General features: G+C 37.2%; 1 protein-coding gene and 1 long non-coding RNA gene across 2 annotated transcripts in view; both read right to left on the minus strand.

Moving 5' to 3' along the window:
- Positions 1 to 29,974: 29,974 nt before the first annotated feature.
- Positions 29,975 to 116,964, minus strand: LOC139358595 (uncharacterized). The gene is made up of 4 exons (XR_011613780.1): positions 116,801 to 116,964; positions 41,781 to 41,920; positions 40,557 to 40,654; positions 29,975 to 30,495 (listed from the first exon to the last, which is right to left on the minus strand). It is a non-coding gene; the product is annotated as an uncharacterized lncRNA (long non-coding RNA).
- A 12,004-nt stretch (positions 116,965 to 128,968) lies between these two features.
- LOC139358910 (nephrin-like) overlaps positions 128,969 to 144,179 on the minus strand; it is a 24,982-nt gene continuing 9,771 nt past the window's right edge. The window contains 10 exon segments of the mRNA XM_071080944.1: positions 128,969 to 129,366; positions 133,561 to 133,673; positions 133,756 to 133,849; positions 133,999 to 134,071; positions 134,179 to 134,203; positions 134,318 to 134,440; positions 138,342 to 138,398; positions 141,833 to 142,014; positions 142,102 to 142,213; positions 143,917 to 144,068. Of these exon segments, the coding sequence (XP_070937045.1) occupies positions 129,235 to 129,366; positions 133,561 to 133,673; positions 133,756 to 133,849; positions 133,999 to 134,071; positions 134,179 to 134,203; positions 134,318 to 134,440; positions 138,342 to 138,398; positions 141,833 to 142,014; positions 142,102 to 142,213; positions 143,917 to 144,068 (1,063 nt within the window). The 3' untranslated portion in view covers positions 128,969 to 129,234.

Raw genomic sequence — 144,179 nt, forward strand, 5'->3', positions numbered from 1 at the left:
AGATCATTTTCAAACCACAGAAGTGTTCTACTTTTTCTTAGGTTGCTGTATCTCTTGTTATAAAAGACATCTTTGCATGAAACATTTTTCTTCAGGTAAGTTAAACATTACGTATGGAAAACTTATATTTCTGATCAGTAAATTATGTTTTACAGCTGTGTCAGGAAGTTCTAAATTATGTCTATAAAATATACATACAATTTTTAATGCAGAGAAGTGTACTGAAGTTTCACTGTTACTTGTTATCGTTTTGCATCTGCATTATTTCCTAATTTGATGTTAGTTATTTTACTTCCATGAAGACTTCTTTTACTGAACTCAAGTAGTTCAAAATTGTTACAATATACAGTCATAACTCCCAATAATTAGGCATTAACACTTTTTTTCTGATTTTACAGAGTGAACTAAAGCTTAGATGTAAACAAATTCTTATAAATAATACACTCATATCACACAGTTATGAATTCTCAAGAGTATATTGTTTTATTATTAGTTATTACCAAAATGGCTGACTAGAGGTTTTGTTGTGTTTTTCTTTGTGTGTGTGATTTTTTGAGTTTGGATCTAATAACTGAAGAGTAAGAAATTTTAGCTTCTACCTTTGTAGTTTGCCTCAAATTGGATTCTTCATCTTGGCTGATACAGGGTTTTATCAACTGCCCCTGTGTGCCTCAAGGTAAAGATAATTGAAACTCAAATTTACCCTATTGCAAATATTCTTAATGAAAAAGCCAGATATAGAACTTTTATTTTCACTTAGTTTTGGTATTTAAATATTTCTAACTATATCAGTATTTAATTAATTCCATTCAAAACATTTTTTTCAAAATGTTTAATTGTGCATTTTTGATATTTTCCTCTTGCTTTCCCAGTAAGATCGTCAATAAAGCTCCTTAGTCTGCTTGCTGAAAAGAAACCTCACGTTTAAAAACTATACCTACATTTTAAAAATATTATTTTTAGACATACAGGCTCTAGCACAATCTTTACTCCATATTAGAGACATTTTAAATGTACTTATTAAATGCTTATTTTGCGTTATAATGAAAGGAAGCACTTTGTTTCTTACTACTCTTGAATGTTCAACCACGAACAAATATGTTTTTCTTACACTTTTCCACCAAAATTGTAGAAATGTTTTCAGATTGATGTTATTTTGATGCTCACCATGATCCACGCCTCCCAGATTTCATGCTTGGGGCAGTCCTGTCACACTTTCACAGTGAGCTCGTTCATATGACTGGCTTTGGTCAATGGGACATCAGAGAGTGTCACAGGAGAAACCCAATGAGAGTTCTTACTTGAAGTATTGTCCTCTGAAAGTGTTTTTTCTTTGAAATTCAACTGCCATATTATAAGAAAAATAAAGCTATCACATCAAGAGATATCATCTGTAGGAAACAGAGACTTGTGGTCAATTGCCACAGCTGAGCTTCCAACTAACAATTAGCATTACTTGCCATTTAAGTGAGTGAGCCTTTATGAAAGTGTAATTTCCAGCCCAAATCAAGCTATGCTAGGTGAGGCTAAGTAGTACACATAAACTAGTCTCGCTAAGCTCAGTCCAACCCATAAAACCCTAAGCCATTACGTTTTAGGATGAGTTCGTTATATTGCAATAAATAGCTAATAATGTTATTGTTAAATGTAGAATATAGCCTGTGAAAATGAATTCATGTGTATTATTAAAGACAATACCTTAAGCAACTATGAATAGTTTTGAATTAAATGAACTGGATATTTCTATTAAAGGTCATGGGGTCGTCTGAAGTTTGTTTTCTTAAACCATTCACATAACTTTTTAAGTTTGATTTCCATCATCTGTAAAATGAAAAATAATACTACTAAAAATTAACTTGTATGGAAATTGTGGCTATAAAGTGGAACAATATATGTGAAAACAAACCTATGTCAATCCTAGACAGATAGATAAAAGTTCATAAATAATTGCTATTAGTATTATTAGTCTGTTATTACATCCAAAAAATGTAACTTTTTAGTGTTAAATATATTCCCTTCTCTGTACAGGTTTTCTTAGTTCCATACCATAGAAATTCTTTAATGCAGGCAACCCTCGGAGATACTGCAGGTTCAGTTTCAGACCAACACAGTAAAACAAATATTGCAACAAAGCAACTTGTTGCAGAGAGTTAGTCCATGAGTAGGGGAGGAGAGGGCTCTCTCCCCCACCCACCAGGACTGTAAGGTGATCATTGGATTACGGTTTGACAGTTATCACGTTGCCTCTCTAAAAATGATAATTTGGCAGTCAGTGCCAGGGAGTGACAAGCTCTTGATGGTCCACAGCTGTCGCATTAAAGCATTAATTGAATGCAGATGCCAGGAAGAGGTAACTCCCGGGGCATGAACATTAAACGACAAAATGGAAGAGTATGACTTTTCAGGAATAGCCACTGGAAAAAAGGGAAGAAAGCCTCAGATGGACATGCATACAACTTCCTATAACTTCCTCAGCACACTGCGCATGCTCACTTCCGAAGTGTAAGGCGGGCACTGCATTTGTGACAGCCCGCCCTAAGGGAAGATTCATGGGAAAGTGGCACAAGACGCCAGAAGTGGGCTGGTCTATGACGTTCTAGGATCAAGGTAAAATGCTGCATTTGACCGTCTAAGTGTCCACTTGGGTCTCTTCCAAGTGTACTAGCCTTTCTTTACTGCTCTAAAGCTTTTTAACATACTTCCACTCCTGCTCTGAAACTTGCCTCGGCCTCTTTTTTCTGCCTTATACCCCTCAGTCAAACTTTCTTCTGAGGAGACAAGAATTGAGGTCGCTGCAGATCCGTACAGATTCACCACCGGTAACTCGGATCCCTTTTACCATTCACAAAGTTACACAAACCTTTTTGTTTCCCAGTGAATATACTAGTTATATTAACACTATACTGTAGCTTATTAGTTACTAAATATACAGTAGCATTGTGTCTAAAACAACTAAGTGTGTAATATTGTGTCTAAAAACAATATACATAATTTGATTAAAAATACTTTATTGCTAAAAATTGCTAACATTTATCTTAGCCTTCAGTGAGTTCAGAATCTTTTGGCTGGTGCAGGTTCTTGCCTCAGTGTTGATGGCTGTTGACTGATTTGGGTGGCGGTTGCTGAAGGTTGGGATTGGCTGTGATAATTTCTTAAAATAAGACAACAGTAAAGTTTGCCACAGCAATTGACTCTTTCTTTCATGAAATATTTCTCTGCAGCATGCCCTGTTTGATAGTATTTTACTCACAGTGGAACTTCTTTCAAAATTGGAATCAATCCTTTCAAACCCTGCTACTGCTTCCTCAACTATGTCTTCTGTTGTCATTTCAATAATGTTCACCGCATCTTCAGCAAGTCTAGATTGTCTTGCTGTATCAGGAAGATACTTTCTTTGCTCATCCAAAAGAAGCAACTCCTCATCCATTCAAGTTTTATTATGAGAATGCAGCAATTCTGCCACATCTTCAGGCTTCACTTCTAATTCAAATTATCTTGCTATTTCCACCACATCTGCAGTTACTTCCTCCATTGAAGTCTTAAACCCCTCAAGGTGATCAATGATAGTTGGGATCAACTTATTTCAAACTACCATTCATGTTGATATTTTGACCTCCTCCCTTAAATCACAAATGTTCTTAATGGATCTACAATGGTGATCTCTTTCCGGAAGATGCTCAATGTGCTTTGCCCCAGATCTCTTAGAGGAATTCCTATGTGTGGCAGCTATAGCCTTATAAAATGTATTTGTTAAATAATAAGACTTGGAATTACTTTTTGATCCATTAGGAATGAATGTTGTGTTAGCAGGCATATAAACAATGCTAATATCCCTGGATATTGGAGTGTTTGGGTGTCAAGTGCATTGTCAGCAAACAGTAATATTTTAAAAAGGGCTTTTTTTGTTGTTGTTGTTCTACTAAGCAGTAGATCTTTACATTGGGCTTAAAATATTCAGTAAACCATGTTGTAAACAGATGTGCTGTGATCCAGGCCTTACTCTTCCATTTACAGAGTACAGGCAGAATAGATTTAGCATAATTCTTAAAGGCCTAGGATTTCCTGACAGGTAAATGAGCAGTGGCTTCTGCTTCAAGTCACTAGCTGCATTAGCTTCTAGCAAGAGAGTCAGCTTGTTCTTTGAAACTTTGAAGGCAGGCATTGACATCACCGTGCTGGCTCTGAAAGTCCTGAATGGAAACTCCTTCCATTAGAAGGCTATATAATCTAGATTGAAAATCTGTTGTTTAGTGTAGCTACCTTTATCAAGGATGTTAGCTAAATCATCTGGATAACTTCCTGCAGCTTCTACATCAGGACTTGCTGCTTCATCTTGGACTTTTATCTTATGGAGACTGCTGCTTTCCATGTACTTCATGAACCAATCTCTGCTACGTTCAAATGTTTTTTCTGTACCTTCCTCATCTCTCTAAGCCTTCACAGAATTGAAGAGGGTTGGGACCTTGCTGTGGGTTAGGTTTTGGCTTAAGGGAATGTTATGGTGGATTTGATCTTCCAACCAGTACGTTCAAATTTTCTCAGGATCGCAATGAGACTTTTTTGCTTATCTTCATTTCCTTCAAAATATTTCTCTTAAATTTCCAACTGGGCTCACTATTCATTGCCAGAGATCTAGTTTTTGGCTTATCTTGGCTTTCTTTTTTTTTTTTTTCCTTGAGACAGAATCTTATTCTCTCACCCAGGCTGGAGCGTCACCCTCAGTTCACAACAATCTTCACCTCCAAGTTTCAAGTGATTCTCGTGCTTCAGCCTCCCGAGTAGCTGGGATTATGGATGAGAGCCACCACATCTGGCTAATTTTTCTATTTTTAGTAGAGATGGGATTTCACTGTGTTGGCCAGGCTGGTGTCAAACTCCTGACTTCAAGCAGTCGGCCCATCTTGGCCTCCCAAAGTGCTGGAATTACAGGTGTAAGCCACTGTGCCCGGCCTCCATCTTGGCTTTTGACAGGCCTTCTTCACAAAGCTTTGGATTTAAAGTGAGAGACATGTGACTCTTTCACCTGAACACTTAGAGGCTATTGTAGGGTCATTCAATGGCTTAATATCAATAGTGTCGTGTCTCAGGGAATAGGAAGGCCTGAGGGGAGAGAGACAGAGGAGAGGCTGGTGTGTGGCAAACTGGGGACACAAACAACATTTATAGATTAAATTTCCTGTTGTACATGGGTGTGGTGTGTGATGCCCCAAACAATTACCTTAGCAACATTAAAGATCACTCATCACAAAACACCATAATAGATAATAATAATGAAAAAGTTTAAAATAGTTTGAGAGTTATCAAAATGTGACAGAAAGACGCAAACCGAGCACGTTGTTGGAAAAATGGAGCCAGCAGAGTTGCCACAAACCTTTAATTTGTAAAAAACAAAAAAGCAACAACAAAAAACCCTCAGTATCCTTGAAGGACAATAAAGTGAAATCCAATAAGGTAAGGCATTCCTGTACTACTCAATAATCATAAGTAGTTCTTAATATTATGAAATAGAGCAGATATAATCTTCTTTAGGGATAGACATTATAAATTAAAATGTTTTCTTTTTATTATAAATCCATCTTTTTCATATTTTCTCTAACCTTGCATCAAATTTTCTGCACATTATCTGTGTAAAAATTAATAAATAGTTTGATACTTTATTGAAAGATAAATTTTGTATTTACTTGTCTTTCAGTTGCCAAAAGATTTCTTATCACTGGGCACTGTAATTTTCCTATTTTTTCCTTTTCATCTAATCACATCAACCACACCAGAATTCCCTATCAAATAGAATATTTAGTGCTTACAACTATGTACTCTAACATCCTTCACATGCAATTATACCAAAAATTGGGAACATTGCTGAAAAAAATTATTCTTTCATCCCATATTTTTCCTGAGAATAATGTATTTTCTTTGGTTTTAAACTTGATATCCAGCTGTGTCTAACTTTAATAACTCTGTTGTAGAAGAGATTACTGGGAGCCATTTGAGTTATTTCTATGAGGTGGCAAAAGATGAATTAACAGTGTCAAAACACCCAATTTGTGGTAGTACATTGTTGAAGAACAAACACATCTCCTAATTGGAAATTGACAGCTTTGGCACTAATTTGAACTAATCATTGCTAGCATTCACACTAGCCTCCATTTCTGCAAGCTCTATTAAGTCATTAAAATGCCACCACAATCTTCTCCACAGGTGTGGAATACCAGATCCTTGCCTGTGGTAGACTTAATTAGACTAACAGCTGGATAGTTAAACTTAAAAAAGAGAAATCTAAGAGATGATAATGTTTTTCGAAGTGCCCCAAATGAAAAAAAAATAGTACGGGAGTGGCTTGTTTTTATTTTATCCAGATTTTGTTAGATAGGAATTATATAATTTATAGATGCTTGCTAAATATGTAACAAAATTATGATTAAAATGTTAACATAATTAAATAGTACATATATTATGATTGAGCTAAATAATTTTAAACTTGGAGTTTGTGGTTTTGCTGATACCTCCTGGATAGTAAGAACATGCATTTGCTGTTGCTCATGTTGTTCCTCCATTAAACAGTCTATCTTTCTCTCTTAATTACAGAATTCGATATAACCATTCCCAGAAGCTTACTGGACTTTGAATGCAAGAAGAGAGTAAGAACAACAACATAAATTTTGTTGTGACAGAGGAACTATTACTAGCTGATAACAATTTGTGTGGGTCACCATAGCATTTTTCTCCCAGAAAAATATTTGTCTTAACGTTTTCTTGAACAGCAAGATATTATAGAGATTTAAAAATCCTATATGATACAAGAAATCTGGTTCCTCACAAACTTTCACCTTTCTTAATTTGAGTCCAGAGTCGGCCTTTAGCATAGATTATTCTTGAATCCTAATCTTAAGTCTGACCTATTAAAACTACTTTGTAAAATATATGCAGTAAGCAACATTTCTATACAGAAACATATGATTTTTTAAACTGTTTTCATCTCATTTAGATAAATTTTCAATGTATCTCAACATGTATTTGGTTATATATATTCAAAACATTAGATATATAAAATTAAATTTCAGTTTGTATCTGTTTATCTCTTTATATTACTGTGTATCTATGTCTATCTATCTGTTATAGGCTGAGCTTTATCCTGCAAAATGTTCATACTGAAGTCATAATCCCCAGTACCTCAGAATGTGTCTGTGTTTGGAGATATGGTCTTTAAAGATGTAATTAATTAAAAATTTGGTCATTTATGAAACATGTCCCTATGAAAAGAAGACATTTGGACACAGATTCACAGAAGAAATTCAGCCTCAAGTCTGTCTTCGGACTCAAATGGAAGCATTTGCTCATCCCTGGGTCTCTAGCCTATAGTTGTATCCTGGAAACTTACAGATTCTGGACTTGCTGGCCTCCATCCATAATTAAGTGAGCCAGTTCCTTAAATAAGTCTCTGTCTTTACACACACACACACACACACATACACACACACACACACACACATCCTGTTGGTTCTGTTTCTGGGGAAAATCCTGACTGAATATACTATCTGTCTATTTGTCTGTCTTTCTGTCTATCTGTCTAATGACTGAGAGGGAAAGAGATTCTGTTAAGAGAACTACTAAATTGAGCACTTCAAAGTATACAAGGTATTTCAAGTATGAAAATAAAATTCTGTAAGGAAGGTAAAATAAAAAGAAAGTTTCTATGAAGAAAATGGAAATATATGAAATGCTCAAAACTTAAAGAATAGCTTCTATGGACAGATAGGTGGAGAAATTGATAATGATAGTGATGATATAACTGCTGTGGTAATTTCAATAGAAAAATTAAAAGAGAAATATACCTATTTTTAAAATCCTTGGCAGAAGCAGTGGCTCACACCTGTAATCCCTGCACTCTGGGTGGCCGAGGTGGGAGGATCACTTTGGGCCAGAAGTTTGAGGCCAGACTGGGTAACAGAAACCCTGCCTCTACAAAAAATAAGTTATCTGGGTATGGTGGCATATGCCGTGTGTAGTCCCAGCTATTTGGGAAGCTCATGTGGGAGGACTGCTTAATCCGAAGAGGTTGAATTTCAGTGAGTCAAGGGCATGCACCACTGCAATCCAGCCCAGGTGACAGAGTGACACCCTACAAAACAAAAACAAACAAACTACAATAACAGAAATCCCTCAGAATTATAAAATGCTGACAAATACCTCATTTGAACTGTTTAATCCCATGTAGAAAACACACTAAAATGTTTGAAGAGGTATATAAGCCCCACACGAAATGAAAATTACATTAGGGATACTGAAACTGAAATGTATATAGGGCTCTGTTTACTTAGTTAATAAATCTAGTGGTTTAAAAACTAATGTTAAAAATGTATCATTAAAATTGTAACAGGTAGGTGTCTGTTGTAACAAAGACAGCCTCCAATGTATATACAAATAATTAATCTTTTATATATTTATATTATGATTATCTATGTATATGTTCCTTTATATTAAATCCAGTGTTACTGAAAAATCATACTTTTAGGGCAAAGAGTAATATTTATCAGTGTGAGGAAAGTGCTAGCTGAAAGAAGAATTTTGTGTTCAAATAATGCTGTTTAATTATTTTAAACAAATTTTGCAAGTGTATCAGATTCTGAAGTGACTTTATAAGTAGTCACAGATGAACCAGAGAGAAAAAAAGTAGTCAATTATCTCCAGCCTCGAAGAGCTTACCTATATGTCATAAATTAAAACAAAGTGTAATACAATGCATGCTAAGTGATAATAGGTAACACACAGAACCCTAAGTCACAGAGGATATCCAAAAACCTTTCCAGAGAATGCAGACCTTGAACTTAAAGAGGAAAAAACAAATGAATAAATAATAGTCAACCAGATACACGACATTGGCTCAGAGAGAGTCTGGAGGCAAATATAGAATGTTGAACTGATATGACTTGAGTGACTATCAGAGAATTATATTTAGAGATATACTGGAGTGTTATTACATTAGCTAATATCAGTACATTGAAGGATAATTTTCCTGACAGTGATGTGAAGATTTCCAAGAATTTTATAAAATTATCAGATAAAGTTTTAGAAAGGTTTTTACTGGCACCAATTTGGAGTATGTATTAAGTGAAATTAAAACTATAATAATAATATGACTTTTAAGCAATTGTTATTTAGGGAGTCAAATAAATTGGCCCAGCAGGCATTCTCATTACATTCTCTTAAATAAATATTGAAAACAGAATTGTTTTCTGTATTGTTAGAACAAGTAAAATATTTGAACAATTAGATGATGTGTATACAGTCTTTTAAAAAGTTCTAAATATTCCCCTCTTTCATTTGCTGGACTTAGGGATTATGGGGATTGTATTGCAAACGTACTTTCAGTTGTAGCTCTAAAACTTTAAGATGATTTTCTTAAAATTTCTGCCTATTCTATCAATGCAACACTCAGTTCTGCAAATCAAAATAGCTTCCAGTTAATGTTGGAGTGTAACCTTTTCACAGGTTTAGCACAACACAGTAGGTGGTTAAAAGCACCAATTAGAGATATGTAATTATAAATGTATAATTACACCTGTAAACGTATCTTTGTGTTTTCTGTAATATTGAAAATGATTTAATGCACTGTTATCTGAAACAATTATATGAAGTTATTCTTTAAGAATGCCCCCTAAAGTTTCTGAAAACTTTGACATTAGCACTAGGTAACATTTTTATACAAGTATACATTTTACTTGTTTTTTAAAAAATGGTTTAATTTTCTTTTTTAAAAAAATCTTGTGTGATATTACTTCAGAAAATTTGGGAAATATGTTACAGAAAAACAAAATTCATAATCTGTTGTCAATCTTTCCAAATAATACTATTAAACACATATTTTGTTCAATCATATAATCATAAATATGTGTGTATGTATACATAATTAAAGCCCCAAATAAATCTGTATCTATATGCAACCGTATATTAATTGATAAAATAAATAAGATTATAAATTTACAAATGCTGACTAATTTTACAATTTGTTTTACCACTATTTGAACCCACGTATTTAATATTTAACATGCTTATGTCTTTAAAAATCTATACTTAAATTGACATATTTTAAACTTGTTACATATTGGTAAGTGTATTATAAATGCTCATTTATTCTTGTACAGGGAAAACATGGATGGTATAAAGAAAACTATTTAAAATTCAGATACAGTCACGCGTCTTAATTTTTTTCTTCTTATGTATGGCATTAGTCACTTTCATGTCAGGACTTGACATAGGATAACAAACAGAAGGCAATGCTGTAGAGCAAGCATTGACATCCAACAGTATGAATATGGAAGATAAATGGTCTCAAAATTGATGTCACAGCATGCATAAACTCGGTCTGTTTCTTTCTTGTTCTGTACCCTACTTTATAAAGAATGATGATTTTTTTTGTACCTGGGGAGGAGTTCCTGAAACAAATTACATGAATAAAAGTCAGGTTCTGTTAATAAATGTAAAGGGGGTACAAATGCCAGGTAAGTGTTAGTAGTATCTACCATATGTGCAAGGACAAAATAGGAATTCTTTAGTATTACTATTTTCTTGCTACTTTCTTGTAATTTATCTGGCATTCTTTAGTTAATATTACATTACAGAACGCACCATGCCTTGTCCTCTAGGAAGTCTTTGACCTTGGCATACATTGAGGAATGTGTGGAATGTATGGAAACATGCAGTCAGCACATCACAGTTAAGCATTGTTTACTCCTTAAACATTGGATGCATTTCTGTTTGTACAGGTTGCTTAAATTATATTGCAGTCAGCCTCTTCAGTTATGGTTCCCTTTCCGCCATATTTTCAAAAATTCCATAACATTTTTTCTCCAAAATAAATTGCCATGATAATGACTAGAGCTGTATTTGGCCACAAGTTGCTGCTAAGTTACCTTTTGTACTCAGGTCATTGATGAGACTTAAGAGTTTAGGTGTGCAGTAGATCATTTAACTAATTCATTATCTTCTTCATTCTATAAAACTCTTAAAAAACATATTTTTTCATCATAAGAAAGATGAAATAGTAAAAGAATGGGATACATCTATCAGTCAAAATAACTCATAAATCCAAAGCACATGTTCTAATAACTGGAGGTAAACAGTACTCTTTTTGGATTCACATTTGTACAAAATATTGTCCTCAAGGAAAATCAGGGCAGAGTAAAGATCCATTTCCCCAGAGATTAGATAAGGGAAATTAAATGTATTATACATGTAGAAGTAAAGAGAATTTCCTTTCCCTCCTTTCTGAAATTGTGATAATTTGTTCTATAAAATTAGTCTTATAAAGACCTCATTTTTTCTTCCTCCAAAGGACTAGTTCGCTTACCAAGAATCAAACACTGGCCACAACATTAAAGGAATGGAATCTTAACCACTAGACTACGTACGGCACTTCCTTTTATGAGCCCTTCAGGGGATTCAAATCAGGCATTTTGAGCATACAAAATATTTTAATTTTTTATTTGATTTATACAAATCCATTGGGAAAAAAGGAACACACATTTATTACATGCACTCATGTCCATAGTAGTCATACAAAACAGAAAAACTCAAAGAAAGGGCCAGATGGCCGAACTTTTTTTTATCATCCGGAGTTTACAGAATAAGTACGGACTTGGAGAATGGCAAGAGAAGTTACAGGATGGAGAGGTGGAGGAAAGGCATGGAGCAAAAGTGGTCTTGTTATGCACAGAAACGGTCACAGGTAGCAGCTCTCAGAAAGGAAATATGGCAGTCTGTGGTAACAGTTTCTTTGTCAGACCTTTTGTCTTCTTTTTCTATGAGATAATCTGTCCTAGATCAAAGAGGGAATTCAGAGAAAGCCTGTGTGTATCTGTTGTTAATTTCTTCTGCAGATGCAAATCTTTTCTATGAGGGACAGCTTTTCAGCTATTCCTGTGTTTTTAGCTTCTTTGAATGGCCATCTTGAAATATGCCAAGGAAGTACATTTTGAGCATATTTTTGGTTCCCTTCATACACAGCCTCAAATGAAAAACATTGCATATAAACTCTGTCCCTAATTGAAGTTATTAGAAAGGAGGAAATTTACCTCTTTCTACCTACTCATCTATAACATTTTAGCCATTTAGTAGAAAAACTAAACTAAATTGTTTTTTCCCAACCTACCACGCTTTTTCCTTTTTTAACCAGTTTAAGGCCTTATTAAGAATAATTGTTTTTCATACACATTACAAATGTCTTGGTGCATGTCATATGTTTATAATGAGGAACAATTTATTTATTTGCAATTATGGGTATGTGTGAAATATTTTTTAAGGAGATATTAATGAATCATTACTCGTATACTTTATTAACGATTTATCACAACTAGTAACTACTAGTGTATAATTACTCCACATACCAATGCCTAATTTATCATCATATATGCCTATAATGACTTATGGTATACAAAAGAATGACATTTGCTATTATGCCTGCAATTTTTTACTCCTATGTTACTACTATTGGTATTTCTTGCCTTAAGACTTATTATATATTTATAGTGATTAATACACAGCATCCCACGTATAATAAAACTTCAACATCTCTGTCTGTGTGGAAGTATCATTAATGTCTAGTAAGGATTCTGATTATCTTGAAACTCTCTTGGCTTTTACATAAAATATAAGCCTGTACTCCATGAGGGTTGAGCTGTGGGATGTTTTCAAAAGTATCTCTAATCTAGACTCATCTTGCATTCTCTCCAACAAAAATCCATGCAGCCTATCCTTTATAAAATTCTGATTGAAGTCATATCTATCTTAGAAAGTTTAATATCTTAAAATATGCTAAGAGTTGGGAAATTTATGATCAAAGTAGCTATGAAAATGCAAAATATGACTGTCATTGTTCTCGAAAGGTAAATAGCAATCATTCATGGGCTTTGTGCAGTTTCCTCCAGTCACTGTGATCTGATCTGTTCCCGTGAAGCTGGTTTGCCATTGATTAAATGCTCTTATCTCGATTGCCAAGTTAATCTTGTGTGGCATCCAAGCTTTTATTTTATCTTCTTTACACAGTGCCCTTCAGGCTCTACAAATGTGAGTAAACTTTAAAGAAATCACAAACCAGCAGTCATCCTTTTCTTCTCAACAAGTTGTTGTTCATAAAACCCTCTGTAAGTTGCTAAGTTCTCTCTAGACACTCACTTCCCTTTTTTTAAGAACTGAAAATATGTTAAGGACTAGAAGATTTTGATGTCTCCCTGAGAATTACTGTTACAAGGAGATGCTTAGTCAAGGTGTTTGTGTGATAGGCTAAGGTCCTCACATAGAAGGAAGGAGTTGGGGAGAGGAAGAAGCATGGAGGAATTTAGCTGTGGGCGATGAATTTTGATAATTTGTTTTATGTATTAACACATTTGGCAGGATTGTTCTCATTATAACATTAGCGCATATGAATACTAATACCTGTTCCATTATTTAGCTATTGTTCACTTATCAGAAATATACAACAAATTAAAAATAAAATAGTTCCTCACAAGATGGCCTTGTACCTTGGCAGAATCTAGTACTATACTACATGAATCTTGTAGAAATTCTAGTTTACTGTGATAAGCAGAGAGAATATAGCCTCAGCTTTAGATACTAGCATCAGTGAGAAGGAGTTCAGTGAGCTTGACTTCTTGAGTCTACCAAGTTATTAGGTATAGGAGATAAGCTTTGGTGTGTCAATGGGAATCTCTATTTTTGTTTAGGTCCTACCAATTTGTGGGAAACCTCAAATAGGGATCAGTGAGTCACATCCAGCATAATGTCCTAATAATATTTTCAACAGTGTTTATAAAGACATATCATCCAATTCTAACTTCAAAATACTAGAGTAAAAAAAACCCTTTTCGACCGGGCGCGGTGGCTCACGCCTGTCATCCCAGCACTCTGGAAGGCCAAGGTGGGTGAATCACGAGGTCAGGAGATCCAGATCATTCTGGCTAACAAGGTGAAATCCTGTCTCTACTAAAAATACAAAAAAATTAGCCAGGCGTGGTGGCGGGCGCCTGTAGTCCCAGCTACTCTGGAGGCTGAGGCAGGAGAATGGCATGAACTCGGGAGGCGGAGCTTGCAGTGAGCCCAGATCGCGCCAGTGCACTCCAGCCTGGCGACAGAGCGAGACTCCATCTCAAACAAACAAACAAACAAACAACAAAAAAAGTCCTTTTCGTGACCAGTGAGCCTACACTAGGCAGCATATATTCACATTTTCATTGTAGCTAGATACTAATAAACAATAAGAACAATTAATCTTCTGCATTAAAAAGGTAGAATTGAGCAAGGCAAACTTGATAAACGTTTAAATTAAGAGGGATACATTAGCTTAAGATTTACCAGATAAGTACCTCTATATTAGAGAGTGACATATATCATACATATACGGACACTTTATTCACACATAGAATAACAGAAAATAATAATTTAAAAATGTGGTTACCTACTTCAGAGAGCACATGTCTCTGGGTTTAGATAAATTAATTTGAATTAATTATCAAAGACAGTAATGGTAAAGACCACATTCTCTTAACTGCAATACAATGAAATAAAGAACACCATTATAGGCCGGGCGCGGGGGCTCAAGCCTGTAATCCCAGCACTTTGGGAGGCCGAGACGGGCGGATCACGAGGTGAGGAGATCGAGACCATCCTGGCTAACATGGTGAAACCCTGTCTCTACTAAAAAATACAAAAAAACTAGCTGGGCGAGGTGGCGGGCACCTGTAGTCCCAGCTACACAGGAGGCTGAGGGAGGAGAATGGCATGAACCCGGGAGGCGGAGCTTGCAGTGAGCCGAGATCGCGCCACTGCACTCCAGCCTGGGCGACAGAAGGAGATTCCATCTCAAAAAAAAAAAAAAAAAAAGAAAGAAACTGATTAAATGGACAGATTTTAAAAGTAAATAAAAACATCTATCTAATTACTCAATAAATTCGGAAGCAATTCAAGTTACAATTGTAAAATATTCCAAATATGGTGTTAATTACATTAATATATAGTATATGAGAGGTAGGCATAGCTATACAAGAGATTCTTTTCCATACATGGTATTACCATATGCACCACCATGACAGAAAACAATGGGATTAGTTTTATTTTTTAACCTTTAAAATGATAATTTATGAAAAATACAAACCAAAATCTTTGTGTTTTTCTTATCTAAAAATGTATTTAAGAAGTAATGAATTGAATATGATCTTATTTTTACATGAAAGTTCAGTTAATAATACTCTTAGTTTAATATTAGTTTCGGTCTTTACATACTGAAACTGAAACTATCTTCGAAAGAGCCAATAAATTTTCATTTTCAAAAGATAGTAGAGATGTACTCAAGTGCAGCTGCACATTGAATTAGACTGTTGCAGTATTTCAATTTGCCTTATAATTTATTGTGTATGACAATCTAATGTTATAGAATAGAGATCACAAAGGAGGTAGAACAGTATATAAGAAATTCCAAAAAAAATTATAGCAGTAAGAAATTGGTTTGAGTAAAGCATCTCTGAGCTTGAGGATATGTTTATATATCTATATCTATGTATATACGTATATAGATATAGACATATGTGGGAGAGAGTATTTTAATGACTTATAATAAATAAATTATAATAAATGAATACCTTAAATCTTTCCATGTAACAATATTAGTAAGCAAAGGAAATTATTTACATTGTCAAAGAGAGGAGAACAAGGAAGAATTAAGGCAGTGAAGTTTGAATTATACTACCAAAAGTTATTCCCCCGGCTATACTATTTTGTATATTCAAAAAGTATAAATGAACGATATTAAAATTCTTATGAAAAATTTGTGCATTGGTGACAGAGTGAATGGCTTTTATGACTTGTGACACCAAGGTATGAGAGAAACAGTGTATCTACCTACTAGTCTGGAAGAGTAGTACTGTGGTGTGCAATGCGCTAAGATGTTGTATGAAATTATGTTTACATTATACCCAGAGTCTTTCTGTAATAAAAACATTTACACAGGATGATTGCTTTACAGCATATCATGAGATTGGTACATTTTAAATTTGTCCATAAAAACTAACATTTTACTAATCATATTTTGATCATAAAATATGCTAAATAAACTACTTTGATCTGTCATTTAAGTATTCACTGAAGTTGAAAATGTTACATGACTAGGAATACAATAGAAAAAAGCTGGATAGAACTATTATCTATTTATTATCTCTCATAATCATACATATTCTGATTTGCCTAATAATATTTTAGTAAAAACTTGTATGATTCATGGCTTATCTTTATGTAGGTGTTCTGTCCTTTCTGAAGTTTTGGTGGCATAACAAACATTTGTGTTTTTTTGTGTGTTGTTTTCCATATATCCTGACACAGTATGCCATTTTCTGTTCTTAAAATTATGAGGGCTGAAAATGACTTCAGCTTCATGTGATTATTTCAGCTAATCTCCTTTGTTCTCTATATTTAATGTATCCAGACAAACAAGTACATAGAGAGTTTCTCTCAATCCGTAGATGTGACACTAAGAACATCCATGTCACTAATACTGAAAGACCAGAAGGAATCACAGATCACTCACACTTGGTTTCTGCTTGTGATTCAGCCTGCAAAGCCAGCTCTGGAAATTCTAGTCCACAACAGTAAACAAATCTCGCCTATTTTTTTGGAGTTCAGGAATAATAATTGTCCATGTCACTTCATTTGAGAGTAACATATGCCCATTTGAGAGTAATATATGCTGTTATATAAAACCTAGTATTATAGATAGAAGCTACCTAACAAAGACATATGTGTGATTACCTTTACCTGCAAAATGGGAAATGAGAGCAATTGTTATGTATTTTAGGCAAATAAATGAACTTTCTGTTGCTACTGTTTATATTTTAAGTTTGTGTTTTAGCAGAAAAAAATACCAGCAATTTTTAACTGAAAATATTCTGGACTTTGAGTTGCTTTTTTGGTAATAAGGTAATTCGAAGTTACTGGTTCTTGTGATGAATCATGTAAATATACTATTGTAGATGAAATTTTGTCCACCTCAAGGACCTTATATTGAAGTCCTAACCCTCTCCTGTAATTGTATTTAGAGATAGGGTCTTTAAAGTGGTAATCCACATTAAGTGATGTCATAAGGGTGGGCCCTAACCCAATAGGACTGATGTACTTATAAGAAGAGGCAGAGACATCAGGGATGTAGATGCATGCACAGAAAATGCCATGTGAGAACACGGCAAGAAGGCAGCCGTCTGCAAGCCAGTGCACCAGGTCTCAGGAGAAACCAGACTTGTCAATACTTTGATCTTGAGCTTCTGGCCTCGAGAACTGTGAGAAAGTAGATTTCTGTTGAATAGGTCATTCAGTCTGTGAAGCTTTGTTATGGTAATCTTAGCGGACTAATACCGGTAATAAAAGCTAATCAGACTCTGGACAGGTTGCGGTCAGAGGAAAATTGTGTCTGATCACCAGAACATATCTTCAAATGCTAACTGTGGAGTATAACATAAGCCAGTTGACTAAACTCAAGATCCATGTACAATGTCAGCCATCCGATCCTCCTCCATCATCAACCTTATTAGGATGAAAACAGTTTCCTGAATCATCCAATTTTAGGCTTTTTGACTGTATGCAATTAATAGGCTGTGGCTTAAAAGCAGGGAGGACGTTGATCCTTTGGAACCCTGTTCTGAGCGTTTGAGTGCAGTCAGAGGCCACTCTGACATGACAAAATCCCTCCACCAGAAGCTGCATTGTGTCTGTCATGTGTCATGGGAGAACAGAATATTTTTGGCTTACCAAAGGTAAAGGTAACAAGGAATTGTGGCACTCCCGGACATTCCTGTATTAATCCATTACCTTCTGCATAACAGTGGAAAAAAAATTGCATTTGGTAAAAGAGTGGTTGTGGTGTTTGTTTGTTTCCCTCCCTGGTGTGTGTCTACTGCCTGCTTCTGGAACTATCCCAAGTTCCTCAATGCCAAGGACAACTATCTTACATTCTGTTAGTGGAAACCACTTGGGTAAATCAACTATAATATTCTTGCTATTTGATGTGAAAATAAAATAGATTGTTTCACCTAGATTTTCGTCTCCTGTAGATCAAAGGCCTTATCTGATATTTCATTTTAATTCCTACAAATATAAAGCACGTATCCTTTCATTGAGAATACTTTAATTATTAGATTTTATCACCCAGGAATATTTCTGCTTCTGTCTGTCTAAGAAGGAAGTTAGGAAGAAGGACACTTGCAGAAAGATAGTTTGTTATTAGCAAAAGATTTCTGTATTTTTTTTTAATTGTACTTTAAGTTCTGGAATACATGTGCAGAATGTGCAGGTTTGTTACATAGGTATACATGTGCCATGGTGGTTAGCTGCACCTATCAACCATCATCTAGGTTTTAAGCACAGAATGCCCCGGGTATTTGTCCTAATGCTCTCCCTCTGCTTGCCCCCCACTCCCTGACAGGCCCTGGTGTGTGATACTCCCTCCCTGTGTCCATGTGTTCTCATTGTTCAAATAAGATTTAAAATATAACCTTGTCCTTGAATATACTCCGTATATGTAAGTTATTTTTGACTGGTTAGTGGATGATACTACAACCTGGTTAAATAATATGCTTGCTATATCAAGAGAACATTCAATTATAAGATACTCCATATCTCCTTATGCTACACTGAGAAAATAGTAAAGATAATTTGGGAACACAATGATACACCTTAATGTTTCTGACAGAGAGAAAACAAACTTCTAAAGTACTTTTAGTTAGTTTAAACATCAGTAGAAAGTCTATAACAAAGACATATTTAGCTTCTAGATGTTATTGACACACATCTTAAAAGTATGTCCTCATAGTTTTTAATTTTTTAAAAAGAAACAGCCTCCCATATAGCCTAAATTATATTTAGTATTCACAAAAGCAAACATTTTTTAAAAGTAAGATTTCAAACAAAAATTTTAAAAGCACATTCTTAACACCCTTCCTTGAAAAGCTAAACAAAAAATATTGGTAAGATGAGTAGTTTTTAAAAAGCAAATAATTTTACACATCTGTTTAGTAAATACAGCAACAAAAATATTTGTAAAGAAGAATGGTGAATAAAAGCCTTGTTTCTGTGTCAGGAATACTAGTTACCAATCTATCTTCTGAAGTAAAAGTGACTTTTAAAAATTGAGGTATAGACTATTTGTGTTAATTCAGTAATTAAATCAATTTATTATTACAGGGAAATGTAGGTAAAGTGATCATTGACATTAATGCTTTTCGTAGATTTTATTGCTTTTTACAATATCAACATTTTCATGATACACAATTAATTAGATGCTTTTAATGGAGTAAGAATAATTATAGAATTTTTGAAGATGTAAGATGCAAAATATAACTCCAGATGCTAGAGTTGCTATTTTTCTGCATTCATCTATATATATACACACTTAAAATAACTGATAATAGGCAAATTTTTCTCCATTGCCTTTTGTCTATATGAAATGTAGATTTTAGGGTAAATATTTGATTTCGGAATCCCAGGTAGATTCCCATTTACCACTGTTTTATACTGTATCTAAGAAATTAAAATTATTTTTAATTCTTGCTGTTTTTTAAAAGACTAATTTTCAAAAGTATCTTTACCCTGTGAAGCAGTATTTTCAAAGAAAATTCAGGTTTTCTTAAAGGAAACCCCTGGAAATCCTGGCCTGATCGTATTAATCTTATCTCCATTATCTGAAACCAACTTCAGATCATCGTTTTTTATCTCTGAGGATGAGAATCCCTCTCTTTTTAGAGGTTAATCCCATTATCTGTGTTCAAACCTCTATTTCATGTTTTTTCTCTAACCTTCTTTCTGCATCTTTCACTTTTTCTTTTTACAAATTTTCCTCAAACTAAAGGCAAGTTCAAAACTCTTCCAGTTTAAGATAAATAGAATATGATGTAAATGTCCATTACTACAAAATTCACTGAATGTCATTCTTTATTTACTGATTCTACTTCCTTACTTTCAAATATCCTTTCAATATGTTTCAATTACTTATATTCATATTATTATCTATTTCAAAAAATTTGTATGTCCTGCAATACCTCTCTTATACTATCATCAATACATTTACATAAAACAGAAATATGTTATATTACTTTCTTCACCTTGAGGGTTTATAACCAATTATTTATTTATCAAGGTATGTTCATTATATTTTATCATTACCATTTGTCTTAATCTGTTCAGGTTGCTTGAATAAAAATGTCATAAACTGGGTACCTTACGAGAAACAAAATTATTTCTCACAGTTCTGGAGACTAGGGCGTTCTAGTTCAAGTCATCAACAAATTTTCTCTTTGGTGAGTGTTCTCTTCCTCACAGACAGAACCTCCTGTGGCATCCACAGAACCTTCTGTGGCAGAGGGAAGAATGAGCTCTCAGAGCTTCTTTTATAGAATAACTAATCTCATTTACGGGAGCTCTGCCCTCATGATCTAATCACCTCCCCAAAGCCCCACTCCTTAATACTACCACATTTAGGATTGGGTTTTAAAATATAAACTTTGGGAGGACACAATTTTCCAGACTACAGCAACATCCTCTCTTTTCTGCCTGTCTCTCTTTTCATGGATATTAATTTTAATCTTTACCAACTTTCACTTGCCTATGTAAATAGTTCTCCATCTTGTTTCCCTCCTCGAAATTTGTCTCAATTCAGACTTGTATAAGGGAACTTAATACAATCTGTATTTTACTTTGTTCTTTCTGCTTAAAACAAATTAATGCAGCTTTTTGAAAATATTAAGTTGTTACAGCAATGTTTTGGCATGTCTTGCTTGATATAACCCTAATACCCATTTTTATGCCACAGACTATTGTGAGAGATAGGGTAAAACAGTGAACTTAACAAAGACCATGTTCTTATGGAGATTATATTCCAGAGGAGCAAAATTAATATTCGATACATAAGAGTTAAGTTGGGTTAAAAGATGGTGCATTTGGAAGTATTTTTTGTAGGGCTGCCAGGGATGATCTCTATGTTGAATAGAAATTTGAATGAAATAGGCAATAAACCCCATTTTAGCTGAAAGAACAATGAGTTAGAACTATGTTTTCTATGAGGCCAGACAGAGTTTTGACAGAAGGTTTTGAGACCAGGGTTTTGACGGAAGTCTACCATAATCCAATTTTTGTTTTCAGTGCTGTCTCTTTGCCTGTTATAGAGGTCAATGATGGGAAAAAAAACAAAAACAAAAAAAAGAGGCTATTTAAGAGTTGAGTTAAAGTGAATGAGAATGGTAGAAATTGGATTAGGGATATGGTGTGGAGAGAGGTACCAGAACATAGCTTAAAGCCATAAGGGGTCTAGTAAGATCAGAATTGTTTATTGTCTATGTGTCTACTGTGAATAGTGAAAAACTTGGAAATATTTAACAAATGAGTAAAAACTTGTTTTGTTTTTGGTTGGGAAATGTGATGGAGGCAAGAATTGAAGAGGTACTCATTGTAGTTTATTGCAGCACAAACAAAAGATAATGGTAGATTTGACTAGTGTGGGGCAAGCTGACGGTATGAAGTTTGAAAGACTTTTTAAGTTTAAGAATTTATCAATGAATTATATATGTTGTGTTAGTGAGAGACAAACTAAGGTTAAACAAAGGACCCTCAGAAATAGAGACCAGTAAAGAAAACAGAAAATGTAGTATGTATGTGTGATCCCAAAAATCAAGACAGAAAAAAATATCAAGGAGAAATAATATATTACATCTAATATTCACAATAAGTTGAAAAGAAGTTCGAGATAAACCATTGTATTTGAGTTTGTGAATAGTATTGATGAACTTGTTATAGGCAAATGGAAATGGAACTTGTTATAGGCAAAAAGAAATATACAGGGCATTTCTTGACGTACCTCCAAATTTCTTTCTTTTCTTTGACACAGTAAGTAGTCATTTTGACAATAATTTCTTTAAATGTTAATTACCATAGAATAAAAATTATAAATTATACTGTAACATAACTCATGTAAAATTTTTTTAAGTTTCATTGTGTATTAGCTGTCTTATATTTCTCTCAATATCTTATATTTCTCTTCTTCAAATGTTTTGTAACCTTTAATACAGCTAGATGGAAGATGATTTTTCTTGGATGTGATTGAATATGACTTTGGAAGTTTTTCTCCCTGTGAGTTTCAAAGTAGTGTTAAAGTAAATAAGAAGGAGGCCATTACATACAGAGATTTTCTCTGCTTGTCTCTGTAGCAGAAACTCTCGTATTAGCAAAACCAGGACTTAACTTAAAAAACATTTCTTGTAACTAAGAAAATAAAAAGGGGGCCTCAGTCAGTCACCACTAATCAACCAGCCAATACACTATAAAACTAGAAACCTCCCATCAGAACATGCCCAAGTAAGGTAAATGCCTCATCACATTGTGCAGAAATAAAGCAAAGATCTCGCTGTGTCTAATCACGTAATTTCTCTGCTTCTGCATTTGCTGCTCATGCTACTGGGTGTAGCTTTCTGAACCTCTTCTGGTTCTGAATACCACCTGATTCATAAACTGTTATTTGCTCAAATGACCTCTGTTTAATTGCCTAAAGTTTTTCTTTTAACAATAATATAATTTTAGTTATTTTTCTATGAAATTAATCTAATTTTGAGTTATTTTTCCTTCACAAGTTTTCAATTTGCTCTAAAGCCCATGTTCTAAATGGAATTAAATAGCTAAAGTAATTTTGGGTCTTGGCTCTTTTAGTTAACTTTGTGAATAGTAGTATACCAAGTAATTCTGTAGTGACTAAAGTTATGATGCCATATAATTGATCTTATTTAGCTTTGTAATATTATTTAAATGTTTATAACTAGTTTTGACTTAAAATTATATAATGTTATTCATTCAGTTGTTCTTATTTACTGTATCTATCTCATGTACCCTCTCATTTACATAACATGAAATACATTTTCCTAATTATTTACCTATATAAAACTATTTATTATTAGTTTCTAATTAGATGTATTAAGTATCATGATTTATTATTGCATTCTTCCAATAATACCTACAATCTATAAGCAATTCATACATAGAATTTCAAAATATAAATCAGTTTTTACCAACATTAATAAATATAAATAGGATATTCACAATAAACATTCAATGGAACTGAATATTTAGACCTTATTAAATTGAATTGAATGAATTTTCTCTAATTATGTTCATTAGAAATGATGGTGTTCCACACAATCAAATGATCATTGATCATGGCACAAATTCAAGGATACTAGAAATAACATTAAAATTGTAACAGGAAGTTATTCAGTTTTCAAAATCCTCACCTGAAAGAAAAAGCTAAATTGTTGACTTTTGATGAATATCTAGGGCAAAGCTAAATTTACTGCTCTCTGTGTGTGTGTGTGTGTGATATTAAAACTTAACAAAGCAGTACAGCAGATCCTAGATTAATGACTTTTTGTTAATGTTGTTTTGTTATAATGTTTATGAGGAAAATAAAATCTACTTCCAGCCAGGGCCAGTGACTGTGTGGAGTTTGCCTATTCTCCTTATGTTTGCATTAATTTTCTCCAAGGGCTCCCTTTTCCTTCCACATCCCAAAGATGTGCATATTTGGTTAAATGGCATTTCTGCAACATCCAAATTTGAATGAGTGTGGGTGAGACCTGTGATAGGATGGCATCCTGTTCAGGACTGATTCCCATCTTGTGCCTTTAGTTGCCAGGAGAGGCTTTGGACACCCATGACCCTGAGCTAGAATAATTGGGTAAACAATTAGCGCTTTTTTTTTTTTTTACAAAAAATGTGTCTTAAATGTATGTGTAGCTTGTATTTATTTTAATGTTTAATATTAGATGTATTTTGATATTTACTTAGATATGTAGTGATTTTTTGTTTGTTTGTTTTGAGACGGAGTCTTGCTCTGTCGCCCCGGCTGGAGTGCAGTGGCTGGATCTCGGCTCACTGCAAGCTCCCCTTCCCAGGTTCACGCCATTCTCCTGCCTCAGCCTCCCAAGTAGCTGGGACTACAGGCACCCACCACCTCGCCCGGCTAATTTTTTGTATTTTTTGGTAGAGACGGGGTTTCACCGTGTTAGCCAGGATGATCTCGATCTCCTGACCTCGTGATCCGCCCGTCTCGGCCTCCCAAAGTGCTGGGATTACAGGCTTGAGCCACTGCGCCCGGCCAATATGTAGTGATCTTAATATTTTATGACCAAAAATTTGCCATAAATACTTAACTCTTATTTATATTAATTAGCCTATTGGAAAATTTGTTTCATTACATGTCATTTCACTTAAAGTTACAGTTTTAAGAGCCTATTCATGATGTTAAGTGAGGACTTATTGTACTTTATTATATATGATACATTCTCTTATATTCTCATTTTGACCAACTGTTTTTATAAAAATATATATTATAAACTTATTAAATTGATTTTTCCCATTTAATATCTTTCAACCTGAAGCTCAAAATCTCTAAAAATTTAAGTGTAAATTATTTTTTAATAGATACCACCGAGATATCAGCTGTTTTATTTAATTTATTTATTTTTTTGAGACAGTCTCACTCTGTCACCTAGGCTGGAGTGCAGTGGCGTGATCTTGGCTCAGTGCAACTTCCACCTCCCGGGTTCAAGAGATTCTCCTGCCTTAGCATCCTGAGTAGCTGAGACTACAGGCACGCCACCACGCCCAGCTAATTTTTGTATTTTTAGTAGAGATGTGGTTTCACCATGTAGGCCAGGCTGGTCTTGAACTCCTGAACTCCCACCTCGGCCTCCCAAACTACTGGGATTGCAGGTGTGACCCAGTAGCCCAGCTGATACCGGCTTTTAATAGCAGAAAAAAATAAACATTTTGAGTGCCTCAGAAAATAAAGAAGATACTTTTAAGAAGAGATTTAAACATTGTATCATGGGAGAGTGATATTTGGGTAGCTGTGAATGACACTGAGAATTCTGAATCTTGAAATTTCTGAGAACATCTTTGGCTGAAAAAGCAGGCCCCACTCCATCACATCTGAGTGAACCAGTCCTCTATATATTGTATACAATATTTTCAGAAACTACATTAGCAAAATCTGAAACTAGATATCCTCCAGGACCTCCTCTCCACTTCCCATGTCATTGCTTACAGGCCCAAAATAAGTTGAACTCCATTATGTCTTGAGCCAGAAGTGTTTACATCTTGGTTCATACAGGTATAGTTTGTACACTGAAGGCCAACCCCTCATTAATTCATATAGTAGAATTCAGAAAGGGTTCTGTAGTAATTAATTTGAAGAACATTGAACAAAGTAAGAACTCTGAACTTCGGGTGGTAGAGAGAATCTTGGTTCAAGTCTGTCTGACAATAAGTCTAGTGGAACGGTGGACCACTCCTGTTGTTTTTTTTTTTTTTCTTTTCACACATGTCTAAAATACAGTGGAATAGTTATGCCTCATGACAGGTAGAATCTGTGCATAGGTACTATAATGTGTAGATTATTACGGTAGGCAGAACTGGGAGTAAATATGGTACTACTTATCTGGGAGAATTACCAATATTTGTGCCATCAACAGTTTGAAAGAATTTTGTGTTGATGCCTATAACATCCCTATTTAATGTTCCTGTTTGACAGATGCCAATTATTTGAGAAAAATGACTTACCACAAAATTAACCAGGTGGTATCGATAATTGCTGGTGTTGCTTCACATCCTTGTTGAAACAATTCAACACAGGTTCAAATACATTGCATGTAACATGGGATATTTTCAGAAATAATTTTCATTCTTATGGCAGAAATAGCATAACCTTTGTTTTCTTGCCCTAGGGATAGGCCAATTGTGATGCTCTTGGTAATGATACAGTACAAATAATGCCAAATGATCTATTTTAATAGCCCAAAGAAAGTCATGATATTTCATTATATTGATAAAATAACAATAATTATTCCATGGTAGGCCTGGAGTAGTAAGCATTGTAGATGACTAAGTAATTCAGATACATGCCAAAAGATAGTAGGTGTACCTCATGAAAATTGAGACCTGGAACACTGGTAAGCTTTCTAGGAATCTAGTAATCTGGGTATCCATTTTTAAGTAAGAGAGAAATTGTTCACCTTAAACTACCCATCTTGAAGAAAGAAGTAAAAAGTTGGTGGACCCCTTCGAATCTTGGGGTCAACTGACATACCACCAGCCATGAATGATCTAGATTTTGTAGGACTTGAAGTTTGTATAATTTTAGAACCCCACTTAAAAATACACAAACTTAAGAATACAAGATTAGCCACAAATTTCAATGCAATCATGTGCCGCATATATGATGGCAGTCCCATGAGATTATAATTGAGCTGAAAAATTCCTATTGCCTAGTGACGTCATAACGTTGTAGTGCAATGCAGTACTCATGTTTCTTGTGTAAACAAACCTACTGCACTGCCAGTTGCATATAAGTATAGCATATACAATTATTTACATTACATACTTTATAATGATAAAACAGCAATGTTACTAGTTTATACATTTTACCACTCTTTTATTATTTTAGAGTGTATTCGTTCTACTAAAAAAAAAAGGTAACTGTAAAACAACCTCAGACAAGTCCTTCAGGAGTTATTCCAGGAGAAGGCATTGTTATCAAGGATGAAAACTCTTTGGGTGTTACTGCCTCTGAAAACCCTCCAGTGGGACAAGACATGGAGATGGAAGATAGTTCTATTGATGATCACAAACATATAGGTAGGCCTAGGCTAATGTATGTGTTTATGTCTCAGTTTTTAACAAGAAGTTTAAAAAATAAATAAAAAATTAAAAATATTTTGGAATAAGAATAAATGGAAGAAAATGTTTGTATAGCTGTACAATGTGTGTTTTAAACTAAGTGTTGTCACAAAAAGTCAAGAAGTTAAAAAAGTTAAAAGTTTACAAAGTAAAAACTTACAGTAAGCTAAGGTTAATTTTTTATTGAAGAAATAAAATTTTGAAATAAGAATTTAAAATGAATTTAGTGATGCCTAATTTTCCAGTGTTATAAAGTCTACAGCAGCACACAGTAATGTCCTAGCCCTTTACATTCAGTCACCACTCACCCACTGACTCATTCAGATCAATTTCCAGTCCTATAAACTCCATTGATGGTAAGTACCCTCTAAAGAGGCACCATGTTAAATATTTTAAATTGTACTTTTAATGTTTGTAACTTTTCTGTGTTTATACAAACACTCATCATTGTGTGACAATTGCCTACAGCATTCAGTACAGTAACATATTGTACAGGTGAATAGCCTAGGTGCAATGAACTATATCATACAGCTGAGGTGTGTAGCAGGCTCCAGCGTCTAGTTCTGGGTAAGTACACTCTGTGATGTTCCAATAATGACAAAATTACCTAAGAATGCTTTTCTCAGAACATATCCCTGTCATTAAATGATGCATTACTGTATTTGTTTTAATTACTGGGTATGACATTATAATTTTTTTTATTTTCTGTGTTTTTGCTGTATATTTCAAACTGATAGATCCTGGATTATGTTTCATATAAAATTATATTAAATACAATTTTCTAGACAGATAATTTGAATATAATTTAATATTCCTTTTGACACATTTGCTGAACAGAAAAAAATTACAAAACCTAGTTTCCAGTTCTGAACATCTTTAAATCTTTTTATTATATTATTCCTAGAATTTTTGTGACTTAAGTAAGAAACACATATTAGCAGAGAAATTTGTGGTTACATGCATTTTAGGGGTAGGAGTGAGGTGGTGAAATAGGAAAACATGATTATTAAATTGTTCACAGTGGACACAGATTAACTTTTGGTTTTATAGCTAAATGGGGTTATGCGTGCACTCGTATTTGTTTATATGCAATATAATTGGTTACATTTTAGCTTTAATTTATATTTAATTTTATAGCTCAATTTTGACATTTCCAGAATTTAACATATCAGAGTCCAGGACTACCACTAGAGTGTGTGGTATACAAAGATAATACATTTCTGTGTAGCCCTTGTCTATACAAACTATTTGATTAAAAAAATGCTTACAAAGTATGTGGGTCTATGTGGGATATGGTGATTTATCAATGAAGATTTAGAAAAATCGGAAGAGAAGATTTAGTTATATATTTCAGAAGATTATTTGTAGTATCAGAGCACGCTGTTTTTCTGTTTAGATCTAGACACTATCTCATCAAGTTTTTCAATGTTAAGTGTGCTGTTACTGGAAAAATTTCTCTCTCTCATCCCAGTGGAATATGTAGCAATTCTATGTGACTCATAACTGTATGGCTCCACAGATTTCTTTCTATTGAAACTATTTAGTACTAATTGTCTCTGAATTTTCTTAATGCTGTGTATTTTATGTTGGTTGCATCTTTGTTCAGGACGCTACATCATCTCCCAACCCACCACTAAATACTGGCTTCCAATTACTCTCTGAAAGATGAGTTAGTGATGATGACAGATGCTAGTCTTACCAAGAGTGTGAAAGAGAATGAAATATTTGAACCATATTCACTTTCTGGTCCTGTTATATTTAGCATTTGAAATTTTATAACAGAAATGTAGAGCTACATGTATTCCAAATGCATTTACTGGGAGAACTCTTAGGCCACAATCATTACACTTCTAGAATGTGATCTCTTTCAACATTGACCACGTAATTGCCTTCCACATGTTTCTGTCTGCATGCAGACCAAACTAGGAGTGCATGGACTAGGTGAAAAGAACATTCTAATTTGTTCTAGAATGCTTGCCACATGTCCAGGAAAGCTTAAGACCTACTTGGGAGATCATGTTATTACCTTCTCAATCAGAGGAAGGATTGGCTGTATAACATGCAGGATCCAGTGAAAAACAAAAATTAAGGACTATTGTTAAAAAATTGCACAAAACTGTAAGATAGCAATAGCAGAGAATTAAATAAAGAATGAGACCCTCTCAAAGAAGTGCTCTGAGATATTGCACAGGTTGCACATTCATAAAGACAGCCCTGATTGGAGAAAAGACACAAATCAGAGTGGTTCTTCGATATTGTCAAATCTCAGATGTGATTGATGTGACCAACCACAGAAGACCTGCTGATACTAGAGGGGATGGACGTCAGTAGTAGATAGGGAGTGTGTACAAGGTAAATAAAGTATTTCCCTGCTCCTGCCGCTTTCAGGAGCTACAGACCAGAGGCAGCACCTCAGTGGGAACATGGACCAGGAAAACCCAGTGAAAGGACCCACACACATGACTTGAGACCACAAGTCAGAGGTGGTCTTTAGGTAGGCCAGAATCCTGATCTTTTCCTGTGTCTGACATGAGTAAAAGTCATCTAAATTCATCATTTTGGCACTATATATGCAGCTAATTTTCTGCAGCTTCATGAAAGACATTCTATTCTGACTGTGGAATGCAAACAATCATTTTACCAGGTTTCCCTTCTGGAACTGGGTCTGGAGTTGGGACTTTGACTGGGACAACCCCAAAAACATAATTCTGGGACTGTGTTGGGAAATTTGTTGGATCCTATATATGGAGACACAGGGTCAGAGAGCTCTATTATGGATCCAGGTCTGGGCTTGCACTGCCCCGCATAGATATCCTTGCTGGAATCAGCTAATCTCAAATGCTAGAGAGGAACTTCAATATTTTCAGAAAGACACTGAAACTCAGGGGCCCATGAGGCATGGGACTTGTGCTGGAGTTCCTGATTACTCAAGAAGGTTTGAAAAGAGAAAGTGACCTGGGCCTCTCTTGGACCGAGTTAATCCTTATAGAATAATTTTTACCCCTTTATAAATGAAATATCTGAGTAATATACCATCCAAAACTTATTTGCCCAAAATAATTTTTGGATAATTATAAGTGATACTAAAGTACAATCTAAATGTGTTTTAATCCCACACATGACTGCTACAATCATGTAGCAGTTAATAAAACAAAATTTGATAATCAAATTATAGAAAAACAGCTCATTTAAAATGTCAGTTTTAAAGTAATTATTAATCTTTAATACAAAGTAGCAATTATATGCATTTTAAGTAGTTCAGATAAAGATGTGTTTAGGAGAAAGTATTACCAGCCTTTCACAAATGTTTTCAGAAATGTGAAGCTGGAAATATAAACTGTTATAATGTGAACAATTATATAACTCCTAAAAAGTATTTTAAACTCTTTATATGTATTCATCCTCTCAGAGCTGTTATGTGGTAGAGATGCTATTATGCTGAATAAGTACTTAACCATTTCTAGGGAAATATAAACCAAAGCAAAACATTAAATCTTCTGGTGCCTTGTAAGTAAGATGATAAGCACAGAAATCTGTAGCATACTTAATATCATTTTCTCCACCCTGTACTTTATCTTCAATATTCATTTTTTATTAGGTCTGGTTGATTTTTACTTCCTTGGTGTTTGGCAAATAGTTTTTTTGTTCCGTGAATCTTGCATATGACTTAGTTTAGAATTCAATGCTATTTATTCCATCTTGCTCTTTACCTGCTCTCATCCTTTGGTACACATTTTCCTCGGTTTTCTAAAAACACAAACAGATCATGTTACTTCTCTTCAAATTCTTCAACAAATCCTAATATCCTTCAAATTCAAAGTCATTCATCAAAGGGAAATATGGCATATATTGGTGATATGGCACACACTGAATTTTCTTGTCTCATTCTATTAATGTATCATTCATCTATCCATTCATATGTATGGACTGCGGGTTTTCTGTCATACACTATTATATGCCTAGGGGTATAGCATTAGTCAGCACCATGGTTCTTGTTCCGATGTGACTGTTGGTCTAGTAGGAAACAAAAATACAATGAAAATAAAATCAGATAGAAAAGATAATTTTGAAAAGTGATACCAATCTTAAAAAAATAATGAAATGAAGCAGTTTGAATGTAACAAAGTCTGAAAAGGAGGGACAGCATAAAAAAGCTTTCTGGAAAGAGAGACATCTGAGCTGAGATGTGAACTGAAATAGCCAACCATGCAAAGACAAAGATCCTCTCAGGCAAAGGGAAAATAAGGTTCAAAGTCTCTGAAGCATGGGTGAACTAGGTTTGTTCAAGAAGCAGAAACAATATGTCAGAGGCATAATCAAAAGAAAGCTGGTAGGAAAAGAGATTGAAATGGAAGGCAAGGCCTGGGTTTTACAGAACATTATTTCTATTTTCACAAATTATTCTTTATATAGTTCTGCATTGACAGCTCCCTTGAATATATTCACACAACCCCAGCTCTTTCTCTTTGTTGTGTTAGAAGAATCAGGGTGGTTTCGTTTCCTCTCATAATCCATAACCCTTACTTGTACTGAATGTTCCAGTTAGGCACTTCTTCTGTTTATCATGATCATAATGCTTAATATGATGTTTCAAAACATAAATTTCCATTTTCACCCCTTTCTTGAACTCTTTTTAATAACTAAGATGGTGTTTTTAATACATTTGCATTATTTCAATTATGTAGCCCATTTTAAGTGCTCTGAGGATCTTTAATAATTTTTAAATAAGAAAACCAATTAATATACAAAACAAAGAAAAAAGATAATGTGAGCCCACAATAAACCACTTTGTTTAATATAACTGTTTTGACTAAGCAACTCAATATCTTGACATTTAACCCCTTTGAACCAATTTCTCCCATTTGGAACAGGACTATTTACCCAATGCCTGTCCCCCCATTGTATCTTGGAAGTAACTAAGTTTTTTTTTTTTTTTTCTGTTTTGCAGGCTCATAGGCAGAAGGGAGTTGCCTTTTCTCAGATGAGACTTTGGACTGTGGACTTTTGAGTTAATCCATACTTTTACAACCTGGTTGTCAATACATACCACTAGATGCATCTTTTTTTCCCCTTTCAGTAGCAATTTTAGAGCAAAACACAATGCTCTGACAAGATAAACATTTATATATACAAATAAAGAAACTGGCATATAATAATGTTTTGAAAAATGTTTGCCATACTGATATGGTTTGGCTTCATGTCCCCATCTCATGTTGAATTGTAATTCCCAGTGTTTTGTGGTGGCTGTTGGGAGGTTATTGGATCACAAGGGAAGGTATCCCCTTGCTGTTCTCCCAAATGTGTTCTCACAAGTTCTGATGGTTTAAAAGTGTGTGGCACTTCCCCCTTCCCTCTCACTGTCTCCTGCTGCCATGTGAAGACATGCTTGCTTCCCCTTCAACTTCCACCATGATTGTAAGTTCTCTGAGACCTCCCAGGAATGACTCCTGTACAGTCTACAGAACTGTAAGTCAATTAAACCTTTTATTTTCATAAATTTCCCAGCCTCAGGTAATTCTTTACAGCAGCGAGAAAACAAACTATTACAGAAAATTGGTACCAGAGAAGGAGAGCTTTGCTATAAATATACCTGAAAATGTGGGATTAGCTTTGAAACTGGTTAACAGGCAGAGGTTGGAACAGTTTGGAGGGCCCTGGAGACGATAGAAAGATAAGGGAAAGTTTGGAACTGCCTAATGACTTGTTGAATGGTTGTGACCAAAATGCTGATAGTAACATGGACAGTGAAGTCCAGGCTGAGATGGTCTCAGATGGAGATGAGGAACTTACTGGGAACTGGAGTAAAGGTCATTTTGCCTATGCTTAACAAAAAGATTGGTAGTCTTGTGCCCATGCTTTGGAGATCTGTAAAACTTTGAACTTGAGAGAGATGATTTAGAGTATCTGGCAGAAAAAAAAAAAATTCTATGAAGCAAAGTGTTCAAGATATGGCCTAACTGCTTCTAAAAGCCTATGCTCATTTGCATAAACAAAGAGAAGATCTGAAACTAGAACTTAAATTTAAAACTGACGACGGGCGTAAAAGCGTGGAAAATTTGCAGCCCAACCACGCAGTACAAAAGAAAAACCCATTTTCTGGGGGAAGAATCCAAGGCTGCAGAAATTTGCATAAGTAAAAAATAATTGAATGTTAATAGCCAAGACAATGGAGAAAATGACTTCAGGACACTTCTGATAGCTTCATGGCAGCCCCTTCTATCACAGCCTTAGAGGCCTAGGAGGAAAATAATGATTTTATGAGCCAGACCCAGGGCTCTGATGCTCTATGAAGCCTCAGGCCATGGCATCCAGCATCCTAGCCACTCGACCTCCATTTGTCACTAAAAAGGGCCAAGGTACAGCTTGGGCCATTGCTTCAGGTGGGGCAAGCCTCAAGCTTTTGTGGCTTCTACATGGTGTTGGGCCCGCAGGTGCACAGAAGGCAAGAATTGAGGTTTGGGATCCTCTGCCTAGATTTCAGAGGATGTATGAAAACACCTGGATGTCCAGGCAGAAGTCTGCTGCAGGTGTAGATCCCTCATGGAAAAACTCTCCTGGGGCAGTGTGGAGGGAAAAATGTGGGATTGGAGCCCTCACAAAGAGTCCTCACTGGGTCACTGTCTAGTGGAGTTGTGAGAAGAGGTCCGCCATCCTCCAGATTCCAGAATGGTAAATCCACTGACAGCTTGCACTCTGAGCCTGGAAAAGTCATAGGCACTCAACACCAGCCCATGAATGCAGCTGCAGGTGCTGTGCCCTCCACAGGAATGGAGTTGGTCAAGGTCTTAGGAGCCTACCTCTTGCATTCCCATGTCCTGGATGTAAGACCTGGAGTCAAAGGAGTTTTGAAGCTTTAAGATTTAATGACTCCCCTGCTGGGTTTTGAGCTTGCATGGGGCCTGTAGCCCCTTTGTTTGGATCAATTTCTCCCACTTGGAACAGGACCATTTACCCAATGCCTGCACACCCACTGTATCTTGGAGATAACTAACTTTTATTATTATTATTTTTATTTTACAGGCTAATAGGCAGGAGGGACTTGCCTTTTCTCACATGAGACTTTGGACTGTGGAATTTTGAATTAATGCTGGAATGAGTTAAGACTTTGGGGACTCTTGGGAAGGCATGATAGTGTTTTGAAATGTGAGAAGAACATGAAATTTGTTAGTGTCTAGGAGTGGAATGAAGTGGCTTGGTTTTTGTCCCCACCCAAATCTCATGTTGAATTGTAATTCCTAATGTTGGGGGAGAGACCTAGTGGGAGGTGATTGAATCATCGAGGTGGATTTTCCCCTTGCTGTTCTCATAATAGTGAGTGAGTTCTCATGAGAGCTGATGGTTTAAAAGTGTGTAGCACCTCCCGCTTTACTCTCTCTCTCTCTCTCTCTCTCTTTCCTCCTGCAGTATAAAGATGTGCTTGCATCCCCTTTGCTTTCCACCATGATTGTAAGTTTCCTGAGGCCTCTCAGCCATGCTTCCTGTACAGTCTGTGGAATTGTGATTCCATTAAACCTCTTTTCTCTATAAATTATCCACTCTCAGGTAGTCCTTTATAGCCATGTGAAGACGGACTAATGCACATGCCCTGTACACTTTCTATTTTCCATGCATTTATGAATTTATGATAGATTTCATAGAGATTTATCTTTCTATAAATGTAAGAATGAGTGACTGAATCCATTCTTTTTTAAAGGACTTTTGAAATGAGTGAGATAATGTTTACTTTCTTTTTTGTAGTTTTCTCTAGCTAGTATTTATTATATTTTTTATAGATTCAGGGGGGTATATGTGCAAGTTTGTTACAGGGGTGTGTTGCATAATGGTGAAGTTGACCTTCTAGTGTGTCCATCATCTAAATATTGAACACTGTGCCCTGTAGGAATTTCTCAATCCTCACTCCCTTACAGTGCAAACCCATTCTTAAACATAGATTCAAATGATTATGATAAACATTAGCCACAGAAGTAAAATATTTTATATGACTGACACATTTTTGCTCCATTTCTTAAGGTAATAGCTTCAAATAATTGCGAAAGTCAAGAGAAGAAATATGTGGTAGAAGTCTTAAAATTAAGGCTCAGTACTGTATGTTGCCTTGACATCTAGGAAAACCCAGGGAGTCTTCACATTGTTATACTACAAGTTCTCCTTCCCAACTGCTCCCACGGATAAAGTCTCCTCCTTTTCATGCAGAGTAGATACAATTCCTGCTTACCCCTTAGAAGCAGGTTTCATTTCCTTGCCATTCAGTGAAATTACTCAAAAAAGTCAATCACACCCTCCTTTGGGGACCAGGGTTTACCCCACACTTTTGCTACTACAAATCCTGCCTCCCACAGTTCCTGCTTCTTCAATCTGTTCCCAAATACAATCCCTGTGTGGCCTTGAATAGCATGCTACGTTGTCCTCCCCTGGTCTGTGAGTATATGTGTCTGATAAACTGCTGCTGATTTCATCTGCCCAGGGTCAGGTGTCATGGGTTCAGCCATCCCCATAACTCGAGGGTGGAAAGCTCTTTCTCATTGTAAAGCAGCCTGGAAGGGCATTTTTAATGGGGCTTCTTAGAAGTCAGCTACGTTCAATTCTTGAAATGTATTAGTATTTCAACTAATGAACTACTTCTAATGAACAACTAATGAAATACAAATAATGAAATAGTATTTCAACTAATGAAAAATTGTTTCTGCTCAAAATTGTATTCATGGATATTAATCAGATTATAACTTTTATATTATTAAGAATCTAATGATCAGTTTTTATTAATAATTACAAATTATAATCTGTAATGAACATAACCAATAATCAGTTTCTGTTCCTGAAATTTTAATAGTTTTCATTCAGTAATGAACTCAGTAAACCACCTGCATTGTTCTAGCAACTTTTCAGACAACTTCATTGTAAGATACATCAAAGTTTTATTGCGAATTGCCAAAGGAAAGAGGGAAGAAATACCTTAAAAAGTCATTTTATTTTTCACTCTTCATAGAGGCATTTATGTACAAAAAACAACATGCAAACAAACAGCAACAACATGTGATAGATTAAAGAAATAGCTATTTAAAGATTGTAAGAATGGCATTTCCATTGAATGGTTATTTCTATTTTTTTAAATGAATTCTTAATCTCTTTAAAGTCAGAAAAATCCCTAGAGCATTTTAATAGCAATATTATTGCTCTCCTGAGAATGTTATAAAGTATATCAGAAAAACATATTATCCCAGACAAAATTTGGGATGAGGGATTTTTAATACTTCTAGGCTGCATTTTATACAAAAACATACTTTACAATTAGATTTTTTTTTCTGAATTTTCTCTTTATATGCTATTTACTTAGTTCAAATTTATTTGCAAAGTTCTCACATTTACAGCTGCCCCAGATATAAACTATTGAATATTTTCATTCTCACATAGCCAGCCAGCAGCAGTGATTCCAGCAAAACTTTTTTTCCTTCCACAGATAATCTACATTTTTTTCAGCTTTCAAGGTTTATATCCTGACTACTTCATATAAATATTTACAAAGAAAAGAATTATGAGCAGGAAATTTGTGAAGAAATGAAGTCAAAGTCTTATACCATTTTAAAAGCAAAACATTTGCAACACTGTTTGATTCTACTACATCTGCAAACATTTATCACTGTTTTGACATAAACAGCTTTGAAATCTTGAGAATATCTGTGCCTTTCCAAATTGAATAAGATTAATAGAAAGTACTTATGTAATTTCGAAGGTTGCATGTTACAAAACTCAAGAATCTTGTGCTTAAGATTTATTCAGTTAACATTTTTAGATTCATTAGTTAAATGTTTTCTTACTAAAGTATTACATGAGCCAGATAGTGTATAAGGTAAAATGCAAGGAAGTGATTTTAGAAAATATATCATTAGAAAATAGTTTAAAACTAGCATCTGAGATTATGTTTCTCAATGAGAATGTTACTGGTACTGGGGGAGGGAGTCTTGCATTGTCCTGTAAAGGCCCATGCCAGGAGATATGGCACTGCTGGTTTTTGGTCACTAAATTACAGTGCCAACTCCCACTCATGGGACCACTCTGTTTTCTAATTACAATTGCACATGGTTTGTACAAATTCTAGTAAAGACATTGCTTGAATTTCTGTATAATATTATTATATTCTGGACCATATCATCTAGCTTAGAAATCTTTTAATAGTGTTAAGTACCAAAGCGGTTTCTATTTTTTTGCCCTTCATTTATACAGAAAGTGATGGCATTTTCAACAGTTTCTCTTTAGTGTTTCTCCGTATTCCTGCTGCTATGGTTTATCTTCTAATGACCACATTCCACAAGGTACCACTTTCTTATGACTTAAAAAACATTTGGTTACTTGAACTTCAATTTTACCCATAGCCACAGCATCTCTGTAATGGGTTTGACACTAATTTCTTCTTTACAATTCCCCTCCCCATTCTCTACCTTCAGAATGTTATACCACATTAAGTAAAAGGCTATGTGTGGCTCGAAGTTTCTCTGGTTCTCTGGTGCTACTCAAGAATATACAAAGTATATTAGTTATTCTAACACAGGTAAGATGGCATAAAGAGTTATTTGAACTGGTAATGGAGATTGCAGAGAACAAAATAAATGAGATGGACATCAAGATATTAGAGAGTTACAGTTACTCTGTTATGTTGGGAGGAGCAACTGATGAAGTTAGGATTATTAGGTTGTGTAAATTAGATGAAAGACCCAGAAGAGCTGAGATGCAGAGAGAAGGCACTGACACACTGATGCTGACGAGAGTGGCCAGTAGAGCATTGCAGTGTTCTCTTAAAATTTCCATGAAATCACCAAGTAGGCGCTGAAATATGTTACTGGAGTATTTTGTTGGACATGATATGGTACACATATGGAACCAGTGTTCGTTATATCTTGCTGAGATTCAATGGGTAGAAGACTTGCATCTAGGAATCACTGTGTGATAGCAGAATTGCTTTTTATTACCATCGCTTTCAATTACCAATTGCAAAATTCGTGCTCCTCAGTCTTTTTAGTCTATGAGGGTTTATAGCTAATTACACCAATAGGGTGAGGGAAGGAATTCCTTCCATGAACTAATGCTGTGGATGCTATCATGTGACTTTAGACTTTAAATGCTGATACTAGATCATCAGGCAAAGAAAGACATTATTCTACTAGTGGGCAAATTTTCTAGAATGTTATGAAGTACTAGGAATCCTTCGGCATGATGAGAAGAGGAAAGAGTAAGTATGAAATTTGAATAATTCAATGAGCTGCTTCTGGGTACTTCCAAACTTGGTGACAGTAGTCACCTGACAGCTGCTGTGACTATAACCTGACAAGACAAGGTAACTAGATGACCAAAAGTTTTGAGAATCTATGTCTATACCACTCTACTGGACAAGAAAACCAACTAGCTGACATTCTAAGCTTGGTTAAGAGAGAAGATGAGTAGTAACTAAAGCCTTGGGAGTAACTGCTGCAGGAGGAGCTATAGCTTATTCCACTAGACTTCTGATATCACATCATTTTTAGACATTATGATCAGCTCTTACTTCAAAGCATCCATAACAGAGTAGACTAGTATAGGGCATAGGCAGATCTCCATAGAGCAAGGGGTAGCCAGAAGTCAAAATAGGAGTGCTGCCCATTTCTTCTTGCTCAGTTGAATCTGGATGAGCTGCAATAGTCACTTTTCATGCACATTTTCACCGAAACCACTCTACCTCAAGGTCTTATGTGACTGCTTGTGATGATGGTCCTTCTATAGTGCTATGCAAACCAGTTAGACCCACTGGTGGCCAGAATTCAAAGCTTAGCGTAGAGCTATCTGCCAAATAATTTTGGATGCTTCTAGGGAAGTTCAATGGGACTGTTTATAATACTGTGGAAAGATATCTAACTGAAATACACTGATGAAGAAATTGCTGAAGTGATGTCCACATGATCAAGCAAGAAAACACAAAGAAGCAAGTGGTATATTACTCCTCCTTCCAGACACCAACTTCCCCCTGTGGAGATTCCTAGAGGAAGAGCTAAACTGATATCAAGTTGGCAAAAGAGAAATGTCTTGGCCAAGTCCTTGCAACAGCAGCACAAAATAAGTAGAGAAGGTTGGGCTTTGAAAGAAAATATCTCAAAATTACTATATTGTTTGAATACAATCTTGATTTCTTATGACTCCAATTTTATTTTTTGCATTAAAGAATTTGGTAACATATTAAATGGTTAGCTGATGAGAATGTCTCTGAGAAACCTTTGTATCTTTCAGGTGTATGGAATACCATAAAATAAAGAAGAGAGAGACGTTGTAAAATGGTGTCATAAGGCTGGGCGGGGTGGCTCATGCCTGTAATCCCAGCACTTTGGGAGGCGAAGGTGGGTGGATCAGGATATCAGAAGTTCAAGACCAGCCTGGCCAACATGGTAAGACCCTGTCTCTACTAAAACTTCAAAAAAAATCAGCCAGATGTGGTGGTGAGTGCCTGTAGTCCCAGCTACTCACGACACTGGGGCAGGAGAATTGCTTGAACCTGGGAGGTGGAGGTTGCAGTGACCAGAGATCGTGTTACTGCACTGCAGCCTAGACTAAAGAGCAAGACTCCATCTTGGAAAAAAGATAACGTCACTTAGAAATATCTGCCTTGCCTGAAAGTACACTTTGCTGGTTCTAATAGGCATCGCAGAGCTTGCCATGAAATTGACACCTAGTAAAACTTCTCATTTTGAATTCATGGATACTAAGCTGTAAGGAAATTGAAAGTGTGTTTTGCTTGCTTGTTTGTATAGCAGTAGTATCTTTTTTTTCTTTTTTCAATTTTTGTCTTTCCATTTATTTAGGTGTTTTAAAATTTCTCTAAACAGTTTAAGTTTCAGGGAGGCACATTCTATACAACCGTGATTATATTAATTCCTAAGTGCGTGGCGTTTTTAAGATTTTATAAGCATTGAAAAAAATTTTTTTTAATGTAATTGGCCGGGCACGGTGGCTCATGCCTATAATCCCAGCACTTTGGGAGGCCAAAGCAGGTGGATTACCTGAGGTCAGGAGTTCGAGAGCCGTCTGGCCAACATGGTGAAATCCCGTCTCTACTAAAAATACAAAAATTTAGCTAGGCGTGGTGGCATGTGCCTGTAATACCAGCTACTCGGGAGGCAGGAGGCTGAGGCAGGGCAGTTGTTTGAACCAGGGAGATGGAGGTTGCAGTGAGCTGAGATCGCACCACTGCACTCCAGCCTGGGCGACAGAGTGAGACCCCGTCTCAAAAAAAAAATATATATATATATATATAAAATTGACACTTAATAATTGTGCTTATTTATGGGGTACAATGTGATGTTGCCATATGTATATAAATTGTGTAATGATCAAAATAGGGTAATTAGCATATTTATCATCTTAAACACATTTATCATTTATTTGTGATGAGAACATTCAAAAACCTCTCTTTTAACTATTTAAAAATATACACTACACTATTGGTAACTAGTCATCTCATTATGCAATAAACCAGCAGAACTCATTTCTCCTAACTGTGGCTTTGAATCCATTGATCAATGTCTCATTGCCAGTCCATCCTCTCTACATCTCCATCTTCTAGTAACCACTATTCTATGCTCTACTTCCACGAGATGCAGTTTTTACATTCCCCATATTAGTGAGGTCATGTAATTTTTTTATGTTAAGTGAGAAAGTGATAAGTTTTGTCCAATCAATTTATTTCAGAAGGAATTCTCTCTAGACTCTGTAGAGAATCATCACTAAGAAATATAGAGTTTTTAAAATAAAATGTTATAAAATGTGGTGTTACTAGTAGTTTAAATTACCATTTACTGAAGTCAATGCTGCAGGAGACATCTTGTGGTCAAAGCAGGAATGAAGTGAACTTCTTTGAACAGAGTAAAGAAATCTCAGAAGATGATAACTTTATATATAGAAGAAAATGGAGGAAGTTAAATATATGGTACAGAAGACACAAAATTAAAAAAAAAACAATATAACTATTATGTATAAAAATCTCTGTATGGACAGGCAGGGCATGGTGGCTCATGCCTGTAATCCCAGCACTTTGGCAGGCTAAGGCAGGAGGATCATATGATGTCAGGAGTTTGAGACCAGCCTGACTAATGTGGTGAAACCCCGTTTCTACTAAAAATATAAAAATTAGACTGGCGTGGTGGCACACGCCTGTAATCCCAGCTACTCAGGAGTCTAAGGCAGAAGAATTGCTTGAACCCAGGAAGCAGAGGTTGCAGTGCACTGGGATCACACCATTGCACTCCTGCCTGGGCGACAGAGTGAGAGTCCATCTTAAATAAATAAATAAATAAATAAATAAATAAATAAATAAATATAAAATCTTCATCTGAATGGACTTACACAATTTAAGAGTAAGCAAAAAACCCAAAAGTATAAAAAACAAAGCCTTTTTATTATAAATATTCAACTTATAGTTTAACATAAAATTCTTCAGATCTGTTGGTTTTTATATTGTCTGAGTTCTCACTTTCACAAATTAATTGAAATTGGTTATTTTGCCTCATACACTCCTTCCAATTGTACTTTAAATATTAATAAAGTCAGAAAAGTTAAAAAAAGTAGATAGGTTACAAAATTGTTAATTATTGTGTTATATTTGTCTCTATACATCTGTATCTATCAGCATATCATTTATTTATTCATTTATTTAATGTCATGGCTGAACCATTTTATACTTTCTGCACGTTGCACATATTGTGAAACTACATTCAAAGTAATATTTCCTACCTATGAGAATACTTTCTACAAAAAATAGTGCTGTTATCACACATTAAGAAACAAAAATGAGCTTTCATTTATACATTGTTTTGTGCATTTTCTATTGGTCAGCATATTTTCGAGTCATTCATGTTGCTGCATGTGATAGAGATTTTTTATTGTGTTTCTGTTTTGTTATAATTTTGGCTTTGCTTAGCAATGACAAATATACTTATAGATATATTATATACTTGTATCAATATGCCACTGTTAGTTTTTGATCATCTCTCAGAAATCGCCTTAATTGTACTGACCTTGGATCCCATCTTTATTAGAATGTCCTAGTTAAAGGATGGAAAGCAGCAATTCTCCATGAGCTCCGTCACATGTGATGATGAAAACGTGTAGGTGCTAAGGCTTCCGTTTGCTTTCTGAAAGTTTTTTCAGAAGTCACCTGACAAAAGGCAGATTCAAAGGAAAATGTTTACGAATTTATTAACGTGCATAGGAGTTACAGAAAAAAATGGGGGCCTTGGAGCAAGACAATACAGGTTAGGGCAGCAAAACAGGTTATGGGATGGGAAAAAAGAGGATGCCTGTTTAGCAAATATGGTCCTGTAAAGCAGATGAAATCTCTCACAGGTAGTAACCCTCAGGGAGAAAATATGGTAAACGTTTCTTTTAGGTCTTTAAAGCTATCAGACCTTCAGTTAATCTTTCCTAGATCTGAACAAGGGAGGGCCTTCAGAGAAAGCCTGGTTGCATCATGCATATTTTCTCCACAGATTAAAGTCTCCCCCACAAAAGACAGTTTTGCAGGGCTGCTACTGTTTGCAGGCCCTCAGAACAGCCATCTCAACACAGCTCAAATATTTGGCTTCCTCCAGATGCCATCTGAAAATTACAGTAACTCCATTTGTAATTAACTCAGTTGATCCCAGGGGGGTCCCTAGGTAGCCAAGGGAACTGAGGAGTGACCTTCTCCAGCAACATAATATCTGTCAAAGAAAGTGGAGGCTACGTTCTATTGCAGGTGAGATATGAAAGAAGGATCACATCTTTGAGCAAAGAGAGCTTCAATAGCAAGGGAGTTCAATAGATGTGCTAAGCTTTTGGGTTGCTGCTTCCACGACCTAAGGCAGAGTAGGTAGCTGGGTATGAAAGGTCAAGGATCTTGGGTTTGTAAGAGCCTCTGTTTTCAAGAGAGTATAGTATGTGACCAGGAATTGCTTCTTTAATGACCTATACTGTGAGGCCAGGTAGAAAAATTTACTGTGTAAGAAAGTCATACACCAAATATTGTGATAAACTTATGGAACAAAGCCTCTGGGAACCATGAGAGAAGGTTTATAAAGATGCTACAGTGAAGGAGTCTTTGGGGACACGAATGGGAGTGGCTGTTTTATTGTGATTTTTACAGATGTTTAGCAACCTTTGTTGGAGGGGGTTGTATGCAAGGTAGGCTGATTTGCAAGTAACGATGAATGACAACATAAATAATCTTAAGCAAAATTTGTAAATGATAAATATTTCACCTCCAGAGCACAAAACATGCCTAAAAGATATTTGGTTGGTTTCAACATTGTGGGTGATAAAAAGGTCAATAGTGGTTTTTTTGATAGTGTCAGGAAAGGAGTGGAGTGTCCGTCAGTTTACCAAATAATTCTCAGAACTCTAAACAGGATAGTGGGTTTTGTACTATGTGCAGAGCAATTCCTCATTTTATTTTATTTTTTTAACTCCTTTTTGAGTATCTTTGTGTACTGAATGAGCATGTCAAATGAATCTCCTCTGGAGGAGGATGCTGTCAGTAAGATTACACCTGTGCTCCTGGAGAAAGTTGGGCATGTTTAAGATCCTGGCAGTGAAGACTGTACAACATTGAAGCTACTGAAGTATCCCATGGGTACACAAGTAAAAGCATACTTTGCTTCTTCATCTGAGAGGATTTGGTTCACAGCATTAAGTGGCGTTAAGCTTGTGGTAATCAACTGTAAAGGCTATTCACTCTTTCTAAGTTTAAGAAGAGCCTAGCTTAGGCTATACATGTGGAAGTAATGAAAATAATCACCCTTTCTCTGAATAGGCCTTTTTTGCTTGATTTAAATCCTTGATTGACTTTACATTGCACCATGTTAACTATGTTAACTGTAGTGGAAGAACAATGGAGTTTCACTTTTTCAAGCCAATTTGCAAGTGCCAAAGACTTGATTTAATTTAAATTTATTACTCATTTGATCAAAGTGTCTTTAGCCATAGTCAAAAACATTTTAGGACAATGGGTACCATAACCATGAAGGATTTAGGCAAGGCAATATAAGAGTTAAGGTGAGGAATATCTATTTGTTCTCTATTTTATGTTCCATAACCCCCTAAGATTAGAGGGATACCTTATTTAAAATTAGTGGAATCCCAAGACACAAATGTAAATTGAGCCCCAATGTTAATTAAGGCCATGATGGCTTTTCAGTTGTGCATTTCGGCAGCTGCTAGTTAAGTTAGAACCTATGTCTTAGAAGCACAAAAGCCAATCTCTGCCTTCAAATAGGCTGGAATCAATATCACCAGGGTTAAACACCTCCCTAATAAAAATGGCTGAATTAAACTCTTAGTTCATGTATGCTTTCCTTATCATCCTGAAACTCAAGATCTTTTTCTGATAGAGACATAGGTAGCAGCAGAAACAACACCATTTATTTTGCAGAATTCTAGTGATCCTTCTGCTTTTAAGAAAGTGGAACTCAGAAATCTAAATATTGACTCTTCTTCCTCCCCTCTACACAACCAACTGTCTGATGGGACCATATATCACACACAGTGTAAGTCTTTCACCTGACCTCTCTGTAAAATGGAGCCAGCACCAGGTTGAGACATAGAAGCAGTGATCATAGGGTAAGGGTCATTCGCCTGAGTCTAATGTCAAACAAGGCTTATGCTGGAACTGAGATGAAAAATTTCATCGAAGATACCTAAATAGGACCAGGCTAAGACATATGACCCGGGGGCACTGTAAGAAGAGATTCAATTCTATCCTTCAGTTCCTAAATAGAAGTTATCAAAATTTATGACTTCGGAGTTTTAAATCTATAACAGAGGTTGGGTAGAATTCAGCAAATACAGCACAGAGTAGCACAGTTCAAAGTTCAAGCTTGACGTCAACAAACAGCTCCAACTGCAGGCTGGCCAGCAGGCAGCCAAGCCAGCTGGCAAGCCAAACAAGGGAAGAAGGCTCACTAGTGGTGGTAATCATCACTAGCTACCCAGATCATTGTGCCAATTGTTGCCATCACTACTAATGTATAGGATATACCACAACTCAAAAATTTGGTTTAGATGTAGAAGTGGATGATGACACACACACACATTAAGAGTATGAAAAAGTAGGCCGAGCGCGGTGGCTCAAGCCTGTAATCCCAGCACTTTGGGAGGCCAAGACGGGTGGATCACGAGGTCAGGAGATCGAGACCATCCTGGCTAATACGGTGAAACCCCGTCTCTACTAAAAAATCCAAAAAAAAAAAAAAACTCGCCGGGCGAGGTGGCCGGCGCCTGTAGTCCCAGCTACTCAGGAGGCTGAGGCAGGAGAATGGCGTGAACCTGGGAGGCGGAGCTTGCAGTGAGCTGAGATCCGGCCACTGCACTCCAGCCTGGGCCACAGAGCGAGACTCCGTCTCAAGAAAAAAAAAAAAAAAAGGTGTATTACTCACAAACCGAGGCTTTCTGGAGAGAGCATGGTGGCCCACAAGTAGTTCCAGAAATGGCTTGAGAAAGCAGGGAAAGAGGACTGGTTTGGAGTTTTCTCTCATGGACAGAAGATAGGGCCAGTGTGGGGATTCCCATATGGGCAGGCACTTACACTGTTTGAACCCCCACCAGTGCCAAAGAAAGAAACATCCAGGCTTTCTTAGCTTTCCCAGATGTGGGGTGGAAGGGAAAGAGAGCAGGATGAAGACTGAAATATGTTAGCAGTAAAACATCAAAAAATGTATTCAGATCACTTATGACAAATGTATCTGGGAGGTAGATGCTGCTGAAGGTCTAGGGAGCATCCGTAGTTACCAAAGTTTTTCATTTATTAGCTTTTCTAAAGAAATTTAATTTATTCTGAAGCGTAACATTACACTAAAACAAAGGAACCAATTTGGTGCATATAAAGTAAATGAGTGTACTACTATAATATTCCCAAGATATACAAACTCCATACTTTTCTCAAAATTAAATCTGCCTTATGCATATACAGATACGTACCATATAGGATTATTTATATTAAAATTTAATTCATTATTTATCCCCTTTGAAATCTTAGATTAACAAAAAATTATCTAATTAACATTTTCCAAGCACTTTTCAGGAATGCTAGTTATTTAATATTACAAAAATAAGAAACATAAAATTCTCAGTATGCTGCTCTCCTAATACTATGTCATGGAGAGTAAATATAATATTTGCCTACTAAGCGAATTCCTTCATTTCTGTGATGAATATGATAAAGTGCACCCGTGTAATTTGCATATATAATAGGAAATGTCATCTTATAGTGGTATCTTAGTGAAATAACTATATAATCAATTACATATTACATATGCAAAAACTACACATTATATATATCAAAAATTATATCTATACATGATGCAGATATAGAAAGAAAAACTCTTTTTTTTTTTTTGAGATGGAGTCTCGCTCTGTCACCCTGGCTCGACTGCAGTGGCCGGATCTCAGCTCACTGCAAGCTCCGCCTCCCGGGTTTACGCCATTCTCCTGCCTCAGCCTCCTGAGTAGCTGGGACTACAGGCGCCTGCCACCTCCCCTGGCTAGTTTTGTTGTATTTTTTCAGTAGAGACGGGGTTTCACAGTGTTAGTCAGGATGGTCGCGATCTCCTGACCTTGTGATCCGCCCGTCTCGACCTCCCAAAGTGCTGGGATTACAGGCTTGAGCCACCGCGCCTGGCCTAAGAAAAACTCTTATGCTGAACATTTTCTAGAGAATTCAATATGCTCACATAGGTATAAAACTCACTAGCTCATTTGAACCAGCAATAATAATCATTTTAAATTGTAATACATGTTAAATTGTAATACATGTGTTCTTGTTTTAAAGTATTCAATATTAAAGTAAACTATTCATTCAGTTCCTCTAAGTATACAATGACATATTGCTTAACTTAATATTAGACTTTTTATTAGTTCAATAAAATAGTTCAATATCTTAATGTGCTCAATTAGAAACACAGTTGCATTCATTCACAAAGGTACATTAAGTTTTACTGTGAATTCAAACCCCACTTGCACTTCCAAACCACAAAACATAAAAGTAAAATCCGCAGACATATAGTGCATATTTAATGCCATTAAGTAATTCCTTAGTATTCAAATCTGCTGATGAAATACGCCAGAAAAATCATGAAACCTGAATTGTGTCAGTTAAACGGACTTTGTATTTTCTGGGCCCAGGATGTTTTCATGTTTAATAACAGATCAACCTCTACTTTTCTAATCGCAATTCTCATTGTAATTCAAAGTAGTTATTTGCACGTGTTTTTTTAGTCATAGAAAAATGTACTGTCCAATATGGTAGCTGATAGTTACCTGTGGTTATTTAAATTTAAAGTTCAATTTATTAAAATATTTAAAATATTTGAAATTTAGTGCTCAGTCACACCAGCCACACTTCAAGGACTCATCATAACTGGCTGGCAACCACTCTACTGAACAGAACAGAAATGAGAACATTTCCATCATTGCAGAAAGTGTTAGTGGACACCAGTATTATACGAGATACAATATGGAAAAAGAGAGCCACGTTTAGAGATTAATGTAGAATTCATTTTAGTTGCAGAGGAGGAGAAAAACGGTTGCTACATAGTCAAATACATATTTATAAATTAAATAGTTATTTAATCATGTCTACCCTAAAACTGTTAAAAAACATGTTACATACTCTGAAGTTTATTACAAAAATTCAGAAAATATAGACATCTACAGTGAAATAATCTTCAAAGTTCCAGTAATGAAAAAAGTAAGTATTAATTTGTTGAAGTATTTATTTCCAGAACTTTGCTTTTCCTAGATAGTTAACACACAATTAAAATTGTCTCTCATTTAATACAAAATATGTATTCATATATTTTGTTTACATTTAACCATATATAAATTCCAGGTTACCCTAGATTTTCTGAAATAAAAAAATTACTGTTATCTGTCTTATGTATTTATGGTCACAGTGTATATATATATATAGACTCAAAACAGAGTTTTCATTCATAATTTTAATATAATTTTCTATCAAAATTAGATTTCTATAAACTCCCAATTAAACTATTATCATGTCTCTGATTACAAAATAACATAATATTCGAACACACTAATATTTACATTGAAAACCATCATTAATAACCTGATTTTACAGTGTCCTTAAAGGGATGGTTATTGACAGCAGTGGACTTTTCTTTAAATTTGTTCAGTTTATGAGAGATAAGTTCCTGGTCTTAATAAGTGATTCTCTATTCCTTTTTCAAAAATGCACTAAAAGTTAAAAGCAGAAATTTTAACATTATGTCCCCAAAGCAAGAGGAATTACTACTTTTATATTAAAAGATGAAATGTTACAATGATATAACTATACCTGTTAGAGACAAATCCTAGATGTGGCTACATGGGATTTTGAATATTTCACTTTGCACAATATGGGGAAGTCTGACATGAGACACTGACATTGCAAAGAAGAAAGCACAAAAACTATGTCCTGAAACACATATGTTGTTGATGCTGATACACCAATATATAGGTATGTAGTTCTACAACCCAAATTAGTATTTACTGTAAGTTTGTTGTTATATTTTCAATGCAACTAGAGACATCTTAGTTTAGTTTTACCCAGAAGCAATCCTGAAACAAACACTATTCACAGGTGTATTTTTGGTAAGTGATCCAGGAAGTATAAGTGAGAGAGCAGAATAAAGTAACAGAGAGAAGAGAGAATAGCCAATAAAGGGTAATTTTGTGAGTGATTTAATGAGGTGGGTAACTGAAGCTCAGTCTTCCCAGGAATGTCAGAGAAACTGTGTACCTCAGCAATGTACTAAGGAAAGATGAGAAGATTGAAACATCCAGCCTGTTTTTTGTCTCTCACTAGTTGAATATTGACTTTGGCAACATTAAATTCCAAGCATTCTAGGACTAAAACTAGGGGACCTGGCTAGCTCTCTTGGTGCTGTAGGAAGTGCTGAATCTGATAAGCAGGAGCAGAGAGACACATGTATTGGAGGTAGAAAGCTCCAGTATTCATGAAATATGTGGCTTCAACTGCACTCAGAGGGGCTGAGACAGTGCTGCTTGTCCACCCATTTTACCATTCAAATGTGTTCATGTTACATTGATTGACCCTCTCTGTTTCGGAGGCCCCAATGTGATCTCTATCCATAACCTTTAAAAGTGATGTGAAAATGAAGGTTAGGTCCACAAGCTAGAATCCCTGTGTAGGAACTACTTCCAAGGCTGTAGTTATAATTTATTTCCTTTCTTAATAAACCATAACTCTCAACCTTTGACTAGCCCTTTAGCTGGTTGATTTTTGTCACCATATTTGGAAGCACCCAAGTGTACCCCAGTGAATCCTACGGTGTCTCAGACTCTGAATGAGCTGCTTACGATGTCCTTTGTAGTGCTGTTGCTACTGGAGATTTTCAGGATGCTTTTGGAGTAAATTCCGAATGACAAGACTTTTCATTATTACCTCAACATTCACAGACTCACATGTAGGCAAATGGTTGGATATACCTAGGTCAATGGCCAGGATCTACTTGTTAGAGTGTGTGTCGAAGTTATAACTAACTTCTCCTACTATATATAAATTTCAAGACACGTTGCCCTCCTTCAAGAGAGACAGAGTATTATTCAGTTGCTGGGAAAACAATTGGTAAAATGTCCTTTATAACATATGACATTGTAATTGGCATGAAAGTCACTTATTCATTCTAACTTAATAGACATTTGTGTTGTGTCCTTTTTATTTGTCTGGATATTTATGAATAGGGCTACTATGAACATTCGTTCCCAAATCTTTTAGCATAAATAAGCATTCAGACAAGTGCAGAAAGAAATGTCTGCACTTGTCTGAACGCTTATTTATGCTAAAAGATTTGGGAACAGAAAGAAATGTCGCCGGGTGCGGTGGCTCAAGCCTGTAATCCCAGCACTTTGGGAGGCCGAGACGGGCGGATCACGAGGTCAGGCGACCGAGACCATCCTGGCTAACACGGTGAAACCCTGTCTCTACTAAAAATACAAAAAATACAAAAAATTAGCGGGGCCAGGTGGCGGGCGCCTGTAGTCCCAGCTACTCGGGAGGCTGAAGCAGGAGAATGGCGTAAACCCGGGAGGCAGAGCTTGCAGTGAGCCGAGATGGCACCACTGCACTCCAGCCTGGGCGACAGAGACTCCGTCTCAAAAAAAAAAAAAAAAAGAAATGTCAATTAATGAATTGTGCTGCCAAATTACTTATTGACTCAGTCTGCGCCCAAGGAAAAAAGAGAAGCCGCACAGCGATTTGAACAGGAAAATTACATAGTTTCTAACATAGAATATTAAAGTCATGTGGGAATTGCTGCTTAAGAAGTAATGCGAATTGTGAAGAATATAGGAACAGCAGATATGAGAAGCAACCACTATTCCAAGGAAAAACTATGTCTTTGGGGATAAGATCCAGGATATGCCTGTGGTTCTTGGATGGCAAAGAAGTTGCTATGGTACCATGTTAATGGAGCTGGCTGGAAGTCCGCCTCAAGTATGCCAGGGAAGGCTGTTCATGAGTAGCTTCTCTGGAGGTTCTTGGCTATGTAATTGCCTAAATTTGGATGCCAAGGGGAGCTGGTGGCCCCTGGGAATTGATGGCCACAATGTGTTGCAGGAGCCAAGTCCCCTGGATAAGCTACGAGAAGAGCAGGAACCCGGTGCAGGGGGAAGCCATGTATGCCTCAGGAACTTGCCAAGTGAGTACATCAGAAACAGGAAGCAGAGTTCTTTTTCTTTTTTCAATAGGCTTTAATATCTCACTAGTACCCTCCACTGACACAGTTTCATTGTCAGTTGTCAAAATTTTTGTTTTTAAAAAGCCACTTTCCTTTTTAACAGAGTGGGTAAAAAGAACAAATTTGGAGCTTAGAAGCAACAAATAGAAAGAAAACCAGCACATTTCTCCGTATAAAGAATGAAATTAGATGCTTTCATCTAATTTTGAACTATTTTACTTTAACATAGAATGGATATAGGTCTTTCTAAAGACCAAAGCTTTTTAATGCATTATAAATGTCATTACTAATTTCATGCATCTAAAGTGAAAGGGAGAAAAAACTTACAAGAAATGAAATATCTTTTTCACATAGGACGATGGCGGCATTTAATTTTAAGAATGTATTAATGAATTGCATCTAAAGATACACTCCCACTGATTTTAAAAATGAACATGTGAAAGCCATTTGTTATATAACTTCAAGAACTACATCACATTAATTGTTACATTCTTAGTCTTTGACAGAGTTTTGTATTTGAATAGACTGATCTATTTTGACACCTTTCAAATATTTTAAGGCATTTACTAAATATAATGTGTCAAAGAGTACTTGTCACAATTATTCTTAAATTACACAAGGAATGCTGAGCCTCCTCCAATCAGATTAGACTCCCAAGGGCTACTAAAATAACTGTTGGAAAATTCAAAATATTTCTCTAAGCAAAATCACTAACACATCATCTCTATAAGGGGAGAAGAAACTGACAAACATTTATATAGGTAGGGTGCTTTTTAATTTTTATTTTTTTGGTTTATATAAAAGATAAAAGTTCATATATAGGAATGTTGAAGTTTATGATAATTTTTAAGCTGGTCTAGGTTTTTAAATCATTTGATGTTCTAAAATTAGAAATATATCAAACCCAACATTATATTTATTAAACATATGCCAAATTTAGTTAACCTCAGAAGTTTTATTACAGACACATCCATTTTTCATTAAAACCTACATCTTTTTGAAATTAACTTTAGCATTCATCATAATTTATTGCATGCCACAAAAGGGTACATAATTGTTTTTCAAAAAAAGAAAATTTAACATAATAAGTATATTGCCTTATATCTTTGTAGAGCATTCACCCTGAATTACAGACTCACCCACACTGGGGGAGAACTTATACGTAATCTAAAACAACTTTCTTGATAGCTTTGAAAGATGAATGAATCCAACTTCTGACTTCAACAATTACCTTAGCCTAAAATTGCTCTAAATAATACACAATATATATCATGTTTTCTAATATGTTAAAATAATACTGTCATATTATTACAGTTACCATAAAACTAACTGTCTTTGTGGGATATATTATATAGTGAACAGGGAAACTGTTGTGAATTTAATTTTGATACTGTGTAAAATGAAACATCTCTGCATATACTGGACATACAATCATCCCAACTCTCAACTCCCTTGATAGGAATCCTCTGTTTGTGTTCACATTGGCTTATACTTTAATTGTTGTTTTTGAAATATTGTGTGTTGCATTTTAGATTTAAGGCAATTTGGGGGTAAAAATAAAATTTTTAGATTGTTTTTATGATTATGGAATACAAAAAGTGTCCGTTTTATAAGTTTAAAATTTTCTACTCCCCTACTATAAAAAAGGAAAACTATTACATTATTTTATGATGCAAACATGATATTTTTTAAAAAATTAATTTGTAAGTGAGTCAGATGCTAACTTGTTCAAAATCCCGGCAGGAAAGTGATAACAAACACCAATTGGTAACTGAATAGCATTTATGGAAAAGATGGTTACTAAAGTGTGGGTAGGGGTAAGGAAAACATCAAAGGATGCTGAAGTATTCAGCATCTCACAATACTGGGAAACTTTTAACGCTCCTTAGCACTGAAAAATTACAGGGAAGGAGCATCCAGAATAAACATCCCTAAGTATCTTTTTACTTTATTCTTATCGGCTGTTGACGCTAGCCATTGACCAACATCAGCTAGAAGCAGAGAGCAAGGGAACTCAAATGGAACATTGGGACAACATCAGGTACAGGACACACAGAAAGATAAAGAAAGGTGATTAGATTTGGGGGACAAAACAGAATATTCCAAACACATGCTATGACGGGGCAACTTGCTCCGAAAAAAGAAAAAAAAAAAAGCTAGATCTACTTTTGATGATGTATATTTATAGCCTGGAATTATTTCTCAACCTAAAATATTAAGATTATGTATATATTTTAAAATATTTTTAGTTTAGAATGTAAGATTAACTCTTGTGCATATGAACTTAGCTTGTTTTTGTAGCTTGTTTTGTAGCTTTGTAGCTTTGTTTTTAACAACCCATCACGGGTTAAGTAGTTGCAATAGTAAAGTTTAATCTGGAAAAGTTTGCATGTGAAAGTAGGTAATTGATAAAAGAAAGTTGAATAAATGGACTATTTCCAAAGTTGTGCATAAGGAAAGGGAGAAGTGATAAACAGCAACAAAGTACCTTGCCTTTGCAATACCGGGGAGCAGAGGGAGATCAAGGGAGTGGTCACATAACCTGAAGAGGCTATCTCAAAAACAATATCACCTCCCGTAGAGAGACGTCGGTAACTCATAGCAAAAGGTAGGGAAAAGTCCTAGTATTAATGTCCTGGCTTCACTCTCTTCCCATTTCTGGTCTCCTCTTGGTTCTTGTGGTGAACTGAATTTAGTAAGAATAAGAAAGCAGAAAGCTTAATGACACCTTGCATAAAGATCAGTGCCTCAGGTCACAGACTGGATGAAAAAGGATAAGGAGATCAAAGAAAATACCCAGCACACCAAGAAATAGGTATTGCAATTCCTAGTTTCTATTTTAGAATTCCTATTATTAGAGAGATATTGAAATCTGATTTTTTAAATGTCATAATTTTCCAGAGGAAAAAAAATCTTCTGGGGAGACTAATAATACTCTCACATTAGACGGTGACAAAACTATATGCTCTCAAAAATAGAAGTGAGAGAAATCTGATAGGGAGTAATGCAGAAACACTGGAAGTTGGAGACAAAGAATAAATCTAAAATTAAAGAAGCTATCCAAATTCATTTTGATAAATACCCATTATTATGACAGGTAATTTCAACTCCTGTCTCTTGTAAAAATTTGATGGACACTCAAAGTTACCTGAGTTAGTTTCAAGTATGTTTGAGAATAAAATTCCAGACCTTGGCAAAGTTAAATGACCTCGAACTTCTGGCCTAAGAAAATTTCTTTTTAAATCTATGTGGAATTTTTTACTATAAATATTGAATTCTTCGTTTTTTTCTGAATAAATGTTTTAAAAAGGTTTACTCAATGCTTTCCTTTGAAGCATTTTGTTAATCAATTAGGGACTTAATATTCATCTTATTTTAAGAGGAATACTAGTAGACTCTTCAGGCTTAATTACTACTGAAATGTAAAGAGAACAAAGCAGGAAATCACGTTATATTTAATATGAATTGAAGATAAAAATCACAAAACAATACTTTTACTACATTGTGTTTATACCAAAATACTAGTCTCATACAGATATTACCAGTACTTAGAAACTATGATTAAAAGTTTGAAATTAGAATGAGGCAGTGGATACTTCATATTATATTACATTATACATTACATGACACAATACATTACAATGTATTCTCGCTATTTTTCTATTGAGTTAACATCTGGATTTATATATTTATTACCTATTTTGTGCAGAATTCATGACATATATATTTGTATATCCCATTCAAAAACAAAACCACCATTTGACATTATGATTCTGGGAATAGTTAATTATTTCATTAGCACATTCTAAAATTCAAAATCATTTGACAGCTGATAAAAAAATCAACAAAAATATAAGAGAACAATATTTTGTTTTAAAAGTTTTCGAAAGTGTACATACATATTTTAACTATGTGTGTATAAAGAAAAAAATCGATTGCAAAAAATCCTAAGACATATTTTCTGACGGGAGTGATACGAAAACACTGGAAGTTGGAGACAAAGAATAAATCTAAAATTAAAGAAGCTATCCAAAATCCAGTTATCTGCATTAAATTAAAAATAATACTTCTAGTTTAGTATGGGGAACTTTTCATGATTGAAGCATTTGGATACAAAATGTTTATATTGCACTACTGTTGGAATTAAGGATTTCTATTTTAATATGTCAATTATTTTCTCACATAAAAATGCAGGTGGTTTTAAGCCATTTACCTGGCTTTAGCTCCATTCATGCGATTTGCAAAGAAACTGGTACCTAGTAATGAGACATAGCAGCATCATAATGAAAATACCAACACACTACATTGTGGGAAAATAATTAATAATAGATAGTTTAATATAATGTTCAAAAATAGTTACATTGAAATTGTACATCTTTTAATACTTATCACATTAAATCTCTGAATTAGCATTTCCTTGATAAATCTTCTCAAGATTTAGCTCCTTAAATGTAGCCTGTTCACTTCCCAGATATAAAAATGACCAAACACATAAATAAATACACACACAAACACATTCAGGAAAATTAACATTATGCTACACACACACACATTAAGTACACATGTATTTATTTATTACTTAATAAAAATAAGTACATAAATAAATAAGAACAACAATGTAAATAAAATCAAGCAACATTAGTGCCATTTAGTTTTAGTTTCACATACTACTTTCCAAACCAACCATAGACTCTATGGTAATTTTATTCCACATTTCATTTTTGAATAATGCTTAAATTACATGAATTTTTATGAATCTCTAGGAAGAAAGACTATTTTAAAGAAATCTCAATCCTTGGAAATTAGCATAAGTGATTTAATTCATTTCTGTGTCTTTAAACCTGGAACAAATACTAGCAATTATATTAATGTTTCTGCAGTGAAACACAGAATGTCACACTAAGTGACACAAATTAAGATTCTAAAGCGTCTCATGTTAATTCAGGTCAGGTCTTGCCACCAAATGAATTCAGATTAGGTCTCATTTTGCTGCCAAGTGAGTGTGAAAGATTCTTGGGTTTAAGTTTAGTTGTTTCAGGTTTGCTTGGAATTGTAGATAAAGGATTTGGTGTTCAGATTTGTTTGGATTTTGGAATTGAGATAAAGAATTATAAAATCATCAATAATTTATTTAAAAGCTATTAAATGTATCCTCACTAAATGGGTGAGGAGACTATCCCAGGGAGGTTAAGTAAGTTTCCCAAATTAACACAGCAAAACAATTAAGTCAGGGACTTAAACAAGGCAGTAATGTTCAGAGGCCAAGCTTTCAATCACTTGGCTATGCTTTCTTTATAAGATTATTGTGAGGACTGGAAACAGCAGCTCACGCCTGTAATCCCAGCACTTTGGGAGGCCAAGACATGCAGATCACTTGAGGTCAGGAGTTCGAAACCAGCCTGGCCAACATGGTGAAAGCCTTGTCTCTCTTAAAAATTTAAACAATTAGCTGGGCATGGTTGTGCAGGCCTGCAATCTCAGCTACTGGGGAGTCTGAAGCAGTAGAATCACTTGAACCTGGGAGACAGAGGTTGCAGTGAACTGAGATTGAGTCACTGCACTGCACTCCAGCCTGGGTGACAGAGTGAGACTCGTCTCAAGAAAAAAAAAAAAAAATTATTGTGAGGATTTTGTTGAATAAACCATTCAAATTTCTTATAGTTACTGCTATATAGAAAGTTGACCTTCTTCTTTCTTTTCTCCTTCCTGTGCTCCTTCTCTCTTCCCTCACAGCTGTCCCAATCATCACCTCTGTATTCAATAAATTAATTCTACTGAAACATGACTGGGATCCTATCACTTTTTGTGGCCAAACTTAAACACTTTTACAGTCTCATTCTGCAAATTAGGTTTAATGTGCTTTCTGTGACTTTGGAATCACTAAGCTCTATTTATTGACGTTTCAGTCGTTGGATCACTGTCCTAGTGTTCCATCAACTTCTAGATATACACATAATCAATAGCTTCAGTTTAGAAAACAATGCTGGACAAGTGAATAAAATAATCCAAGTGATGAAAAATTTAGGCTTTTTAGATAAGGAGCATAAAAATAGGAAACAGAGAAATTCTGAGAATAGTGTCCATATTTCCTCAAAATTGTTTGGGTCTCCTCTGATCTCCTGACTAAAATGTCTAAAAAATCTCAGAGAATTGAGAGAAACGTGTGAATACTTTGATTCTATGGAACACTAGTTTTAGTTATAACTAGAATCAAAACATGAAGTTTAGAAAAGTTAAAGATGTTAAATCACCCATATTTTATCTAAAAGCTATTAAATTCTATCATGTCCTTAGTTTTTATTTTCAATAATACATTTTTAATTGTAGTTGCAAATTTCAATTGTAGTTGCATAGGTTCATTTTAAAGTGAAATTCTTGATTTAAAGTAATTTTTTTCTCTAGACAATGCCTCTTGTTGATTTGAATTTTTGAGAAAACATATTTCAACTCTAAGCTGTAAAATGATTTAATTACCAAATGACTAACTTATGTCTGTTTTCCTATTATGTAATATTTCATTTATTTCAGTCAGAGACTTACATGCTATGCAGATCCAGAGTGAGATTCACTATCTCCCCAATTTTAGATTATACACAATATGAAAATCCTGATCAATAATTTCTACACTGAAAGTACTATATTATCACTCTTTAATGTCAGCTGAACGCTTTTTGTTATTGCGAGTGCTACATTAAACCATTTCTGATGTTAGCGTTATTGTAAATCATTTAGTTAGAAATAAAAATCAGAAAAAAATAATAACGAATAATAAATGAGAAAGATTTAATAAAGAGATAACTTGATTTGGACATGATCTTTTATTTAAAAGACTCAGAAGGTACATGTTGTATGTTTCCATTTATTTGATATTCTTGCAAAACAAAACTATGGTTTCCGAAAAAGGATCAATGGTTGCCAGTATTTGGATATAGGGAAAGGACCTGACTAACAAGGAGCCACAGGGAATTTTGGAGAACAAGTCTACATTTCGGTTGTGCTGTTGATTGCGTGACTGTATGCATTTGTCAATTTTGCTGGATTATATGCCAAAAAGAGTGAACTGCATGTGAATTAAAACTTAATTAAAAAATATAAAAGTGCTATAGTTTGCTTTAAAAATACAGTTCATCTGTAGCAGTTTTAAGAGTTTTGAAATTATAATTTTTCAACTTTTAAAAATAAAATTCATAACATTGTTCAAATTGGAAAGAATAGAACATTACCCCCCATCCCGATATCCTAAGCATTAAGACTTAGCAGCTATTATCATTTTGGTATGTGTGTTAGCTATCTAGCTACACACATTGCATTTTGTTATTATGGTATTTATTTTATTCTAATTAGAGTTTCCATTAATTTTTTCATCGTCATCATTGGATAGTCAGCCTTTATCAAGTCTCCCACAGTTTGTATTATTTCTTAAACTGGAAGTTTGGTCTAAATGCTGAATTATATCTAGATTAAACATTTTGTCAAGAATCTTTTGGAGGTGATGCGCTGTGGTTCACGTCACATCACCTCAGCAGGTTATATAGTGTCCCCTTAGCCAATGTTTAAATATACAAAATGTTGAATGCTTTGTTAGTTTGGTTTCTCCCAGATCCCTTCATTACGAAGATATGATTTTCTCTTGTGATTGATAAATAATGTCTGCTAATACTTTGTCATCTTTCAAATATCATGTTAGCTGAGAACATTTTATTCAGTGGTTTTAGCATATTATTGGTGATTATCACTTGAATAAATTACTTTTTTGTACTTGCGAATTTATTTTCTATATTTTATTATATTTTACATTTTATTAGCTGATAATACTTTATTTCCTCAACTGTAATTGAATTTGAATTCTTTAAAAAATAGAAAGTCCTCCTGTTTAATTATTTCATTTACAACTGTCAATTTTCAAAGTGAGGAAATGGGTTTATTTCAATTTAAATCTCTCTTTCTGTCTCTCTCTCTCTCGCACACACACGCACACACACATATCTCTATGGGCACACAGATTCAATTTAACTAACACTTTAGAGTTAATAGTAGGCATTTATTGTATTGCTAGAAGAGTTGTCACAAATTGTCAAAATTGCCACGAATGTGGTCAGTGGAAATCTTGTCAAGTTATCTTCTGTATTCTTTTTTTACACATGCTTCCAATAAACTCTGCCATGTGGCAGGCTACTTTATATTTTCCCTTTTCCAGTAGTAAAACCAGCCATTTACCAAGGTTCTCAGTTTCTTTCAGCAGAAATAGCATTTAGAAGTAAGCCTATGAGTTCTTGGAGTGTGACCCAACTGGAGTCTCATTGTATCAAGTTGCAGAGTTACACTGCATCTTTCAGTCACCAGGGCAAAAAAATACATTTTAAAAATAATGCATCAATTTATACTTCAAATTCAAATGTAATCTTCAGAAGTTATGTGTAGTTTATTTGATTTTATATTTGCATCTTTTTTCCCTTTTACCTTAAAAGTGTGATTTCTTAATAACACTAGAATTATTTGTTTTAACCTTTAATCATACCAAATATTTTTCTTCAGGCAGTTATACTACTAATTGTGGGCAGCTGTAGTACTAATTTAAACAGAGTTAAATTTATTCATTGTAAATTGCTTACAATTTTAAGACTGTTCATTCTTTCTATTTAAGTTTATTTTGAATGTGTAAACATTTACATATGCAGAACCAAGACTGCATAAAATTGCTGTACTCAGAAAAGTACCACAACTTTTCCGACTCTCTCAACAATGTTCTCTCCTTATGTGAAACCAACTTTTATAGTTTGTGGATACTTTTTTTCAACATTCTTTTGGTAATAATAAACAAATCTGTATTTTTCGGTGTACATATTATATAATCATATACACTCTTATGCATTTTGCTTTTTTCGCTTGACAATATATTCTAGAGATCGTTCCCTATAATTCTAGAGACATCCGCTTCATTTTTAATGACCACTTGCTCCTGGGTTGAGTGCAGGAACTGTAATTTATTTAATAAATTTTATCTCTAGAGACATTTTTGTTTATTTTTTTTTTGCTTATAGCAACAATGACACAATGAGTGTAAAGTTTTATATTTGTGCAGAAGTGTGTTGAAGGTGCAGTTCCAGTGATGTGAATACTTTGTGAAAGACTAAATGCATCAATCGTTTGTTTGGCAAATCCTCTGTAGGATTGTATGTTTTTCCACTTCCATGAGCAATAAATAAGAATGTTTGTTATTTTCAGATTTAGTAACAGAGTGTGGTGTCAGATATTTATGTTATTTTCAATATTATAGATAAGAAATAGGGAGTCAGTGAATTTTGAATTTGTAATTCTGGGAGGAAGACTTCCCATGTGATTTTAAGTGGTTTATATAGGAGGACTCACTCCCATTCGGTCTGCATTATGCGGAACCATCTCTTCCAGTATTTCCTCCATTTTTATTTTGAATTTTACATTATATATTTAAATACATTACAAACATTATAATGTATATACACACAGTATAATATATATGCAATATATAATAAATATATTAAAATATATAAATATTTTATAATGCATTATAATATGTACATGATAAACATTCTATTCCAGAAAGATTAGCCTTTTGAAATAAAAGTAGCAATGGTTTCATTAAGTTTTTACTTTTTTATTTGCTTGATATTTTCTACCATACACAACTATTACTGCTGTTTTTACATTGGTAACTTCCAGTTTTTCATTATAAAATCTATAAATACACACTTCTGGTCTGTTAGTATGAGAAGTCCAAAATAATCAGGTAGCAGATAGAACTTCAGGAAGAACCTTATGTTCTTCCTCTGTTCCAAGTACTCTCATGACCACCATGCTACCAGAAATAGTTTATCCAATCTTTCCAGACCAAAAAATTGTGAGAATGGCATGATGTCTCTTCTACTTCTATCCTCTTCTTCCTGAACCTATCTTTTCTAGCCGAGATATAGTGCCCCAGAAGGCTGTGAGTTCACACACTGAAACTAGGAAATCCTTCTAATAAGGCCAGAAATCAATCCCTGCCTGCTGTGCTAGTTATGCCTTTAAGTAGCCATCTCAATGTTTCATTAGATCAGCAGCTTCCTAATGATGTGATGTATGTTAAAACTAGTGGTTCCTGCAGTCACGTGCCCATTGATATGATCCTTCACTATGCAGTGGGTTCTTTGGGCCAAGACAATATAATGGGAGATACTGTATTTGATAAATTAGATACCCTGTGAGTCTTCAGATAGTAGTTCTGGCTGAGACGGTGTGGTCAGAGAAGGTCAGGCCATATAAGGATATGTATTAATCGCATTGAAGGCAAGCTGGTGCCTCCTTCAAGGAGAAAGATGACTGATGCAATCAACTTGCCCTTAAGTAACTGATTGGCATTCATGTAGAAAAAGTTATATTCACAACTGTTTCCTGTTGTTGATGGGTCAAACATTTAGCAGGTTACATAGCTGGAGAAGCTTTGGGGAAAACAATGGCATCGTTACGGCTTTCTTTCTAGTGTGAGCTAAACAGTATATTCAATATTAAGGAAAATGATGAAATACATGTATGGTATATTAATGGAGACATTCCACAGTAAAATATACTTTGAAATACTCACAGATTTTTCAAACATGTTGGAATTAGAAACTTGTAAAAGCTGCTGCAGTATATAATAGCTTTTCATTTGGATGTCTTAGCTGTGCCTTTTTGGTAGTTTATACATTAAATGTATCTTGTCCGCATTTTTTATGGCCTCTGATTTTTTTTTTTATTATGTAGGATTAGATGTCCACCAAGATTATTGTAAGTGAACCAGGACCTGATTTCAAATTCTGAATATGCACCCAATATTTGTCCACATATACTGCTCCCCAAAGTCAGCAAAACACTGCTTATTGAGCAGGCTTACCATAATAGAAAAGTATGAGAATGCAGGACATTATTTTTATAAAGGCTATAAGTAAAAGCAGATTTCGGCTGTCTAGATATCTTATTCTAGAAAATACAGGTTTAAGATTTTTCAGACAGGCCAGGTGCAGTGGCTCACACCTGTAATCCCACCAGTTGGGGAGGCTGAGGAGGGTGGATCACTTGAGGTCAGGAGTTCTAGACCAGCCTCACCAATATGGTGAAACTCCATCTCTACTTTAAAAATACAAAATTAGCCAGGTGTGGTGGCATGTGCCTGTAGAGCCAGCTATTTAGAAGGCTGAGAGGGGAGAATTGTTTGAACTTGGGAGGCAGAGGTTGCAGTGAGCCAAGATCACGTGACTGCACTCCAGCCTGGGCAACACAGTGAGACTCTGTTTCAAAAAAAATATTTTTCAGATAATGATTCTTGCTCATATTTATCTCCTTCATTTCCCAATGAGATAATTTCCTTCACAGTGACGAGAGATGTCCATTTTTTTATGGAAAAATGGCTTGCTTTCTTCAACCGATCAGGACAAAGACATCACTTATTGGCCATGCTGGCCACAGCCTTCTTGGGCTGATATAATGGGGAGTTCACTGTTGGACTATTGTCGAGTATGTTCTGGGCCTCTTGAACACTGGTTCCTTCCAGGGAACCTTTAAGTCTAATGCCTGGAAGGCTTTGGTGATCCCATTGGCAATGATAGTACAGTGGATGACACCACCAAAAATACTGACAAGGATGACTTCAACCTTAGGATCAGCTGTGAGCAATGTGAATGCTCGATATACTTGAGCTTCCTTTACAACACTTCCAAGATTCCAAGAAGTTGACTGGCTTCCCACTATTATGGAAAATGGTATCACAAGTAGCCATGGTTAATCCAGCACCATTCACAAAGCAGGTAATGTTCCCATCCATTCCTATGTATTTTAGATCATGTCTGGCATCTTCATATTCAGTGAGCTCTGTATTTGTGCATTTTCACGCTACTGTATATTACCTGAGACAGGGTAATTTATAAAAGACAGAAAGGAAAGAGGTTTATAGTTCTGCATAGCTGGGGAGGCCTCAGGAAACTGACAATCATGTCAGTAGGTGAAGGGGAAGCAAGGCATTTCTTATATAGTGGCGAGAGAGAAAGAAGGAGGAAGTGCCACACTTTTAAGTCATCAAATCTCGTGAGAACTCACTCACTATCACAAAACAGCATGGGGCAGCCCCCGCCCCCACGATTCAATCACCTCCCACCAAGTCCGTTCCTTGTCACGTGGGGATCACAATTTAAGATAAGATTTGGGTGAAGTCACAGAACCAAACCATATCAGGCTCATTCTCCAATTTGTCATCCCTAGCAGGTATGTCCTGTTGTCAGAATCCTGCATTGTCATGAAAGTTTACGTTGGCATTAAAGCAGACAACTTGTCTTTCTCAAATTTCACCAGAGGGATTCACTATCACCTGAGTAGCATCAATTTTTAGGAAGAGATTATACAGTTTCTTAATTTGATCTGCAACCTGATTTTTCAAAGACCCCAGGAAGCCTAGATTTTCTGCCATCTGCTCAACTCTGAACTCGGCTGTCCTTTATCCCTTGAAAAATTTGCTCCTTAAAAATAAATTCTGAATTTGAAGCATCCACCTCTTCAATGTCAATGGCCCCTGGGGCCTGCCCACCAGCATGGGGCCATGGCAGGACCTGTCCATCAGAATCACCAGGTAAGTTTTTCTGGAAGTGTCCAAGGTTTCAGTAACCATCAGCTTATTAACTTTCACATCTTCTTTTGGAGTTTGGTTTATTGCCCCAAACATACCCAATCATGTTTAGCCAGCTTTCCCACAACTTTAGGTTCTTTTGTTAAGTGAATACCTCCTTTCAAACCACAATTGAAGACACCCTTTCCTTTTCTTCCGGCTAAGATCTGGGCTTTTAATTAAAACAATTTATTTTGCTTTTAGTCTCTTGGCAACCTCAAGTGCTTCATTCACAGTGTCTGCTACAAGGAATATTTGAACTCTCACTCTGTTGTCAGACATCAGTTTCTCACTCTGGTGTTCCTGGAGGGTCTGCCATCTTCTGGAAGTTAATTGAAGTGCCTGGACCTGGCTACCAAGGTCCAGAGTGGAGCGCTAGGTCTCTCAGAAGTTTCCTGGCTTGCGCACTACCAGGAGAATGTCATTTTAAACAGAAAACCCAAAGTGGCATATTGGGACTTGGATTATTATTTTTAGTTCTCATAGATGAGTGCTCTCTAGATATTAGCTTTTATTATCTGGATTATTCTTTATATACTAATTATTCCTTAATTAGAACTATGAGTGCTATACAGAGAGTGAAATTGATAAATTCACTGTCTAAAATATATCTATCTATAAAATATATAGTTAAATATATATTTATTTAAAGGACTTGACTGAAATAGTGAGTGTTATAGCTACTATTAGAATGTATATTCATTTATTTCATATAGTAATAACACAAGTATACTATCACCATCCTCTCCACAAAAAACTGAAAAATTACGACCCAAGGTCAAAGCTAATAGTGAGTTTTGCTGCTGGAAACAAAGTATTGTATGTTAAAAAATACTTTCTCTTAAAGAATGTAGTGAGCTTCCAAGTATTCCGTTCCCAGTAAAATCCAAGAATATATTTTGCAAATAACAGGAGTCAAATATGAGGATTGGTTCATATCTCAGTGTGGAATTCCTCTTTGAAAAACGTGGTACCGCTTTTTTGTCTGAATGTTATTGTTGTTATATTGAGTATGTAAGCAAAAGCACCAATTAAAATCTAGTCCCCTTATCAAAAAATCAGCTTTCACGACACTTGCTCTCTTAATGGTCAATACATTACATAATATTTTTCTGATAAACAGAATACGTTGTGACTATATATGCTTTGATATTGTTTATTCAGTCTTTATTTATAAAAAGTTGGTGTATTATCAGTTGCCACCAGTCTGTGAAACATCAATTCCTATTACCATCCTCAAGCTGGACATATATTTTCCATGTCCAAAAATAGAAGACATTTGTAATGACATTGCAAGATCTACTAGGTAATGGTATTGACACATCGTTATCAATTTAGCATTAATGTGTCTAAATGGAGCACCTATTCTTCAATAATACATATTGAGGTTAAAAGATTATCTAAGAGATAGTAATTTAACCCCTAGGAATTACTCTAGCGGTAATTATTTCAGGTTCAATGGGACCCTGGTGGAAAAGCCACTTTTGTCCAGGAATTATTTTTTAGTTCCTCTGCTTGTATATCTCATCAAAAATAAAATATTTAAAATTTAATTTAGTTAAACAAGTATTTACAGGAATTAATCTAAGAGATTTTCCATGTGGCTAAGGGAGAAATGAATGCTTTAAGTTGAATGGCTCACTGTAGTAATAAAGACATTATTACATTATTTTACTATGAATAAAAACACAGTTATAATTGGGTTCAAGATATCATATAGAGAAGATTATCTCTAATAAATCAGAAACTAATTGTATGTCTTTTAATCTAGGATATAATTGTTAATTACAAGGAAGCGAAAATTAGCTATGCCCTGTAATTATTAGATTTTTAGATAAATAATAATATGGTTTTACAATTTGCAATGGATATTGGAAGACCATAGTCTAGACCGGTATATAGACAAGAAATATAAGCTTAAAATTATATATATATACACATATATATATATATCAAGATTAGCTGTTATACTTGGACATTAAACTCAGAATTCTCATTTGCATCTTCTTACGTCTCAGGCCTAATTGTGGCTTTACCCTGTTAGATACTAATTTATACATGAGGAAAAAAAAAATGGGCTTAGAGCTGTTTAGTAACTTGACAAGTTTCCTCAGTAGTATGGCAGAGGACTGATGCTCTTGAGAGAGGTTTGCCTTTGTAGCCCTGATTCCAAGTTGGTGGACTTGATGTTACATTTTACTCTTGCTTACTCAGAGCTTCCAAACTGCTTCTCTCCTGAACATATCAATCCTTTGGGAGTCTAAAACTTCTTCTTAAATTTTAGCTTTCTTAGTTTTTCACTCCTTTTTTTTTTTTTTAAGAATGCATATACCTTTGCCTGTTTCCACACTTTGCACATATCAGATTTTTCCAGTTCTATGTCCTATTTCATCCCAGCTGACAATTAAAAATTTATAAATTCAGTCTCTAAAATTACCATCTTAATTTTAACTCTTCAGATTAATTCTCGACCACTCTCTACCCTGTTATTTACCCCAGGAAGCTGATATATGTGTATTACACATCAATGGTCTGCCTTGACTTTTTCTAAGAAGTGCTGCCACAAAGGAATCCAACATTGGCAGGAAAGAGGAGGGTGAGATGAGGATGTTTAACCCTTGACTGCCTCCTCGCCAAGTTACTGGGATTGGTTGTGTTCCAGCCGATAGTCACAGATCCTCTTAAGGAAGACTTTCTATTGACTCTACTTTCCATTCTGAAACTATTTTTCGCTCTATTCAACCCCTGTCATCTTTAGGGGCTAAGATACACAAAACCTGTTACCACTGTGTTATCTTTCATTATTTTCCTGTATCTACTTCTAATTGTGTAAATGATAGTTCTTTTTTTAATCCTTAAATTATCCTAAAATGTGTGTGCCATCTGTTTTGCTGGGACCATGACTTAAGTACACAGTCAGCAATTTGTCCAAAGAAACAAAAAAATAATTATAAATTGTGGCATTGTTCTCAATTTAAAACACCAATAAGTATTTAAAGACTATACTATGTGAAATGAACAAATGGATAATTGTGTCTTGTCTGAAAAATAATGTATTAATGGCAGAAGAATGTTGAATAGGAAATTGGCTCCCAGGCACATAGAACTCACTTGTAAAAAAAGTGGGTAGAAGATATATACTTATCCAAGTAATACATATTAATATTAATTAGAAATATTCAAATTCATACAGTTTCCCTGGCCTGTGTCCTAGCTTTTCTCATAATTAGTTCTTAAGCTATGATCTCAAGAATGTGGAGCATATAAGAGTGAGAGAAGGTTATCAAAAATCAATTTATGTTCATAATTAGTAAAACATTGAAATGATAAATGAAAGATCTCGACAGGCACAATGAAACCCTTACTCTTCTGGAGCCATTTTATGAAGACTTTTTAAAACTATTCTTAACCAACATTCGATGACTAACAATATTTTACTAGTAACTATAAACATAAAAGAATAGCAAATTAGCCTTTTGCCAAAAAGTAAACTCATAAATCTAAGTGTGATTTATTGTTTCATTTGTGTTAATTGCATTTACAAGGGCTAAATGTAAATGGGCTACTTTGGGACACTAAACAAACCTGATTTAATCCTCATGTTCTACCTGCAGCACAATTGTAAGCCCATCTGACGGACATGTTGATTTCCTCTCCATAAGGGCGATATAATTAATGTGACCTTTTGATAAGGTGGCAGATATAGTGCTTGTTTCTTTTAATTCAGTCATAATTAATATTCCCCAAACCAAACCATCATACATTTATAAATAAATGTGTAACACTTTGAAAAGAAACTATATCTCTGATTTATTTTAGCTCCAAAATCTGTAATCGTTTGAATTAAGCATGTGTGCCTGCTGTCTACAGAATAGTCTACTCAACATCTTAGTTTTAAATTTGTTTCCTACTCTATTACCCTCCAAACTTTAAATATGATTATCAGGATTACCTAAACTATATCTTCATCCCTAAGAATGATATTTTATATATGTTGATTTTACTTAGTTTTAATGTGAGTAATCCAGCATTATTTGGTTTATTTTCATTTGAGCTATTTGCATCTCTCTTTCTCCTATATTTATCTATCTAATCTGTCTTTCATCTAATTATATTTTCACCCCATAAATCTTTAGAAAGGTGAGTTTCACCTTTGTTAAATTTAAATATTTATAATATATCACATTGATGTGGAACTAAAGTATATCGACTGAACACAGAGAGTGGATAGTGTAGTACATAATGAGACAAATGGGTTTTAGTCACAGACTGCTTTGTGTCTGAGTCTTGGCTCTATTTTTCATTGGCTACACAAGAATAAACAAGTTAGTTTTACCACATGTAAGGATAAAAGTTGGAAAATGGAGAACCTTAGTAATATACTGCATTTAAAATAGGTGTCAGAGTGCCTAGGACATGGAAGGATAGCAGTCGAAAGCAACATAACATAGTGATTAAGAAAACACTGCAGCCAGACTGTTTTTTTGTCTCAGCTCTGCCACTTTCTAATTCCTTGACATTGGGCAAGTTACTTAGTCTCTCATCCATAAAAAAAACGATAAGATTAGTACCTAATTCAGAGTTAATATTCATATAGACTAGATCCACGCCTTGTATATATTGGTAATTAATCAAAACATGTTAGCATTGCTGTTATGACATAATTAACTGATTAACAATTTTATAGTTAATAGATTTACTTGATAATACTAGCATGGTAGTCATTTCATGGGCTTGCATTGGATGGTTTAAAGATATATCCGGGCCGGGCGCGGTGGCTCAAGCCTGTAATCCCAGCACTTTGGGAGGCCGAGACGGGCGGATCAGGAGGTCAGGAGAGCGAGACCATCCTGGCTAAAACGGTGAAACCCCGTCTCTACTAAAAAATACAAAAAACTAGCCGGGCGAGGTGGCGGGCGCCTGTAGTCCCGGCTACTCAGGAGGCTGAGGCAGGAAAATGGCGTGAACCCGGGAGGCGGAGCTTGCAGTGAGCTGAGATCCGGCCACTGCACTTCACCCTGGGCGACAGAACGAGACTCCGTCTCAAAATAAATAAATTAAATAAATAAATAAATAAATAAAGATATATCGGGCCTTGAGAATCACTCTAACTGCTGCGTGGCAACACAATCATTGGCACCCATGAAAATACTTTACTGCATTCCATATAAGTTATCCTGTTTTATTTTCTCCTTCATGCTAAACAAATAAATGAATGCATAGTAGAAATAAAGTAGTATAATATATAAACACAAACACACATACACATACTGTGTATTGAAACTATTGCACAAATCCATACACTGAAAAATTTAAGTAGATATTGCATTTCCAACCCCTTTTAATATAGATTTCTGCATTTTCTTTTCTCTATTTGTCATGTAAATTGGTGTATTATAACACACATCAGAAAGCATAACCTAAACGGATTTATGAGGCAAGATAAAACAGGCAGTAACAATAGAATCTGTATTCTCGTTCTTCATTAGTTTTATTCTTTCAATTATTAAGGAATTGTTAACTAGGTCCTTCAGAGCACACTTTGCCAAGTGATGAACAAGTGTTCAGAGGTGTTCAAAAGAGCATTATTGTTACAATTATTATAGCTTAGTAAAAACTGGCATTTTTTCTGCAAATAAATCTTTGAAACCAGTATTTTTTAGTTAGTAGAAATTAAGTTAAACATAGATAAAAATAGAAATCTATGTAAAATTATAGCTTCTCTGAAAGAAATCATTAATAATGAGAGATTTACTTCCGGAATTCTTGAGTAAATTTAGGTTGACTGGCCTTTTTTTTTTTTTTTTCGAGACGGAGTCTCGCTTTGTCACCCAGACTGGAGTGCAGTGGCCGGATCTCGGCTCACTGCAAGCTCTGCCTCCCGGGTTTACGCCGTTCTCCTGCCTCAGTCTCACAAGTAGCTCAACTACAGGCATCCGCCACTTCGCCCAGCTAGTTCTTTTGTATTTTTTAGTAGAGAGGGGGTTTCACCATGTTAGCCAGGATGGTCTCAATCTCCTGATCTCGTGATCCACCCGCCTCGGCCTCCCAAAGTGCTGGGATTACAGGCTTGAGCCACCGCGCCTGGCCTAGGTTGACTGGCTTTCTAACATAGTTGTGGCTTCACTAAAATAAATCTGCACATGGTATCTATAATATGTTAAAATTACTTTTTATTATGAAGAAAGCAGTACTCATACTTCCAAACCAAATTATGAGAAAAAAATAAATAGATAAGCTATCCTTCCAAATAATGTATGCTATAACACATACTAAAGTAAAACACTGTTTCTAAAGCAATACTTATTTGGGATATATACTATGGACAAACTCTATACTGAACAAATCTAAAATGTGTGAGTGAAGACATACACTGAAGTAAAAGTGAAAAGAGTGTCATAAAACTAGACAGAGTACTTAAACAATTAAAGTTTACATCAGAGGAGAACAAAAGTTAAAATGGGGAGAACAAAATGTTCATTTATGGACTCATGAATCTACTGTAAAATAAGGGTGAAAAGTGGAAACACTGAAATTCAAATTTGTAAGTCTTCTTCCTCTCAATTTTTCTTTCTGCATTTAGCAGAAAAACACAGCAGAAGAGTGAAATAGAGGACTCTCTGTAGAACAGAAGGCTTTGACCAAACTGTTGAAATGGGTGGAGGTCGCTGGAAATACCATACCATCTACAGACAGTAAAATAACTGTGTCTATAGACACAATTACTTAAGTTGCCTTTGGTTTCTAAGTTCATTTTCTTTAGGGACATAGGCAAATTTACAAACACATTGTTTTGAAGGATATAAACGTGTCAGGACTAGCAATTGAGGAGCTCTTTGCTGGGTACAATTAATATTCAAAGTTCTCTGTGTCCAGGCAGCCTCAGCATCACATGAGAGTTTGTTGGAAAAGTAGAATCACAGTTCTCCACCCTAGATGTACAAATAATGCATTTTAACAAGATTCCTGGGCGATTTGTATGCAAATCACTGTTTAAAAAGGGCTGATCTAGTACATATAGGTTGTTTGACAGATGAAGATGTTCTAAATGCTTTTTATAGTTGCATTTGCAGTGACAGAAGGAAAAAGTTACCGAATGCGGAATAAGTGCAAATAAAAACTATCTTAGCATTTTATCCTCAAAATTCCTGCCATTTTACCTGGAAAAAGTAAGATTCTTATTACAAAGTGAATCACAAATATTATGTTGTTTCTCTGGAACTTGAAACTCAATATGAAATCATTTGAGGTTCCATTCAAAATTCTAAAACGTATGAAACGTAGGATATTTTGCATTATCTAAGCAGTTTCATTAAAATTTGCATAGGCCTAAGTAAAGAAGAGGTTATGGTGTTATGATACATCTAATATAAAATTTTTCTATAAAAGATATTTTAGTAGCTCCTGAGAAAGCAATCTGATCAAGATAGGACACTGAATTAATTACTTCTTTAGAGTGAATACTAAGAAATCTCCTGTTCTTTCTTCTCTATATTAAGGTATTGTGCATTTGCCATTGATGAAGAAATAGTGAAGTAGCTCAGAGCTCATGTATGTACCATATTTTGTATCTTTATATAGTGAGTATCTAAGAATTCATGTGCATGTAATTTAGAAAGAAATCATATAAAAATAAGGGACAGTCTTGAAAGTGTCAGAATTTTACTCTTATTAAAATATTTTGCATCAAATTATCTGTTAGGAAGGCACCATTTTCTTCCCAAAAAAAAATACATCTTGAAATAAAAGTCTAGAAATTTAATAAAACCACATAAAACCAAGAGATCAATATCAAAATATTTGATGTTTATGGAATATATTTCTTTTTGTGAGGGGGTAAATTGTATTAACATTGCATTTTGATATAAATTAACAGAATAAACATACATAAAGAAAATAAAGCATTAAAAGAATGGCCGGGCGCGGTGGCTCAAGACTGTAATCCCACCACTTTGGGAGGCTGAGACGGGCGGATCACGAGGTCAGGAGATCGAGACCATCCTGGCTAACACGGTGAAACCCCGTCTCTACTAAAAAATACAAAAAACTAGCTGGGCGAGGTGGCGGGCGCCTGTAGTCCCAGCTACTCGGGAGGCTGAGGCAGGAGAATGGTCTAAACCCGGGAGGCGGAGCTTGCAGTGAGCTGAGATCCAGCCACTGCACCCCAGCCTGGGTGACAGAGCAAGACTCTGTCTCAAAAAAAAAAAAAAAAAAAGAAATATGGCGAAAAGCAATAGTGGCTATTTGGGAAACAGATTACTACTATTATTTTATTTATACTTCTCTACTTTTGATAGTCTTTTCAATAAATAAAATACATATAGTAATTGTTAATGAGAAAAATACTTTTAAAATAATGATAGCTGCATTGGTTCTTGATGAAAGCTTATCATATTAAAGCTATATTAACATTGGAAACCTCAATAAATAAGATAAAAATATAAGTATATGCTAATTTTGTGATGTATTATGTCTTTCCTTCTCCTATTAAAATAAATAACATTGACAAACACAATTAAAGAACATATTCTATAAAATGATTCAAACATCCATAAGGGACACATTTTACATGAGTTGTTTAATCTTTTGATGAAAATAGATGTATTCTTTAAGGTGAAACATTTAGATAATGTTCCAGTAAGGATGTTTGTACAAGATTATTTTATCTTTTTTGTGTGGTTTTTTTTCTAATTGTATTAGAATTCAAATTTTAGTGGAAATTTGAATACATTGCTATTTAACTGATAATTGATATTATTATATTAAATACCAATCATATTATAAAATACTTATATTTATAGGAGCATATTTGATTAAACAAAAGATATCGTACATCTAGTTCTAGATCCTTGAGGAATCGCCATACTGTTTTCCATAATGGTTGAACTAGTTTATAATCCCACCAACAGTGTAAAAGTGTTCCTATTTCTCCACATCCTCTCCAGCACCTGTTGTTTCCTGACTTTTTAATGATCGCCATTCTAACTGGTGTGAGATGGTATCTCATTGTGGTTTTGATTTGCATTTCTCTGATGGCCAGTGATGATGAGCATTTTTTCATGTGTCTGTTGGCTGTATGAATGTCTTCTTTTGAGAAATGTCTGTTCATATCCTTTGCCCACTTTTTGATGGGGTTGTTTGTTTTTTTCTTGTAAATTTGTTTGAGTTTGTTCTTTATAGTTTTAAAAACCAATGAAATAATTGGATTTGGGAAAATTAATAGGATAATTCAACTTATACTAAATTATATCAAAATGCTCTCTCCCATTTTTAAGTGGTTTAAAACCTCTCAAACCTAAAATTTGGGGACTATTTATTTCTATAATTGATATAGTGATGTTATCTTCTACCATGCCTATGAAGAAATGCGAGCTTATTTACCTAAAAATTAATATAATTCTTCACAAAATGTCTGTGCTATTACACCACTTGTACTTTTATTTTTCTCAAATCTCACCATTGACAATGTTAAGCATTAATTACAACTGAATTTAGCTATCACAAATGGCAATTGCATCCATTGGGAATCACGATTTCTTCTGATACATTTTTATTTATGAATTTTATTTCCTGAATGTAACTGATTATATTGTTTATTTAAATAAAACCCACAGTATTAATTTAATATCCTAACAATTACTCTACATTATTTTTAAATGCATAAAATGTAGTTTCATAACACTCATCACTAAAGTGTATTTTAAGATAAAAAATGGGAAACGGACCACAATAAAGAGCTTTAATAATTTTATTTGAGCAATATTATATTTTTGGTTGCTATGTTAAAATGTCATTTTAAAATGACCACAGAGCAGCGTTAAAGTAATATGTCAGAATGTTGATTTTAAATGGTCTTATAAGTTTGCAAAGTGAAGGATTTTATGTAGAACTAACCTAACCAGGAAGCAAAAGTTTAACTGAAATTTATACATAGGTATAATCAGATATAGTCATTTCTAAATGACATATAAATTTGGACATCTACAATATGTATTCTACACATTTTATTGACATATACAATATGTAATCTACAAAGGAACGATTAGCAATATGTATACTGATCAACTGCAACAAAAAGCCATAAAAGCGCTAACATAGAGGATATTTCTTTTTCCACCTAAATAGGAATTATTAATTAATGAAAGATTTCATGTATTGTTTCATAAGTTATATTCTTTTATTTAAATAATTTAAAATTGTACTTACAACAGGGCATTTATGCTTATTGTAGTAATAACTTACACAAATGATTATACACAATAATATCTTCAACCATTATTCAAAAATGGTAATTGTGACATTGTTAATTTTTTCCACAATTTTGCTTTCATTCATTGCAGGCAAGAATTTTCTTAGTCAATGATTAGTGATAAATGGTAAAAATCAACTTTATTACAAGCAAATGTTTATTTTATAACATAGATATTTAAATTAGTAAATCACACGAGTTCTTTAATGAAAAGTGTTAACTTTATTGAGAAAAATTTCAGTGCAGAATGCTTACTACTGTGAATAAGTTTTGCATATGTGTCTATCTACCTGTCTTTTATTGCATCATTAGTTTTAATTGCTTTAATCGTATCAAGTTAAACCCATTTGCATATTATCATTGTGTAGAGATATACATTTTAGCACGCAAGTACTTTGAATCACAGACATCTATAATACACAGTCTGTGGGTGATTCTGAAATAGATTTACATATTTATATAGGGAGCCATATTGGGATCACTGGGATAGTTTCCTGAAATAGAAGAACTAATTTCTGTGAGGATATTAAGAAGACAGCTGTCGTGTAATGCTTCCCAAGTAGTTTAAGGTACATAAACAATATTCTGTAATGAACACTCAGATTAGCATATCAGATGAAAGAGTGGAAATTCATCCTGAATAACTTTTAAAGGAAAAACATTTTGAAAAAAATTAAAGAAACAAAGTTTTTTCCTCCTTGTTCCATACTATTATGTTGTTTCAATCTAAAGCTTGAGGGTAATCTGCCAGTACAAGTACCTTCTTAAATGTTGTTGAATCCAATTAAAGTTTTCCAGTGAATTTAGAATAAATGTGAGACCACATTATGATAGTAGATGAATAAGAGAATAAGTAAGAAAAGAATGGCACTAATCTTTTAGTAAAAGTGACCCTCCAGGCAAAAAATAAATAAGTGAAAAAAATCTAAAGGTTTAGGTAGCTGACTATGAGTTTGCTTCATTTACCCTTCTTTTTAAATACATTAAAATTCCAGATATAATTAGTAAGGTGTGTATAATAGCATATATATGTTTTGATGCAAGCCGTAAGAAGAACTTTGGGATCATTGGCCATTGAGAAGTGTGATGGAAATTCACTATCACTGATAAAGGATATCCAGGAGCAAACATCAGATACTAAGGCAATTAGGCAGCAAGACTGGAAGCAGAACAACAGCCGACAGCTAGGCAGTTTGTACACCATACATACAATTTCAGCAAAGGGAGGAAGAGAAGGCTGGAATTCAGTTCTCCCTCCTTTTAACGATCATTATACCCAAACTACAATTGTTTCGATGTAAAAGAGTGATGATTCATTAATTTATTTTCTCAAAAAGCATACATGAATGTATGCAAAGGAGTCTGCAGAGGCGAAGCACAGAAGAAGCATTTTTATTCCAGTTTCACAATAAGCTAAATCACTGCCTAGAAGTTCTTCCTAGAAGCAGAAATGCCTGTGAGTACTTAAATCCTCCAACTTAAAATATGGCAGAATTATTCTAACAGAAATTAAACATGTACTAAGAGAAACCAAGGAGAATCTGTGTCATTGTGCATGGTCCCATGCTTTGCATGTGTTGACCTCTCTAACTCTAACTACAGCGGTTCCATCAAAACCAAACATATCACACTAGAACTTTGAATTACAAAAAGACATAGAAAAACTCACTTCAAAAATATTGCTCCACAATTGAAATACTATAATGTGAGGCAAACAAGAGAGAGCCAAATAAAAGTTAAATACTTAGTTCTTCTTTATAAGTAATCACTCAGAATATACCTAAATAACCAAGTGCATTTACATATTTCTTTTTTACTACAATAAAAATGGAATCGAATGATAAAAAACTGTTTTATTGTTTTTAAATTACTGATTTGGCATCGTATAAATCTACCTTATTAGTACTTTAAAGTTCACTATCAAAAAAAATAAGTTCACTATCTTATAATGAAACTCTGTGTATAAAAATGACAGCTGATAATCATTAAAATTACAGCCACCAAGGCCCAAATGTTGTAAGGAACACTTTTCGCTGCTGGAAGTTTCCATTCCCAGGACTCTCCAAGCAGAGTAGATGCCAGATGCTCCCATGGCAATAAAACTGAATGCCCTTTGTGGTCACAAATTTTTGATGCGATATTCAGTGAAAGAAAGTTACTTTTTCTTTCTTTTTCTACAATAAATAGAACCAGAAACAGTCATAGAAATAGGCGCTGACTTAACTATTTGCATTATTCAAATATTAAATTCCTAAAATCGCAGACAGTTTAAAGATGATTAGAGAGTATTTGAAAGCAAACTTTCACATTATAATACAATTTATTTTGGTATATATATAGTGGCAGGATTTTTTTTTTTTTTTTTTTTTTTTATATAGAGTATTGCTCTGTTACCCAGGTTGGAGTGCAGTGGCACGATCTCAGCTCACTGCAACCTCTGCCTCCTGAGTTCAAGCTATTCTCCTGCCTCGGCTTCCTGAGTAGCTGGGACTACAGGCATGGGCCACCGCACCCGGCTAATTTTTGTATTTTTAGCAGAGACGGGGTTTCACGGTATTAGCCAGGCTGGTCTTGAACTCCTGACCTCGTGACCCACCCGCCTCGGCCTCTCAAAGTGCTGAGATTACAGGTGCCACCACACCCGGACAGGCAAATTATTTTTTTGAATTTACTTAGATACAGGTAATAAGAATTTAGAAGAAGAAACCTGAGGGAGCATATAGGTCAAATACGAGACCTAGATGAGAACACTGTGAAACGGATCAAGTCAATCCAGGAAGTGACAAGATTAGCCATTAATGTTGCTTTCATTGATAAAAATAATTATCCAATATTCATTGGCATTTGCCAGGGACTGGGGTGAGGGGAATTTGGTGAGATGCTATTTAAAGGGTGTAACATTCTAGTTATGCAAGATAAATAAATCCTAGAAATCTACTGTACAACATGGAGCCTATAGATAGTAATACTACATTGTGCTCTTAAAAATTTAAGAGGGTTGATCTCATTTTAGGTGTCGTTACCACAATAAAAAATGTAATTATAGTGTTTGAATATATATACATTTTATCTCACTTCATTTTAAAGCTATTTTCACACCAAGCATAATGTCCTTCCTTCAAGAATATAAAACATTAAATGTCAATTTAATTTATATAATATTCATATGTATAAAAGTATATTATGAATATATAAAACTATTTTAAAGGCCAGCTAAACTTCAGAACATATCATTGGTCAGATGCAATATTCTTAATATATTACATATCACATTCTTCGACTAGCTCATTCTGGTTTTGCTAAAGAGCATAACTTTATTTATATCTGTGCCTATAGAATACTCAGCTTTTCTTTATAAGTAAAGAAAAACTGTCTTTAAATTATTTCCATGCTAGTGACAGTGCCTACAGATTTTCATTAATATATATCCATCTAGATGAGAGAGTAGCTTATAAGAAAGTAATCAGTTTGTGCGTAATTTAAAGGCTTAAGTTGAACCAGTGAAAATATATAATCTAATAATCTTTCTCAAATACAAAATGATCCTTAAAAGAAGAACAAGTTGTGCATAACATTTTAGACTAGACTGGGAAAGAAATGACAGTCGTAGAGCACCGTTTTCCAAAGGCGTTCCCTGAAATGCATACAACCAGTTGTTAACAGAAGAGCAGAATAAAATGCCTCAATGTCAGTAGTTATGTTTTATTCCCACATAAAAATCACAAGGATCATAGTGCATATTAGAATTTTAGTACTTCTGATGAGCCCTACCATAAAAAGGCTGTTTGACTTTGCTAAATTCAGATATTTTAATGGGCTTGCTTAATTACTAATATCCTTAAGAACTGTGTTCTGTGGAGTAAAGTATAAACCTGAAACATGTTCATTTTTAAAAACATCTTTATTGAGATATAATTCATATGCCATACAACCATCCATTATTTAATCAATAATTTTTAGTATATTCAGAATTGTACAACCATCGCCATGGTTTTAGAACATTTTTATCACCCTAAAAGCCAACCTGTATCCATGAACATTTTCCGTTCTCCTTTTCCCCAGCTCTACACAACCACTCTCTACTTTTATTCTCTAAGGATTTGCCTATTTAAGACAATATATATGGAATAATGTTTGCCTATTCAAGAACATACAAATGGAATCATCCAATATGTGGTTATTTATATGTAGCTTCTTTCATTTAGCATAAAGTTTTCAAAGTTTATCCATGATTCTAGCACGTATCAATTATTCATTTCTTCTTCAGGTAGAATACTTTTCCATTGTACGGGAGTACTATATTTTATTTATGCATTCATCAGTTGATAGCATTTAGGCTGCTTTGACTTTTTGTTACGAATAATACTGCGATGAACATTCATGTATATGCTTCACATTTTATCATTTCCCTTAGCTGCATACCTAAGGGAACTGGTATGCAATTCCAGTGGAGTGCTATATTATATGGCAACTTTATGGTCACCTTTTTGAAGTACTGCCAGACTGTTTTCTGAATGGCTGCGTCATTTTATATTTCTAACAATATATGAGGGTTTTGATTTCTCTACATCCTAATGCATATTATCTATCCTTTAAATTATTTCCATGCTAGTGACTGTGCAGTGGATTTTTATGGTTCTTTTGATTTGAAGTTCCATAATGATATTATTTGATAATGATGTTACTTCCATTATTTGAAGTATAATGATATTGAGAGTTTTTTATATGTTTATCGGCCAATTGTATAACCTTTTTTGAAGAAATCTCTTTACATCCTGCCCCACTTTTTAATTGAGTAATTATTAACTTTCCAATATTTTTATTGTGGTAAAATGTACATAACATAAAATTTACCCTCTCAACTATCTTCAAATGTCCAGTCCACTGTCATTAAATATATTCGTACTATTAGGTAACCATAACTGATCACTTTCCATCTCCAAACTCTTTTTTTAGAAAATTGAAACTCTATATTCCTAAAGGTTATACCATTCTGCCTTAAATGTACATTAGCTTATCTTCAATAACACACAAAAAATCCGCTCCTTCAACAACTCCATTCCTACCCCTCTTGGTTGTGGATAACATAAAAGGACTTCTTTATACATTGTATTCCGCAAAACATAAACTAGTAATCCTCTTAAATGCATTCTCTTTTAAATTATATAGAAACAAAATCTAGAGTAACAAATCAGAGTTAAAAATTACAATAGCTTTTAAGGACAAACTTGTTGGCTCACACCTGTAACCCCAGAACTTTGGGAGGCAAAAGTAGGAGAACCACTTGAGCCCAGAAGTTCAAGACCAACCTGGGTAACATTTTTATAGACTCCATGTCCATAAAATGAAAATAAAACAACACTAACTTTTAGACTAATACCTGTTTTTTTAAAATGTATTAGTTTCTTAAATTATGTAGAAAACAAAAATGTACAGTTACAAGCCCTTGTTATAATATTACTAACATTTAAAATTGCCCATATATTTACTTTTACTGAGATTTACATTTCTTCGTATGGATTTGAGTTACTGTCTAGTTTCTTCTCATTTTACCCTGCAGAATTTCCCAAAGCATGTTTTTCAGGTCAGCTATAGTGGAACAAACTCCTTCTTTAATTAACTAAAAATGTTGTAATTTCTCTTTTGTAAGACTTTTTTTTTTTTTTTTTTGAGATGGAGTCTTGCTCTGTTGCCCAGGCTGGAGTGCTCACTGCAAGCTCCGCCTCCCAGGTTCACACCATTCTCCTACCTCAGCCTCCCGAGTAGCTGGGACTACAGGAGCCTGCCACCATGCCAGGTTAATTTTTTGTATTTTTGGTAGAGACGGGGTTTCACCGTGTTAGCCAGGATGATCTCGATCTCCTGACCTCGTGATCTGCCCACCTCAACCTCCCAAAGTGCTGGGATTACAGGAGTGAGCCATCGTGCCTGGTCAAGACTTTTTTTGGGGCATCAAATTTGGTTGACAGTTTTTTTTTCCCTTGTATTTTGAATATGTTGGCCCACTGCCTTCTATCCTCCAAAGTTTTTGATGAGAAATCTACTGATAATCTTATTGAAGATCTCTTGTATGTAACAAGTTGTTTTTCTCTTACTGCCTTCAAGATTCTCTCATTGTCTTTGTCTTTCAAATGTATTATAATGTGTCAAGGTGTGGAATGGTCTCTTTGAGTTAATCTTATTTGAAGTTTGTGGAGCATCTTGGATGTTTATATTTATCTTTCATAAAATTTGGAAAATTTCAGTCAGTATTTCTTCAGATAATCTGTCTGCCTCTTTCTCTCTTCTCATTCTGGGACTACCTGCATGTGTACTTATTCCTCTTGATGATGTCCCACATGTTCCTTAGGCTTTGTTTACTTCTTCAGTATTCTCTTTTCTTGTTATTCTTCTATCTCAATAATTTTTATTGTAAAATCTTTGATTTTGCTGATTCTTTCCTATGCCTGCTTGAATCTGTCTTTGGATCCCTCTTTTCAATTAAAAAAAAAAAGTTTAGTTATTGTAACATTCAGCTTCAGAAATTTTTTCAATTATTTTCAGCTTTTTCAAATCTCTTTATTGATAGTTTCATTTTGCCCATGCATCATTTTGTCTTTTTCTACATCTTTCTTTAGTTCTATGAATATCTTTTAACAGTTATTTTAAAGTTTTTGTATGATAAATTAGCCTGCAGGACATTTTCAGAAATGGTTTATGTTGATTGATTGTTTTTCTTTCAATGGTCATAATTTTCTGTCTTGTATTTTCTTAATTATTTTATTTTGGATTTTTATCTATTTATTTATTTAGACACTGGGTTATGAGACTGGCTAATTTTTGTGTTTTTGGTAAAGATAGGGTTTTGCCATGTTTGCCCAGGCTGGTTTCGAACTCCCGGGCTCAAGTGATCTTCCCACCTCAGCCTCCCAAAGTGCTAGAATTACAGGCATGAGCCAGCACGCCTGGCTCTCTCTTGTAAGTCTTGTAATTTTTTTTTGTTGAAAACTGACATTTGAATCTAATAATGTGGTAACTCTTAAATTTATCTTTCTCTTTCCCCAGAGATTGTTGCTTTTTCTTATTATCTTCATTGTTTTTATTTCTTGATTGTTGTAGGATCTGTATGTCAAATATCAGCCTGTGGTGTAAATTTATGCTTCTCAGTTTTTTCTGGGTTCATACCTTTCCCTGAGCATATGTAGTCACATTTTAATCTCCCTCATATATTCCATTCCTTTTAAATGTCCTAGTGTTTAATGTCTGTCTCTGCACCCCCCACAAAAGAGAGAGAGAGACAGAGAGAGAAATGAAGGAAAGAAAAATGATGCTGGTTCTTTAAATCCTCAAGAAGTCACTTCAGCCTGGAGGGGGAGAAACTGTAACAGTGATAAAAGGGGCAATAACAACGGCTGCCTATCTTCCTGTACCTCTGTGAGATATATACAGCAGCAGTCAAAGATCAGCACACAGGACCTCAAGATTTGGAGGAGGGAGACAGAATCTTTTTGGTCATCCTGGCTCCTGTAAGTTGTGGGCAGGTTTCTCCAGGAACAAGTGCACAGCTGCCTGTCACAGGGCTGGGGAACTAATACTGTGCGAAGAGCTTAAATTGACCAAAATTGCGTTCTTTTGAAGTTGCAAGCCTTTGACAGAGTCCAGAATTCCAAAATAGTTACATCAGACAGAATGATTTTGTCCACGCTATTGTGTAGGTGGGAAGACCAATTCCTCATGCTTCCTACTCTGCTATTTTCCCAGATTTCCCCTGAGGCATTTTAGTAACATAAAATTTCAGAACACATGAAGATGATGAATACTGCAAAGGTATAGAGGTTATCTTTGGTAGCAGAAGCCTATGAGGATACTGTATTAATTCACAAATGTAATATTATTCAAATGATTCATATAAAATATTCAGTGGAAAAAACTTTATGTAATATTTGAAGACCAATTTAGTTACTAAACCATTAAGATATGAAATAGCATCATAACATCTAGAAAAACGGAGAAAATAAGAAAATTACAAATAATAAGAGTTTGGTAAAGAAAGAGTTATAGTCTAAATATATGATAGCAACTTATATATCAAAGAATAACTAAATATCAAAAAGAATATTAAATTAATGATAGAAACAATAGAAATACCCTTTACAATGAAATTCTAAAACCTAAGTGTCATAAAACTATAGAACTGTAATGTGAAAAGTGAGCTTTGACTAACCAAAAGCTACACAATAACACCAGTGTGGGGAAAAGGATTTAAACCATCTCCAAATTTTGCTGTTGTCAAACAATGGAATGCAAAACTTAAAGATGATTTTAAAGTTGGTAATGCAATTATAAATTTTGTATACAAGATAAAAAATAATACTTTTGAAAGAGACAAAAGAGGGAAATATATATTTAACCAGATATGAAAATATATTTGCTGTGCAGAAGCTCTTTAGTTTAATGAGATCCCATTTGTCAATTTTGGCTTTTGCTGCCGTTGCTTTTGGTGTTTTAGACATGAAGTCTTTGCCCATGCCTATGTCCTGAATGGTACTACCTAGGTTTTCCTCTAGGATTTTTATGGTATTAGGTCTAACATTTAAGTCTCTAATCCATCTTGAATTAATTTTCGTATAAGGAGTAAGGAAAGGATCCAGTTTCAGCTTTCTACTTATGGCTAGCCAATTTTCCCAGCACCATTTATTAAATAGGGAATCCTTTCCCCATTTCTTGTTTCTCTCAGGTTTGTCAAAGATCAGATGGCTGTAGATGTGTGGTATTATTTCTGAGGACTCTGTTCTGTTCCATTGGTCTATATCTCTGTTTTGGTACCAGTACCATGCTCTTTTGGTTACTGTAGCCTTGTAGTATAGTTTGAAGTCGGGTAGTGTGATGCCTCCAGCTTTGTTCTTTTGACTTAGGATTGTCTTGGAGATGCGGGCTCTTTTTTGGTTCCATATGAACTTTAAAGCAGTTTTTTCCAATTCTGTGAAGAAAGTCATTGGTAGCTTGATGGGGATGGCATTGAATCTATAAATTACCTTGGGCAGTATGGCCATTTTCACGATATTGATTCTTCCTATCCATGAGCATGGTATGTTCTTCCATTTGTTTGTGTCCTCTTTTATTTCACTGAGCAGTGGTTTGTAGTTCTCCTTGAAGAGGTCCTTTACATCCCTTGTAAGTTGGATTCCTAGGTATTTGATTCTCTTTGAAGCAATTGTGAATGGAAGTTCATTCCTGATTTGGCTCTCTGTTTGTCTGTTACTGGTGTATAAGAATGCTTGTGATTTTTGCACATTAATTTTGTATCCTGAGACTTTGCTGAAGTTGCTTATCAGCTTAAGGAGATTTTGGGCTGAGACAATGGGGTTTTCTAAATATACAATCATGTCATCTGCAAAGAGGGACAATTTGACTTCTTCTTTTCCTAACTGAATACCCTTGATTTCTTTCTCTTGCCTAATTGCCCTAGCCAGAACTTCCAACACTATGTTGAATAGGAGCGGTGAGAGAGGGCATCCCTGTCTTCAGAGTGAACAGGCAACCTACAGAATGGGAGAAAATTTTTGCAATCTACTCATCTGACAAAGGGCTAATATCCAGAACCTACAAAGAACTCAAACAAATTTACAAGAAAAAAACAAACAACCCCATCAAAAAGTGGGCAAAGGATATGAACAGACATTTCTCAAAAGAAGACATTCATACAGCCAACAGACACATGAAAAAATGCTCATCATCACTGGCCATCAGAGAAATGCAAATCAAAACCACAATGAGATACCATCTCACACCAGTTAGAATGGCGATCATTAAAAAGTCAGGAAACAACAGGTGCTGGAGAGGATGTGGAGAAATAGGAACACTTTTACACTGTTGGTGGGATTGTAAACTAGTTCAACCATTATGGAAAACAGTATGGCGATTCCTCAAGGATCTAGAACTAGATGTACCATATGACCCAGCCATCCCATTACTGGGTATATACCCAAAGGATTATAAATTATGCTGCTATAAAGACACATGCACACGTATGTTTATTGCGGCACTATTCACAATAGCAAAGACTTGGAATCAACCCAAATGTCCATCAGTGACAGACTGGATTAAGAAAATGTGGCACATATACACCATGGAATGCTATGCAGCCATAAAAAAGGATGAGTTTGTGTCCTTTGTAGGGACATGGATGCAGCTGGAAACCATCATTCTTAGCAAACTATCGCAAGAACAGAAAACCAAACACCGCATGTTCTCACTCATAGGTGGGAACTGAACAATGAGATCACTTGGACTCGGGAAGGGGAACATCACACACCGGGGCCTATCATGGGGAGGGGGGAGAGGGGAGGGATTGCATTGGGAGTTATACCTGATGTAAATGACGAGTTGATGGGTGCTGACGAGTTGATGGGTGCAGCACACCAACATGGCACAAGTATACATATGTAACAAACCTGCACGTTATGCACATGTACCCTAGAACTTAAAGTATAATAATAATAAATAAATTAAAAATATATATATATATTTAAGACAAAAATAATTTATACTTAAAAATATATGATGTATTTATCTAAACATAGCAGTATAAAATCTTATGATACTATATATATTATTTAAAACAGTAAAATGAAAATCACTGATGTGAAAAATGGAAAAATATAAGAAACAAATAGTAAAAAATCTATTAAAACTCATATCTATTAGGATAATCGTAACAGCCTATGGTGAAGTGAATTCAGATCTAGTATTAAGTAAAATATAAAAGCAAACAAAACAACAAATATCAACCTAGAAATTTTGTAAAATATTTGATTATATTAAATTGCTTAATGGAGTTTTACTTTCAATCACACCATCTGTAGAAATGAGAAAATTAAATATTTAGAAAATGATTTACAACAATTTTCTATTCATCAAAAGATGAAGGGATAAAGTATGGTATACTCATAAAATGGAATACCATTCAGCCACCGAAAGAACTGAAGGGTTGATACACGCTACAACTTGGATCAGTCTTTAAGACATTATGCTAAACAAAAAACGCTACTTACAAAAGTTCAAAAATTATATGAGTCCATTGATAGGAAAGTCCAGAATAGGGTAACCTATGTAGAAATAAAACATATTAGTGAGTGCTTAAGCCTGGGAACAAGAGATTTTATGGGGTAATAATAGAGAGGTGGAGGGTTTATTCTGAGATAATGAAAATATTCTAATAATAACTATCATGATAACTGTACATATCTGTGAGTATATAAAAGACAATTTAATTGTAGTTATTTCCAGAAAATTCAGTTTATTTATCTTTTCATACATAATTCTTCTTTTAAATACCTTTAAAATTGACCAATAATAGTTGTGTGTATTTCCTGTGTACAAATGTTTGGAATATATTTACATTGGGGAATGGTTACTCTGAAGTTACATATGTGGGGTGTGTGTGTGTGTGTGTGTGTGTGTGTGTTTGTGTGTATGTGTAGTGAGAGAACTTAAAATCTACTCTCAGAAATGTTTGAGAATACAATACATTGTTATTAACTATAGCACCATCTTGTACAATAGCTCTTTTAAATTTATTACTCCCACCTAACTGAAATTTTGTATATTTTGACTAACCTCTCCTCAAACTTTTCACCGCATATCCCCAACTCAAGCTCCTGGAAATCACCATTCTACTCACTGCTTCTCCGAGTTCAACATTTTCACATTATGCATATAAGTGAGACTATGTGATATCTGTCTTTCTATGCCTGGCTTATTTCACTTAACATGATGTCCTCCCATCCACTGATGGACACTTAGTTTGCATTCATATCTTGGCTATTGTGAATAACGCTGCAATAAACATTAGAGTGTCGCAATTACTTCTACATACTGCCCCATTTCCTTTGTATGTGTACCCAGTAGTGAGATATTTGGGTCATATGGTAGTCCTATTTTTAATTTTTTGAGAAAATTCCCTGGCAGTACTAATTTGCAATTCTACCAACAGTGTGCAAAGGTTCCCTTTTATCCATATGCTCACTGGCGCTTTTTATCTTTTGTCTTTTTGATAATAGCTATTCTAACCAGTGTGAGATAAAATCTCATTTTGGTTTCAATTTCTACTTCTCTGATGATTAGCGATATTGAGCATTTTTTCATATAATAGTTCACTGTGTGTATGTATACATATGTGTGTAATATATGTAATATTTGAAGACTAATATATGTAAATATTTCAATGTTTAGTTATTGAATCATGTTAACTTCTTCAAATAAACCTCTGTGTGAAAGAAAAGTCTGACTTTTTGATCTTATCAAGACACTAAATAAATGTCTCGCCCCAACCTGGGCTTTCTTGCCAAAGCACACTTTCCTGATGATGAACCTCCTAATTTTATCATCTTTTGCATTCTGCACAAGCTGACAATTTTCAAAATTATGAAGTTCAGTTTCCCTTTTGTTTGTTATCTCAATGTATCTCCTTCCTTAGTATTAACTATAAGCAGCAAAAAGAAGCAAAGCCACTCCTTCAAAACTTTGTGTGGAAATGTCCTCAGTTGTATATCCAACTTTATCCTTTCTCTTCTATAAAGATAATGGCTATAAGGTCATATGAATTGTTGAAGTATTTAAGAAAATATTAGATCGTGTTGCTTTCAGAGGACTGGGGAGATCGCCCTGAAAGGAGGCTACATTTAGTTTCTTAACAGAGTTTCCAAAAGACAAATTTCACTATTTATATTCAACATGTGGAACGTTATCCCTATGAAAGAAATCCTCCAATTAGAAAAGGCAGTACAAAATCTATCCCATGTTAGCTGAAACAATCAGTGACTCTACCTCAACTGTGGAAGGCATTCTGGTTAGGCTGAATACACTGGGGAGAATACATTCTACTCGATAATATTTTCCACATGAGGATGTTTTTCAGTCTTTAATGCAGTTTTTTTTTAATTTTTCCTAAATACTGCTAGCACACCTACATTTTTCCATTTCAGATTGACTTTGCTATATGTATTCAATTATGCTCCATTTAAAGTAATATATTGTATAGTTTACCTGTGTAATACCAGTTTACCTGTGTAATCCCAAATGTATGACACAATGCATTGTAAAATATGCTCTCAGTAAATCATTTTTAATAAATGTCGGCAAATGAAATTTTGTGTCATATTTTAATTGAAGTTTCAAAAGCTCATTCGGAGATTTTATTGAAGAAAAAGGCAATTGGGAGTCCACTGAAGACTTTGTGAGCAGAACAGGTATGTAGTCAGACATAAAATGTAGTAAGATTAATTTGAAAGAGGTTTTTATACTGCATTGGAGCATGAGACAATTCATTCTGTTAAAAGACTGTTTCAATAATCCAAGTGGTAGATGTGATGGAGCTAATCCTAGGGGGCTGATAGTCATTACAGAAAAGAAGTAAGACATCACTTGGAAATGCTCCATGGAAACAACAACAAAAAAAGAATGTTAAAAATGCCATGATCATATATTGAGAAGAAAATAAGGGCTTATTTGTTTTTTTAAACTAGAGCTATTATGCCTTTTATTTCTTAAAACTAATGGTTAGTAATCATAGCATACAAACTAAATATATGATTTAAAAATGGTTAACAATTTACCTCTGTATTAACAGAAAAGTTGTTTAAATCATTTAATTTTTAAATTTTTTTGTGCATAGGCAAACATAAAATCTTCATTGTAGTATTCACTGAATTTCTTAAAACTAACAAGATAGTTAACAATAAATATTCTTAATACACAAATGAGTTAGTTCTATGGAGTTTTAAAGAAATACCTATCATCATACTCTTGATATAAAAGTATAAACCTAATGATAATTTCTGTAGTACATGGCTATTTAAGCAGCATTTAAATGTTGTTTATATTCTGCTACTCTTTTATAAGGATAACATTTAACTTGTTTTTGTGGGGGTTTTTTTGGTGGTTTTTTTTTTTTTTTTTTTTGAGATGGAGTCTCACTCCGTCGCCCGGGCTGGAGTGCGGTGGCGTGATCTCGGCTCACTGCAACCTCCGCCTCCCAAGCTCAAGCCATTCTCCTGCCTCAGCATACCGAGGAGTCGGGATTACAGGTGCCCGCTACCATGCCCGGCTAATTTTTGAATTTTTAGTAGAGAGGGGATTTCACCATGTTGGCCAACCTGGTTAATCAGTAAGTGTGGGCTGGGCATGGTGGCTCACGCCTGTAATCCCAGCACTTTGGTAGGCCGACGAGGCAGGTGGATCAAGAGGTCAGGAAATAGAGACCATCCTGGCTAACACGGTGAAACCCCGTCTCTAGTAAAAAGACAAAAAATTACCCGGGCGAGGTGGCGGGCGCCTGTAGTCCCAGCTACTCAGGAGGCTGAGGCAGGAGAAGGGCCTGAACCCGGGAGGCGCAGCTTGCAGTGAGCCGAGATCGCCGCCACTGCACTCCAGCCTGGGCGACAGAGCGAGACTCTGTCTCAAAGTAAAGTAAAAATAAAAATCAAAAAACTCTAAGTGTGATTATCTAAAGAAAATGTTATTGGAAAGACAATTCTTTTCTATATGTGGTACATTCAATGTTTTTCAAAGGTGTTCATGACTGTTACCTTGAAGTTGGCTGTGAATTCTCTATAAACTCATTGAAATTATATGTATAAGTTTGAGTATGTATTAATGTTACTGTTTATGCAGGTAATTTTTTAACATTCTTTTACTTTTAAACACCTACAATATAAGAGTTAAGAATCACCATGTTTTAGTAATATATATTCAAAAATAAATATTAGAATTCTAAAAGTTTTTATCATGTACCTTGTGTATTCTAGTCTATGTTATATTAACAGATACAAATTTCAAGGAGTATAAATGAGCTCAGTAGTTGCAAATGGAAAGGCATTTGATTCAAATGAAGCATATAATTTAAAAATTAACATCAATACACTGGCAAACTATTCATAAAAATATATACATAATAAAAATGTTTTACTGTTTATTATATAAGTAATCTGAAAGAAGGTAGAAATTAAGTGGGCATAAAAGGCTAGAATTTATGTTGGCATTAAACAGTGAGTGATTGTGTGTACTTTTACTGGAAATGACTCATCTGTATTCTTAAGTACAATGTCCTATATACAAGGGCCTTGACTTAAATAAAACATAAGTTAAAAATTAACACCAGTAGAAAAGCAAACTATTAATAAAAATCTGTATGCATAAGTTTTTTTTAGTGTTTAGTAAAGAAGTGATCTGAGAGAAGGCAGGAAATAAGTGGGCATAAAAGCTTAGAATTATGTTTGTATTAAAAATTGCACATACTTTTCCTGGGAATGACTGATCTTAGCTATCAAGAGCTTATTTTTAAATTTCTAAGAATTTTATAAGTTGGTTGTTAAACACGGGCATTATTAAAAATTAATGTATGTATAAAGAAATAAAATGTATCAAAAACCAATGTAATAAATACAAGCTATTGCTTTCTCATTATTTTATTAAATTTAACTCTTATCTATGTTCTCGATTTTTTTCTTCGGTTTACTGTATTGATATGGTAGAGAGGCTAACAATTACGTATTACTGTTAATCTCTTCCCAATTCAATGTTCAGATACGTCGCATAGACAGTGTTATGGGCTGACTAACATTCCCCCCAAATTTATACATTAAGTTCTAACACCAGTACCTCACAATGTGACCATATTAGTGATAGGGTCTTTAAAGAATAATTCAAGTTATAATGAGGTTATTAGGGTGACCCCTAATCCAGTATGACTGGTGTCCTTATAAAAATGAAACATCTGGACACAGAGACATGTATAGAGAAAAGATGATGTGAAGACAACTAAAGGAGAAGATGACCATCTACAAGCCCAAAGAGAAAGACCAAGAACAGAGATTTCCCTCAGGGTCCTCGGAAGGAATAAACACTGGTTACACCTTGATTTTAGACTTTTAAGACTCAAGAAATGTAAGACAATAAATTTCTGTTTTTCAAGCCACCCAGTTTGTGGTACTTTGTTATGGTAGCTTATATTAATTCGTTCTTGCACTACTATAATGTCATATCTGAGACTGAGTAACTTACAAGGAAAAGAGATTTAATTGGCCCACAGTTCTGCAGGCTGTAAAGGAAACACAGTAGCTTCTGCTTCTGGGGAAGCCTCAAGAAGCTTCCAATCATGGGAGAAGGCAGGAGCAGGAGCAAGAGAGAATAAGGGGTGAGGTGCTGCACACTTTCAAACAACCAGATCTCACAAGAACTTACTCACTACGACAAGAACAGCACTAAGAGAATGGTGCTAAAGCATTCATGAGAAATCCACTCCTATTAATCCAGCCACCTCCCAGAAGGCCTCAACTCCAACACTGGGGTTGACAATTCAATATGACATATTGAAATCAAATTCTAGGAAACTAACAGAAGAAACTTGTAATTTGCAGTGGTAGGTTTCACATCGCAGGAATTGGCAAAGGCTGCATATTGTGTCTTTTGTTCCTGTATAGTATGTTGGTAAACATTTACCAGCATGCCACTGTGGGTATGTGTATGTGTGTGTTTCTGTGTATGTCATTTACAAGAACTATGAAACATTTTACTATTGTGGATGACTACTCTTCCCTCCACGAAGGCCTGTCATATAAAGCAGCTTTTAATTTTCAAATAATTTGTCTCTGGTGTAATAAACCTTCATGATGCATTTTCATTAAAAATTTTAGCAATACATAATAATTGTACATACTTATCGGGTATATGAGATATTTTCATACAAGCATATGATGTGCAGTAATCAAATTTGGGTAACAACTGGGATATTTGTCACCTCGAATATTTATCATTTATGTTGGGAACATTTCAACTTTTCTAGCTATTGTGAAATATACAATAAATTATTAACTCTAATTGCCCTATTTTAAAGAATACTAGTTCTTATTGCTTACATAAAATTGCATTTTCATATTCATAAACTAAACCTGTTAATTCCCACTCCTCTCTACCCTTCCTAGCCTCTGGTTACAATAGTTGTATTCACTACCTCCATGACATCAATTATGTTTTTAGTTTCTGAGGATGAAAAGATAGGGAAAGTGTTCGTATACTGTTGGTGGAAATGCAGATGAGTACAATCAACCACGAAAGTTTCTCAAAAAAATAAAAATATAATTGTTATATGATCCATCAATCCTACTGATGAGTATATATCCAAAAGTAAGGAAATCAGTATATATTTGCACACCCCCATGTTTATTGCAGCATTACTCACAATAACCAAGATATGGAATCAGCCTAAGTGTCCATCAACTGATAAACAGATAACATATATTTTTCAAAACTAGAAAACTACTCTTCCACGAGTAGGCGATTACAGAGGCAGATAAAAATGTTCGTCTTGAACTTGGCCAGATTACATAAACATATGAGATAAAAGCGGGTCTATGAACTGATCAATTAGGTTGAATGAGGGAAAAGTATGCAAGTAGCATGTCAATCAGAGAGACATGGCAACCTCTGACAATCTTAATGTCGAGCATGTCTACGTGTAGAAAGTTATGAGTCATCCTCTGCCTAAAGAACATTCTTATATAATTGAGAAAAAATTTCCAACACTGTAAGTTATTATGGTGCTGGTGAAGAGGGTGCAGGGTGATTCTTGTTATCTACATAATAAAGCTTACTTGGATCACCCTCCTCAACAGCATGGTCAGTCTATGACAACATATGCCTGTTACATGTTGTATGGAGAAAACTTGCTGTGCACCTCAGTGACATCAGAGATATCACAAAATAAAAGTATTTACTAATGAATTTAGTCCTCATTAAATCAGCCTATATTTATCATTTACCTTTATCCCAGCCTACTATCTCAATTTATTAGCCTCACTTTCTCTCTAATTATCCACAGTAAAAAATACATTGTAATGAAATAATGCAATTACCTCTGAAATGAGATTGTGAGATCTGCAAGAGATGAAAGCCTTCTTAGAACTCATGGTAAGTTTCTCAAATCTCACACAAAACTATTGACATGTGAGGATCTGGTAGTGTTTGACTAGGAAAGTGTGAAAGAAGTAAACAATGGAAATGCATATGCTTTTATCTCTTCACTAGAGAATGAATTAAATACCAACAGAAATTCATGAAGTGCTAACTTTAAATAATACACTTTAAATTTAATGCAAAAGACAAATATGAGATAGATGCTTTTATGTCATTCCTTCTTTAAAAAATCAACACTTGCATGTGTTTCTTTTCAGGAAAGATGAAATATAATTTTACTGAAAATAAATGAAATAAAATGTATCAAGGTTTATTTTTCAGGGTAAGAAGACACAGTCCCATAAAATAAAAACTATCTCTTTTTGATGGATTAAAGTGGTGTTTACCAATTATAAATCTCGTAGGGCATTTCACATTAAATTTGTGCAAAACTAAATTCTTTATTTCTATATGAAGAAAAGCGGTATCCTTTCCCAAACGTATCCCTTTCTGTGAATAGTAATTCAATTATGTCAATTGTACAGATTAAAATTTAACTGTATTAGTTGGTCTTTTTTTTACATCCCTCCATGATCAATCTACTAGCAATTTCTCTTGGCTGTGTATTTGAAATAGATACAACTAAGTTCTGAAATGTTTATTCTGTCATTCTAATTCAAGTTGCCATTACTCATCACTCAGAAAATAGTAACAACTTCCAAACTGGTCTCACTGCTTCTACTTTTGCCTGTTTAAATTAGTCTTTACTCATTAGCCAAAGCGATACTTTTAAAACTGAAGTAACACTTTTCTACTCCTATCCTCCCAATGATTTACATTTCACTCAACAAAACATCAGAAGTCTTCATTATGCAGTATATGGCTCTACAGGATATAGTTACCAGTCACACTTGTTATCATCTCTGACCTCCTCACCTTCCATTCTCATTCATTCACACCCCTTTTCCAACTCTGCCTTCTTTGTACTTCTTGGATTTTTCAAACGCACCCATTGTGCATTTTAGGTCTTGCTATTTCTTGTCCTGGAATGTTCTCTCCGTCTCTATATGGGAGTCGTTATTGTCTCATTTTATTTAGCTCTTTGTTCAACTGTCTTTTTGTTTTGTTTTGTTTTGTTTTGAGACGGAGTCTCCCTCTGTCACCCAGGCTGGAGCGCAGTGGTGCGATCTCGGCTCACTGCAACCTCCACCTCCCGGGTTCACGCCATTCTCCTGCTTCAGCCTCCCAAGTAGCTGGGACTACAGGCGCCCGCCACCACGTCCTGTTAATTTTTTGTCTTTTTAGTAGAGACGGGGTTTCACCGTGTTAGTCAGGATGGTCTCGATCTCCTGACCTCATGATCCGCCCGCCTCGGCCTCCCAAAGTGCTGGGTTACAGGCGTGAGCTACCGAGCCCGGCCAACTGTCTTCTTATCTAAGATGACTTCACTGATTGTTATGACTCAAATAACCCCTCCCCATAAAGTGCCTCTTTCATGATAACACTTCGTTTTTATTCTTCATGGTTAGCATTATCAACAAGGTATTTATTAACTTGTTTGTTGTCCCTTTTCCAAAGGTAAGTACCTTTTTTTTGCTCAACACCATTTAAATCACACCTAGTATTTAGTATACACTCAGTAAACATTTGTCTTCTAAAACGAATATATTAAAGGCAATGAGTGAGATGGCATGGGCAGGGAGCTTAACGTTACCAGATGCTAGCAGTCAAAATTTAAGTGTGGGCTATTCAACTTATTGTCCCTAATATGCATACCAACAGTGAGGAATGCTTAGGATTGCTCATAGATCTAGAAATCTGCGAGGCTCTTCAATATATGCCTAACTGTTTAAAACGTATTACTGTGGATCTTATAATGAATACAGTCACTATATGCTTAAGTCAGAACTATGAGATAATCTTGGTAGTAGAAATGATAAAATAGTGCTAGCAAAACAACAAATATAGATGCCATTTATTATTTGCCATAAAACCTATATCGATTTTAGCTTGTTACATATGTTATCTTGTCATGCAATACCCTCTTTAAAATTACCGTAAAATCATACATTTTAAAAATGAGCAAATTGATTTAGAGGAATCCAGAAATATGCTCAAAGTTATGCTCTAATGTTTAAAAGCCCCGATGTAAACCCTAGGCCACTTGACTCTAAAACCTTTACAATGCCGTATTTGCCAGCATGACATGAAAGCATCTATTCCATATTTGCCATTTGCATCAACATTTCTTTAAAAGTTATTTCAAAGCTTCATTGAATTTTCTAGGTATTTAGTTCATTCTCTACTGAGCAACTCCTATGCATTTGCAAGGCCTTTTGTTCCTTTTTTCATAGTAACTAGTCAAACACTGCCAAATCCTCACAAGTCAATAACTTTGTGTGAGATTTGAGAAGCTTATCATGATTTCTATGGAATCCTACATCTCTTGAGAATCTTACAAACTTATTTCATATGTAGCTGCATTATTTCATTGTGTTGTATTTGTTGCTGTTGATAACTGGGGAAAAAGTGAGGCTAATAAATTGAGATAGTAGGCTAGAATAAAGGCAAATAATAAATACAGGTTAATTTTATAAGGACTCAATCCCTTAGCAAATAATTTTATTTCACGATGGATTAGTTGTCAGTCTAATGAGGATCTAAGGTACCTTCAAGCAAGACAGGATAGGTACATTTGGTGAGATGACTTTTAGATAATGAGACAAATTTTATGTCTTGTATATCAATTTTTATGAAGCTTACAGTCGATAATGTTGAATAACTGATATATGATTTAAGGACATGAGATATCAGTGAAAATTTGTTTCATGTGTTAAATTTTTCCTCCCCTTTTTAAAAACTACTCTAAACCTTAATTTCAAAGGATTTATGTTCTTTTGGTACATATATCTGGAAGACCAAAAACAGTGTAAGTGCTCACTGGTCTTTATTTATACAGAAGTAAGTTTACCTAAGATAAGACTTTAAGGAATTAAGTAAGCATAGGGAAACATTTGCCTCTGAAAATAACCTCGGAGACATTCTTGAAAATATGCCAATATTTATAGTTTGTAAAATCATCCATTTTAATATACAATGACGGTTTCAGATGTCACAATCACGAGACAAAAATAAATAGTCTTCGATTTTCTAAAACATTTTGCCAGGGCCAAGATCAGGGAAATACTATAAGGTGCAAATAATTTAAAATGCAGTTCCAAATGAATTGCCTGCAACAAATAAAATGCAGAAGGTATTTAGCTCATGTTATGTCAGGTTGAGACATATTTTCTTTAGCATCAAAAGGACTCCACTGGTTAGAAAATAGGAATGCCTATTACATCCGGGAGAAGTACACATAAACCTGTCCTGTTTCATAACTACCTAGAGAGTGGAACATATATATGTACATTAACTGCTGGGAACACTTCAGATGAAAAATTGTATCTTTGTTATAAATTAAAAAAGAGCAAGTGAGAGAGAAAGATGTAGAGAGAGAGAGAAAGAAAGAAGTAAAAATAACGTAAGGTTCTGTGAAAATAACCTACTGCAAATGAGTAGGGGAGATTTTCCTTAAGGGAATAAAAAAATCATAGAGAAAATGTGTTAAAATGTTTTTTGTAGATTCATAATAGATAGATAGATATTTAATTATACAGTAAACTCTATGACAAAATCTCTACTATGTTCTAGGAATCAAAAGATAAAACTTAGTTTATGTCCTTAAGGATTTAACAAGTGAGTGAAGGAAAGAGGACAAATCAACCTGTAATTGTATTAAGATGTGTTGTATTAATTAACAACTGCTGCATGGTACCTTATAAAAATACAGAGAAAGGGAAATTTCATGGCAGATTTTTGGTGTCAGTGCATTTTTAAAATGCATAGTTCCCTGGAGACAAAATATTTAATGACAAGGGGAAACAACTGATATGTAGCTGAAAGTGCCTATGTGTTTAAAGAGAATCGGATAAAGTATAATTTGAGGAAACTAAAATTACAGAAGCAGAGTAATATTCCTCAAGGATTAGCATTACAGAAACAATTCTGAGAATATGCCAAAATTCAGGGAAGCTGGGAAAAGCATGGTTACAATTAAAATAAAATCCACCAAAGGCAGACAGTAGAGAGTACAGATGAAACCTGCTGAAGCTTAGTAAAGATACAGGAAATTTGGGGGAAATATAATTTGAAAAACTATATTCCAAGAAAAGTCAATAGTATAAAAATATTAAAAACAAATCAACATAGCATTTATATCAAGAAAGCAAAAAAAAAGGAAAACAAAATTAACTAAAAATGGGTAATATATTCAGGTTATGAATATATTAACTAAAAATAAGTTAACATTAATAAAAAGGGTGAAGAAATACCTAAAAATAGAATTCCTAGAAATTCATAATGTTAAAGAAAATACATTTGAAAAGCATATCATCTAATAAATGGGCAAAAACTTGGACAGACAGTTGACAAATGAATGCATTCAAATATTTAATAAATATATAAAATTCAACAAAGTCATTTGTTAGAGAAAATAGAGCTCAAAAATAAAACAATAGAGATATGATCAATTTACTTTTGATTAAGATGCAAAAGCAATTCAATGGAGAATGGACAGACTGTTCAAGAAATGATGCTGGAATAACAAGATGTCTTAATTCTAAAAAAAAAAAAAATAGAAAAAAATGATCTTTGGCGTATACATTACAACTTTTACAAAAACTGACTCAAATTAGACCATAGACCTACATGTAAAACCAACAAACTAACTATAAGATTTCTAGAAAGAAAAAAAAACACACAAGAAAATCTGCATGATCTTGGGTTTAGCAATAAATTTACATGATTCATAATTTATTGAATGACAAATTAGACTTTATCAAAATTAAAAGTTTTTGTCTGTGAAAGATGTTTAAAACAACAAAATGTGAGCCAAGTCCTCGGTGAATCATTGCAACACACATATCTGACAAAGGACTTATATCCAGAAGATATATAAAGAACCCTTAACATTTAATAATTTAAAAAAATTTTTTAACAATGATTCATCAAAAAGATGAAACAAGATACTTCATCAAATAATATATATGATGGCAAATAATCACAGAGATAGATGTTCAGCATCATTGTTTATCAGCAAAACAAAATTTAAAAAAGCAACAAGGTAACCTACAAAATGGTCAGAGAAATGCAAATAGAAGCCACAATGATAGTCTAACACATTCACAATGAAATGGCTAAAATGGAACAAACAAACAACTAAACAAATACGTAAATGACAGTGACAAACAATATTAAATATTTGAAGATGTGGACCATCTAAGATGTTATTCATCGACTGTGGAAGAGTAAATTGGTACAATCACTCATGAAAGCTTGTGAAAGTGTTCCTTAAATTAAATGTACACATATACTATAACCAAGAAATTCTACTCATATATGAACAATCTCACATATGTGTGGGTTTGTGTATGCATTTTTGTCTACCTATCTGACCTTTGATTTTTCTCTGATACGCATGTGCAATAATTTCCAAAGTAGCATTATTTATAATTTTTCCAAAACTGAAAACACCATGTATTAGGGCTCTCTAGGGGGACAGAATTAATGGAATAAATATTTATATGAAGGGAGATTATTAATTCACATGATCACAAAGTCCCACAACAGGCCATCTGCAAGCTCAGGAGCAGGAAGAGCGAAGAACTTGCAGTCCGATGTTTAAGTGTAGGAAGCATCCAGCACGGGAGAAAGATGTAGGCTGGGAGGCTAGGCCAGTCTCTCTTTTCACATTTTTCTGCCTGTTTATATTCTAGCCACGCTGGCAGCTGACTAGATTGTACTCACCCAGATTAAGGGTGGGTCTGCCTTTCCCAGCCCACTGACTCAAATGTTAATCTCCTTTGGCAACACCCCTACAGACGCATCCAGGATCAATACTTTGTATCCTTCTGTCCAGTCAAGTTGACACTCAGTATTAACCATCACAAATCCACTCCTTGTAAACTTGAACCCATACACATCTCCTGAAATCACACATAATCTTCAAATAAAGACAACAATAAGGTCAGAATTATGCCTCACATAATACAACTATCCTTTGTACAACCGGAAATGCACCAATCCCCAAACCAAATATTTTTACAGAAAGTTAACAATACTTAAATGCTGATTTAAAGTTAATAAATGTATGTCACATGATAAAGGAAAATAAAATGAAGATATATTCTTAGTACAAGTGGATAAACGCACAAACGTATTTTTAACAAAAGAAGGAGGAAATACTCATGAAAATTACAGTCCTCATTTCTGCAACTAGTCATGTGGTCGTAGCTGCTATTGATGACTACCTTCTTCTACTACCCATTCTGTATTCCTGTTGCCTTCATCAGGCACCTCAGCAGGTCGTGGTTTTTTCCTGTGGAGTGACCTAAACCTTCATTCCTGAAGGGTCTGGGTCATTTGTAGTCCTGCCTGGAATGGGTTGTTGTAGTTTCCCACTGATATAAATCACAGGGCATGGTAATACTAAGAGACACCGTAAAGGATTGCCTCTATTCAATGCATACTCTTCCTTACCTCCATTATGGAGTAGTAGACTGATTTCATCTTTATAGTCTGGCTCAATTACCCCAGCCAACACTGTAACTTCCCTTCTTAGACTGTTGACTTAAAAGTAGGAGGAGCCCAAAGTGTCCAGGTGGCCATCTTAACTTCCAGTTTAATGGAATCCCTGTTGTGTCTCCTGGTGTCAGCGTTCCTCCCTCTGGAACAAAGACCTCTAGGCCAGCAGAACATAATGCATTGGGAACAGGAATCACACATTTCGCTAGTGGATCACTATGGGAGATGGTGAGTTGTGCCACTTCCAGTTCTAACCCCTTGATTTCCAGACCCATGAATCCTGGCTATGGGAGAAACAGTACCATATACTGGACATTGATTCAGATCACACACAGCCTTCTTGAGAACTTTGCCCCAGCCCTGAAAAGCATTGTCATCTAGTTGGCATTGTAGTTGTGGCTTCCAAAGGCCATTCCACCGTTCTATCCATCCAGCTGCTTCAGGATGATGGGAAACATGGTAAGACCACTGAATTCCACGAGCATGAGCCCACTGATACACTTCTTTGGCCATAACATGAGCGCCTTTGTCAAATCCAATGCTGTGTGGAATATCAAGACAGTGGATAAGGTGTTTCCATGAGTGCAGGGATGGTAGTCTTCTCAGAAGCATTGCGTGCAAAAGAGGCAAACCCATATCTGGAGTGTCTATTCCAGCAGGGACAAACCTCTGCCCTTTCCATAATGGAAGAGGTCCAATATAATCAACCTGCCACCAGGTAGTGGGTGGATCACCCCAAGGAATGGTGCCATATTGAAGGCTCAGTATTGATCTCTGCTGCTGCAAAATTGTGCACTCAGCAGTGGCTGTAGCCAGGTCAGCCCCGGTGTGTGGAAGTCCATTCTGCTGAGCCCGTGGATAACCTCCATCCCTGCCACCATGGCCACTTTGTTCATGGCTCCTTGGGCAATGACAGGGGTGGCTGGGGAAAGAGGCTGAGTGGAGTCCACATAATGGGTCATCCTATCCACTTGATTATTAAAATTCTCCTCTGCTCAGGTCACTTCTTGGTGAGCACTAACATGGGATACAAGTATCTTCATGGCTTTTGACCACTCAAAGAGGTCCATCCACATACCTCTTCCCCAAATTACTTTGTCACCAATTTTCTAATCATGCTTTTTCCAAGTCTCTGACCATTTCCCCAAACCATGGCTACAGCCCATCAAACAGTACATAATCGCATATCTGACCATTTCTCCTTCCATGTAAAGTGCATAACCAGGTGCACTGGTCAAAGTTCGGCCTGCTGGGAAGACTTCCCTTCACTGCTGTCCTGCATGAATGTCCTAGAAAGGGGCGGTAGTGCTGCCACTGTCCACTTTTGCGTGGTGCCTGCATATCCTGCAAAGCCATCTGTGAACTAGGCCCTAGTCTTCTCTTTCTTTATCAACTGATCATAGGGAACTCGCCATGAGGCCATCGGTGCTGGCTGGGGGAGAGAAGGCAGGTGGCAGGAGTGGAGACCACGGGCATTTGAGCCACTTCCTCATGTAACTTACTTGTGCCTTCAGGACATGCTCAAACCAGGTCAGGCATGTACCGCTTCCATTTGATGATGGAATGCTGTTGTGCACAACCACTTAATGGCTGGATGGGTCAGGAAGCACCCGGTTCATGACAGGCAGTTCAGGTCATATGGTGACTTGATGACCCATAGTCAAACCGTTTCCACCAAAGCCCAGTAACAGGCCAAGAGCTGTCTCTCAAAAAGAGAGTAGTTATCTGCAGAATGTGGCAGGGCTTTGCTCCAAAATCCTAGAGGCCTCCGCTGTGATTCACCTATTGGGGGCCAGCCAAAGACTCCAAACAGCATCCCTATCTACCACAGACACATCAAGCACTCTTGGATCTGCTGGGTCACATTGCCCAAGTGGCAGAGCAGCTTGCGCAGCAGCCTGGGCCTGTTGCAGAGCCTTCTCCTGTTCTGGACCCCGTTCAAAACTGGCAGCCTTTCAGGTTACTCAATAAATGGGCCAGAGTAACGCATCTAAAAGAGGAATGTGTTACCTCCAAAATCCAAACAGGCCTTCTAGGCATTGTGCCTCTTCCTTGGTTGTGGGAGGAGATAAACGCAGCAAGTTATCCTTCACCTTAAAAGGAATATTTCCACAGGCCCCACAGCACTGTACCTCTAGAAATTTTGCTGAGGTAGAAGGTCTCTTAATTTCAGTCAGATTTATTTCCCATCCACTGGCACACAAATGTCTCCTCAATAAGTCCAGTGTGTTTGCTACTTTTTGCTCACTGGATCCAATCAGCATAATGTCTTCTATGTAATGGACCAGTGTGATATCTTGTAAAAGTAAAAAGCGATCAAGGTCTCTCTGAATAAGATTATGACACAAAGCCTGAGAGTCGATATACCCCTGAGGTAGGACAGTAAAGGTATATTGCTGGCCTTGCCAGCTGAATGCTAATTGCTTCTGGTGGGTTAATGGACAGGAGTGGAGATAAAGGCAATTGCCAAGTCAGTGGCTGCATACCAGGTGGCAGGAGATGAGTTAATTTACTCAAGCAATGAAACCACATCTGGTGCAGCAGCTGCAACTGGAGTCACCCGTTAGTTAAGCTTATGTTAATCCACTGTTATTCTCCAAGATCCATCTGTCTTCTGCACAGGCTGAATGGGAGGGTTGAATGTGGATGTGGTGGGAATCACCACCCTTGTATCTTTCAAGTCCCTGATGGTGGCATTAATTTCTGCAATCTCTCCATGAATGCGGTATTATTTTTGATTTACTATTTTTCTAGGTTAAGGCAGCTCTAATGGCTTCCATTTGGCCTTTCCCACCATAATAGCCTCCATCCTACCAGTCGGGGAGTCAACGTGGGGGTTCTGCCAGCTGCTTAATATGTCTATGCCTATTATGCATTCTGGCACTGGGGAAATGACCACAGGGTGAGTCCAGGGACCCACTGGACCCTCTGTAGTTAGACCTGAGCCAAAACTCCATTAATCACCATACTTCCATAAGCACCTACTTTGGGTCCCCTGGAATCAACATCAACTCAGTGCCAGTGTCCAGTAGTCCCCAAAATGTCTCATCACTTCCCTTTCCCCAATGAACAGTTACCCTGGTAAAAGGCCGTAAATCTCTTTGGGGAAATATGGAAGAAAAAATCACGGCATAAACTGTCGGTAATGTAGTGGGGTCCTTCCTCAAGGGGACACAGCCTCCCCTTCAATAAAGGGGTTCTCGGTCTGTAAACTTGCTCAAGTCTGGAAATTGATTGAGGGGCAGTGAACCCCTCTTTTATAATTCAAATTAGTCTTTTATCCACTCGATCTAGAAGTCTTCTGCTTGTATAAATGAAGTAGGAATGCAGTTGGCTTCCTATCAATTTCACGTCTAGGAACACCATGATTAATGAGCCAATCCCAGAGCTCCACATGAGTTAAACTGTTCTGATTGCTGCTTTGACTCTGCTGTCCATTGCAGCAGCTACGCCCACCTTGCCTTTGATGGTTGAGTGCTGCCACTTGGCCCCTGCCACCTCAGGATCCAATTATTCCCATTGTATTTAAATTTTGTAGTTGAGTGACCGCAGTTCCCACCATTACATCTGACATACAGAGAAGAGGAATTACAGGGCTTTTCAAAGATTCAGGTGCTGCCCTCACAAATCTATTTTGTGAGACATTGGTCAAGGGTACATCTGGATCTTCTCAGCTGGAATGAGGAGGTCTAAAGTGACTAATCCACTCCACCATCCCAATCTCCTTAAGCCTTTGGATCCCTTCCTCTACATTTAACCAAGGGAGATCAGGCATGTCCACCTCGCTCAATATGAGCCACCTTTTAATCAATATTTTAGCTAAACAAACAAATAAACTGTTAGAACTTTTTTTAACTCCCGGAGCTATGACATTAAATGAGGAGTCCCTATTTGGTGGGCCCAAATCAATAAATTCAGCCTGATTCAACTCCATGTTCCTTCTGTCATTATTCCACATCCTTAATAATATTCAGTCCCATGCCTTTTCTTCAGATTTCTGTTTATATAACTTAGAAAACTCAAGAGCGTAGTGCACCTCCTCATGGGCCACACACACAGCCTCAGCTCTAGGGGCCCACCAGGACTTCAGTCGAATTATACGTCAAGAATTATACAGGGGTGTTGGTGGTGGCATCTGAGGAGAATCAACATTATTTTGCCTGGCAACTCCCTCAGGAGCTAACACTGTGAAACTCCTTCTCTACTAAAAATACAAAAAATTAGCCAGGCATGGTGCCATGAACCTGGGAGGTGGAGCTTGCAGTGAGCCGAGATCGTGCCACTGCACTCCAGCCTGGATGACAGAACAAGACTCCATCAAAAAAAAAAAAAACAAAAAACAAAAAAACAAAACGAAACAGCACACACCTGGCAAGGCTGTTCATGCACCTTTTGTTGTAGGTTAGCCACTAGCATAAGAGCTTGTGTCTATTTTTTCACAATTTCAGCTCTTCCTCTAAAGGAGATAAGACTCTCAGGGCAAGTTTTGGAGATCTGTGGCCCAGTATCTGCCTCTGAAGCTAGGAGATAGAATCCCTGAGTTCACTATTTTCTTTCAGCACTTAGGAGCAACCAACCACCTTCATTATGTTCCTTAGTTCTCCACATATGGTCAGAAGTGTTATGTATGGCACCACTAAACTCTTTGCCTCTCACTAGCAGTGCATCAGGAGCGTCCATTGCATTTATTTTACGTAACTCTCTAAACAGTCTCTGCCAGGGACTATCCGTGTTCTCCATAGTATTAGAAGTAGAGTCCTTAGAAGTTTGGGGTTTAATCATATTAAGCAGGCAACCCCAGAAACTCCAAAACCAAAGAAATAACTTCATCCTTAATATTCTGTTCCTCTGGAACCACTTCTGGTACCAAAATCTGTGTTAGTCAGGGTTCTGTAGAGGGACAAAATTAATGGAATATATACATGGGAGGTTAAGTATTAACTCACATGATCACAAGGTCCCACAATAGGCTGTCTGCAGACTGAGGATTAAGGAGAATCAGTCCGAGTTCCAAAACTGAAGAACTTGGAGTCCAATGTTTGAGGGAAGGAAGCATCCAGCATGGCAGAAAGATGTAGGCTGGGAGGCTAGGCCAGTCTTTCTTTTCACATTTTTCTGACTGCTTGTAGTCTAGCTGCACTATCAGCTGATTAGATTGTGCCCACCCAGATTAAGGGTGGGTCTGTCTTTCCTAGCTTACTGTATCAAATCTTAATCTCCTTTGACAATACCTTCACAGACACACCCAGGATCAATACTCTGTTTCTTGACACTCAGTATTAACCATCACACACTACAAAGGTCAACATTACTAGAAAAGACACAATTTTTCCAGTGTATTCTGGTGTTTTATTATAATGGAATACTAGACAGCAGAGAATTGAACACAGTAGCCCTACACATCACTATCACTATTATAACGTTATGTGATGAACATCGGACACAAAAAGTACAGATTGTATTCTCAATTAATATAAAATTCAAAAAGAAGTAATCTAAATGTGTATTAGTTTCCTATTGTCGCTGTAACCAATCACCGTAGATTTCCCTGCTTAAAACAACACAAAAAGGTTCTCTTACAGTTCTGGATGCTGGGAGTTTGAAAGGAGGGTCACTGAGATAAAATTAATGTGCCAGAAGGCTGCATTCTTTCTGGAAACTCCAAGGGGATTCCATTTCTCTGCCTTTCCTGGCTTGTAGAGGATGCTTGTATTCCTGGGTTTGTGCCCCCACTCCTCCATCTCAAAAGCTAATGATGGCTCTGGCTTTTCCTTCTGTTGCCACAACTCTTTCTCTTACTCTGACTCTATTACCTCCCTCTTCCACTTATAAGCACCCTTGTGATTACACAGGGACAACCTGCATAATCCAGGATATTCTACTTATTTCAAGGTCAGCTGAATAGCAAGTCTGAATAAATTTTTCACCATTTATTCTCATTTGCTATGGAACAACATATTCACAAGTACCGAAGTACCAGGGAAGAAGACATTGACATCTTTGGGAATCATTACTCCTTCTACCACAAGTGATATATACATATATGCATATGTGAATTTAAGTGTATTAATTTAAATACTAATATACATACTATTGAATAAATTTAATACATGATAAATTTATACCTGTAAATTTATGTGTATATTAATTTAAATATTGACACCATGTAATATTAAATTTACATATATAGACATACATTTATATATAAATTTAAATTTAAAAATAAAAATATAATATTTAATTTAAATATGTATAATTCCTACGACAGATTATTTATTTCCAAATATCACTGAGAGTTCTAATAGTTTATTGAAATATCTGTTTAGAGAATATCTTAAATGTGTAGAAAATGAGCATGAACTTCTTATCAAAAAAAATCACTGAATTTTACAAAATAGTCTGCGCCCAACATTTTCTGAACCATTTGTCTTTAAAATTTGAAAGTGACATCTAACACAAAATCTCAATGTTTTGAAAAGCAATTCAAAGTTCAAAAAGTGCTGTTCTAGCTGGAAAAAAGTGGCAGGTGAAGCCTAAAGTGAATTTCTCTAGTCTGTAATTTCCCAATGCCTCTCAAAGCCCTTAGAATACTTCCAAGAAATCAATATGGAAATGGTCAGAGATAGCTTCAGAATTAAATAACAAATTTGTTCAGTCCTTCAAATTATTTAATTAAAATCCATAAGCCAAAATTTGAAAATTTTCATTCAATATCATACGTGGCCAGTTGTATAATGAGGAAATAATTTTTATCACCATTAGGAAATACTTATTTGAAATTCCCAGATGCACTCTTTCTGCTTGATACTATATTGCAGTATTCTAGAATTTTATTTAGGGTATAAAGAAGGATGTTTACTTGTTAAGATTTATTTTTCTGCTCAGTTTATTTAGTTATCAGAGTCCTCTTTGGGTTTAGAAATGATTTAAAGCGTTTTCAAGAGTTTCTCAGTAGTTCTTTAAGTTTCTTTGCAAAACATTTTATGGTTTTAACAAAATGAAAAAGAAATCTGACAAGCAGGGTGTCCAGAGAGAAATCTCATTTTTTAATTAAAATCTGACAAGCAGAGTGTCCAGAGAGAAATATCAGTTTTTATTATTTTAAATTATTGTGGTTACAGAATAGGTGTATGTATTTATGGGATACATGTGATGTTTTGATACCAGCATATAATGTATAACAATAAAATCAGGGTACTTAGGATAGCTAACACCTCAAGAATTTATCATTTCTTTATGTTAGTGGCAATTCTACTCTTATAGTTGTTTTAAAATATACAATAAATTATTATTGATTATAGTCACCCTGTTGTGTTATCAAACACTATATTTATTCTATCTAATCAGATTTTTTAAATAGGCTAAAGATCTGAATGGAAATTTTTCAAAAGATATGCAGATGGACAATAGCTCTATGAAAAGAAAACGTTGAACATCATTAATCATCAAAGAAATGCAAATCAAAGCTACAAGGAGATGTCATCTCATCTAGTTAAAATAATCATACAGTCACTATGGAGAACACTATGGAGGTTCCTCAAAAAAGTAAAAATAGAACTACCATATAATCTAGCAATCCCACTGCTAGGTATATTTCCTAAATAAAGAAATCGTATGTCAAAGAGATACCTGCACTATTAATAAGAGTGCAGCACTCTTTATTGCAGCACTATTCATAACAGCTAAGACTTGGAATTCACCTAAGTGCTCATCGCTGGAGAGAAGAATGAAGAAAATGTTATACATTATACCATGGAGTATTATTTAACTGCAAAATTAATGAAACCCTGTCATTTGCAACAACATGAAAGAAACAGAAAGAAATTATATTAAGTGAAATATAGGTCAAGCACACGAAAAACAAAAACACTTTCACGTTCTCACTCATCTGTGGGAGGTAAAAGTGAAAAAATTGAACTCATGGAGACTCTATTAGGCGGTTTCTTGCATAAAAAAAAATCTGTGACTGGATAACTAATAAGAAAGTAAATTCAATTTCCTCAGATTTCTGCAGGTTTTATAGGAAGCACAGTGCCAGTCTTTGCCTGTGGAAAGATCTCAGGAAGTTTTTATTTAAGGTGGGAGCAGAAGGAGGAGCAAACACTTCACCTGGCAAAAGCAGGAACAAGAGAAAGAGTGAGTTGGGGGAGATGCCACATACTTAAACAATCAGATCTCTTGAGAAGTCGCTAACTATCATGAAGACAGTATCAAGCTATAAGTGATAGGCTCCCATGACCCAAACACATCCCACCAGGACCCATCTCCAACACTGGAGATTACAATTAAATATCAGATTTGAATGGAGACAAATATCCAAACAATATCAGAGAGAGTACAGTGTTGGAATATGGCTACTAGTGGCTAGGAAAGGTAGCAAGGGAGGAGATAAAGTGGTGATGGTTAATGAGAGTAGCATCACTTATATAAAATAAAACTAAAGTGTATTTTCTAACTTAAAAGTTTTTTAAAATTCTCACTCTTCCTCCCTTCTAGGTGTTCTGATTGAATATAAACAGTTGTAAGTTGGCTTTCACTCAGCACCACACTTACAAAAATGAACTAATTAATAAAACATGACTTATCAAAATTTGTGGGATGCAGTAAAAGCAGTGCTTAAGGGGAATACATAGCATTGAATTCACATGTTATAAAAGAAAAAAAAATCTAAAATCAATTATCTAGGCTTCCACTTTAGGAAATTAGAAAGAGAAGAGCAAGTTAAACTCAAAGTAAGTAGAAGAGAATAAATAATAAGAATTAAAGCAGAAATCAACTAAATCGAAAGCAGAAAATCATACAGAAAACCAAGAAAACCAAAAGCTGGTTCTTAGGAAAGATCCATAAAATCACCGAGCCTGTAGTCAGGTTCACTAAGAAGAAAAGAGAGAAAAACAAATTACTAATATATAAAATGAAAATGGGCCATTTTGAATTATATAGACATGAAAATGATGACAAGTGGGAGAAATTATATTCAAATAATGCATCTGATAAAGAACTCAATAACTCAACAAGAAATAAAACAAGACAAATAACCTTATTAAAAAGTTGGCAAAGAATATAAGCAGACATGTCTCAAAAGAAAACATAGAGCAGTCACCAAACATGAACAAATGCCCAACATCACTGAATATTAGAGAAATGCAAATTAAAACCACAATGATATATCATCTTACACTACTCAGAATAGCCATTATTAAAAAGTTAAGAAACAACAGATACTTGTGAGAAACCAGAGAAAATGAAACACTTATATATATTGGTAGGAATATAAATGACTACAATTTCTATGAAAAAAAGTGTGGATATTTCTCAAAGAAGTAAAAATAGAACTACCATTTGACTCAGCAATTCCACTACTGGGTATCTAACTCAGGAAAAGAAACCAATGTATCAAAAGACATCTGCACTTACATGTTTATCTCATCACTATTCAAAATAGCAAAATCACAGAATCAACCTAAGTGTCTATTAACAGATGATTGGACAAGAAAATATGTGATACACACACACACACACAATATACTACTATTTACCCATAACAAAGAATACCATTATGTCGTCTGCAGCAACATGGATGGCACTGGAGACCATTATCCTAAGTGAAATGCCTCAGAAACAGAAAATTAATAACTTTTTTTTTTTTTGAGACAGAGTCTCGCTCTGTTGCCCAGGCTGGAGTGCAGTGGTTGGATCTCAGCTCACCGCAAGCTCCGCCTCCCGGGTTTACGCCATTCTCCTGCCTCAGCCTCCCGAGTAGCTGGGACTAGAGGCGCCCGCCACCTCGCCTGGCTAGTTTTTTGTATTTTTAGTAGAGACGTGGTTTCACGGTGTTAGCCAGGATGGTCTCGATCTCCTGACCTCGTGATCCGCCTGTCTCGGCCTCCCAAAGTGCTGGGATTATAGGCTTGAGCCACCGCGCCCGGCCAATAACTTCTTTTTCTCACCAACAATCGATACACATGGACATATAGTATGGATTAATAGACACTGGAGACTCTAAAGTGTGGACGGGTGGAAGGGAAGGAAGAAATGAAATACTAGCTAATGGGTAGAATGTACACTCTGAGTAATGGCTATATTAAAAGCCCAGACTTCACCACTATGCAATATATTCATATAACACAACTGAATTTGTAACTCTAAATCTATAAAAATAAGGAAGTTACAAAGAAATACTATGAACAATTACATGCCCACAAAGCTGATAAACTATTTGAAACAGACCAATTTCTTAAAAGGCACACTCTGTCAAAACACATAAAAATAAATAGATAATCCAAATAGGCCTCTGTCTCTTACATAAATTAAATCAATACTTAATAGCCTTCTGAAAAAGGAAGCATCAGAACCAGATGTGTTCACTGGTGAATTCTACCAACATTTAAGAAAGAAACACCACCAATTCTCTTCAATCTCTCTTAGAAGAGAAACTTATAAGGAATACTTTCTAATTCATTCAGTGAAACCAGCACTACCCTAATACCAAATCCAGAAAAGCCATTACAAGAAAATACACTATTGACCAATATCTCTCATGAACATAGATGCAAAAGGCCTAAAAGAAAGGATAGTGGACATAACAACTTACTTATAAAACTTGTAAAGAGTGCTGTGTTGTCCATAGTTAAAATCGTATATAAGATAATCTCAACTGTATAAAGAAATAATCTGCATAGGAATAAAAAGCTATTGTATTTTTAAAAAGGAAATATTAGCAAATGAAACACAAAAATATATAAAAATATCACTCAACCACAATGAGGTGGGATTAATCGATCTCAGGTATGCATGGTTGTCTCCACATTCAAAAATCGGTTAATGTAATCCATCACATCCGTAGGCAAAAGGAGGAAAATCGCACAATCATATCAATAGATGATAAAAAAGCATTTGGCAAAATCCAATACCCATTTATGTAAAAACTCTAAAAACCTAGGAAATACAAGGAAACATCCTAACTTGATACAAAAAAAATTAAAAAGCTACAAGAAACTTACAGCTAACATTATATTTAATATTGAGAAACTTGAATCTTTCTTGCTAAGATCAAGAATAAGGCAAGAATGTCCTCTCTCACAACTGATTTTCTACATCATACTGGAAGTCCTAGTAATTCAATATGGTAAAAACAAAAAAAAGATATACAGTCTGAAATAAAAAGAAAGCTGTCTTTGTTCACAGATGACATTATCATCTATTAGGATCCCCCCAAATAAAAATACTTAGGTAAACATGTTACAAAATATGTATAAGATATAATAAAGAAAAATGTCAAAACTCTAACCAAAGTTATCAAAAAACTAAATAAATGGAAAGATATTCTACGTTCATGGAAAGCAAGATGCAATATTATCAACATGTCGGTTCCTTCCAACTTGACATACAGATTCATTGAGATACCAATCACAATTCCAGAAAGTTATTTTGCAGATAAGACCAATTTATTATAAAGTTTATACGGAGATGCAAAAGATCCAGAATAGAAAACACAATATTGAAGGAAAAGAACAAAGCTGAAGGGCTGACTCTACTCAATTTCAAGATGTATTTAAAGTTACAGTAATGAAGACAGTGTCGTATTGGTTAAAAAAGAGGCAAATGAACTAATGGAATGGACTATGGAGAAATAGATCCACACAGATAGTCCAATGATTTTGATTAATGAGCAAAAGCAATGCAATGGAGAAAAGATAGTTTTTCAACAAATGGTGTTGGAAAAACTAGACATTCATATGCAAAAAAAAAAAAAAAGAAAAAAAGAATCTAGACCTTATACCCACCCCTCATGAACCTTAACTCAATGTGTATCACAGACCTAACTGTAAAGTATAAAAGCATAAAACTCTTCCATAATAATACAGGGGAAAATCTAGATGCTCTAGGGTTGGGTGATAGCTTTTTAGATGTGATGACAAAGGTACAATCTATGAATAAAACAGTTGATAAACGAAACTTGATTAAAATTAGAAATTTCTGCTTTGTAAAATACATTGTCAAGAGAATGAAAATATAAGCCACAGGCTTGGAGAGAATCTTTGCCAAAAAAATACATATCTTCTAAAGGACTGACACCCAAAATGTACAAAGAACTCTTAAAACTCTGCAAGGAGAACACAATCAGATTTTTAAAATGGGCCAAAGACGTAAACAAATACCTTACCTAAGAAGATATTCAGATGGTAAATAATCATATAAAAAGATTCTCACCATCATAGATCATCAGGAAAATGCAAATTTAAACAATAAGATAACTAATTGCTACAGTCTAGAACACTGACAATACCTAATGCTCACGAGGATGTAGAACAACAAAACTCTCAAAAATTGGTGGTGAGAATGCAAAATGACAGAAGACTGTTTGGTGTTTATTTACAGAATGAAATAGCGTCTTACAATACAACCTGGCAATCATCCTTCCTGGTATTTACTCAAATGAGTTGAAAACGTATTTCCACACAGTAATCTGCACATGAATGTTTATAGCGTCTTTATTAATAATGTCTAAAACTTGGAAGCATTGAGATGTCTTTCAGTAAAAGGTGCTCCATCCAAACAATAGCATACTGTATAGCACTAAAAAGAAATTAACCATCAAATCGTAGAAAGAGATAAAGAAAAGAGAACCATAATAGTGAGTGGAAGAAGCCAATTTAAAATGACTACACACTGTGTGATTCAATTATGTGACATCCTTTAAAAGGCAAAATTAAGGAGACAGAAATAAATTAGTGGTTCCCAGGGGTTGAGGGGGAAGGATAGATGACTAGGTGGAGCACAGAGGATTCTTCAGGCAGTGAAACTACTCTGTGTGATACTATAATGGTGGATACATGTCATTATGCACATATGCAAACACATAGCATGTACAGCACCAAAAGTGGACCCTAATGTAAATGGTGAACTTTGAGTGATAATGATGTGTTAGGTTCATTAGTTGTAACAAACGTACCCTCTGGTGGGGGATGCTGATAATGCTAAAGACTATGCATCTGTGGGCAAGGATATGAGCAATCTCTGTACCTTCTCAATTTTGCTGTGAACCTAAAACTGCACTTAAGAAAAAAAGCAACCATATCCTGTAATCCTTTCTTTCCTCTGTCATGTTTTTGATAATAATGTTGCCAATGGTCTTTACTCCTAAGTGGGAAATTTAACCTGAAATATTTTCTAGCATGTAATATATTCTAAAAGATTCCTAAGTAATTCCTATTTTATCACATATATATTATAATATAAACAAATATAAAATGTTTTTTATTGCTTGATATATTTAAAATATTAGCATATTAACATAAATTAAATGTCAGTAATACACAAATTATTACACTTGCTTTGACATTTGACAAATATCAATCGTTCACCCACTGTTGCAGAAAATAAAAGGGGAGAGAACACTTCCCAATTCATTTTACAAACAGGATTACTCTGACACTAAAACTGAATCACAAAACAATATAGACCAGTATCTTTGTTTTATAAAATCAAACATCTTCAACAAAATACTGCCAAGTTGAATCCACCAACATATAAAATAAATTATGCACTGTGTGCAGATGTGATTGACCCCAGTAATGCACCATTGATTTAATATTTGAAAAATCAACGAATGCAAACACTATAGTGATATAGTAAAAGACCAAAATAGATGAGCATCTCAACAGATGGAAAGCATTTGAGAAAATAGTAGATATTTTCATCATGAAAACACTCCAGTTATGGACAGTAAGATAACTTCCTGAAACTAGTGGTAGTTATCTACAGAACCCACAGCTATCATCACACTCAGCAATGAAAGGTTGGATCCTTTCCTGGTAAGACTAATTACAAGAATGTCCACTCTTGCAAATTCTACTTAACATTATAGTGTGGATTCTAGTAAGGTGTAGTTAGTAAAGAATAGAAAATTGAAAACATACTGGTTGAAAATAAAATAATAAAATTATGTTTACAGATGACATGATCTCTTATACATATGTAATTCTAAGAAATTCAGTAAAACAGTATTCAAAATAAATTTGGCATGGTTTCCAGATATAAACGCAATACTAAAAATTCATTTTATTTCTACATACTGTCAATGAACTGCCTTAAAATATTAAAGAAACAATCCCATTTATAATAGCAACAAAACAAGTAATACATTTAGAAACTAACAAGAGCAGTTCAAAATTCATACTCTGAAACCTCAAAATATTGTTGAAATAAATTGAAGAAGAACTAAATAAATGAGAAGAGGTGGAGGGAGATGGAACATAGAATCTCAGTGATTGTGTCTCTGCTGGAACATTAAATTCAACCACTGTCCAACAATCTAAGCCAGAGAATACCTTCACAAGAGCTAAAGAAATCAGGTGACAGATTACGGAACGTCGTTTTACCTTAAAAACAAGAGAAGACACATTAAAGAGGGTGAAAAGACAGTCTTGCAGTACCTGCACTGCCCCTCCCTCAACCCCAGGCAGTGCAGTACAGAGAATGTGTCCACTTCTAGCAAAAGGAACAAGGAAGGGTCCATAGGACTTTGCCTTGGAGCCCAATGCCAGCTCTGCTATAGTAAAGCACAGCACTGGGCAGAACCCCATGGCCTTTGATTCCAGGCCAGTGCGCACAGAGAGAGCATTTGGATATGACCTGGCCTAAAAGGGAATCCACTGCCCTGGTGGGACAAACCTGAGTCCTGACTTGCTTCACTACCAGCTGATTCAAGTGGCCTCAGGCCCCAAACAAATGTCAGTGACAGGCAGGCCACAGTCACTTTGGTCCTTGGGTGAGCTCCAGTAACCAACGATGTGCTGGTCAGGTAGGCTGTGGGCTTCGTATATGACATCAGCTGCAGTGGCCACAGGGTTGCCTGTGTTACCCCAATCCCAACTCCAGGCACTGAAGTGCAGAGAGAATTCCTTCCCTATGCAAGAAAGAGGAGAACCCAGTATCAAGCCCTACCACAGTGGACACAGTATCAGGCAGAACACTGTGGCCCTGATCCCAGGCAGGATTGACCCAAACCCTGACCAGCAGACTAACCTGGCTTAGAAACCTAAGTCAGTAAGCGGCAGTGAGGCAATATACTGGTCACAGGACTCAGACAAGCCCCAGTGCTGCTGTTCTGGGAGGCTGTGGGCTTTGGGTGTGTGATGCCAGCTGCAGTGGCCATGAGAGTGCCCAAATCACACTTCTCCCAGATCCACAAAGCTTGGTGCCCAGATTCCTTGCAAGGAGAAGAGGAGGCACGTAAATAAAGAGCTTTGCCTGGGAACCCAGGGAGCCACTCCCTTATCTACTCCAAGTCTGTCATGGCCACCAGGGACCTCAGTCTGCAGAAGTCACAGTGAACCTGAGCTTAAGGTGCCCTCTGGTGCTGAAACAGCTGCAGTGACCACAGGCTTGAGGAACTCAACAGTCTTGAATTTCTTGGAATTTCTGGAAGACTCAAGAAGGACAAGTACAACAAGAACAGACTGCAAAGACTGGAATAAATACCCACTTATTCAACTCCCAAGCATGAACATATGCTCAAAAGCATTAAGAACATTCAAGGAAACACGACCTCACCAAACAATAAATAAGTCACCAGTGACTAACCCAGGAGAGCTCAAGATGTGAGACTTGGCTGGGTGTAGTGGCTCACACCTGTCAGGACTTTGGGAGGCCAAAGCGGGTGGATTACCTGAGGTCAGGAGTTCAAGACCAGCCTGACCAACAAGGTGAAACCCCGTCTTTACTAAAAATACAAAAATTAGCTGGGTGTGGTGGCAGGTGCCTGTAGTCCCAGCTACTTGGGAGGCTGAGACAGGACAATTTCTTGAACCTGGGAGGCGGAGGTTGCAGTGAGCCAAGATTGTGCCACTGCACTCCAGCATAGGTGATGAAATAAGACACCATCTTAAAAAAAAAAAAATGTGAGATTCTCCAGACAAGGAAGTAAAAATGGCTGTTTTGAGGATACTCAATGAAATTCAAATATAGAGAAGTAATGGAAGTAATTTTAAAAGGCCACAGAAACCTCAAAGCTGAAAAATGCAATGGATGAACTGAAAAATGCATGAGAGGGCCTCAACAGTAGAACTCATCTCAGCACAATGAAGTCCATATATGACAAACCCACAACTAACATCATAATCAATGGGGAAAAGTTAAAAGCTCCTCATCTAAGATCTGGAACAGGTGTGGCTACTTTTACCACTTTTATTCATCACAGTACTTGAAGTCCTAGCTAGAGCACTTAGGAGAATGAAACAAAAGGCATCCAAATTGGAAATAAAAGGAAGTCAAATTGTCACTGTTTGCAGGTGACACGATCATATATATATGGAGAACCCTAAAAATTCCACAAAAATCCTACTAGATATAATAAACATTTCATAAAGTTGCAAGATACAATATCCATATATAAAAATGAGTAGCACACCTATGTACCAATAGTGAAATACTTAAGAAAGAAATCAAGAAAGCTATTTCATTGCAGTAGTTACCCAATGCCTCCCAAAAAAGATACCTAGAGATAAACTTAACCAAAAAGGTGAAAGATGTCACAATTAAAACTATAAAACATACATGAAAGATATTAAAGCAGACACAAGTAAATGTAAAGATATCCCATGTTCAAGCACTAGAAGATTATTGTTAAAATATCTATATCACCCTATGTGATCTACAGAATCAATGGAATCCATGTTACATTAGGAAAGATATTCTTCATAGAAATAGAAAACAAAAAACAAAACAAAACAAAACAAAAAACGGCCAGGCACGGTGGCTCACATTTGTAATCCCAGCACTTTGGGAGGCCAAACCACTTGGATCACAAAGTCAGGAATTTGACACCAGCCTGAACAACATGGTGCAACCCCTTCTCTACTATATACACAAAAATTAGCTGGGCATGGTGGTGCATGCCTGTAATCCCAGCTACTCAGGAGGCTGAGGCAGGAGAATAGCTTGAATCCAGGAGGCAGAGTTTTCAGTGAGCCAAGATCACGCCAGTGCACTCCAGCCTGGGCGACAGAACAAGACTCCGTCTCAAAAAAAAAAAAAAAAAAATTCCTAAAATTCACATGGAAATGCAAAATATCTCAGACAGACAAAAGAATCTTGAATAAAAAGAAAAAAAAACTGGAGGCATCATACTACCTGATTTCAAAATACACCACAAATCTAGTAACCAAAACAACATGGTAGTGGCAAAAAAAAAAAAAAAAATTAGAGAAGAGACAAAAGAGACAGAGAGACAGACCGACATAGACAAATGAAACAGAATAGAGAACTCAGAAATAAATTCAAGCTTTCACAGTCAACTTTTAACAAAAGCACCAAAAACACACATTGGGGAAGGACAATCTCTTCAATAAACTGTGCTAGGAAAACCCAAAACCCACATGTACAATAATCCATCTAGGCTGTTATCTTACCATACACAAAAATTTACTCAAAATAAATATTTAAATGTAGGACCTGAAACTATGAAACTACTAGAGAGGAAAACATAGGAAAATGCTTTGTGAAACTGGCTAGCACAAGGGATTTCCAAATATGTACACCAAAAGCACAAGCAACAAAAAGCAAAAATAGACAAAATACAATTGCATTACCCTTAAAAGCTTTTGCAAAGTAGTGGAAGCAATCAGTAGAATGAAGAAACAATCCACAGAATGGAAGAAAGTATTTGCAAACTATGCATCAGGCAAGGGGTTAATGCAACACAAAATATATAAAATACTCAAACTACTCAAAGCAAAAATATGAATAACCTGATTTAAGACATCAGAAAAAAGAGCTACCCAAAAACTTTGTCCCCCACCTTCTTTTCCCAACCACCTTTGACCCCCTCCCTCTCGCCACCCTTTTTCTTCCTCCATCTACCCCAAAGCTTTTTTCCCACTATTTTTCCCCACTGTCATTTCGCAAAGCCTTCTCTACTCTCCCGTTCACCACTCTTTTCATCATCCATCTACCCCAAAACTTTTCTCCACTGTTTTCCCCCACTCACTGGACACCCTCTTTTTCTCCCTTCTGCTCTCATTCCCCTCTTTTGTTCCTCCATCTATCCAAAAACTTTCCCCTCGTCTTTTCCCAAAGCCTTCTCCCCACTCCTGCTGCTCACCACTCTATTTTCCAACCTCCATCTACCTAAAAACTGTTTTCCCCATCGTCTTTCCCCTCCTCCTTCTTGCCACCCTCTTTACATTCTCCATCTATGCAAAAACATCTCCCCACTGTCTTTTCAAAGCCTTCTCCCCACTCCTGCTCGCCACTCCTTCTTCCTCCATCTACACCCCCAAACTTTCACAAATCCTTCCCCCTCTTCCCATTCACCCTCTTCTTTCCTTAATCCTTACCATTCTCCTTTTGCCCTCCATCTACCCCAAAACTATTTGCCCCATCATCTTTTTCCTAACCCTCTTTCCCCGCTCCCTCTCACCACCCTCTTTTCTCCTCCCACTTGCCACCCTCTTTTCCCACTGCATCGACCCGCTTTTTACCCACCGTCTCTGTCTTTTCTTTCCCCACCATCTGTCTTTTCCGCCCACTGTCTTTTGGTAAAACCCTGCTTCCCTCCCACTCGCCACCCTCTTTTTCCTTCCCCCGCTTGCCACCCTCTTTTCCCCCTCCATATACCTAAAAACTGCAAACTTTCTCTCCTTCCTACTTGCCCGTTCCTTCCCACCCCCCTCTCTTTCCTCCTCCCACTTCCCACCCTCTTTCCCCCCAATATCTACCCAAAAACTTTTTTTCCAACCATCTTTTCCCCACCGTCTTTTTGCAATGCCTTTTCCTGATCGCCATCCTATTTTTCCCTTTGCCGCTAACCACTCTCTTTATCCCTCTAACTACCCCAAAACTACTTACCCGTTCCCACCGCTCCAGCGGAGCTGCTGTCTCTGTCATCAGCACCTACCACAGCGAGGCGAGCTGTGGTGCCGCTCCAGCCTCTAGCCGTGGCAAGTGACGACTCCTTCTCCTGGTCCTCTAAGCCTTGCACGGAGCAGCCGGGCAGACAGCCACGTAAAAGCCTGAAATGGTGGGATGGCCCCGCTGCATGCTTTATATACTGATGTTATGCAAATAAGGTTCCTGGACTACATATTCTGATTGGATGAGAGAAAACCTCTAGGCCTATCCTGATTGGACTTTATTTTCATGCTGTGATTGGTTGCCCTGAGACTTGCTCTCATCCAATCAGAATTGAAGCTGGGAGCCCAGCTTAGAGAACCAGAAGTGGGATCCACATACCACAAGCTGGAGGGTTGAGCTTGTGGCACCTAGGCTTGCTTCACTGAGGTTTGTGGAGGTGATGGAGATTGCAGCTCGGCCAGCATGGTAGAAAGGTGGCAGGGTAGGTGAGCTCTCCAGGGATGCACAACCCTGGATAGGGTCCTATCAAGGTCACGTTGCGGGTGGGGTGTTGGGGGCGTGGGACGGCGGGGTTGGCTATACTGCCTGGTGGTGGGGGTGGTTGCGTGTGCTACTGGGGCCGCACCACCAGCTGGGAAGAGGGTTAGGGGCGGTATCAGCTCCTGCACTGTTATGACAGGGGGCAGGTTGGGGGCGCTATCTGGGCTGTCACTACCCCCAGCTGGTTAGGGGCACTATCCCTGGCTGCACAGATGCGGGCAGTGAGGTGATTTGGGGGCACTATCAGGTTTACGTGCCCTGTAGCATGGGAGCTCTATTGGGGGTTGCACTGCACTGCTGCTGCTAGCAGCGGTCTACAGAGGTGGCAGCCATAGCTGTGGCCTCCGAGAAAGGGGCCGTCTTCCTCTTCCCAGACTCTAGATTCTAGAGGGCAACCTCCTTCTGCTCATATTGGAGCATGGCAGGCACGCAGTGTTTCCCAGGGAATCCTGAGCACGGTAAGGCCCCAACACCCGCCATGATTCCCAGGTCTGCAGCCTCTCACTGTGTTGCAGAGACAACCTGGGTCTCCCTACCCGGGAGTAGTGGGCACCACGGGAAAACAGGGCCCTGTGGGTGGAGGCATCAGAAACAGGAACTAGCACTTGGTTGGAGAGGGCTGGCTGGGTCTGAGTTTTTGCTTCTCCTGTACAACAAGGAGTGCAGCCAGGGTAAGACCAGCAGTTCCTGGCCAGCTGTACCTAACCAGGGGCCGGTTTCAGCAAAGGCAGTAACACCCACCCCAGTTGTGCCTTCGCTGAAACCAGCCCCTGCCACCCAGTGGCCAGCATGACAAGGTGAGCCTCTAACACTCCCACTCCCTGCGTCCTGTTCTAGGCATGTCTGGCTTTGACCACCCAGATGCTTCCAGTCAGAAGATGGAGGAGTCACCTGTTGCGTGCTGGAGGCAGGAGCTTGCAGACGGTGTGGTTCTGTGGCTTGCCTCGCTGCAATTGGTGGCGGAGACAGAGACTGCAGCTCGACTGCAATGGTAGGAGATTATCGACGGGGGCCAGGTGGTAGGAGGCTTGTAGGGTGGTGCATTGAGGGGAACAGCAGCGGTGATCGTGTTGGCGTTAGTGGTGGCAGCAGCAGCAAGTCTGGGATCCGAGAAGTTGGAGTGGGAATGCTGTGGAGCCCACCAGGCCCAGCCCGGCCTGAGGTGGGGAGGAAGCTGCAGGTGCTGTACTGCAGGTGCTGGCAGCAGGGGAGGCACAGCCTGCGCAAGGAGGAGTCCTCCTCCTTCTCCTGCAGTGTCTGGAGGTGCCCTCCTCCTGCTGGTGCCTGGCCCAGGTGTGAGTGACAACATTGTCTTATTCTTAACAGAATTTAGGGGGTGACTTATTGGTGTATCTTTTAGCTTGGTTTTGTTGTGAAAAGTCTTGGATTTTTTTCAAATTTCATAAATCAGGAGGGGAAATAAAGTATCATAAAGGGCTTTCTAATTCCCGCACTTGTTCGTCTTCCTTTCTTTCAATCTGGTTTTTTTTTTCATCTAATCATCATCTTGTTCGTCTTCATTTTCTTGTGCTGCTGCTTCAGTTTCTTGTTTCTATTCTTGTTTCTCCTCCTCTTGTTTTCATTATCCTAAGCAATGGCCTTAACAAACAACAAACCAAAACTGAGTTAAAAATAAACTACTTGTCAGTGAGTTGTATTCATAAAATAATCGGTCCATTACTATGCTTTAGAGATGAGGAAAAACATTGATTGCCTAATTATGGTTACTTGAATAGCTATACTTTCATGATCCTGTTAATGTGATGTAAGTAGTTATTCAAGGAATCAAAAATGAAGCATCAAATAAAATATTGCTAGCAAACAGCCATTTCATCTCTCTCACTTAGTCTGGAGCTATGCAAGAGCCACGGGGGTAATTAGTTCCAATTTATGAGGTTATTAAGTGAACTATATTCCCTTCATTTTATTTCTCTGCCACCATTTTCGAGAGTATTGTCATCTGCATGAGCAAATCTGGTTCATCGCATCTTTGCAAAGGAAAAGGACGGGGAGAATCATGTGTACAATGTTTTAAGGCCAAGATTCACAACCAAAACAAAGTATTAACTTTTGCCTTTAAGAAACTGCAGTGTTGAACCCTGTTTTATTTATGGTATTACTACCTTTGGTATGAAATCTTTGTTTTAGTGATTACTCTAGAAGTGTATGCATTTTATCGGCTACTTTAAAGAAACAATCTATATTGTATCATTTTTCAAGCCCACAGAAATGCATAGGGTCTATAACTTTGACACTTTTTATTTTTAAGGTTATGAGCATGTAAACTACTCTGATATACATAAGGATATGTAAAAATGCCACTAGATAGCTTATATTGAAGAATAGTGTCTAAATTTTGTTCAGAGTGGATTGGCTGCAGTTTCTTAGGTGTGTTTCTCAAGACATTGCCTCGATGTTTTAAAGCATATAGAAATTTCTATACTGTTTAACCTCATACAGTCCTTTGTTTGTAGGTTGTTTAATATTTCTACAGACTAAAGATATCACAGCCCCCTTTAATATTCAATAATATTAATAAAATTTGGGATATATAGAATTAGAATCCAACAAACCTGGAGAAAAATTGTTAACTTATACACCTGTAGAGCAGGAAATGAAACCCAGGTTCCAAGCTGTAAGGGGCCACGAGCTACCATACAAGTGCATCAGTGACTGGACATAGAGTCAGCAGAATTACAGGATGGTTAAAATAGAGAGCTGTGGAGTCTAACGCTATGTGAACATAAAATTTTAAACTGCATGGTGCCTCAGTTTATCTGCCTTTACAATGAAGATAGTACTAAGTTTTTCTTTTTCTTCTTAGTTGTCTGAATTATTTTCCTTGTCTTGTTGCCACTCTCAGTGCCCACATGAGAGGACCTGAGATAATTTCTGACAGCCTGGGACTCCACGGGAAAAACAGAAGGTGCCACAGACCCCTTTTTAAGAGAAACTTCTCTTTTCCTCATGGAATCCCAAGAACTGTAAGCAGACAGGTCCCTCTCAAAATCTAAGGCTCTACTGTTTCACCTTACATTACCTGATCTTTTTTGATTTGGGTAGGCATAAGAAATTAGTAGGGAGGAAAGATACAAAGAAAATTGTGGATATGAAGATGTGTTTATGGTTAGAAATGTTATAAAAAAAGAAATTTTACGTGAGAGAGGATCTTGTATGGCAAATTCTTAGAGTAAATTAGTCATCCTAAAGCAGAATGACTCATTATTTAGGAAATAGGGAAAGATAGGACAAGTCAGAAAGTTCAAGCATGTCATAGAGAGTCTCCCTCTGTCATCTAGGCTGGAATGCAGTGGCATGATCTTGACTTGCTGCAACCTCCACCTCCCAGGTTCAAGCCATTCTCCTCCCTCAGTCTCCTGAGTAGCTGGATTACAGGCACCTGCCAACACACCTGGGTAAATTTTTTTGTATTTTTAGTAGAGAGCGTTTCACTGTGTTGGCCAAGCTCGTTTCGAACTCTTGACTTCAAGTGATCCAAACAGCTTCGGCCTCCCAAAGTGCTAGGATCCCAGTGAGAGCCACTATGCCTAGCCTCATCTATGATTTTATTTCAGCTTTCTTTCTCTTTTCCTTAGTCTAGTTAAAACTTGTCAATTTTTATTTTTTTTCAAAATCCCCCAGCTCTCCATTGACTGTATTTTTTTGCATATTGTGTTTTTTTTCTGTTTTTAAAATTTCTTCTGTAATCTTTATGATATTCTTTCTACTAATTTTAACATTTGATTTTTTTGTTTTTCTCATTACTTGAGGTATACTGTCAGGTTGACTATTTGAGATCTTTTTGCTTTTCTGATGTAGGCATTTACAGCTATGCACTTTTCCTATTACACCTGTTTTTGCTGCATCCCACAGGTTTTGTTATGTTGTGTTTCTATTTTTATTTGTTTCAATAAATTTTTAATTTTTCTTATTTTTTTATTGGTTGTTCATGAACATGTATTTTAATTTCCATATGTTTGTACAGTTTTTAAAGATCCTTCTGTTACTGATTTCTAACACTATTCCACTGTGATTAGAAAAGATGCTTGATACGAATTCAGTTTTAAAAAATGTGCTGTGACTTGTTATTTGGCCTAACACACAGTCTGTCCTGGAGAATGATCCATGTGCTGCTAAGTAGAATGTGCATTGCGCATTTGCAGAGTGGAAAGCTATGAAATGTTAGGTCCATTCAGTAGAGATTACAGTTTAACTGGTTTTTTGTCATCTGGATTATCTGTTCATTGATGATAGTGGGGTGTTGATTATAGTAGAGTGTTGAGGTGCTCTATTATTGCATTACAGTCCATCTGTCTCTTAAGATCTGTTAATATTTGCTTCTGTGTTTAGGTGCTCGAGTGTTGGTTGCATTTGCACTTATAATGGTGATACTGCTGTGTTGATTTCTTTCTCAATATACAATTGTGTTTCTGTTTTATCGAATATATGTATAGCTACTGTGCTTTTTTGTTTCCATTTGTATGGGATATCTTTTATCATCTCTTCATTTTCAGTCTATGTATATCTTCATATGTGAACTGAGTTTCTTGTAGGCAGTATATAGTTGGATCTTGTCTTTAAATCCGTTCGGCCACTCTGTCTCAATTGGAGAATTTAATTAATTTATATTCAAGGTTATTACTAACAGGTAAAAATGTACTACTGTCAGTTTTACTTGTTTTCTGGTCGTTTTGCTACTCTCTTTTGTCTTTTGTTATTTCTCTGCTCGTTTCTTCCTCTTTCTCTTCTCTCTCTCCTTCTTTCTTTCTTCCTTCCTTTTCTTCCCTCCTTCCCTTTCTTACTGTCTGTATTTATAGTGAGGTAATTTTCTCTGGTAGTGTGATTTAATTCCTTGCTTTTTAGGTGTCTGTTATTTTTAAGGTGTCTATTACTGAATTTTGTTTTCCAGTTACCATGAGGCTAAGGAATATCATTGTAACAAGTGATTTTAAACTGAAGAAAACTTAACTTTGATTGCAAAGAACAAAAAAGAGAGAAATGAAAAGATATAAACATTTACCCCGTAACTCTATCCCCCTCAACACACACACACATTTTGACATTTGGATCTTTTCAGTATCTTTTATATTGCCTCTCAATTTAAAAATTGTTAGGTTATTATTATTTTAATAATTTTGTATTTTAGCCTTTTGTTATTGTTAATTGCTGTTTGCACCATTGTTCAATCATGTCTTAATTTGTTCTAATAAGTACATGATACATATATATATACACACATATATATACAAATTTCTTAATGGCATGGGCATTTTCTTCAGCATTCTTTTTCCAGCCTCTAGTTCCTATTGCCTAGCAAGTAGAACACTTACACTAAATGCTTGTATGATGAGTAAAAGAGTTCTTTACAGTGAGTAGATCTTAACACGTTGCTATATGTAATTTGATTTGAAATAATTTTCCAAGAATTTAACTCATTTTGTTCTTTTTAAAGCTTCTATTTTTAGATCGGGGTACATGTGTAAGATATGCAGGTTTGTTACATAAGTAAACGTGCATTATGGGGGTTGATTGTACAGATTATTTCATCTCCCAGGTATTAAGCCTAGTGTCCGTTAGTTATGTTTCCTGCTTCTCTCCTTCCCCTAACCCTCCATCCTCTGATAGGCTCCAGTCTGTGTCGTTCCTCTCTATGTGGCCGTGTTCTCATCATTTAGCTTCCACTTAAAAGTGAGAACATGCAGTATTTGGTTTTCTGTTCCTGCTTTAGTTTGCTTAGAATAATGACCTCCAACTCCATCCATGTCCCTGCAAAGGACATTATCTCTTTTTTTTTTTTTTTTTGTGGCTGCATGGTATTCCATGGTGTATATGTACCATATTTTCTTTATCCAGTCTATCATTGGTGGGCATTTGGATTAATTCCATGTGTTTGCTGTTGTGAATAGTGCTGCAAGGAACATATGCATGCATGTGTCTTTGCAGTAGAACAATTTATTATCCTTTAGGCATATACCCGTTAATGGGATTGCTGTGTGGAATGTTAATTCTGTCTTTGGGTCTTTGAGGAATCACCACACTGTCTTCCACAATGGTTGAACTAATTTACACTCCCACCAACCGTGTAAAGTGTTCCCTTTTCCCCACAATCTCACCAGCATCTGCTGTTCAACTTTTTAGTAATAGCCATTCTTACTGGCATCAGTTGGTATCTTACTGTGGTTTTGATTTGCATTTCTCTAATCAGCGATGTTGAACTTTTTAAATATGCTTGTTGACTGCATGTATGTCATATTTTGAGAAGTGTCTGTTCATGTCCTTTGCCCCCTTTTTAATGGCCTTTTTTTTTTCTTGTAAATTTGGTTAAGTTCCTTGTATATGCTGGATGTTAGACTTTTGTCAGATGCATATTTTGCCAGAATTGTATCCCATTCTGTAGGTATCTGTTCTGATGGTAGTTTGTTTTTTCTTTCTGCTGTGCAGAAGCTCTTTAATTTAATTAAATCCCATTTGTCAGTTTTTGCTTTTGTCACAATTGCTTTTGGTGTCTTTATCATGAAATCTTTGCCCATGCCTATGTTCTGAATGGTATAGCCTAGGTGGTCTTCCAAAGCTTTTACAGTCCACAAACCACTGCCCAAGGAAATCAGAGATGACACAAATATGAAAAACATGATGAGAAGAATCAATATGGTTAAAATGGTCATACTGCCCAAAACAATTTATACACTCAATGCTATTCCATTATACTACTACTGACATTCTTCACAGAACTAGAAACATCTATTTTAAAATTCATATGGACCCGTCAACGAGTCCAAATAGTCAAGGCAATCCTAAGCAAAAAGAATAAAGTGGGAGGCATCACACTACCCGACTTCAAACTATACTACAGGCCTACAGTAATCCTAACAGCATGGTATTTGTACAAGAACAGACACATAAACCAGTGGAACAGAACAGAGAATTTGGAATAAGACCACACATCTGTAAACATCTGATCTTTGACAAACCAGACAAAACCAAACAATGGGGAAAGGACTCCCTATTAAATAATTGATGCTGGGATAAGAGGCTAGCCATATAGAAAATTGAAACTGACCTCTTCTTTACATCATATACAAAAAAATTGACTCAAGATGAATTAAAGACTTAAATGTAAATTTAACTCATTTTGATATTGTTTCTTATGCATAAAAAATTTAATACCTCTTCAATGTACTATATCCATTTGCTTGCGTTTGTGATTATACTTCCATAGATCCAATCTCAGAAAAATTATTCTGTGTTCAATAAAGGCAATAAGATGGATGGATGATTTAGTTCGTACCTTCATTTTCCCTGTCTCGAGGTCACCGTCCTATCCTATCTGATGTTCACTGTCTGAAGACCATTGATACGTATATTTTATCAAAAATTTCTTAGTTTATTTAAGCCAAGAATGCAAACCTAGTCCTTATTGTGCCATGTGTCTGGAATAAGTTCCAGTGTTATAAAAAACATATGAAGTCTAATGTGAATACCAGTCAAAGTAGACTTCACAGGAAAATCAGTACAAAAGAGAAAGAGAAACATTTTATAATGATAAAATAATTGATTCATTTAAAAGACAAAACAATTTGAAATGCATATGCTCTTAATAATATAACTTCAAATTATATAAAGTAAAATTTTATATATCTAGAAAGAACAGCCAAATTCATAATCTAATGATATCAAGTGGGTTTTATACCAGGGATGCAGGGATGGTTTAACATATACAAGTCATAAATGTGATACATCACATAAACATAATTAAAAACAAAAATTGTATGACCATCTCAATAGACACAGAAAAAACATTTGGCAAAATTCAGAATCCCTTTATGATTAAAATCCTCAGCAAAATTGGCATAGAAGGGGCATACCTCAAGGTGATACAAGCCATCTATAACAAACCCACCGTCAGTCAACATCATACTGAATAGGGAAAAGTTTAAAAGCATTCCCCCTGAGAATATGATGCCTGCTCACCACATCTATTAATCATAGTTCTATCTAAAGAGCTCCTAGATATCATAAATTCAGTTAAGTTTCAGGACACAAAAATCAATGTACACAAATTATTAGCACTGCTATATACCAGCAACAACCAAGCTGAGAATCAAATCAAGAACTTAATCCTTTTTCCAACAACTGCCATATATTTATACATACATATATACATATATATGTGTGTGTGTGTATATGTATATATATGCATATGCATGTGTGTGTGTATATATATATATGTGCGTGTGTGTGTATATATACGTGTATATATATACACTTGTAGTCCCAGCTACACAGGAGGCTGAGGTGGGAGGATCACTTGAGCCCAAGAGTTGGAGGCTGCAGTGAGACATCATCGCACCACTGCACTCCAGCCTGGGAGACAGAGCAAGACACCATATCAAAAAAAAAAAAAAAGAAAAAGAAAAGAAAACAACATTATGAACATTCTCACCCCAAGCCTTCCTGGTGTCAGTTTCAATAACCATTCCCCTCTCTCCCAAAGGTAACCAGACTCTTTGTTTGTTTGTTGAGACAGGGTCTTGCTCTCTTGCCCAGGCTGGAGTGCAGTGGTGTGATTATGGCTCACTGCAGCCTTGAATTCCTGGGCTCAAGCAATCCTCCTGCCTCAGCCTCCTGAGTAGTTGAGACTACAGTTGCAAACCACCATGTGCAACTGATTTTTGTATTATTTTGTAGAAATGGGGTTTCACCAATTTGCCCAGTCTGCTCTCAAACTCCTGGTCTCAAGCAATCTACATATCTTGGCCTCCCAAAGTGCTGGGATTATAGGCATGAGCCTCCACACCCGGCTCAGGTTATGCACTTTTATAGTCAGTAGTATTAGTAACATGTGGTTGTATCCTTCTCCCTTTTTTTTTTTTTCTAAGACAGAGTCTCACTCTGTCCCCCAGGCTAGAGTGCAGTGGCATGGGTTCGGCTCACTGCAGCCTCTGCCTCCTGGGTTCAAGCAAGTCTCCCACTTCAGCCTCCCGAGTAGCTGGGATTATAGGCACGCGCCACCACGCCCAGCTAATTTTTATATTTTTAGTAGAGATGGGGTTTTGCCATGTTGATCAGGCTGGTCTTGAACTTCTGACCTCAGGTGATATGCCCACCTCGGCCTCCCAAAGTGCTGGGATTACAGGCATGAGCCACCATGCCCAGCCTTTTCTTTCTTTGTTTTTTTGAGACAGAATTTATCTCTGTCACCTAGGCTGGAGTTCAGTGGCACGATCTTGGCTCACTGCAACCCCCACCTCCTCGGTTAAAGCAATTTTTGAACCTTGGCCTCCCAAGTAGATGGAACTACAGGTGTGTGCCACCACACCCAGATAATTTTTGTATTTTTATTCTTTTTTATTTTATTTTATTTTATTTTTGAGACAGAGTCCACAGCCCAGGTTGGAGTGCAGTGGCGTTACTTCAGCTCACTGCATCCTCTGTATCCTGGTTCAAGAGATTCTCTTGCCTCAGCCTCCTGAGTAGCTGGGATTACAGGCATGCACCACCACGCCCAACTAATTTTTGTATTTTTAGTAGAGATGGGGTTTCGCCATGTTGGCCAGGCTGGTCTTGAACTCCTGACCACTTTGGGAGGATGAGGCAGGTGGATCACAAGGTCAGGAGTTCGAGACCTGCCTGATCAACATGGTGAAACCCCATCTCTACTAAAAATACAAAAAGTTAGCTAGGTGTGGTGGTGAGCACCTGTAGTCCCAGCTACTCGGGAGGCTGAGGCAGGAGAATCACTTGAAACAAGGAGGCAGAGGATGCAGTGAGCTGAGATCGCACCACTGCACTACCAGCCTGGGTGACAAAGTGAGACTCTGTCTCAAAAAAAATAATAATAAAATAAAAAAATGTTGTAGGTTTTTTTTTTTTTTTGAAAAGGAAAATATACAATTACATGTTGTTGGCTGTGGATTTATTTGAAAAAAAAAAGAAAAAATATACAATTGGAAAAATTCTACTGTTAGGAATGAAGTCACCTCTTAATTACAGGGAAATCATTTAGATCTTAATGTATTGTGTATTCCAGTGCTGTGGTGTAAAAACTTATTTTAGTCTGTGCTGATAAAAAATAGCATTATCATTCAACAGTTGGGGTGTATTTGTAAAAAACAAAACCAAAGAAAAATAAATATATTGACAAAAACGTGAACTAGAAAATTTTGATAATATGGTTAATCAAGTAGAAGTGGTAGTGTGAAGAAAGTCTGTTCTTCATGGAAACAGGTAGACTTCTCAGCTATCCTGCTATTCAATAGAAAGATGGAGCCGGGAGTACTGGCTCATGCCTGTAATCTCAGCACTTTGGAAGGCCGAGGCGGGCAGATCACTTGAGGCCAGGAGTTTGAGGCCAGCCTGGCTAACTTGGTTGAAACCCCATCTCTACTAAAAATACAAAAAACTAGCTGAGCCTGGTGGCAGGCGCCTGCAATCCCAGCTACTCGAGAGGCTGAGACAAGAGAATTACTTGAACCTGGGAGGTGGAGGTTGCAGTGAGCTGAGATCATGCCATTGCACTCCTGGGTGACAAAGTGAGATAAGAAAGGAAGAGAAGAGAAAGTAAAGGGAGGGGAGAGAAGGGAAGGGAAGGGAGGGGAGGGAAGGGGAAAGAGAGAGAGATAGAGAGACGGGGGGGAGAGAGAGAGACAGAAAGAGAGAGAGATAGACAGAAAGAGAGAGAGAGACAGGAAAGAAAAGAAAAGGAAGGGAGGGAGGGAGGAAGGGAGGGAGGGAGGAATCCTCTTACTGGGCTTCTATTATGAAGCCTGTTTTTAAAATCACTTTTATTGAGACAGCATTTATGTACAATAAAAATGCACCCATCTTAAGTGTACAGTTCAATGAGTTTTGACAAATCTGTGCATCCATGCAACCACCACCACAATCGTGATATAGAATATTTCCATCACCTCAGAAAGTTCTCCCATGCCTTTTTGCAGTCAACCCTCCTCTCATGGCCCCAGGAAACCTCTGCTCTGCTCTCTGCCACCATAGATTAGTTTCACCTATTTTAGAATTTCTATAAATGAAAGCATACAGTATGTATTATTTTCCTCTAGCTTCTTTTGATTGTCTGTTTATTTTAATGATTATAGAGCAAACTTATGTTTACATGTGCCATAGTTTATGTCTCCTGTGTTAGATAACTGTGGGAAATAATAAAATAATAGGTAGGATACAACATGGGTTCATAAATTCTACTTCTTATTAGCTATTTTAGATGTCATGGAATGCAAAATGAACAGAGTTTTTAATATGTCTTTTCCCACTTCTGAAAACTTTACTTCATGAAGCACATAGGGACCCTCAGAATAGCATTTTATTTATTTATTTTTATTTTTTGAGACAGAATCTCACTCTGTCACCCAGGCTGCAGTGCAGTGGTATGATCTTGGCTCACTGCAACCTCCACCTCTTGGGTTCAAGCGATTCTCGTGCCTCAGCCTCCCAAGTACGTGGGACTACAGGCATGCACCACTATTCCTAGCTAATTTTTTATATTTTTAGTAGAAATGGAGTTTCACTATGTTGGCCAGGTTGGTCTCAAACTCCTGACCTCAGGTGATCCACCTGCCTTGGCCTTCCAAAGTGCTGGGATTATAGGCGGGAGCCACCGCACCTGGCAGCATTTCATTTCTGAGATGCCATTTACGATCTGCCCTGTCCTTTCGGAAAAGTTTAGAATCTAAAGCCAACCCCAGGATATACCTTGTTTCTAGTCTGGTACCAGCTTCTGTCACTCAGCCCCTTCCATGTCCTCTCCTGACAAAGCCGAGTCCCTTTGCATTTTATAGAGCTCACCTAACCAGCTCGGCTCAGGCTGTAATGAAAGGGACCAGTGGAGTGTAAATTCCTGCAGGTGCAGGACAAGGGGGTTGAGAGGGCTCTCACACCAGATGTCCCCTCAGCTCGAAGGGCAGAGAATCAGGTTCCAGAGTGTCCAAGTCTCCTGCCACCCGGTCATAGATTCCTCTTGGATCCTGATATGCGTCTTCAGGCCAGCGGAGGTTCCAGAGGCCCTGACAGGCAAAAAGTGGAGTTAGAACCATGGAGAGATGCCCTGTAGGTCTTCATTGAAGATCTGGGGGATACACGCCCCTGCTTAACTTTCCAGACAAAAACTGTTTTAGCTTTTACTAAACCCCCAAAATATACAAAAAAGGAGTGCGTTATAATGAACGCCTATGATGAACCCCATGTGCTTATCGCCTGACTTCAATAATATCAGGCCAGGCACGGTGGCTCATGCCTGTAATTCCAGCACTTTGGGAGGCCAAAGCAGGAGGGTTTCTTGAGACCAGGAGTTCAAGACCAGCCTGGGCAACATAGTGAGATCCTGCATCTACAAAAAATATATATATATTTTTTTCTTAGACAGGGTCTGGCTCTGTCACCCAGGCTGGAGTGCAATGGTTGCTCCCTGCAACCTCCACCTTCTGGGCTCAATCCATTCTCCTGCCTCAGCCTCCCAAGTAGCTGGGACTACAGGCACACACCACCACACCCAGCTAATTTTTGAATTTTTTTTTTTTTTCAGAGACGAGGCTTCCATTGTTGCCCAGGCTGGTCTTGTACTCCTAAGTTCAATTGATCCACCCGTCTCAGCCTCCCAAAGTGCTGGGATTATAACTGTGAGCCACTGCACCCAGCCTATAAAAAAGATTTTTTAAAAAATTAGCTAGGTGTGGTGGTGAGTGCCTATAGTCCTAGATACTCAGGAGGCTGAGGTAAGAGGATCGCTTGAGCCCAGGAGGTCAAGGCTGCAGTGAGCCGTGATTATGCCACTGTACTCCAGCCTGGTTGATAGAGTGAGACTGTCTCAAAAAAAGAAAAAAGAAAAAACCAGTAGCAACCCTTGCTCAATTGATTTATCTATATTTCTATCTTATTCCTCTCCCACACTAACTGGATTATTTTGAAGCAAGCCCAAGATATCCAAAGATTTCATGTTAGAAAAATAATGTAAATGTCAGAAATATAAAACCTTTAGGCTGAGGATGGTGACTCATGCCTGTAATGCTAGCATTTTGGGAGGCCAAGGCAGGCGGATCACTTGAGGTCAGGAGTTCAAGACCAGCCTGGGCAATGGGCAAAAAAACCCTGTCTCTACTAAGAATACAAAAATTAGCCAGGCATGATGGTGCATGCCTGTAATCCCAGCTACTTGGGAGGCTGAGGCAGGAGAATCGCTTGAACTTGGGAGGCAGAGGTTGCAGTGAGCTGAGATTGTGCTACTGCACTCCAGCCTGGGTTACAGAGCGAGCCTCCATTAAAATTTTTTAAAATGAACACTTTAAAAGTCCATGTTATCAGCTATGGCAACTATGGAATGTAAGTTATGATTCTATTGTCCTATGAATTTCCAAAACAGTTCCCTAATCATAATAGAAGAGAAAAACAAAACAAAACAAAACAAACAAACAAACCAAAAACATTAAAGGTGGCCCTAACTGGGGATGTGTTTTGTTCTAGGGCTGGGAGAAAATGATTATTTTAGTTCAGCAGACTTCAGAGCAAATTGGCCCATACTCCAAATATGGCCTGCCATCTGCTTTTTTTTTTACTGCCCAAGAGCTAAGAATGGTTTTCATTTATTTTTCTTTTTTTCTTTTCTTCTTTTTTTTTTTTTTTTTTTTTTTGAGACAGAGTCTTTGTCTGTTGCCCAGGCTGGAGTGCAGTGGCGCAATCTTGGCTCACTGCAACCTCTGCCTCCTGGGTTTAAGCAATTCTTCTGCCTCAGCCTCCCGAGTGGCTGGGACTGCTGGCGCCCGCCACAACGCCCAGTTAACTTTTTGCATTTTTAGTAGAGATGGGGTTTCACCATGTTGGTCAGGTTGGTCTGAAACTCCTGGTCTCAAGTGATACGCCCGCCTCGGCCTCCCAAAGTGCTGGGATTACAGGAATGAGCCACCGTGCCCAGCCCTGTTTTTCATTTTTTAATTGTTGAGGAAAAATGAAAAAAGATAACATTTGTGACACAGAAAAATTACATGAAGTTCAGATTACAGTGTCCAAAAATAAAGTTTTGTAGGAACATAGCCACACTCATTCATTTATGCATCGTCTATGGCTGCTTTTACTTTACAGTGGCAGAGTTTGTGTAGAGTTTGAGGAAGACCGTATGTCTCACACAGCCCAAAGGGTTTACTATCTGGCCCTTTTCGAAAAAAGCCTGCAGCCTCCATCTGCGGATCTCTTAAAGAGAGCGCATATGGTCCAGCACCATGGACAGCGCTCTGCACCATGCTGGTGAGGAGCTAGGATCTGGTAACAGTGCCTTGTATCGGAGGTCGTTCACAGAGACAGAAGGAAATCCTTGGACCAGAGGTGCCAGAGCATCAGCCAAGGCCACACAAGAAATCAGGGGTTCTGTCCCATCTCCCTAACTGTGCAGCAATGGGTGGGGGTTGGCTGGTGGTCAAAGTGCCTGTCTGTTGTTTTTGCCTGTACAGCCACCATCCTCACTTCCCTGCGAGCTCTCTGTCCCTCTCCCATTCTCAGCCCAGTGAACTGAGTGGGGCTGGCCCCTACTCCCTGATCGCATGGTGAACTGACCCAGGCCTCTCCTGTTAGCATATTCCATCCCCTGACTCAGGGATGTGTTCAGGGATGAGAATGTGACCCAAACTAGACCAATAAGTGTCAGCATTGGGCATTTGGGGCCGCTGGAAAATAGGCGTTCTCTTTCTTTGAAGATTTCTAATCTCGTAGGATACAAATCTAGATTTTCTAGGAACATTTTTTCCCTTTCTTTTTTGAAACATGGTCTCTCAGGCTGGAATGCAGTGGCCCAGTCAGGGCTCACGGCAGCCTCAACTTCCCTGGCTCAGGCGTTCCTCCTACCTCAGCCTCCTGAGTAGCTGGGACCACAGGCATGCATCACTATGCCCAGTTAGTTTTTTAAACTTTTTTTTTTTTTTGACACAGAGTCTTGCTCTGTTGCCCAGGCTGGAGTGCAGTGGCATGATCTCCGCTCACTGCAACCTCCGCCTCTCAGGTTCAAGCAATTCTCCTGCGTCAGCCTCCCAAGTAGCTGGGATTACAAGTGTGTGCCACCACACCCAGATAATTTTTGCATGTTTTGTAGAAACAAGGTTTCACCATGTTAGCCAGACTGGTCTCGAACTCTTGACCTCAGGTAATCCACCCGCCTCGGCCTCCCAGAGTGTTGGGATTACAGGCGTGAGCCACCATGCTCGGCTTTTTTTTTTTTTTTTCAAGATGGGGTCTTATTATGTTGCCCAGGCTGGTCTCCAACACCTGGGCTCAAGCAATCCACCTACCTCAGCCTGCTGAGATTAGAGATGTGAGCCGTGACCATGCCTAGCCATAATAGCATTTTTGGGGAGGAAAATTCTGGGCCCAGCTGGGCCTGATGACAATTGTATGCCTTGATTTTTCAGTTGAATGGGCCCCCAAACTTTCTCTTTCTCTCCCTTTAATCAGTGGAGTAGATACGGCTAATTATCTAAAAATATTCATGTCTACTTCCTTCCACAGCAGCAGAATTTCAGCAAGGCACATCACTGCCAAGCTAGACCATATTTTACAGCCTCCTTTGCCATCAGGTGTGACCGTGTGACTCTCTTCTCATCAGGGGAGTGAGAGCAGAGTGGTGTGCACCATTTCTGGGCCTGGGCCACAAGGCAAGGTTGTGCCTTCTCCACATTCTTTCACCTTTTCCCATGGGTTGAACCCCCAGTGAACTAGCCCATTCATTTAGACTCAGATGACTTGAGCAGGGCCGCTTGTGTCTGACTGTGAAAAAGAAATAGACTGCCATCTTTTTTTTCACAGACAGGGTCTTGCTCTGTTGCCCAGACTGGAGTGCAGTGGTGCCATCATGGCTCACTGCAGCTTCTAACTCCTGAGCTCAAGGGATCCTCCTGGCTCAGCCTCCTGAGTAGCTGGGACTATAGGTGCACACCTCCATGCCTGGCTCGTTTTTTTAATCTTTTGTAGAGACAAGTCACTATATTGCCCAGGCTTGTCTCAAACTCATGGGCTCAAGCGATTTTCCTGCCTTGACCTCCCAAAGTGTTGGGATTACAGGCATGAACCATCATGCCCAGCCAACTGTCTTCTTTAAACCACTGGATCATGGTCAGGCCTCTTTGTTACAGCAGCTAGCTGGCCCTAACTTAATACAAGCAGTAGGAGGTAGGCTCCCAGCACTAGCCAGGAAGGATGGCTGCTGATGCAAAGCTCCTCACCATCTGCACTTCATCGTAGAGGGGTCCCCAGGCTCCAGACAGGGGGTACGTTCTTTCTGCCTCATCATACAAGTGCCCAGGGAAGGCCATATCCTCATCTTCACCTGTGAAACCTGGAGTTGGAGTGGAAGGGAGACATGATCAAGGCACCCGGTCCAGGCGTTGGGGGTACCTCTGAGTGGGGTCCTAACTCACCTTGGGAATAAGACACCTCCTCCTGTGTCAGGGGCAGCTGGGGGCTGAAGTCCCTCAGGGAGCGGTAATACGGCTCTGCCTCTGTTGTGCTGACCTGTTCCCCACACGCAAAACAGACAAAGCCCTTTCCATCCTCTGACCCCACGGTCCCAGGAAGGGCAGTGATCAACCTGATGCTAACGGCAGGGTTTCAGTCACCGTTGGTGCCCTGACTGTGGGGTCTCCAGGGCCACCCCCACTCACCATGGAGCTCTGAGTGTCCTGCTCTCCTGTCCACTGGCTCTCCTCATATTCGTTCCTGACTCGGTCCTCTGACCTTCCAGGATGGAGGTGTGGAGGGCAGTTGAGTGCTGCCCCCCGCCACCCATCTCCCCCAAACCTCCTCCCTCAGAGCCTTCTTTACAGAAAAATATCCCCACTTACTCTGCCTCTGTCTTCCCTTAGATGCCTGAAGGAAACAGGAATAAAGGGCTCAGTGACCCCATACAAGCCCCTCCCCTGGCCCCAGGAAGTTCCCCATCACCCTCAGGTCTCCACCCCCGCAGGGAAGGTCTCTCCTCACCCTCAGCAAGACGCCTGAGTCTCCGCTGCCAGAGGACCCCCCCCCCAACACAGGAGGCATTGGAGAGGAGCAGAAGTCCCCCAAGACCAAGCAGCACAGGCAGCAGGGGCAGCCCCGAGGGTCCTAGGGGTAGAAGATACCCCTCAGTGAATCCCAGACAACAGGCTGTAGGCCAGGAGTGGGTCTTCCCGAGAAAGCCTACCCCTGAACCAAGTCCCTCCCCCAGGGTCAGAGAAACAGATGGGGAGGGGTCTCTGTGTCCAACCCTTCTGCCACCCAAGGGCAGGTGGCCTCTTAAGTCAAGCCATTAACAAAATGTCCTCCCTTTGCTTGAACTCTGCAAACTCAGAACTGAACTCCGGACTCAGGAGGGAGCTTCAGCTCCTTAGCTGGGCACTGAAGACTTTCTGTGGTCCAGCCTCTTCCAACGCCTCCAGCCATGTCCACTGAACTTAGACCCTGGTACTGGATTGTCCAGCCACACAAATCAAACCAACCACTAGCTGTTTCCGGAATCACTGAAGCAAATTCGCACCTTAGAGCTTTGGAATAGCTAAGTGTTTGTCCTCAAATGTCCTTTCTTCTCAAGCAAACTTCTGTTTGCCTTTCAAATTCCATCTCAAGGTCAGGCGCTGCGGCACATGCGTGTAATCCCAGCACGTTGGGAGGTCAAGGTGGGAGGATCGCTTGAGCCTAGGAGCTCAAGACCAGCCTAGGCAACATAGCAAGGCCACTTCTTTCCAAAAAATTTAAAAGTTTAGCAGCATGGTGGTGCATGTTTATAGTCCCAGCTACTTGGGAGACTGAGGCAGGAGGATTGCTTGAGCCCAGTAACTCAAGGCTCCAGTGAGCTATGATTGCACCACTGCACTCCAGCATGGGCGGCAGAGCAAGACCCTGTCTCTGGAAAAAAAAAAAAAAAATCCCATCTCAAGGACTTCTTTATTTTATTTTATTTTTTAATTAAGATAGAGTTAGCTGGGCGTGGTGGCTCACATCTATAATCCCAGCAGTATGGAAGGCCGATGCAGGTGGATTACAAGGTCAGGAGTTCAAAATCAGCCTGGCCAACACAGTGAAACCCCGTCTCTACGAAACTACAAAAAATTAGCCGGGTGTGGTGGCAGGCATCTGTAGTCCCAGCTACTCGGGAGGCTGAGGCAGGGAAATCACTTGAACCAGGGAGGTGGAGATTGCAGTGAGTCGAGATCACACCACTGCACTCCAGCCTGGGTGACAGAGTGAGATTCTGTCTCAAAAAAAAAAAACAAAGAGTTTATTTCACTCTGTCACCCAGACTGGAGTGCAGTGGCACAATCTCAGCTCACTGCAACCTCTACCTCCCAGGTTTGAGTGATTCTTCTCCCTCAGCCTCCCAAGTAGCTGGGACTACAGGCGCATGCCACCACACCCAGCTAAAGTTTTGCTTTTGATTTTTAGTAGAGACAGGGTTTCGCCATGTTGGACAGACTGGTCTTGAACTTTTGGGCTCAAGTGATCTGCCCACCTCAGCCTCCCACAGTGCTGAGATTATAGGCGTGAGCCACCACGCCCAGCCTCAAATGACTTCTTTCCACTAACTTCCATCCCAGTCAATATCAGGCTGACTTGCTGTATCCCTGAGGACAAGTCTGAATCCCTCTAAGTAGGCATCTGTTAGGTGGCCATCTCCCCTATCTTCTACTAACAGCACTTTTTTCCCCTGGGGAGAACAGCCACTCACCACTCTCAGTCTTGGGCCCAGGCAGGACTCCATAGTGGGCACATGGCCTGTCCTGAACAATAAGAGTCTCCATTCCTCTCTCCACAGTGATTGTTTAGACACAGGCATTTGACCCAATGTGTGTTTTTAACAAAACGTTTAGGACAATTCTACTAGCTGTCAAGAAGACAGAGGTTGGGGAGGGCTTCTCTGCCCCTCTGATTGAAGAAACTCAGAAAGAAGCCAGCACAGATGAAGACAAAGTTGAGAGAGGGTGAAAAACAGATCGCTGGTGAGATTTTTGAGCACCTGAAAGTGGCCACACTTGGAAGTTTTATTTCATGTACCAAGCCTTTTTTTTCCCCTTGAGTCAGGGTCTCACTCAGTTGCCCAGGCTGGAGTGCAGTGACGTGATCTCGGCTCATTGAAGCCTCAACCTCCTGGGCTCAAGAAATCCTCCCGCATCAGCCTCCTGAGTAGCTGGGACTACAAGTGTGCACCACCATGACTTGCTAATTTTTTTGTTTTTGTTTTATAGAGATGGGGTTTCACCTCATTGCCCAGGTTTGTCTCCAATGCCTGGGTTCAAGTGATCTACCTGCCTCAGCCTCCCAAAGTGCCAGGATTATAGGCATGAGCCACTGTGCCCAGCCAAGTCATTCTTTTATGTGTTAACAAAACAGCTGTATTTCTGTCACTTGCAACCTTTTTCTCAGGCTCTGAAGGGGATTGTTTGCCAAACGGTTGCAATCCTCTCCTGGTAGTCACATCCTTGAGTACAGGGCCTTTCCACACTGACTCTGTGTTGAGCCATGTCTCCAATGAGACAATAGTAACTGGGACAGAATCAGCTAGTAAATTGGAATGTACTCTCTTGCTGCTTTTGACCCCTGTGACCACCTTCATGTGAAAAAGTCAAGAAGAGACACGTGCCCAGTTATCTCCATTGTTCCAACCAAGAGGCCAGATGACCATCAGACATGTGGGAAGGGGGCAACCCTAGACCACCCAGTCCAGTGGAGCTGCCAGCTGACTGCAGAGATTACTTAAGCCAGCCCAGACCAGCACCGTTCTGCCAGACTCTTAGAATCATGAGAAAGAATGTTGCTATAAGCACCCATGTTTGGGGTGGTTTGTTATACAGCAAATGCTAACTGATGCAGGCTTCTTACAGGACATGGAGTGAGCTAATTTTTTCAGAATTAAACAAAATTTGGAAGAGAGAAAAATTTATCACTCCAGGCAAGAGAAAGATCAAAGAAAAAAAAGTGGCCAGATGCAGTGGCTCACCTCTGTAATCTCAGCACTTTGGGAGGCTGAGGTGGGCGAATCACGAGGTCAGGAGTTAGAGACCATCTGGCTAACACGATGAAACCCCATTTATACTAAAAATACAAAAAATTAGCTGGCTGTGGTGGCACATGCATGTAGTCCCAGCTACTCAGGAGGCTGAAGCAAGAGAAGAAACTGGGAGGTGGAGGTTGCAGTGAGCCGATATCGCACCACTGCACTCCAGTCTGGGTGACAGAGCAAGACTCGGTCTCAAAAAAAAAAAAAGAAAAAAAAGCCGGGTGCCATGGCCCATGCCTGTAATCCTATAATCCCAGCACTTTGGGAAGCTGAGACAGGCAGATCACTTGAGATCAGGAGTTTGAGACCAGCCTGGTCAACATGGCAAAACCCTGTCCCTACTAAAAAAGTACAACAATTAACCAGGTGTGGTGGCGGGTACCTGTAATCCCAGCAACTCGGGAGGCTGAGGCAAAAGAATTGCTTGAACCTGGGAGATGGAGGTTTCAGTGAGCCAAGATTTTGCCACTGCACTACAGCCTGGGCAACAGAACGAGACTATGTGTCAAAAAAAAAAAAAAAAAGAAAGAAAAAAGAGGAAGCTCTAAGGGGTCTGCAAGTCTGCAGGGAGAGAACTAAGCCTTTTTTATTTTATTTTTTTGAGATAGGGTCTCCCTCTGTTCCCAAGGCTGGAGTGCAGTGGCTCAGTCATAGCTCACTGCATCCTCCAACTCCTGGGTTTACATAATCCTCCCACCTCAGCCTTCTGAGTAGTCGGGACTACAGGCACATGCCACCACAGCCAGCTATTTTTTATTTTTGCAAAGATGGAGTCTCACCATGTTGCCCAGGCTGGTCTCAACTCCTGGGCTCAAGAGATCACATGCCTTGACCTCCCAAAGGCATGAGCCACTGAGCTCGGCCAGAACTAAGTTGTTAAGCAGCTGTGACTACGAGCAGAGCAGGTAGGGTCAAAGACAAAGAGACGTCTCCTTTGGGGAGACGGGAGGGATCAGGGGACAGAGGACTTGCCTGCAGGAGGCTCTATGGGCAACTGGTCTTCAGGTTCTCTGGAAGGCTGGTCCAGACCTGGGGAGTGGATATAGAGATTACAACTTAACACTAAGTCGGTGAGCTGAGATTGTACCACTGTACTCCAACCTGGTTGACAGAGCAAGACTCCATCTGCCTGCCTCAGCCTCCCAAAGTGCTGGGATTACAGGCCTGAGCCACTGCGCCCAGATAATTTTTTTTTTCCCCGAGACAGAGTCTTGCTCTGTCACCCAGGCTGGAGTACAGTGGCGCAATCTTGGCTCACTGCAACCTCCATCGCCCAGGTTCAAGCAATTCTCCTGCCTCAGCCTCCCAAGTAGCTGGGACTACAGGCGCCCGCCACCACACCCGGCTAACTTTTTTAGTAGAAATGGGGTTTCACCATGTTGGCCAGGCTGGTCTCGAACTCCTGACCTTGTGATTCACCCACCTCGGCCTTCCAGAGTGCTGGGATTACAGGCATGAGCCACTGTGCCTGGCCAATTTTTTTATTTTTTATTTTATTTTATTTTTTAAAGAGACAGAGTCTCACTCTGTGGCCCAGGCTTGAGTGTAATGGCATGATCATAGCTCACTGCAGCCTTGACCTCCTGGGCTCAAGCTATCCTCCTGCCTCAGACTCCTGACTAGCTGGGACTACAGGCATGCACCACCACGCCTGGCCCAAAAATTAATTGTTGATGAGCACTTTCAGTGTACAAGATCCTTTTCACCTGAATTATCAATTTGTTGAGTTAACCAAAAAAGACTTTGGGCTCTCGATCCCTTAATAGAAGTATAAGTTCTAAAGCAAAGGAGGCAAGTGTCATACTTTATGTTTTAGTGTTCAAAGGGAAGACAGGAATGGGGTAGGGGGAAGAGCAGAGAAGATTATAGAGATGAGAAAGTGTCCTTCCTTACATTGAGAAAAAGCCTGCTCTGTCAGGAAGAGGAAAACAGAAAGAAGAAGCTTGCAGCCGGGAGTGGTGGCTCACCCCTGTAATCCCAGCACTTTGGGAGACTGAGGCAGGTGGCTCACCTGAAGTAAGGAGTTTGAGACCAGTCTGGCCAACATGGTGAAACCCCGTCTCTACCAAAAATACAAAAATTAGCCAGGTGGGGTGGCATGCACCTGTAATCCCAGCTACTTGGAAGGCTAAGGCAGGAGAATTGCTTGAACCTGGGAGGCAGAGGTTACAGTGAACGGAGATCATGCCACTGTACTCCAGCCTGAGTGACAGAGCAAGATTCCGTCACACACACACACACACACACACACAAAAAAAAAGAAAGAAAGAAAGAAAGGGAAAAAAAATGAAAGAAAGAAAAAAGAAAGAAAAAGAAACTGAGCCACAAAGATCTGTGCTATATAATATATTTTTAGAAACTGAGACACTTGCCTATGGTCACACAACTAGGAGGTAGCAGAGAGGGGATTTGAACCCAAGCTTCTCTGAACCAGGCTCTGTAAGGATTAACCATTGCAATACTGTACCTATCAGAATTGTAACATATTCATCATATTCAAGGAATTTGTCCTTATCCTACTTGCTGAATTTATTGGAATAAAGTCATTCAAAATATTCCCTTATTATCCTCTTAATGTCTGTGGAGTCTGTGGTAATATCCCTTCTTCCATTCCTGTTATTGGTAACTTGTATCTTCTCTCTTTTTTTGTCTTAATCAGCTTCATAAATGTTACTGATTTTTTTTCAAATAACCAGCTTCCGGTTTCATTGATTTTTCCCAGTTGTTTTTCTGTTTTCTAATTCATTCATTTCTGCTCTTACCATTATTATTTTCTTCTTTCTTTTTACTTTGGGTTTAATTTGTTTTTATTAGTTTCTTTCTTTCTTTATTTTTTCTTTTTTTTTTTTTTTTTTTTTTTTTGAGATGGAGTTTTGCTCTAGTTGCTCAGGCTGGAGTGCAATGGCATGATCTCCGCTCACTGCAACCTCTGTCTCCCAGGTTCAAGTGATTCTTTTGCCTCAGTCTCCCAAGTAACTGGGATTACAGGCATGTGCCACCACGCCCGGCTAATTTTGTATTTTCAGTAGAGACAGGGTTTTTCCTTGTTGGTCAGGCTGGTCTCGAACTCCCAACCTTAGATGATCCACCCGCCTTGGCCTCCCAAAGTGCTGGGATTACAGGCATGAGCCATGCTTTCTTAAGATGAAAACTTAGAATATGCATTCGAGGTGATTCTCAAAAGAAAAAAAAAAAAAAACTAGGCCAGGCGTGGTGGCTCACACCTGTAATCCCAACACGTTGGGAGGCCAAGGCAGGTGGATCACTTGAGGTCAGGAGTTCAAGACCGGCCTGGCCAACATGGTAAAACCCCGTCTCTACTAAAAATACAAAAATTAGCCAGGCGTGGTGGCGCATGCCTGTAATCCCAGCTACTTGGGAGGCTGAGGCAGGAAAATTGCTCAAACCTGGGAGGCGGAGGTTGCAGTGAGCTGAGATGGCACCATTGCACTCCAGCCTGGGCAACAAGAACAAAACTGTGTCTCAAAACAAAAACAAACAAACAAAAACTGGCCAAGCATGGTGGCTCATGCCTGTAATCTCAGCACTTTGGGAGGCCAAGGCAGGTGGATCACTTGAGGTCAGGAGTTCAACACCAGGCTGGCCAACATGGTGAAACCCCGTCTCTACTAAAAATACTAAAATTAGCCAGGTGTGGTGGCACATGCCTGTAATCCCAGCTACTTAGGAGGCTGAGGCAGGAGAATTGCTTGAGCCAGGGAGGCGGAGGTTGTAGCGAGCCAGGATCGCACCACTGCACTCCAGCCTGGGTGACAGAGTGAGACCCCATCTCAAAAATAAAAAATAAGGCTGAGCGTGGTGGCTCAGGCCTATAATTCCAGCACTTTGGGAGGCCGCGGCAGGTGGATCATGAGGTCAGGAGTTCGAGACCAGCCTGACCAACATGGTGAAACCCCGTCTCTATTAAAAATACAAAATTAGCCAGGCATGGTGGCACATGCCTGTAATCCCAGTTACTCGGAAGGCTGAGGCAAGAGAATCGCTTGAACCCGAGAGATGAAGGTTGCAGTGAGCCAAGATCGTACCATTGCACTCCAGCCTGGGCAACAAGAGTGAAACTCCGTTTCAAAAAAATAAAATAAATAAAAAATAAATAACTAAAATAAGCACTTAATACTATATATTTCCCTCTAAATACTGCTTTAACTGCAACCTCAAATTTTTATATGTTTTCATTTTCATTTAATTCACTGTTTTCTAATTTCCCTTGGTCATTAATCACATTCAGACAGTATGGGTTGTGGTTAACGGCTGGTCTCCAGTTCATCTGCCCGAGTTTCAGTCTCGTCTTTATCTTTTACTAGCTGTGTGACCTTGGACAATTTGTTTAACAGCTCTAGGCCTCAGTAACTCATCATAAAAAGGGAATTGTATTGACTTCACTGTACTACCCTACACATCCTCTGAGGCACACTCCAACCTGCTCAAGCCTTCTTTCCCACCTGGGGTAGTGATGGGAAGCTGGGTCCCCTAGTCAGCCAGTCCACTGTCTCCCAAGGCCTTGCTGGCCAGCAGCCAGACCTTGTATCGTGTAGAAGGCTGCAGACCAGTCAGTGTGAAGGTGGTGGCCTGGGGTGGTAGGACATCCATATAGTGGAACCCTGGAGTCCCCAGGGCCTCATACCTGCAGGACAGGGGGGATAGTAAGTTCAGGGAAGTGCCCCAGCCCATTGGCTGCCTCCCCTTCCTTCCTGCCTCGACAAGGACCCACTTGATGCAGAACCTGTGTGGCAGGCCCCCATCAAAGCCAGGCTTCCACTCCAACTCCGCAGAGTGTGGGGTCAGACTCACAACCTTTAATCCTGATGGAGGGTCAGGGCGGCCTATGGGGAGAAAGATGGGAAAGCAGTCAGAGGATACAGAAGAATCCCAAAAGATTCTGTCCAAGTTTTCCCTAGGAATGATTTTAAATATACAATTGCTTCTCATTGTTCACGGTATAGTCATGTTCTATAAGGTCACTGTGAACACTCCTCTGGCAAACATCAAACTGTTCCTAAAATCCCAGTACTTTGTGAGATCAAGGCTGGAGGATTGCTTGAGCCCAGAAGTTCGAGACCAGCCTGGGCAACATAGCAAGACCCTTTCTCAAATTAAACATTACAATTAAAAATAATTTTAAAAAGAAGTAAGTGAAAACAAAACCAAAAGAAACAGCAAAAAAAATTCAAGACCAAATGGTTGCTTCTATGGAAAATGAAGGTTAGGTTTCTTTCTTTTTTCATTCTTTTTTTTTAGATAGAGTTTCACTCTTATTGCCCAGGCTGGAGTGTAGTGGTGCAATCTTGGCTCACTGCAAACTCTGCCTCCTGGGTTCAAGCAATTCTCCTGCCTCAGTCTCCCAAGTAGCTGGATTACAGGTGCCCGCCACCATGCCCAGTTAATTTTTTGTATTTTTAGTAAAGACGAGGTTTCACCATGTTGGCCAGGCTTGTCTCGAACTCTTGACCTCAGGTGATCCACCCGCCTTGGCCTCCCAAAGTGCTGGTATTACAGGCATGAGCCACCGCGCCTGGCTTGGTTAGGTTTCTTTTCTTCTTCTTTGAGATGGAGTCTTGCTCTGTTGCCTAGGCTGGAGTGCAGTGGCCCGATCTCAGCTCACCGTAACCTCCACCTCCCAGGTTCAACAATTCTCCTACCTCAGCCTCCCGAGTAACTGGGATTACAAGTGCGCGCCACCACGCCCAGCTATTTTTTTTTTTTTTTTTTTTTTTTAGTAGAGACGGGGTTTCACCATACTGGTCAGGCTGGTCTGAAATTCCTGACTTTGTGATCTGGCCACCTCAGACTTCCAAAGTGCTGGGATTACAGGCGTGAGCCACCACACCTGGCTAATCCTAGTATTTTTATACCACTGTTAGGAAGAGAAAGAATTCTGTTTCCTCTGGGAATCTAACAGACCACTATGAGGGCCCTTAGAATAAAGCCAACACAGAGGTATGCAAACATAACAATGGAGAGGGCTGGGTGTGATGACTCACACCTGTAATCCCACCACTTTGGGAGGCTGAGGCAGGCACATCACCTGAAGTCAGGAGACCAGCCTGGCCAACAAGGTGAAACCCCATCTCTACTAGAAATGCAAAAATTAGCTGGGTGTGGTGGCAGGCGCCTGTAATCTCAGCTACTTGGTAGGCTTGGCTCCAGAAGGAGCCAAGATTGCACCATTGCACTTTAGCCTGGGTGACAAGAGTAAAGCTCTGTTTCAACAACAACAAAGAATGGAGAGTTGCTGATGACAGCTGAACCTAGCTCCAGAAACCCCTGAAAATCTATTTTTCAGTTACTTGAGCTAATAAGTACCCCCTCTCCATCTTTTTTTTTCTTTTCTTTTTCTTTTGCCTTTGTTGTGGGTCTCCCTGAAGATCCAGTCTCCACTAGGATTTTCAGGGCAGGCAAAAACTCCAGCCTCACATATACACATATTCTCAGGTTTCAGAAACATGGGCAGCCCAGGGCCAATCAGGGATGTGAGAATGGATCCAAGGAGCACCCCCTCCCCAACACCCTCACAGCCCCTCCATACTGATGCTGACGAATTGAATGTTGGCTTGGTCCGAGCCTAGGGGGTTAGTGGCTGTGCGTGTGAAGAGGGCGTAATCCTGGGCTGCAGACACATTGGCAATGGTCAGGAGGCTGCTGTGGACACCACCCTGGTGGTATGTGTGCTCTGTGTACCTAGAGAGAAGGTAGGGCACCACTCATCCTTTCATTCACCCCACCACTTATGCTTGGAATCATCTATACAGACATCCATTCATTTAACCATCTGCCTATCTATCCATTCAT

The sequence above is a fragment of the Macaca nemestrina genome, chromosome 15, assembly GCF_043159975.1.
Source record: "Macaca nemestrina isolate mMacNem1 chromosome 15, mMacNem.hap1, whole genome shotgun sequence".
NCBI classification, from domain to species: domain Eukaryota; kingdom Metazoa; phylum Chordata; class Mammalia; order Primates; family Cercopithecidae; genus Macaca; species Macaca nemestrina.